The 134776-nt window shown below is 41.2% G+C and overlaps 2 protein-coding genes across 11 annotated transcripts; both read right to left on the minus strand.

Annotated features, from left to right (window-relative positions):
* Positions 1 to 12454: 12454 nt before the first annotated feature.
* Positions 12455 to 36118, minus strand: LOC116152019 (uncharacterized). Its single transcript, XM_064481703.1, has 4 exons — positions 36079 to 36118; positions 35472 to 35853; positions 31780 to 31993; positions 12455 to 14141 (listed from the first exon to the last, which is right to left on the minus strand). Exons 1-4 carry the CDS (start codon positions 36116 to 36118, stop codon positions 13938 to 13940), a joined length of 840 nt encoding a protein of 279 aa, XP_064337773.1. The 3' UTR covers positions 12455 to 13937.
* Positions 36119 to 49445: 13327 nt separating this feature from the next.
* Positions 49446 to 121049, minus strand: LOC135318481 (ankyrin repeat domain-containing protein 26-like). 10 transcript variants are annotated; one of them, XM_064481733.1, is made up of 37 exons: positions 120960 to 121049; positions 119558 to 119705; positions 115918 to 116005; positions 115181 to 115336; positions 105265 to 107389; positions 104472 to 104586; positions 104136 to 104309; positions 100929 to 101035; positions 99486 to 99623; positions 97950 to 98032; positions 95732 to 95884; positions 95069 to 95120; positions 94621 to 94690; positions 91883 to 91943; positions 91608 to 91795; positions 90210 to 90339; positions 89744 to 89805; positions 87158 to 87251; positions 84701 to 84729; positions 84445 to 84517; positions 82389 to 82643; positions 80710 to 80795; positions 78824 to 79564; positions 76583 to 76737; positions 75920 to 76087; positions 73514 to 73547; positions 73093 to 73234; positions 70729 to 70939; positions 69380 to 69563; positions 68395 to 68532; positions 66439 to 66951; positions 64838 to 64990; positions 58140 to 58505; positions 57380 to 57564; positions 55578 to 55791; positions 50850 to 50895; positions 49446 to 49720 (listed from the first exon to the last, which is right to left on the minus strand). In XM_064481733.1, the coding sequence occupies exons 5-37, from the start codon at positions 105477 to 105479 to the stop codon at positions 49626 to 49628; spliced, it is 5430 nt and encodes a 1809-aa protein (XP_064337803.1). In that variant the 5' UTR covers positions 105480 to 107389; positions 115181 to 115336; positions 115918 to 116005; positions 119558 to 119705; positions 120960 to 121049; the 3' UTR covers positions 49446 to 49625. The 10 variants fall into 10 exon arrangements, with proteins under 10 accessions (XP_064337803.1, XP_064337804.1, XP_064337808.1 ...); XM_064481734.1 differs by lacking the exon at positions 115181 to 115336 and having other exon boundaries at positions 119558 to 119700; XM_064481738.1 differs by lacking the exon at positions 115181 to 115336 and having other exon boundaries at positions 80722 to 80792.
* Between the last annotated feature and the right edge of the window lie 13727 nt (positions 121050 to 134776).

Raw genomic sequence — 134776 nt, forward strand, 5'->3', positions numbered from 1 at the left:
CAGTGCCCTGTGGCTGGGCAGAAACGGAGCACCCTGCGTGGTGGCCCTGCAGGTACCTTGCACACTCATCCTCCACCCAAGTTGGCGAAGGATGAGATCCTCAAAAAGCTGGAGCGTGAGCTGAGTTTGCTGTCCCAGAGCTTGGAGCTCTTGGCTGACCTGCTGGTCTCCATCCTCCTCCTCCCTCCTGGCCAGCTCAGACCAGCTCTGCTCATTTTCCACACTCTTCCTCCAAAGCCCCTTTCCCTAAATTCTCCATTTATTTCAGCTATCATAGATTTAATTCCCAGGATCATTTCTTAATCTGTGATTGCGCTTTCGTATGCCAAATGTTCTTCATTTATGGCTATACTGTCTTCTGTTATTTCTCTAAATAATCAGTGACCGTTTTTCTAAGGTTGTGTTTTGTTTTCTGTCTTGTCTCCATTTTCTTCTGGTTTAATCTTCCTCGCTCCCCCTCCTCCTTTCCCCACCTCTCCTCTCTCTTTCTTTTGGCTCTCTCTTTCGTATTGGTTAGTTTCCTTACAAGCGTGGGAAGCCCTTATCTATTTGTGTTAAAGAGACAGTGAAGAGAAAGCTGACTTCCAGGGGCAGGTTGTTTACCCCATGAGGGCTGCCCTGCGGGAGGCATCACATGACGAGCGAATTCCCTGTGTATCTCTCCGGGGGGCCCTTCCTCTCCCTGAAGTCGAATCCACCAATAGTGAGCCGGGCCGAGCCTGACCGCCAGCACTGCAGGAGCAGAGCGGTGGGCGTGGCCGGCAGTACTGCAGCAGCGGGCAGAGCGGGGTGGGGAGTGCGTCAGTGTCTGAGTGCTGAACAGGGAAAGTGACCTGCTGGTTTGCAAACCTTTTCGTCCAACGACTTTCTTTTATACCTTCCCACATCCCTGGGCCACCCAATTCCTGAAACTTTCTGGTATTTTGAGGAGAATTTGCTCAATTTTGTTGGAACTCTCTGCGTTTTTATGGCTTGTGCCTTCATCTGCCTTGGTAGTCAGTTACTACTTCTCCCTATGCTTTATTTCTATTTTAAAATAACTTATTGAGATATAAGTGATATTTAACAATGCACATATTTAAAGGGTACAGTTGGACAGCTTTTGACATAGGAATAGACTCGGAAAACCGTCACCACAATCAAGGTAATGAACACACGAATCGTCCCTAGCAGTCTCCTCATGCTCTCTTCCAGCCCACCCCTCCTGTCCCCACCACCTCATCCCCTGGCAATCACTGAGCTGTTTCTTGTTGCTATGCACTGGTTTACGTTTCCTAAAAGTAAACGGAATTACACACCGTATCTCTTTTTGTTTGGTTTCTTTCTCTTGATGTAATGTTTTCTGAAAGCAATTCTTGTTGTAGCCTATAATGTATTCCTTTTAAATTGCTGAATAATATTCTGTCTCAGAGTTTGTGCACTTACCTGTCGATGGACATTTGGATTGCTTCCAATTTGGGGTTATTACAAATAAAGCCACTATGCTTATTTGTGTAAAAGTTTTTCTATGGACATGTGTTTTCTATTGCCTTAGATAAATGCCAAAGGGTGGAATGACTGGGTGACAGAGTTTATATGTTCATACGGGTTCTAAGTTTAATTTTTAAGAAACTACCTAAGTGAGGTTCAAAACAAATGCTGTCATTGTACATCTGCACCAGCAACGTAAGAGGGTTCCAGCTGCTCCACATCCTTAACAGCACGTGATAGGGTCTTTTAAATTTTATCGTCTCTACTAATGGTGTCTCATTGTAGTTTTAATTTTCATTTTCTAACTGACTGCTGATGTTGAGCTTTTCGTGTGCTCATTTGCCATCCATATGTCTTCTTTAGTGAAGTATCTGTTCACATCTTCTGTCCATTTTTATGGTTGGTTGTTTTCACAGTAGTTTTTGTGAGCTCTTTATGTATTATGTACACTAGTCTGCTTTCTTTCTAAAACGAAGGACTATTTCAAATCTGGGGGAAATTACAGATAATACTATAAAAATCCTATACACTTGTCACACATATTGAATGCATGATAACATGTTCTTATATTTGCTTTGGGTTTTATTTTTTAAAATAAAATCTCACTGATAAGGGACATTGGAAGCCCTTGTCTTATCCCTCTCTAATTCTCTTCTCTTCCTCCTCAAAAGTAAACATTAATCTGAACTTGGTGTGTATCTATGGCTTTGTTCTTTTACTACACACATGCACACGCACACGCACACACTCATGCAGACACTCACATACATACACCTAGAGTTAACAATGCGTTAATCATCCTTAAGCTTTCTTGCTTTTGGACTTTCTACTGGTGCAATCCTACTGTATATATTCTATGTGATTCCTGTTGTTTATATCATGTTGTTGAAATTTATCCACTTTGATTCAGGTAGCTATGGATCACTTGATTGCAGATTTCCATAATGATAACCAACATTTATTTTTCTTAGTGGTAACAATGGACATTTTGGTTATTTTCACATTTCTTGTGTTATCAACAGCACTGCTAGAACCTTCTGTGTATGCTTTCTGGAGCATGTTTGTCAGCGCTGCCCTAGAAACAGGGTGGATGGGTCAGGGAGCGTGCTCACGCTCCACTTTACCGGACTAGGTAACACCTAACTGCTTGAACAGATTTGCAATTTCACCAGCAGCGATGACAGTTTCTATTGATTCACATTCTCTCCAGTACTTGGTGTGGTCAGGCTTTATGTTTTTGCCGATCCGGGAGGTGTTGAGGTGGTATCTCAAGATCTCTTATTGACAATGTGTCCAACCTATGTAAATCCTCTCCACTGTCTTCTGGATCCTGTTGCTTCTATCAGTTCTTTTGTAGATGATCTGTTTCATTCCTTGAGATCCTATACAATCTTCTCTCTCCTTTTGCTGTTCTGCAACGCCACTACGATATATCTATACGTGGAGAGGATTTTCTAAAGTTTATACTGAAAGTTCATTCAGCTTCCTGGATCTGAACATTGGTGTCCCTCAGTAATTCTGGAAAATTCTCAGCAACCAACTCTTGAAAAACATTCCTCCTCATCCTCCATTATTTCCTTTCAAACTCCAGTTAGACATAGAATTGACCTGCTCACTTGAGCATCTGCATCATATATATATATATATATATATATATATACACACATACACACACACATATATATGTGTATATATATATGTATATATATATATTTAATTTATTTAAATATGCTCAATTATAAAGTGCCAATTTCTGGTGTACAGCATAAAGTTTCAGTCATACATATATTCATTTTCCTATTCTTTCACATTATAGGTGATATAAGATATTGAATATGGTTTCCTGTGCTCTACAGAAGAAATTTCCTTTTTTTAGATAGTTAATTGTACACTGTACTTGTTTTTAACTTTCTTTAATTGCGTAATAGTCATTTTATAATGTTGTGTCAGATTCCAGTGTAGAGCACAGTTTTTCAGTTATACATGAACATACATAGATTCATTGTGACATATGTTTTTCACTGCGAGCTACCACAAGGTCTTGTGTATATTTTCCTGTGCTATTCAGTATAATCTCGTTTATCTATTCTACATTTTGAAATCTCAGTCTGTCCCTTCCCACCCCCTGCCCCCTTGGCAACCACAAGTTTGTATTCTTATGTCTATGAGTCTGTTTCTGGTTTGTATTTATGGTTTTTGGTTTTGTATTTTTAGATTCCACACACGAGCAATCTCACGTGGTATTTTTCTTTCTCTTTCTGGCTTACTTCACTTAGAATGACATTCTCCAGAAACATCCATGTTGCTGCAAACGGTGTTATTTTGTCATTTTTTGTGGCTGAATAGTATTCTATTGTATAAATATACCACCTCTTCTTTATCTAGTCATCTGCTGATGGACATTTAGGCTGTTTCTATGTCTTGGCTGTTGTAAATATTGCTGCTATGAACATTGGGGTGCAGGTGTCATTGTGAAGTAGGGTTCCTTCTGGATATATGCCCAGGAGCAGGATTCCTGGGTCATATGGTAAGTCTATTCCTACTCTTTTGAGGAATCTCCATAGTGTTTTCCACAGTGGCCGCACCAAATTGCATTCCCAGAGATAGGTCATTTTTAAATTGGCAGTCTGAAAAATAATGATTATACAGCAAATGCAGCTTCCTTTGAAACACTCTGTAGCATTCTCATGGAAACTTTTTATCTTTACTGTATCATTGTAAAGTAGGAAAGGGATGAGTAATTGGTGGTATCAAATGACCATTTCCTTAGGCTCACTGAACTTGGCTGTTCTCACACATTTCAGCTGTCCTTTTTTAGTTTTATGTTTTTCCGTGGTTCTGGTCACTGTGATGGTCTATGTGAATCCTTTACAAGTTACAATTTTCATCATCTCAAAAGAGTGTCTTTATGTGTCAATGAAGCCATTTAGTAATAAATTTCTCATGAAGAATAATATTGATTTGACAATATAACTTGGGCATAAAATATTATTTGATTTTTTGAGGATTTGGAGTGCTTTTCCTAAATTTACGTTTTCTTTAAATGTTAAAATTAATGGGCCTCATAAGTCAATGTTATTTCTCTGACTTCAAAGAAGCTATTTATTCAGGCAAGAGAACACTTTGGTGGTACTCTGTATAATAGGAAGCACATCACTTCATTTGGTAGAGAGTGGTGACGCTAGATGACACGTCTCAATTAATAGAATGTAGTTTTTTATTATTCAATATGGCAGATTATGGAAAATGAAGAAAATTTTTCATTTGTTTTATATTTCATTCATTATAATTTTAATACCAAAATCTGACTTTAAAGAGAATAAAATAAGAGGGAAAACTATGGTTCAATTCCATTTGTAAATGTAGATGCAAAACCCAAAATACTCTGAAATATTAACAAATCGAAATCAGCAGTGAGTTAAAAAAAAAATCTTGCTTGACAAAGTGGAATTTACTCCAAAAAAATGTAAAAATGATTCAATATGCTTTGCAAACTCATTACATAAGCACATTAAAGAACCATACAATTATATCAACAGGTTTAAAATAACATTAAAGTTTTAGTCATTTGTTTCATAAGCTCTAAGTAAAAAGACTAGGAATAAACTAACGTAACATAATGAAGGGTATTTATCAAAAATCTAGATGTCCAATTGTGAATTATTAAGCAACCAAAATGTGGAACAGGACTTCAGTGCCCTCTATCATCATGATTAAATGACATGATTTTGGAAGGTCTAGCTAATGTAAAAAATAAGAAAGATGAAATAAGTTATACTAATGTTAGAACAGAAGGATTAAATTATCTATATTTTTAGGTGGTAGGGTTGCAGGCTTGGAAAATATCATAGGCCAAATTTTAAAAAAAAATTGAATAAAAAAGAATTTTTCACACAAAATAAATAAAAATCAATAGCTTTAAAAATATCAATCAATAGAAATTAAATGGAAACCCACCCCACTTATAATAAAAATAAAAGCTAGAAAATAAGTAGAAATAAATTTAATAACAAAAATAAAAATAAATGAAAGCTAGAAAATAAATGGAATTGAATTTAATAATGAATTTAATAGAACACAAAGGAAGACCGCTAAACAGTCTTGTGGGAGGATGCAGAATGAGATGAGCTTAGAGATGTACAGCCTTTAGAACTTCCGGGTGAGTCTCTTGGCTATACCCTCTTGCGTCACCTGCCTCCCTACAGGTGGTCAGATGCTGTACGGTGCCCTGGCCTCTTCCCACTCAGGACCACTTCCAGAGGAAGAAGAGAGCCCGTAACTTCTGGATGCTAACCTGATGAGCAAGACAGATCTTACCCCAAAGATGGCATGACTTTCCTCACATCCTTTTGGCCAGAATTGGGCCACATGCCTACTTTTGAACCAACCTTTGGAAAAAGATTAGACAAGTTAGCATGAGTCTGGAGTAGAGTGGAGTCAGCTTTCCATGAAGAACATGGCAGAACTTGTTTCTTGAAAAAGTCTGGAATTATGCTGGTAAGCACGAAGTGAAAAGGGACTAACGGTTGGGTGAATAACAGTTACTCAACTGGAAGAACAAAAAAAGACAGACCCCTACCTTGTTCCATGTAAATAAACCCCAGAAGGTTTAAATAGCTAACTGTAAAACACACCTGTAACAATATTAGTGGAAGACTGCAAAGAATATTCATCTAATCTTAGGACCAGGAAGGCCTTCGCAAGCGATTTAAAAAAACCACCCTCAAAGATCATAAAGGCAAATGGTGACAGATTCACTGTAGATGTTAAACATTTCTATATGGCAAAGAATATTAGAAACCATCAAATAAATGGTTGACAGGGTAAAACATTTCCAATATACATGGACAAAATTTAAGATTGCTCCTACACGAAGAACTTCCTCAGAAAGGGAGAAAACAAAGATCTAGTTGAAAAAAATGTCAAAAGGTATGACTAGGCAAGATAAAACACAAAAAGTGGCAAAAGATTAAAATCATCACTCTCACTAGTGTCAGGAAATTTTTAATTAAAGCAAAAAAAATCAAGTTTCTTAGCAAATTTTAACAATTAAAAAAATTGATAGGGTCCAAGATGTAAAAAAGATTAGAGAAGCTGGCACTCTGTAATTTTACTGACGGGCATGTCTATTGCTACACCTTTTAGGGGAAGCAATCTGGCAGTATCTGTTAAATTCTGTGATGTTAAAATCTCATTTTTAACAATACATTTTATAAAAATTAAAAGCAATACACCAAAATATATGTCTAAAGATATTCTTGTACAGTTTTATAATAGCAAACCATAGGAAACCATTTGAATGTCCATCTATGGTGGAATTGCTGATGACACTATGGTACACACATGCTGTGGACAAGCGTGTTGCTGCTAAAGGTGAAGGAGGTCTCACATGATGGTGAGAATGAAAGATGAATAAAGTAGAAGAAAGAGAAGCAACTGCAAGAAAGTGCTGACTGCAGCTTAATGGAGGGACAAAGCAGGGTGCTTATTATTTAATGGGATCTTCAGGCCGGCTGAACGCAAAACACTGTCTAGAACAGTCCATCAGAGGAAGGAAGATAGAACTTATTTGCTGGCACTCTTATGTCTTGTCTCCCTTTATCAAAGTTCCCCTTGAAGGTCTGGCACACCCGTACTTCTGAGTATGTCACCCTGGAGAAGCCAGACCCCAAGCATCAGCTGAGTGGATAAATGGTGATGGAGCAGGAGCCTCAGAGCCTGGTCAGGCCATGCCTGTGCACCGGAGATGCTGCAGCTCCCACCATCACAGCTGCCGAAACAGAACTTGGAGGGGCTGTGCCTTACCTCATGGAGGAGTGAGGCAAAGACAGCCTGGCCTTTGGATGTGACATGGTGGCAGCTGTAGCTGAAGCAGTGGTGGCAGCAGCTGGGGATGTCCATGACCAAGGGACCAAGGTACTTGGAGTCAGGAATGAACGAATGTGTTCAATAAAATGTCTCTCATCAATTTGAGTAAACCACCATCCTGTAGCTGTTCAGACTGCCTCTGCTCCAGTCTGTCTGTTACCTCTGGACAGGAGACTGCATTCTCTGGTCTTCTACCTTCTCTTTTGCGTTTCCATCTGTTGGTGTCTTTGTGTTTTATTCAGAATCTTTTCTTTTAATCTGTATTCCTAGTCACATGGTTTCTCCTTGATTGTGTCTAAACTTCTGCCAAGTCCATTAATTGAGCTTTAATGTTAATAACTTTATTTCTATTTTAGAATGTTCATTGTTTTTCTTTAAAATTTTCCAATATTCGGCTGGAAATTTCTACTTTTGTTCTTAATCTGCTGGAACATATTAAGAGTAGTTATTTTAAAATCTGTGACTCTAACTGGGTTTTAGACTGAGAAATTATTATTAATTTTATTAAATGTAATAATGGTCTGATAATTGGGTTGTTAGAATTATATACTAAAGTCTTTAGAGATGAAATGATTTTATGTTTAGAATTTGTTTGAAAATGCTCCCCAAAATATGTGTGTGTGTTTAATTGTTAAAGATGAATAATTTATACACAGGGGTTCATTATACTATTCTTTCTTTGATGTATGCTTAAAAATTTTCAAAATAAAAAAAGTTTTTAAAAAGTTTGATTCTGATGACTCCATTTTTGGGGGGAGTTCTTAAGAGATTGTTCTCTTTTCTCTTGCCTTTCTTGGCTTACATTCCTTTACTTTGGTCTCATGGGTATTTGGAATTTGCATTTGCGGATCAAATGCTGTGTATGACAAGTAGTAGGAGTAATCTGAGGTCTAGTCTGCTGTTATCTTCCCCGAGGAAGGATTTGTGCTTTTTCTTGGCTGTCAGCTGGAACATTCACCACAATCCAGTTTTACACATGACTTGAAGCTGGGATTCAGTCCCTCTGAGAGATGAATAACATCTCTGTCACCCTTATTCCTAGGATGTAGCCCTTCGTGGCCCCCACCTGGAGTGTAGGTGGCCTGTGACTCTCTCCTGCCCTTTGGCTGGTACTGGGCTCCAGGTTTTAGCTCCTCCACTGAAAGGCTGCCAGGGGCTCTTGCCCCCTCTTGTTCTCTCTTAACTGCCTTTTTTTTTTTTTGCAATTGGTAAACATCTCTGGGAAGACTGGGTTCACCACCCTTGTCCTTCCTTTAGCTCCCAAATCCTTCCTTGTTAATTCCTCGTTGGCTGGTTTTATCTTCCGTGCCTCCAGGCAAATTCTTTCTTTCTTTTTTAATATTTTCTCACTGTTCTAGCTGCTCTCATAGAAGACTGGGCTAACTTCTCCAGTTCACCGCTGCCATAGGCCATGTGTTTTCTCTCTTCGCTCCTCCTCCTTTGATGGGTCTCATTCTCATTTTTCTAATCTCTCCTGCTTAAGGTTCTTGAAGGCTGCCCGGAGGGGGCTCCTGGTTCCGTTTATGAATGGAACACTGCTCTAGTCATCCTCAGAGCTGTCGATGCCAACAAAGCTCTTTGTGGCCCAACCACATGAATCCAGAGTGTTTGCGCTTCTTTTGCACAAAGACCATGAATCCCCTGCTAGGCATGGGTAGCTGAATTGACTGCACTTGAAGACAGAGGATGTGGCTGCCTGTGCTGGGGTTCCTTGAGTTGAGGGGCTTGACTGAGAACCCTGAACTCAACCCAGAACACTGAGGGAGTGGACTGCTCTTCACGGGTAACTCTCTCCGGCACAAATCACATTTCTTTCAGGAGCAAGCTTTTTGGATGCCTTGAAGGGATGTTGCATGAATTAAGAGTATTTCAAACTTCCTCGCAGATGTAGAACTTCTTCTGGGATTCAAAGAAAAAGAAAGGGCAGGGAAGAGGGAGGCCAGGGGAAGGGGCTATTTGCCCACTTACTGTCCTCGGAAGCATCAGCAGATCCAGGGCTGAGACATCCAGTGGCTCCCTGAAGGGTGACCACAGCTCCTGCTACCTGGGCCTGGAAGGGTTTATCAGGCAGGAACACCTGGGAAGGAGGGTGGGCTGCAGAGTTTTCTGGTTGTGCTTTTGGCCTGAAGCATGGCTGGTCTTGAACTAAACATGCTTTTTTTTTTTTAACCCTTTATTGAGAGAGAAGCTCATTTACAAAAAAATAAATTAAAATTAAAATTAAAATTAAACTTGGAAAAAGTTAGCATAACCCCATCCAGGCACCACACAGGGGTATGTGAAGACCAGTTAAATAACAGAAGCCCCGTAGCATTCTGTCTTCATCCCTAATCCCCACCACTGCACCCACCTCACCCCCAACATTGATGATGTGTGTGCTGTGCTGAGCTTCAATGTGCAGGCACTGCTCACAGTGTTTTACATGAATTAATTAAGTTAATCTCAAAACAATCTCTCTCATCTCTATTTTATAGATGGGGAAACTAAGACAAAAATTAGTAACTTCTCCAGCAAGTGATGGAAGTGGGATTCAAACCCAGGCCATTTGGTTCCAGAGTCTGTGCATTTTTGCTAACCTCTCCTGGGCCTGAGCTCAGAGCCACCCTGCGGCTGTGCCCCATCCTCACTGCTGGCAGTCCTGTGCCTTGAGGCAGAGGAATCAGGGCCGTGCCCCAGACTGATGCCTCCTTTAGAAGCAGTTGTCCACTTGGGGTGCCCCTCACCTGTCTCTGCTTCTGAGTTGAGTCTCATGTAATCTGGCTGCCACAGACAAGTCACCTCAAATCTCAGAGACCTAGAGTTTTTCCAGGTTTGCAACCACAATGGTTATGGGGTAGGATTTCTTAAAAAGCTTCAGCTAAGTAGATTTCTGATTCATACAGATTACTTTATTGCTCTGCTCTGGTTCTGGCTGATAACAGGAAATGCCTCTGTAAGGTCTGTTTCCACGGGCTTTATCCTTACTCTCAGTAGAGGCAGAACTCCAAATGGTGCCAACTCAAACAATTCCAAATTTGTGTTTGCTTTGAGCACTGAAACACAACACACAGATTTTCATCACTCGCAGTCATACATAAGTAGGTAAAGAAATCACGCAAGATGTCTGTGTTAAATACATCACAGTTCTTTCACTGAACAAATGAGAAGGGCATGATCCTTTCATGATCAGGTGAGTGGTGAATTTCCTGCAGGTGGTCTGGGTAGAAATGTCAGGAGGCCTTATCAACCCCTACCTCAGAGACAAGATGAGAATGACCACAGTGACCAGTGGCAGGGCCAAGCTGTGACCAAGGTGTCTGGGCCACAGGTCTCCGGGAGATCACATTGGCCGTGGTGTCCATGAAGTACATGGACACCATGGTGAGCAGCCCTTGAGTCAACCCTCTGGAGCCTGGGGTGAGGATGCCTGAGGAAGGGTCTTGAATGAGGAGCTGACTGAGTCCCTTGACCTCAGACCCTGAGAAGCTACTGCAAGAACACACTGTGGCTTTTCCCCTCTCCCTTCCTGCACATGACCAGAAGCCATTAACCAGGGTGGCTGTGCCCAGGAGAAAGGGAGGCCCAGCTTGTCAGGGAGCAACTGATGTGGTCTCCGAGCTGATGAGTCTACTCCAGGACTGGGACGTAATGGAGGGTGGGAAGGTCAGGGGATAAATGGAATTTCAGCCCATGTCCATTTCCCAGGAGATCCAGTGGCTCTGGAAACCCATCCTGTGTTCACTTTCCTAGCTCCTGAATGTACAGTTAGGGTAAAGTTTTCATCATGATAAGTGAAGTATAACCTTTAAAAACTGTGAATCACTATGGTACACACCTGAAACTTACAGAATGTTATGTCTACTGTGCCTCAATAATTTAGAAAAAGAGAGACATACTCAATGATTGGCTGCATCCTCCACCTTGGTTCCCTCACTGAGGGACAGAGGGCCTCTCTGCCAGAAATAATCAAGTGGAGCGACCTGGAACCACCCTCTGGGTAAAACCAAAGTCAGCACAGCACCTCTGGGAGAACCACAGTGCTGCAAGGTGCAGCGGGGGGGGGGGGGAGGGCTCCACATCCTCTCGTTTATTGACCCATCAGAGGACAGAGACTTCTTGGAGAATAACAGTAAAGTTATTATAAATCAATTCTAACTGGCGTTATTCATCATGATGTGGTCTCTTTACTGGAGAAAAAGCACCATAGCCCTTGGTGCCTGGTACATACCTTCCATTCTGGCTAATGCTTCTCCTTTATTCAAATACATAAAAGCAGCAGAAATAACATGCTTTCATTAGGCAGGAAAGCAACTCTCCCTCACTGTCTCAGGGCCATTTCACTGGAAAACTAAAAACTACCCTTTCAAAACTCCCTTGCAATGAGGATTCTGGGGGTAAGTTAAGTTCTATTGAGATTCATTAGAGCAAGTTTTGGCCTAGTGTGGCCCACGGGCCAAATCTGGTGGGCCCTCTGTTTTTGTGGACAGGACCATAGAATATTAATTCATTTACAAATCATCCATGCTGCTTTGGCACTATAATGTCCTGGTTGGGTAGCTGTGAGAGAGACTCTACTGTCCAGAGAGCCAAAAATATTTCCTAATTCTTTCCAGGAAAGGTTAGCAGACCCTTAGTCTAGAGAAGGATTGGCAAGGCAAGGTTGAGGCTGGGTGCCCTTCCTGTGGGTTCTGTCTCTGTTGCTTTCTCCTCCAAGTGTGTCCCCAGTGTCCATCCTCTGATTTCCTGAGCATGAGGAAAGTCCCACCTTGATGTTTTTGGGCACAGCCCCAATGGCTCTGAACTTTGCCTAGTGTGGCTCCAGCAATGAACTCAGAGACAGTAATTCCCCAACTGGGCTGGTCCTTATTGTTCCAAAAGTCATTCCAAGAACCCCAGCCTAAAACCTGTTCCTTCAATAGTTTTTAAAACACTGAATTCTGAGTATATTAAACCTTCTCTTGATCAAGTACCTAGAACTTTTTTGGTTTCCTAAGCTGAACACTGATGGCTACATACTTGCATCAGTTATGGGCAATTAAACCAACACATGGTTCTTCATTTGTATCAGCCAGTTATGATATATAACGTAAGTGTGTGTGTGTGTATAGATTTAGAGACAAAGACATCACAGGTTTTTGATTTAATAAATTAAAAGGCAAAGACTAACCGTATCTCACATTCCAAACAAGTTAGGCGGAACACCCACCCCCGGCAGTAGATTGGAAATTTCAAGAGGCCCAGCTTTGCTAGTCTCCACAGGGCTGGCCACAGACGGTTTGGTTCTGCCACGGCCTGAGCTCCCCATTTCCCAGGTATGGAAAGGTCCCTGAAGAGACACCTTCCTGCCTTTTTGCTGTGTGCTCCATCTAATCGCCACGGCCTGTTGCACAAGAATGGAGGTGGGTGAATAGGGACAATGCTCTGTTATGCAACTCAGCTTCTTCATTAGCTCCCCTCTGATGAGATGAAGGCTTGGTGCGCTTAATTAGGAGATTTCAGGCCTGAAGGAACGTTGGCTCCACACAGAAAAGAGCTGGTGGTGACAAGCTGGAAGTCAGTCAGGGCCAGATAACATCATGGCTTCCAGCATAGGAAGACCATCAGTTATACCCTTTATGAAGATGATCTCAGTTTGTTTTCACATTACCCTGGTGCATGGCTAGGGTTGGGCTGCACCCCAGAACCAAGGCACAGTCTCCTGGTGCTCTGCAGAATCTCCAGTGCAGCCAAGCTGTGCTCTCCAATTTGAGTCAGAGGACAGATGCCCTGTTCCCCAAGCCCTACCTTGCTCAATCATTTGGTGATGGACAGAGAGACTTCAGAAGCTTGGGGACACATTCATTCAATTATTGTGCAAAAAATATAAAGCTCAAGAGTTTAAGTTTCTTTGTTTTTCTTCCCTTTCTTTCTCTTTCATCCTATATTCCCATTCAATCTCCAACTTTCCTTCACAGCTTTAGGGGAGAAATGAACAAATTCCTCAAAGGTCATCACTAGAGTAAGAAAAAAAAAAAAAGACTAGTTCCTGGAAATAGGAATGGCAGGTTGACCCTAGTTCATCAGCACAGAATCTCTAAACCAAATTCCAGTGCTTCCACTTTGAAAAACATAATAGTAATGTACTCTGTGCTGACTTGGAAATGAAATCTGTATTTAGCATATTCCAGAAAAGAGATTCTGGAAGAGACTCTTGCCCACCTGGGACACATCCGGGCCTCTTACCAGACACGGCTTTCAAGAGAGAGAAAAAAGTGAGAGTAAGACTCCAAACGCCTGTCGTGGTCGGAAGGTAACTGACACACAAGGGCAGCGCGATGGCAGCCACCTTCCCTGTGATTTCCCTGGACGTCACAAGCAGAGCTACAAAGTGAAAGCCTTTCCCCAAGGAACAGGGAGGGGACCCGGGAAGCCCTGAAAGTGGAGGAAGCCGCAGACGGGCAGTATGAGAACCACTGTTCCTAAACAGCCCACCGTCATTTCTCTCGCAGTCTCTGCGAGGGCTTTCTGGCTGTTTGAATTTTTAATTTTCATAAGGTGCTTTCAAACAGAAGGCCAGAGGGCCAGTAGGGCACAATAAACATTAAACATATCGCTTTGTTTGGCGCACTGTGTGTAAAATGTCACATCTTGTACTTGGCTTTTAAGATGTAATTATCCAGCTGGTTTTCCAGAGACGCTGTCTCAATCCAGGTAACGTTATGCAAACTCATGGTTGTGAACAGGAACTGAACTCTTTTGAGGATGAGGTTTTCGTTCAGTTCAGAGACTCTGAAAACACGTTTGTTTGGTTTCCTTGTGCTACTCTGGCATGGATGGTAACTGCCCTGTGTAGAAAATGCAAATTGTTCAGACTGGTTGGTTGGAATGGCTCCAGCCCTGCCTCCTGCTGCTCAGGGAAGGCGAAAAAAACTGGGGTGTAGAGCTTTCTGGATTCACTTATTCACATTTACTGGGTGCCTACTGTGGGCAGGGAAAACTCCAAAGTCTAGTGTTTCCTTGGTTTTTGTTGCAGGAAAAGCGCTGCGGTCACCCTCCACGCTGACCCGCCTCGGCCACGCCACTCCATCGGGCACGATGGGAAGAGCGTGCTGTACACTACGGTTTTCTATGAAACTCCACGCGTGGAGCTTGGATTCCCAAGGGGAGGAAGGATGCCACAGGGGCAGGGGATGAGGGGGTCAGTGTTCCCACCCCCATTTTATGGAGGGAGGGGTCACTGGATGGGAAGCAACTGGCTTAGCTACTCCTGGCCCACCAGTCCATCCAGTAAGGTAACAAGTCACACAAATAATAAGCAACTGAACACCTGAAATATTCCTTCTTTCATTTGTTTTGTTTTGTACACATACACGCCACACACGTGCCCCACTCACACATACCTAACAGACACCAACAGCCATTGCACATGCACACATGCCACATACACAGCAAGAATTACGACTAAATGAACTGCTTTTCTCTATACTCCCTCCAACAGATATGAAGGTAAATGTGATTTTTAAAAAAACACTCTGGAAGTAAATTGGTAAAGGACAGTTCAGTTCTGCACAAAATCCGCTGGTAAGACACTACACGTGATGTCATTTTTTAAGGAAATCCTGAAACTGTTTTCTTTCAAAACATGATCCAAATAAACATGGAATGTTTATCACAGAGTCTGAGAGATTTCAGTTCATTATGATGTTCTAGGAAGATTCAGCTTGACTACTGCTTTAGTTTTGTGCATGCTTTTACAGCATTCCTTTCGTCCCTCCCTCTTCCTCCTCCTCACTCCTCCTCCCCCGTCCCTTTCTTAGTTCACATGTACCTCTCTGGTGGTGGGTTTACCCAAAGCCCTTGTTTGGGGGCTGGGCAGACTGCATCTGGTAAAGATGATCACACCATTGTCTATGCCATCCTACAAGCTCCCCTGACAATGCAGTGCTGACTTCCTCCCCCGGGAGCTGAGGTGGAATACCACCCCTTAAACCCAGGGGGACACTTGTATGTGCCTCGACCAAGAGATGCAGGCAAATTGGCGCTGTAGGACTTTCTTGGCTGGGCCATAAAAGTAGTATGGCTTCTTCTGAGCTTCTCTGGGGTGCTTGTCCTTGGATAGCAGCCACCTTGCCAGGAGGAATCCAAGCCATATGGAGAGGTCACATGTAGGCATTCCAGCCAGGAGCCAGCAGCCAGCACAAACTGCCAGATTTATGAAGGATGGCCTTGAGGTGGTCCTGCCCCACTTCACATCCCCTACAGAGTCCAGACGCCGTGGGGCAGAGACCAACCACCCTGCTGCTCTCTGTCCAATTTGTGACCTACAGGACCAGGAAAGGTAACGAATGACTGTTGCTGTAAACCATGACATTTCTCAGTGTTTCTTAGGCGCCAACAGACAACTAATATAGGGGCCTCTGGACCCCAGCCCAGGGAATGAGCTGCATTGGTGGTAAATCTCTGAGATCATGGAGTGCATGCCCAGCCCTATTCCCAGTTTCCCCTTTTATAAACATCTTTTTATACCCCTTCACTGTCCTATGATGAAATTCACACATAACACATCTTGTGTAGACATGTGCTGTACGTGTATAAGTATGCATCTTCACATGGATATACTTAAGTATCTAGCCACAGTGAAACCCAGCAGAACCCTGTGGGGCCCTCCCGGGTACAAACGTCCTTCCATGTCCCCCATTTCTTGTTTTCAGGAAAAAGTTTAAGCCTCCTAGAGTTTCCTTGGATTCCGAATGGCAGATTCAAACAGTTACTAACTAGAGGAGCGAGGGGATGCAGAAACACAGAAAAGGCAGCCAAGAAACAGTAGTGCAGGGATGGGGCAAGGTCCTACTTCCTCCTCAAGGGGTACGAGATAGCATAACAACCTGATGCAGGTCTCTGAGTTCTTCTGTGGGAACTACGGCCCCACCCAGGTAGAGGACAGGAACCTCATGCTGAGCATAAGCACGTGGACCCTAGACTGGCTGTAACCAGAAGGCTGATGATTGAGATTCCTGGACCACCACCCTATTACCTCCCCACCAACCAATCAGAGGAAGCTCACGCACCCTGCAGACCTCTCCCCAAATTTTGCTTATAAAACTTCCCCTAAAACCATCAGGGAGTTCAAATCTTTAAAGCATGAGCCACCCCATTCTCCTTGCATGGCCCTGCAATAAAACTTCCTCTGCTCCAAGCTCTGATGTGTCAGTTTGTTTGGCCTCACTGTGCATCGGGCACACAAGCTTGGGTTCAACAGTAACAGTATGGAGAAGTAAAAAGAAAATAATTCCTAATAAAATACCACGAGTTTCAATCTAAGGTTGTTTCTTCTACAAAGCAGAATATGTGCTCGTAAAATTCACTATGTGATGGAATTTTGTGTGTAGTAACTGCTTATGGGGAAAGTAAGGGTAGCAATAGAATATTCAACATCTGTGTGACCTTATAATTAACTCATTACACAATAAGTGAGGAACCTTACTGAAATAGTGCTGCAGTGTGAAGCATCTTAAATTCTTCATAAATAAAGGAATACAAAACAGTTTGCCATTTACCTTGACAAGCAAGTGAGGTTTGGTGGGTGGGTGTGGCTTTTGGAGAAAGGGGCTTTGGAAGGGCCATGTCATTCACAGGATGAAATGCCACCGTTCTAGGGTGGGTGGCCATGGCTCATCCTCTTTCTGTGTCTTCTCGCTGGCTCAAAGCCAAAATTCTATTGCACTCAGCATTAGAGTTGTCCCCTTCCATTCACTGCAAGTGATTTCTGGTCACACTTAGCGGAGCTGATTACCATAGTATCATTATTTTGTGTTCCTTATCTCACTTTATCTTATTGTATTTTATTTTTGCTCTCAGTGCCGTTTTCCTCTTGCTGTACAACGTGGATTCCTGTGGGTGTGATTCTCTTGCAATAACACGTATCTCCGTGTCTTACCAAATATTTTATTACTTCAAGCTTCTCCTCAATATTCAAGGCTGTCCTTTATCATTCATACTTGGGTTCGTATAGCCAAAATGCTTTCTCGTGTTTGAGTTTCTGTCATGGATACTTCTATCATGAAATTCTGATGCTCGGGGACCGGCATCACACATACTTGACAGGTGTGGCCCACGGGTGATGGGGCTTGAGGTGTGAGCTCTCAGAAGGCAACGGCTTTGAGCTGGGTAGAGGGCACCCATCACCTACACCTCTTGGTGTATAGCTGCACAGAGCTAACCCACCTCATGGAAAGTGGCTTTTTTTTTTTTTGGTTTTGTTTTTATCAGGTGGTCTTATTCTCCAATTTATCTGTTGGGTACTGTGATGGGTGGCCATAAATTATTGGCCACCCCCTTAGAGCCCATTTCCCTTCCCCTGGAATCTGGGCTGGGCCTGAGATTTCTCTGAGCCATTGAGTGCTTGGTGTTCTGGGTCTGCCAAGGCTGGGCTATTCCAGGCTTAGGACACTGTGTCTTCAAGTCCACCCACAGCTCTGGGAGATGCCCAGGCACCAGGGTATGTGGAGGGTAACAAGGCCCTCCTGCCCACATAAAGCTAAGCTACCCGCTGACCAGTCACTGCTGCTCCATGCACCACCCGAGGTGCCCCAGCTCGGTCAGGCCTCCAGCATCTACACTCAACAGCACTCTGCAGGCTGGAAAAGCCACACTGCTCATTCCAGTCCACTTGCTGAACTGTGATCAACGATAAACAGTTTTTGTTGTTTGAAAAGGTACTATTTTTTAGGATGGTTTGCTGCATAGAAATGGAAAACTGAAGCATGTGAACAAATTCACTCCTTAACAACATGCATCATGGCCAAAGACACGGGGCGACCTCACTCCAAGACAAGGAGGTGACAGAGATCTTTGTACCCACTTACAGTGAACAAGGCTGGATTTGAGAGAAGAAAGCCAATATTCAGCTGAAAATTTTTGTCTCTATAATTGGCACTTTGAAATAACCACCCCTTTCTCACGGAACCACTCTGGATGCCCCGCCCACAGATGCAAACTCACGATGCAGGTGCTGCTCCTGGGACTCAAACACCACACGTGGTTTTGTCATTAGGAATGCGATTTTCTAAAACAATGAACCATGCCTGGCAAAGTTCCAGACAAAATAGAGAAAAATCTCCTCTTAATTTACACCATAGATACATTCTTGGAAATGTCAGTGTTTTCATCCTGTGTAATAATATCCCTTGTATTTACGTGTAAAGATTTAGATGAAAGGTTCAGATAATTATAAATGGATTTTTCCATCTGTGTGAACATCTGAGTGGGCATTCAAACTTCATGTGAGAGCAGGAGAAGTTAGTTACTTTGTGGGGTGATCAGCATCCCTATTCTCTTCCTACCAAATGCCAGAGGCAGCCCTCAGTTATCATGACAACCAAGCCAACCCAGAGTCTTACTCTGTGAGGGCTGAATTACCGCACTGCACTGATTGGGAAGGAGTGGAATCAGGAAAATTGGAACAGGGACGTATGAACAGAGGCAATTAAACTGGGGGCCTCAAGTCCCTAAAGGCCACCATATCTTCTTGGAAAGTTGTGTAGGAAAGAGTTAAACATAGAAAGGTCTGCTTGCAAGGCTGACCCTCAGTTGACTCCAAGGGAACTTGGACTTTGGAAGGGATCCCCTCGTTCCTTAAATGATGAAAGTCTCTCCATGTTCCTAGCCTGTTTGTGCAAACAATGGGATTTATGTAAGACCTGTTTTCCTTCTGGGACTCTGACGTTTTGTTATGTGCTAGACAGAAGGTGGTTTGATGGGAAGCCCCCAGTAAAAAGCCCTGGGCACTGAGCCTCCGATTCCCTGGGAGACAGCATTCCCACATGTCCTCACGGTTCGTCGGTGGAGGAGTTGAGTGCATCCTGTGTGACTTCACGGGGAGGGGGCTCTCAGAGGCCTGTGCGTGGTTTCCTCCAGACTTTCTCCATGTGCCTTTTTCCTTGGTTGGTTTTGATTCCCATCCCTCTGAGGCAGTCACAGCACTGGGCACAGCTGACATGTCTAGTCATGGGAGGTGAACTGGGCGTGGTCGTGGGGAGCCCTGGCACAATGGTAGAAGGAGCCCTTCTCCCCGCTGAAGAGGTTAGTTCCCCTTTGCCTGAAGACTTGCAGTGGGCCTTCCCCTGGACAGGGCCTGAAGGTACTGCTGATTGTCCTCAGGACCCACCCCCATCGCCACTCTCTGCTTCTGGACCTATAACTGAACTCAAGTCCCAGCAGGCCCTAATGGGTGAGGTGCAAAGTTTACCCACAGAGAGGTGTGGTCTGCTTCTGGAAAACTGGTGACCTCCCTACTTTGTATCTACAGAATCCTTGGGAATACGTGTAGGAGTGGATCTTAAGGGGGTGGTATCAAGGTGGAAGGAATATCAGGCTGGCTGAGCCTGAATGTATTGATACAGCCTCTTTAAGATGAGATTCTGGATTCACTGTCTCAGCTTGATGCATTAGAAGGGACCCCTCCAGTTTGTCTGGCTGAAATATGGGTGTTAGAGATTCTTCCAGTAAAGACACAGGAGCATCACAGAAAAAGCCTGAGTCACTGTGAACAGATTATTGGTAGAAACCTGGTCTTAAAGGATATTACTGCTGAGGGCAAGGAAGGAAGTGAGGAAGTTGGAGTCTGGAGGAAGGCACACACTTGTTATAACATAGCAGGAAGTTCAGTGACATTGAGCCCTGCAGTTAATGGAAAACAGAACTCACAAGCAATGAACTTGAAGACACAGTTAAGGAGATTTCCAAGCAAAGGGTTGGAGGTGTTGCTTGGTGTCTTATTACTGCTTAGAGTAAAATGTGATAGAAGAGAGGTGAATTGAAGGAAGAAGACTTGACGGTTTGGAAAACTCAGCCTCTGCTGATAACGGATGATCCTAAAAGACAGAAATGGATGCCCAAACCATGGCATGGAGAAAAGGCTGATTATGTGACTACCACTCTGCTGAAATCCTGAAAGTTCTTAAAAGTACAGAAGTTTTTAGCCACATAAATGACTCTTCTAAGAGATTAAGAAGATCTGGTTTGACTGATAAGGTCAAGAGGGCCTGGGGAAACTTAAGAACATTTTTCCTCAGCCCTCTCAGCAGAGGCCAAAGCTAGAGAAGGAATTATTTGGAAAACATTGGTGGATATATCTTAAGTGAAACTCAGTGAAAATATGCTCAAGGCCTACAAGTGTCTCAAAAACTAAGTTATAGCAGCAGAAACACTGCCACCTTGAACTGAATGGAACATAGATGGTATAAATTGGCAGAAAAGTTGGGACTGGGCAAAACACCAGGGGTTGTTTCACTTGTTTATTGTTGTATAACAAGCAACCTCAAGACTTAATGACTTACAAGACATGGAAGCAATCTAAATGTCCATTGATAGGTGACTGGATAAAGAAGATGTAGTATATTTATACAATGGAATACTACTCAGTCATAAAAAAGAATAAAACAGTACCATTAGCAGCAACATGAATATCGTTATTCTAAATGAAGTAAGCTAGAAAGAGAAAGAGGTATCGCTTATATGTGGAATCTAAAAAAAAAAATAGAAGATACCAACAAACTCATCTACAACATAGAAACAGACTCACAGACATGGTAAATGATCTTATGGTTACTGGGGGAAAGAAGGTGGGAAAGGATAAGTTTGGGAGTTTGAGATTTGCCAATGATAACCATAATAGATAAAAATAGATAAAAACCAAATCTCTTCTGTATAGCACAGGGAACTATTTTAAGTATCTTGTAATAACCTTTAATGAAAAAGAATATGAAAACAAATACACATATGTATGTGCATGACTGGGACACTGTGCTGTACACCAGAAATGGACACACTGTAACTGACTATACTTCAGTTAAAAAAAACTTAATGGCTTAAACTCATGATGGGTCTGAAATTTGGAGTGGTTTTGACTGGGATGGTTCACCTCTACTCCACCTGGCTGGGGCTGGAAGACTCATTTGCAAGATGCTTCTTCCTTCCACATCTAGTGACTTAGTACTGCTCTTTGCCACCTAAGTGTCCCTGCTCCCCCTCCATGTGACAGCTCAACCCTCAGGGCCTCTCGGTGGAGTTTGGACTCCTCAGAGCATGGCGGTCTCAGGATAGCCCTATTTCTTCCATGGTGGGTGGCTTCCAGGGAGCAGGAAGCAGAAGCCGCCAGGCCAGCTAAGGACCTTTCTGCTATATTCTACTGGGCTAAGCAGTCTGAAGGGTGGTCTGACCATTCCTTTGAGGAGAACTTGAGAACTGGAGAATATTTTTGGAGTCACATTTGGAAAATACAGTCTACTGTGGAGTCCCCTGAGAAAAATTCTCTTTTCAGTAGTAGGAGTATACTCAGGTTTTGGGAATTTGGTAATGTGGTTAAAATATGAAATAACTTGAGTAGTAGCTCAGACACATGAGATTTTCCATTCTATAAACACACACAGAATCAGGGTGGTAATAGGGAGTGTGGACATATCCACAAGGGCTTTGTGCAACAAACCCAAAGAGGCATCCTTGACTGCAACAACTAGTGGAATAATCCCCTGCCAGCCACCTGAGTATCCGGTCACCCATCAGGCTGGGGAGTTGCTGGAAATGTTCCAAAAGACCTCTGGTGCTGTGTTTCCACAGGCAGAGGTGGGAAGGAAGCAGATAATGACAACTGATCCCTCACTTTATTTTACCGATGAGCACGTTTATGGATTTATGGTCATGCCATGGCTATTTACATTACCCAGAGCAACTCCCATAAGTGGAGAAGATTCTTTGAAATCCCTGCACCTCTTATCACAGTGACTATCATGTTATATCCCATCCAATGTCTTTCTTTTTTTTGCACATAAGGACTGATGATTTGTAAAGTGTCCTGATAAACCAAAGGGATACTCATTCATTCTGAGAAAGACTATCATGTCTCTTTGTTGTGCCAACATGCACATCAGCTACCAGCAGTTGTGTGATATGGCACCGTACTTGGTTCTACTCAATCCAGATAGTTTACATTTGCTCCCTGCCAGGAAACGTGGGCTAGTATTATTTGCTACCAGAAGCCCCATGAAAGTTTCCATATTAAGTATTACCTTATATATTAATTATTAATAAATCAAATAGAACATATGTTTATACCATAAATCAACTCCAACTTGAACTGATTTTAAAATATACACTAGATCAGCGGTCATCTGATGTCATGATTTGTTACACTTTTTATGACAGGGATTTTTGGGAGCCAAATTTTTGAGCCTCTTGGGTCTATGAAATAGATCATCTTTTATTAGGTTCTGTGATCATAAACAGTCTGATGGCTCATGGAATTAATAAGAGTGGACTGAGTAAAAATAGCCTACATAAACAGGAAGAAGGAAGCTGATAGAAATGTCCTGGACCTCACAGAAAGACCTGTTCCAGTGGCTACAGCTGAATAACAAACACTCCAGACTTAGTGGCTTGAAACACCAACAATACTTTATTTTGATCATGAAGCTGCTTCCTGGGGGAAGCCAAGCCAGGACAGTCATCATTGGAGAATCATGCAGATAACCAATTAAATGTGTCCTGGAGCATTCAGTAAACTCAGCAGTAGGATAAAAGCATCGATAGAGACAGGGCCATGAGGAAGACACTCAGCCAGCAATTACCACATACCTTAGATTTTCGCATTCATATTCAATTTTTCTTGTAAGAGCACCTATGTTTACAAGGCTGTGGCTTCCATTTTGACAGCTCAGAAATTGATCACCGTATTCTATCTGGGTTCTTGAATGGAATGAGTGGAGATCTTGACCTCTGCCCCAAACAGCACAATGATATAGCATCTATGAGGCCAAGGGTCTGCTGCTGGAGATGTTTGGAGAAGTGTGTGTGTGTGCGTGCGTGCGTGCGTGCATGCCTGCCTGCCTGCCTGCCTGCCTGTGTACAATTCTGTCCAGAGAACTCAAGCTTGGAAATGACCCTAATTTGGTGAGGTCAATAAAGTCATGCAATACTAAACCACAGAATAATTGGGTATGTTGGGAGAAAGTCGATTCTGATATCAAGAAGCATGTCATGAAATCGAAAATCCTCAAAGAAACATTAGTGTAAAGAAAAAAAAATTTTTTTAAGAGCACGAAAACAAATGAGGCAGGAAATGTAGGAGGCTGATAATGGGTTAAGAGGGTGCGTGAAATAAGAAAGCGTGTGTCCAGGGTCAAACCCAAATTACAGGTGATGACTCTGCTGCCCTCCCTAGTCTTTACTTCTGTCTTCCCAGTACGGGTTTATAAAAATGAATCCCTGTTAACAAAGTCAAACAAAAATTAAACTGTTGATTATCATCATCTTCTACCCTAAAGCAATTTAAGATAGATGCCCTCTAAATCATGTTGCAACTGAAGAAGAAACGCAGCCGGGCTTTGGACTTGCAGAGCAAGCCTTGGCAGCCAGGGCAATGAGTGGAGGAGATAATTGTTTTCTACACATTCAGACAGAAATCATGTGTTTGTGAATCCACCGTGAAAAACAGGGAAGGGAAGTCATTTGCTCAATGCGAGTGTGTGAATCACTGCCCAGGACAAGGCCAGACCAGACCAGGGCACCCGTGTAGATCTTTACAGAAAACCACACTGAAGGAAAAGTCAGTGGTTTCACCCATTAAGGAGGGGAGCTAACAGCAGCAGGGACTGGTGTGCACGTGTCAGCTAAGCAGACATGAGTTATGAGCTGTCCCAAGGGCATCTTAGTACAAGAAGATCTTTGATTATTTGTCCAGCATGTATTTAGCTCTCTGGGGGGAAGGCAAAGGAAGGGTCCTCTGCTGGCACCCTCAGTTCCTCCTCCTATGATATCCAGAACAAGTCTGCTCGGCTTGAGACTTGCATGCACCTTCAAGCTCCACATTCTCACTGTTGGTTCCTCTACACACTCACCACCCCCACCCCAGGAGCTGCTGAGAACAGTCCCCTTACAAACAAATGCCCTCTGCCCTTCCTAAGAGGACCTGTGGCAATCCTGTTCTCCCCATCTCTTCATCTTGGATGATGCTTTGGCACCTGATTGGTACCCAAGAAAGTTCTCTGAATGCCCAAGCTAATAGACAATGATATAAGACTTAAACTTACTGGGGAGTGTATAGCTCAGTGGTAGAGTGCATGCTTAACATGCATGAGGTCGTGGGTTCAATCCCTAGTACCTTCATTACAAATAAATATAAAATACCTAATTACCTCCCCCCTAAAAAATTTTAAAAATGAAAATAAATAAACTTAGTAAGGACCTCATGGGTCCAGTTGGGATGTATTTTCTGCTGATAGAAGACAGCAATGAATAAAATAGATTCTAGAATCCTCATGAAAATGAGATGTGTGTAAGAAAGATGATAAATGCTGGAGAGGCTGTGGAGAAAAGGGAACCCTCCTACATAGCTGGTGGGAATGCAGTTTGGTGCAGCCACTGTGGGAAACAGGAGGGAGATTCTTCAAAAGACTAGGAACAGACTTACCATATGACCCAGGAATCCCACTCCTGGGCATATGTCCAAAAGGAACCCTACTTCAAAAAGACACCTGCACCCCAATGTTCATAGCAGCAATATTTACAATAGCCCAGACGTAGAAACAGCCTAAATGTCCATTGGCAGATGACTGGATAAAGAAGATGTGGTATATTTATACAATGGAATACTATTCAGCCATAAAAAACGACAACATAATGCCATTTGCAACAACATGGATGTCCCTGGAGAATGTCATTCTAAGCGAAGTAAGCCAGGAAGAGAAGGAAAAATATCATATGAGATTGTTCATATGTGGAATCTAAAAAAACCAAAATGAAGATAAATACAAAACAGAAACAGACTCATAGACATAGAATACAAACTTGTGGTTGCCAGTGGGGAGGGGAGTGGAAAGGGACAGAATGGGATTTCAAAATTTGTACATACTGACAGGCATATGTAGAATAGATAAACAAGATTATGCTGTATAGCACAGGGAAATATAAACAAGATCTTATGGTAGCTCACGGCAAAAATAAAAAAATGTGACAATGAATATATGTATGTCCATGTATAACTGAAAAATTGTGCTCTACACTGGAATTTGACACAACATTGTAAAATGACTATAACTCAATAAAAAAAAGTTTAAAAAAAATGGATTTGGGGGATAAGCGAATCACTGTATAATTCTAAAGCATTTAAGGCCATGAGACTCAGAGCCATGGTGTGGGAGGAGTTTGATGATGATATTTTGTTTATGCACTTTTATTTTAACTCTACAATACTACAGCAGCAATTAAAGATATAACAAGAGAGAATGGATGATATTTGGTGACCAAGAGGCTCAGTTACCCCGAAATATTTACTTTTTCTGGGTTTCATTGGTACCCGTTGGTACCAGAATTTCCTGCTTTGGCTCTTGAAGGTTTCAGGTACATTACACGAGAGGGTCCACTTGAAATTATCATCTGTCATCAGTGTGGAAGCATGAAAATAATTTCCCCTGAGTAGCGGGTGGAGGGTGGCTCAGGGAAGGGTAGAGAAAGCGAGAGGCTGGGAAGAGGGAGGGAGGTGCCCGCAGCCCCGGGGAACTTGCAGAAAGACTGAGCACTGGGCGTGGGGCACAGGCACTCAGCCTGTTGTGTGGAGAGTGAAGGCGAAGTAATGGGAGGAGGAGAGAGTTGTTAAGTGGAAAGAAAGGTGGGGAGGGATGGGGAGGAGTCCAGCCCAGACACACTGTTAATGTTTTAAAACACCTGGAGTGGTGCATTGGAGAGACCCCTGCATGGAAGGACGGGGTAAGAGGGCTGGGAGAAGAGTTGGTCTAGTTCAGCCAAGGGGTCATCACATACTTGTGTCACCTGCCTGCACATTGGGTGTCAGTAGCACCGTGTGCTGAATGTGAAGTATAAGAAATTGTAAGGATGCATTCTTATTCTTGAAAATTTTGTCCACAGTCAATACTATTTAATATAGTTGCTTTTGTTGCCCAGAGTAGCCAAGGTTCTAGGAATAAATGTATATGTATATGTGTGTGTATGTGAAGATGGTGGGTGGTATGTTGGTGACATACCAGGGTGAACTTGACTTTACAATACCAAGGGGCAACCTTGCCAGCCGAACACCCCTGTGATCGCAACTCCATTTGGACATGGGGCCATGCCAACCAGGGATGTGAGAGTGTCTTTAGTGTGTCCTTCTGGGAGGCCCGTGCCTCCACAGGGGTCCTACCTGTGCCGTGTCATCTTAGGGGTGCAGAGGAAATATGGAGAGGTTTTGGACCCAATCCTTGCTCTGTGGCCGAGAGGCCTGGGGCAGTGGTGGGACACCCCAAGCCTCAGATTTCTCTTCTGTCAAGTGGAGGTAACGGTGTCCCCTCTGCAGGGTCCTGGTGTCCCCTCTGCAGGGTCCTGGTGGGCCACAGGTATGACTTACCAATTATGCCCACCATGTTGGGGGTGCTTCGTGACTGTAAGCCAGGGGAGGCTGATAATTCCTTTGCTTTCTCATCCTTCATTTCTAGTTTTCAAGCAATTAAAGGGGCCAAGATTTTATTTATAAATGTTACAAATAATTTGTAATTATTAGGATTCAAGAGTCACAGGAAAGATGAACCTTCCTAAACTGAGCTTCCCTTTTAAAACGCACACGCACACACATTTTGTCAGACAAGTAGCACGTTCCCAGCGTAAAGATCCAAGCAGTAGAAAAGGAAATAGAGTGAAAGCCCAGCTCTTGAAAACGCAGTCTTCAAGGTCTTCCCCTCTGCACTGATAAACATACTCAGACCATCTTTTCCCATCAGTTTTGAATCATCTAATACATACTATTTATGACTCTCTTTTTTAAAGTATACTTTGGAGATGGTTTTCTATGTTAGTCTGCACCCTCTCCCTTAGGGTTTTAGGGAGCTAAATAATATTCTATCGTATTGAAAAACTATGTTTAATTTAACCTTTTTTCCTCTTGAGAACATTTTAGTTATTTTCAATTTTGTAATATCACAGTGTTAGTGTCTCAGTATTTTTGCAGATACACAACACTAGATACCAGGCGTGGGACTGCAGGTCAGTGGAGATGCCCTTTTGTCATGCTGGATTTATTGATTTATTCTCCAGCAAACAATGTGTGAGAGTGCCTCAAATTTTTGCCAAGAATGTCTATTTTCAATGTGAAACACTTTGTCAATTGGTGGCCTTTTATTTGCAATGTTTTGTTGATGAGTGGGACTGAACATTTGCGACAATGCTTCCTTTCTTTTGTATTTCTCTTCTTCTTTTCTGTGACCTTGTTCATTTCATTTGCTGACTTTTCTGGGAGTTATCTTACTGTTACTGATTTGTAAGAGTTTAAAAAAATATCTAAGGACATTATGCTTTTTCTGTCAATTTACCTTATATTCTTTATTTTTATGTTTTATAATTGTGCAGATGGTTTTACATTTTCTCTGGTTAAATTAATTAATTTTTCCACTTATGACTTCTTGCTTTTATACTTTTCTTAGGAAATTCTCTTCCATGTTATATTTATTTTTTCTTTTGTTTTCAAATTTGTATCTATCCATTTTGAGGGCTGTTAAAATGCCCTTTTATTTAAACACATTTATCTTACATACATCAGTCTCCTTCCGGACTTTCAAATTCTATCCTTCTGATTTGCCTTTTCTGTTTCAAAACCCACTCTTTTAATTATTATAACTGTATAATGCGCTTTCATATCTGGTAGGGCAAGTCCCCCTTCTCAGAGATTTCTGCTTGGCTATGGTTATAATTATTCCTCCCATTAATATTTTAGAATTAGCTTGCCCAATTCTATTTAAAAGCTGGTTATGAGGTAGCCCAAGTATTTATTCACTGCTGAATGAATAACCACACTATGGCTCATTCACACGAGATGTCAGGCAGAAGTAAAAAAAAAAGAAAAAAATTGAACTACAGATATACACGACCACTTGGCTGAATCTCAAAATAATTACACTGAGTGAAAGAAGTTAGACACAGAAGAGCACATACTGTAAGATTCCATGTATATAACTTCTAGAAGAGGCAAAACTGACCCACAGTGGAAAAACAGAGACAGTGCTTGCATCTCAGTGGGAGTGGGGATCAAATGGCAGGTGTTTGGGAGAACTTTTGGGGATGATGTTACTATTTCATGCTTAATATCAGTTTCTGTTACACATCTGTTTCCATTCCAAACCTTAGGAAATGCTCTCTTAAGATTTGGGCATTTCATTGTGTGGGAAATTTTCTTTTAAAAACTGTAAAATATGATTGACTCTAGCTGATGATATGTCCATGAAATGTTTAGGGTGAAATGTAATGGCATCTGCAACTTTGATATGCATTAAAAAGGACAGATTGATGGGCTGATGGAGGAATGGGTAGATGGACAGTTGGTGATAAAGCAAATATGGTAAAATGTTAAGAGGAGTTGAGGTGGTGCATATATGGATGTTTGCTATAAATTTTTTAGAAGTAAATCTATGCCAATTAATTTTAGTCTCAATTTCATTAATCTCATGAACGAATATCAAACTTTTGTCTTTGATGGTCCCTGTTCACATTCCCAACTTCATCTCAAATCCCTCTTACTTTTGTCTATTATGTTCAACTTATATTGACCTTTGCTTCATTTATACGATCTCTCTATTCAGTTCCTTGAACATGTGAAAAAAATTTCTCACCTCAGGAATTTGCACAGACTGTTCCCTATACTGGAACATTTTTTCCATTACTCTTTCCTTGACTGGCTTCTTATCAAATTCCAAGACTCAGTTTATATGTCATTTTATCTGAGATTCCTTCCTTGGCCGCTCTGTATAAGTCAGTTACCCAACTGTCCTCTAAAGTTGCACCCAGTTTCTCTAGCACTCATCATAATTTACAATTATATATTTGATTTTCTTATTGTCAGTCTCCATCACTAAACTATTAAGTTCTAAAACTGCAGGAAGGAACTATATGTCTGTTTTACTTATCAATATATACTTGGCTAATGGCAGGCATGCAATAAAAGTCTGTAGAATAAACGAAGAGAACCTTGGCTCAGTAAACACACGTCCAAATATTCCTACTGAAGTTATACCTACTGAGTACTTATTTCTATTTGGTAAAGGGAGGGGAGGAAACTGAGTAAGAACAAAGGTTAAAGCTCTTATGAATGCCCCTCTCCTAGTGGATCACATAGGTAGCAATCAATAATTTTGTCATATTGGTGTCCTTGTTCATAAATTCACAGATTTGATAGCTAGATCATAAAAGGAAAAACTTCAGCGTACCAAGCAGACAGGTGGTTATTAGCTTATAAGATATTTGTCCAGGCAAAGAGGTTAGTATTAAGGAAAAATGAGTACAGAAGTGGTTTCTACTGTTAAATGTAGTTACAGTATCTAAGGGAGATGAGCACCCGCCATTCCTCTAAACTAGACAGGTGTGGGGTGCTGCCGAGTACTATGTACGCAGGGGACTTCAAAGCTGGGTACAACGTAGACGTTAAAGCAACAATGTGTCACATAAAAATAGGTAATAAATTAGATATCAATTAATCAATTATATGCAGTTTCCCCATCCAGAATTAAACATGTCAAACGAAAGTCAGCAAACTAGATGAGTAGTAGGGCTAACATACTGCATCTTATTGACTATGTTAAATTCTGCATTGTTTATTATATATCAAAAATCTATCAAATACTATAGAAATTCTAAGTAAAAAACCTAGTAATTCATAAAACTACTATCCCATTTTCATACTAAAGTAAATGCACAAGCACTTCAAATTTACTTGCTATTAATTTCTGTAAATTTTACTAACTTCTAGACTCAAAAGGCAAAAGCTTTCAGGTTATTGCTGTTATACGCATAGCTTTTCTTAATTAAAAAATGACAAGGCATCAATAAACTGGGCTTCAAGTTAGAGAAATGTAATTTAATAGTTCTCTGGGGATTAACACATGGCTTCAAAACAACTTACAACTCTGCTTTTTCTACCATCCGGATGAGCCGACTCTCTTCAAACTGAACTATGCCTCCAGCCTGCAGCAGTTCTAAAAGGACCCTAATATTTAAAATAAACCAGTAAGAATACTTGCAATCTACTTTTATTTACTAGCTCTTTAAGAATCCATTTAGCCACACAAACCGTATCTTTTTTTGGTCTTATAACTTGCTGATTTTTCAGCGTGTCTTTCACGTACAAAAGGGATTGTTAGACCGCCATTATAAAGTGATCATATTGTATTTAAGTCTGGTAAAAAGATACAACAGTTCTATTTTTCCAACATGGAGGGAATGCCAGTGTTTGCAAACAAAGCCTTATTAGAACATCTAATTGACCCTCCCCACTAAGCTAAAAATGTCCATACATATTCTTTCAAGAAGCAAATTTTTGTCTAATGCTTTTACGGCTTATGATTCTTCAAAATCTGTGGCCTACAGGTAGTGTCCATGTTCACATGTTAATTTTTCTACCTAAACATGGGGTTTCTCCTACTACAGCATATGCACAACCGCCAAAGGGCCAAACAACCGCAATGTCCACCAGTGGTTAAATGGATAAACCAGATATGGTATAGAAACATCATGGGGTATTATTCATACTTAAAAGGGAATGAAATTCTGACATACGCTACACATAGATATATCTTAAAACCATTATGCTAAGTGAAATAAATGAGTCACTAAAGCACAAATGCTGTACAATTCCACTTATATGAGGCACACGAAGTAGTCAAATTCACAGAGACAGAAAGTTACGTGATAGTTACCAGGGGGTTGGGAAGTGGGTAACTGGGGAGTTACAGCTTAATGGGTACAGTTTCAGTTTGGGAAGATAATGTTCTGGAGATGGAGGTGGTGATGGCTGAACAACAATGAGAATATATTTCATGAGAACTGTACACTAAAAATGCTTCAAATGACAAATTTTATGATATATATATTTGACCACAATACAAAAATGAACAAAAATATTGGGATTCTTAAAATTAATCTTTATCACTCCAAGTAGCTGCATTTAAAAGGTGACCAGGATTTTGAGATTGAGACATCAATATTTTTAAATCAACCTCAAAATATAATAGAATCACTACATTGTCCTTAGAGTAGCATGAGAAAGCTCTCTCCTGTATTTAAGTTCAAGATCCAGAGTAACACAACCCTTCTCAGAACCCAGGAAAACATTTAACAAACTATTTTTCAAACATAGATAATTTGATTACTTTCAAGTGAAAAAAAATTTAAAGACATAAAAGAAATAAAACCTCCCAACTTTACACTTAGAACCCTAACTTAATCCACTCTGAGTACTGTAAAGCACCGTCGCGGGGAGCAAGGCTGCGGTGAGCCCGCCTGCTGGAAGCCTATCCCCACGCCGCTGCTGAGGCCGTCTTAACCAGCTGCCTGCAGCCCACTGCTGCCTTTTCAGGGACTTTGTACGCCAGCTGTCAAATGCAGGCATTGATAAAGATGGAAATATATAAACTTACACAAATAAATTAAGTTAAAAACAAAGATAAGTAATACCTGAAGCCAGTCCTCCCTCTTTATTGTCCTGCATTTGACTGTGCGCGCTCTCAAGGTCCGTGACTGCGCCGTATCTGTGCTGGAAGCACCGCGTAAGGGGTGGTGCGCATCTCTTCCCCACTCCACGCGCACTGTGATGGCGCAGCGGTAGATCACGATCAGCTGTGGTGGGAGTCCTGATGCCATGGAAACTGGCAAATGCTGTAAATCAGGGCTTGTGACATTTTTAAAGGGTTGTAAAACAAATAAAGAACATGTGACAGAGACCATATTTGGCCCATAAAGCCTAAAATATTTACTCTCTGGCCCTTTACAGAAAAAGTGTCCCTATTCCTGGTTAAGAAATTAACAGGGATAGTAAGACAATCAAACTCAAAAGTGTGCATGTCGGAGTCATTACTTTTAAATAGCACAAAAAAAATTAAGGAATTTTTTTTCCAATATTCAAAAGCTGTGACACGATTCAGCAAAGTCCCATGACTGATGAATGCGGGAACTTGGGACATGCTTTCACCGGTGCACTTTCATCTCATTCACTTACAAAAATGAACGTTATCACCCAACATCCATATCAGAACGAACCAGTTGTCAAACTTTTATTAGCAAACCACTAGAAAATATTCAAATAAACCGCGTGAACAAATTCTGACACATAACAAACAGTACAAGAGAAAGTGCAGGATTAGAAAGCAAAGAACTGGGTTCTCATCTTAGCTGTGACCTTGAGCAATTTACTGCATCGGTTTTCTTTCTACATTTCTAAAATCGGTGTGGGAAAACCCCCAGATAATCCCAAAGAGGATTCCCAACAACAGATTATTACTGTACTATGATTACTTTTAAAGGTCTGGCATCTACATTTAGGCTTGGTTTTAACTTGTTTTATTCAGTTAGTTACATGAAGCTTTTATCATGTTTTACCATGCATAACATGCTTCACTTTTCCTGCCGATAGAAAAAATTGGGGCACAATGAGGGCTCCATCTTACTATTTGCATTTAATGTAATTAAAGAGACAATCAAAATTTTCGCAGCTGTTCTCTTCCCTAAGACAGTCTGCAGCTGTCAGGGAGCCACAGGTGTGCAGAGAAAGGGCTCACTGTTGCTATTCTGTGTTCTTTACCTGAGTCTCATCCTCCCAGCCAGGCACTATTACCACAAAGAATCAGCACAGCTCTCAAAATGCTTAATTTTTGTAGCTTACTTATCTGACAGTTTCAATTTGAAAGAGACTGGCTCTTTCAGTGCTCAGAGTTAGTGGGTAAGCTTTTAAGAAATCCTACTCCCTGAAAAGACCCTCAAGAAGGGGCATAAGTAGAAAGAAGTGGTAATTTTTCACAAAACTACAATAAATCATCCTAAAATGTATATGGAATCACAAAAGACCCAGAATTATCGAAGAATTACTGGAGAAAAAGAACGAAGCTGGAGGAATAACTCCCAGACTTCAGACAATACTACAGAGCTACGATCAAAACAGCACATATATGACATAGTAAGAAAAAACAAACAAACCAATCCAAAAATGGGCAGAAGACTTAAGCAATTCTCCAATGAAGACATACAAGTGGCCAATAGGCACATGAAAAAAATGCCCAATATCACTAATTATCAGAAAAATGCAAATCAAAACTACAATGAGATATCACCTCACGCCAGTCAGAAAGGCCATCATTCAAAAGTTCACAAATGACCAATGCTGGAGAGGCTGTGGAGAAAAGGGAACCCTCCTACACTGCTGGTGGGAATGCAGGTGGGTGCAGCCACTGTGGAAAACAGTATGGACATTCATCAAAAGACTAGGAATAGACTTACCGTATGACCCAGTAATCCCACTCCTGGGCATATATCCAGAAGGAACCCTACTTCAAAATGACACCTGCATCCCAATGTTCATAGCAGCACTATTTACAATAGCCAAGACATGAAAACAGCCTAAATGTCCATCAACAGATGACTGGATAAAGAAGAGGTTGTATATTTATACAATGGAATACTACTCTGCCATAAAACAGGATACAATAATGCCATTTGCAGCAACATGGTTTGACTTAGAGATTGTTATACTAAGTGACGTGAGCCAGAAACAGGAAGAAAAATTTCATATGATATCACTCATTTGTGCAATCTAAAAAAAAGACACTATGAACTCATCTACAAAATAGAAATATACTTGCAGACTTCGTAAACAATCTTATGGTTACCAGGGAAAGGGGGTGAGAAGGGATAAATTTGGGAGTTTGAGATTTACAAATGCTAGCCACTGTATGTAAAAATAGATTTTACATATAGTGGCTTCTGTATAGCATAGAAATCTATGTTCAGTATCTGGTCATAACCTCTAAAGGAAAAGCGGCTACAGCCACCAACTGACGGAAACAAAATCAGAAAGGAGAGCTGTCACCCTAGAGCCCAGTCCTCCTAAAGTCCCTGTCTGCCGCTGACGCTGCCCCATGACCGCACTGCGCCCTCCTCCCAGGAGCAGACTGCCATGAAGACGTGGGTCCTGCGAGGCAGAGGCGGAGGCTGCTCCCAGGATAGGCCTGGGGGAAGACGGGAGCAAATCCACCTGCTTCCCCTGGGGCAGCACCCCTTCCCGCAGCCGCCCCCCCTGAACACGCTGCGCCTGTCTCCCGGGAGCCCACTGACCTGGAAACAAGTGTCCTGCGAACCTGGGGCAGCGGCGAGAAGAGGGGAGCTGCCCCTAGTGAACTGGTCAATTTCTCCCCGTCATCCCCGCGGCAGGGCCTGGGGGCGGCCTCTGCTGCCCCAGGTTCGTGGGACGCAGGTGACAGGTCAGCCTGCTCCCGGGAGGCGTGCGCCATGGGGTCAGAGGCGGCGGCAGCGGCGGGTTTAGGGATCTGCCTATGAGAGCCTGTGGATTTCCTTCTAACTCCCCCCGCAGCCTGCCCTAGGCTCGTCCTGTGCTACCCCAGGTTCTCGGGACTCAGGTGACAGGTCATCCTGCTCCTGGAAGGCGGGCGCTGTGCCGTCAGGGGGCTGCGGAAGCGATGGCGGGATTGGGGCTGCCCTGAGCGGGCGCGGGGATTTGCTCCCCTTTCCCGCTGTCGCTGCCGCGGCCCCCGCACACTGGCCGCACCGCGCCCGCCTCCCAGGAGCAGACTGACCTGTCACCTGCGTCCCACGAACCTGGGGCAGAAGAGGCCGCACCCAGGACAGGACGCAGGGGAGATGGGAGCAAACTCACAGGATCACAGAGGCAGACCCCTCTCCCCGCCGCCGCCTCTGATGCCACGAGCGCCGCAACCTGACGGCACCGCGTCTGCCTCCCAGGGGCAGGCTGACTGCCAGACGTGCACCCCGCCAATATGTGGAAGCAGAGGCCGCCCTAGTTCAGGCCGCGGGTGAATAGGGAACAAATCCAGGGGCTTGAACGGGGCAGCCCCCATCCCACCGTGGCGCCCCTTGCGGCCCCACCTCCCAAGAGCTGGCCATGGCCTGAAGGCCGGTCGGAGCTGCTCCCTGGCCGTCCAGCGCCCTCCCACCTCCCGGAGCTGCACCCGCTTTCTCAAACCCGGGTATACCCGGCAGGGAAGACACGGGGTTCAGGGACTACCAATGTGGGGGAGGGGCACCGCGAACCAGGGCGGCGCCCGGCACCCGCCTCAGGGCCCTAAGGAGCTGCGCGGCCCGGGCCTCACCCGCCGGCTCCCCGACCTGCGCCCCCTTACCTGCCCGGCGACGGCAGCAGAGGCGACGGCAAGCGGCGGCGCAGACCCCAGGCCACGTTCCTCCTCGGGGACCTGGTCCAGGAGCACCTGGCTCCGGCCCAGCTTCCACACGCTCTGGGCGGGTTCCGGCGTCCGCGCCCCTCCTCCTCCCGCCCGCAGCGCGGACGCTCGGGCTGGGGCTCCTGCTGTGCGGGGCGGCGGGGCGGCGGGGCGAGCCCACCCCACGACCGCCCCGCAAGGTCTCCATCCCGCCACTGACTGGTCCTGGCACCCAACCAGCACCACCGCCGGCCCGGGCCAGGCAACACCCCCAGCCCCGCTCCCCCTGCTCGCCTCCCCTTCCCACCCCGTTGCTGTCCCTGTAGCCCCAGCCAGGCCCGGTCTGTGACAGGACCTCCAAAATGGGGCCCCTCCTCACACCGAGGTGCCCGCCCTCACACCGCTCGCCCCTCTTGCCTCACCGAAGGACCCCCACCGCAACATCCCGAAATGGTCCGCCTCAGCCCTCAGCCGGGTCAGTTCCACTCGGAGCAGCCCCTCACCGCTCAGCCTGTCCCCCCTCACTCCAAGTGCACCACTACCCCCAGCTGACCCCCTCACCCATCACCCCGAGGTTCGGGCGGGGAAGTCTGGGCTCCGGTCTCCATGGCGACTGCCACGAGCAGGGGATCTGGCCTAGTGTCTGGCCACACAGCTAGTGTCCAAGGCTACAGGCTGCGGCGGGTCGGGCTGGAGGCGGTTCCAATTCCTGCACTCTGCTCTGTGCCTCGTCTGAGCAAGCGGGTCAGGGTCGTTCAGGGCTGCCCGCCACTAGCCTGTGGGCCATCCGTTGTTGATATCCCTGATGGTGATCGGGCCTCCTAGTGTGGAGGCGCTGGGCTTGCGGACCCTTGGGGGGGGTGCAGCTGAGCTTGGGGTAAGGACAAGCAGGCGGGTGGGCTGTGTGCATGGCCTGGGCTCAGCCCAGTGGTTACAGGGACCCTGTCCATTAGCGCCAGGGCAGAGGAAGAGGGACTGGAGCTTTGAAAGTGTCCACATTAGGAAGCCAAGGCTGGAGAGCAAAGCAGGCAGCTGCGCTGGCCAGGCCACCTTGGAGCCTGCCATGACACTGGTCCTTTGCATACAGGGAGACTGACCATTGTCCAGCCAACGAGACGTTTCATACCCCCCAACCTTGGTATAGTTTACAGGCAATTGAAGGTACTTTAAGAGGTAATTTTAATCACCAGTAATTATTACTTTCTCTGCGGGACAGCAGGTCCACAGTCATGGTGAACCTGGCAGGGCTCCTGCCTGGGCAGAGGAGGACCTGCCCAGAAACATCCTCTTACCTCTCACCAAAAGGCACTGTAGTAGAGAAGAACAAATCTGACTCCATTAGATCTGTTTCTTTTCCTTTAAACCTGTGCCCTGTTTTCTAGGCTTAGTCTTGCCAGCTCTGCACTTTGTGTAAAACAATGTTGCCTTTAGCCTGAAATGTACCAGAGAGCCTATTCTCAGTGCTCTGACCTTTAAGGATATTGACACTTCTGCACTCCTATAAAAATAACAAGTTGCAGAATAGAAAATAACCTTTGCTTTGTTGGAGGTTTTACAGGGGCACCGGGACCTGAACCACCTGGGCCTCATTTTGAGAAACTCTGCCTGAGTTTTTTTTTTTATTTTGTCCTTAGCTACACACTAGAGTGTTCATGATAAAAACGTTTTGCAAAGGGGGAGACAGCGAGTTACTATCTTATCTACAACTTTAAATAAATTTTGAATGAATGACATTTTCAAGTTAGATATCTTCTCAAAAAAAAATCAATTTTCTGTCCATAATGTTACAAATGATGGGCATTTTTCTGTGATGAGGTTTTAACCATTATACAGAGTTGGCTTTTTGTTTTTAAATCTTTTTTTAACTAATAACATTTTCTGTGTATTTTAATTTACTTCAGTATTTTAAACAGAATTGCATTACAAATATGTTTTTAATTGTATTGTTTTTTGTAGTCTTTATGTGCCATTGCCAATTATTTTTATATTACATAGAAGTTTTCTCAAATTACTCGCCAGGGGACTAAGGCAGTTGACAGTCAGAATGGTTGGAATTGTGTTCTAAGAAAAATTTCTTTCGCATAAGCATGTATGTAGTCAGGGCATTTTGTGTGTATGCAGCCTGAAGTGGGTATCGGGTATTATGCGTGTTTAGTACCTGTATATTTACTTTTTAATTTTTTTATTTTGATTTTTGTCATGTAGACTACTGTCTTGTTATAATGTATAATGTAATCTTGTCTTGGTATAATGTAATCTGTATTTGTGTACCTTTGTTTAACTTTAAAATCTTTGAATGAAATGTTTAATACTCATTAGAAAAAAATTCAAAACCTTTTCACCAAACCCTCAGGGAAAACTGCCACTTCAGGAAGGTGCCCTACGTTACAGCACAGCCCCTGCACACCTGCTCCCGGCCCCCCGCACAGCAGCTGGAGAAGTGTAAATGCGGAGAGCGAACGGTGCCCTTTGGAGTCAGGTCAGCCAGGGCCTGACTCCCAGGGATGCTATTTATTCTGCCTCTAAAGTGGGGGTAATCATGCCCACAGTTTGTGATCGCTGTGGGGAAAGTGTCTGGCATCACACCCAGCACGTAGCAAGAGCTCAGTATCACCATCACCCGTCACTGTCGTATTATTGGTCGGCATTGTTCATTACTCTTCCTCCTTATAAACAATGGAATAAATCACGAGAACGCTAGTTTCTCTATGAAGTTGGGTTTCCTAAAATCCCTTGGAGAGGCTGTGCAATTAAACTCAGTGAATGAAAAGCTTCAGCTTCAGAGATTCTTTTCTGCTCTGACACTTTTCCATGTTGGTGTTGGGAAATTTTTTTCCACTCTTAACTCTGTTTTTTTTTCTATCATCAGCATACTTCTACCCTCCTCTTTTGCCCAAGTTTCCTTCTCTCTCCCCTCCCCCTGCATATTCACGTTTGTCGCAGGGATCTCTAGGAGGCTCACTCAGGGGCTGTGCTTTGGGGTGAACTCAGCGGTGAGAACTGGGGCCCGCGGCAGCCCCAGCGAGGACAGGCCGCACTCAGCAGGAGCAGAGCTCAGGAGCCCCACACCGAGTCCAAGGACGTGACTCTGCCCTTCAGCGGGGGCAGCGGATCCCCATGAGATCAGCTTTGGATTTGGAGCTCACCGCCTCGGTGGGTTCTCGGGAACCAGCACAAAGTTTCAGCTCCTACACTCCCCGAGGAAGGGGTTTCGGAAGCTTCTGTGGGTGCGGTCATCACAGTGAGTCTCTGCTGCTTGACCTGCTCAAACAACCCTGCTTACAGATTTTCTTCCTAATCATTGTTTGGGGGAAGAAAAAGGCACTACTTTAATGTAACTGATTGTCAGACTCCTAGACTTAACTTGATTGCTGGCTATGATCACAAAGGATCAATTTTTTTCTTTTGAAAAGAATGTTTTTCACACATACTGAGTAGAAAATGTAAACACTCATGTGCCTTCATTGACCTGAATTGTTTGTGAGAAATAAAGAATGTAAGAAAAAAGTCAGTGTAGGAATTTTTTTTTATTTTAAAAGTAAAAAGGCGTTTCCAGAAGACATCTCATATTGACTTCATAATTTTAGTGGGGGAGAGTCCTTCAACCCCATACCACTCAGCTTCAATTTTTAGAAACCCCAGTAGGCAGGGCCAGGAACTTATAAACTAGGTCCTACTCGCCTGCAGTGCCCTGGGGGTGGGTCCCTCGGCTCAAATAACGTGTTCCTGCTCTTCTTCTGAGACGTGGAAATAACATAGCTTCAGCTTACACCACAGGTTTGCAGGGGAGGTCAAATCCCACAATGCGGAGACTTCTCGAAGGAGTAGGTGAGGATGTTTGGGGAGGTTATGGGGGGCTTTGCCTCCGGCGTTGGTCTGGTTTTAGTTATGCTATTTATTTGGAAGTTTAAAGCATCATTAAGGGAGCTCATAAATTGTGCCATTTGTCACAGTGGGGCATGGTTTGAGAAACTCTGAGTCGGAGTATGTGCTTTGTATAAATGTTCTTATGCCAAAAGCATTGTAAGCATTCTCTTAAATGAGTAAAACTAATTTTTTTGCAGTAATCAAACAGAAGTTCAAATATAGTTTATTAACTAAAGTAAAGAAACAGTTAAGTAAATGTTTTAAGATTTTGTTTGGACGAAAAAGGCTTTCTGGGTTCCCTGAGTTAAACCAAGAGCTCCTTCAGATTCCTGCTAGTTTAGACTGTCGGTGTAAATGACCCTATTGACCTGTAACCTGGGTGGCTTGGGGTGGTCTGGGGTGAGGGGGTGAGTACACTGTGGGTAAGAGGGCAGAGGGCTCATTACTGGAGCAGGGAGGGCGCACTTGTGACAGGGAGTTAAGGAGTCATGGGCCTGGGGAGGGAAGAACCTGCAACCCTTGTTCTCCAGAACATTTGCTCATGATTAGCTCTCACCTTTGAGGACCCACATCCCCACCCCCTCAGACCCACGTTCCCATCCTCTCAGACCCAGGTTATCACTTTGCTTATTTTGGTTGAATATATAGTGTTATTTGCCCCAGTCCTGTACCTCTTCAGGAGAGACTCAACTAAAGGAGAACCTGAGAAGACATGAAAGGCTCTCTCCTCCATCGTACTGCCTTTCCACGCCAGACCGTCCCCCTGTCCACACCAGACCCTCCCCATCCACACCAGACCCTCCCCCTGGGCTTTGTGTCCAGTTTCTCATCCAAGGACGGTCTGTGGGGCAGCCATTACATTCCAGCACCTGTGTGGGCTTGGGGACCACAGAACTGACCAGAGCAAATGAAGCTTACAATTTGCTGGGAGATACAATCAGTTATAAAGCTAATTTTAAATACAGTGTGACAGATTTATTTGGGCCTCAAGACAAGAGGAAAGACATTGTGTTTCCCTGTTTCACCTGAGCTGTCAGAGCCACGGGGGCTCCCACCTGCTCATTCCCCCCACGCCGCTCCCAGCCCTCACCCCAGCCCTCTCTCCCATGCACTTAGCACAGCTGAGACTAGGGGATAAACAGCTGCTAAGCCCATAAGTATTGTCCAAGATGACTTCAGAAGTCATGTCCATAAGTGACCGTGGGAGACCAGATTCTCTGCCAAATTACCCGTTCCTCAGTCACAGCCTAGACTCTGTCAGACCTGTGTTGTTTATTAATCACTTACTTAATATTTGGCAAGACTCAGTTTTCCTGATGAACTTGGACACAGCCATCGTGAGATCATCTGACATCTTTTCTTCTCCCTCTGCAACAGTTTTGAGATGCTGTCCCCTCCTTAGCTTGTGGGTGATGCCTCGAAGTGTCGCCGAGGTCTCACGCCATCTGCTTCTTTCAGCATCATCAGAGAACGGGGAGGACTGTGTGATCGTGTTCAACTCGGACACACGTTCGGGCGCGACAGGTCCTGCAGCTTCTCTGCAGTGGGAACCTCTGTGTGAATTTCCCAGCCAAGTGACCTTTCCGCTTTTTAGCACTTGTTCTCAATTAAGGAGCCACAATTACTTTTTAAGCGCCCAGTTCCTGGAATTAGCCTATTGATTTGTACATGCAAGAGGCAGCAGCGCTCCAGAGAGACGTGTGCTGTACAAGCTGAGGCCGGACGAGCCCGCCCGGCACGAGACAGAAGAGACCTGGTGATTTTTTGAACACAAAGTATCTTCCAGCTTGAAGGACTGAATTCACCACGTCCCCTGCAGGGCTGCGGTCAGCACCTCACGAGCCACCTCCCGTCACTAGGGTGTTGGCATCTTAGGGCCTAGAGGTTTACTGTGAGCATACTATACTTTCACTTTAATCCATATCTAGAAATTTTTAAGACCCATAAGAATGAGGCTAGAAGGGTGGAATTTCAGATACCAAGCCAGACAATGCACCTGGTGAGTAATCTGACTTCTGCCATCAGTTCTTGGGCACAAGACAGGTGGCCATTCCCCTCTACAAACAGCAGCTAAAGTCATTTATGGAGCCTCATGGCGCTGAGGGAGTCATGATAGGGTCTAGCAAAATCAGCCCTAATTGCCCTCAAATGTGCAGGTACGTTACTCAGCCAAATGGAGTTAAGGTGATGAGCGAGAGCAGCACGTAACAGAAAGGTGCTCCTGGTGACTGCTGCAAAGGAGAGTCACGTGACAGCTGGGGCGCTGCCCTAGAATCCAGCAGGAAGTGAGAAGGTCTGTGGAGGTTGCAGGTTGTAAACAGTGATGGAAGATGGCACCGTTATGGTCATGACTTGGTTCCACAACCTGATTCTTCTGAAATCTTAGAATCAGGGTCACTCTTAACTAATACCAAAGCACAGGAAGCTTCTCTGGGCTGCTTCTGCTTTCTGGAGACCCACACCCTCATTCCTTGGCCTCTCAGCTATCTTTCAATCAATCTATTAAAATGGAAGTTGATAAATAGCATATTATCCCTCCTTAGAGTTCGTGGATTTGAAATATAAATGTCTGAACACAAAGTATCTTACACTTTGAAGGACTGAATTCACAACAATCTATAATGACATAATTTCAGAATGTGTGTCAGTAGCAGATACATTTGGAGGAGGGCTGGGGACGATTTCTGAGACACACTTCAGTCAGTGCCCTCACCGCGTACAGACTTCACCACGGACATAGCAGAAGCCCTTCAAAAGAGGCCAACTTGCTAGGAAACACAAGACTCTGTGACAAAGAAATGCGGACTGTGGGTACCTGATCCTCCCAAAGTCACCCACAGCCGCTGTGAACACCTAAATTCACACCCCAAGGTATCAGTATCTGGACCTTAAGGAGGGAGAAGGCATAACAGGAGGAAAGGTCCGAAGAATGGAAAGTTTACGATCATCAAAAAAATTTTTCTCTCATTGAGGAAGATTTGCCTTTATATTGTTTGAGATTTTATAAAATATAGTATTCATCTGTTATTTGTATGCTTAAAAGTAAATAATTAATGAAAGAAAGATAACACAGCTGAGGGCTGATCTTCTATTTGCACATAAGCATATAAATCATAAATATGCTTATAAATAATATATACGAAATATGTATGGTTTTCAGTTTCAGCATTTCTTAGATTAGCAATGCATACTCCAGTGAATATGAAAATGCTAGTTTACTATACTTGAATTTTTCTTACTAGTTATTTACAAATCATAATCCATTACACATTTTGAAATTTAATTTCTAATTCTCAATTTGCCTTCATGCTTACTTAAATATCAGGAAGGAATTTCCAAAATTGGTAAAAATCCCCTAAAAAAAATTAAAGGCCCTTCAAATTTTTTCTTTTAACCAGTTTGAATTAGGCTTTCAGGGTTGAGAAATATTTGTTCCTTGGATGACATTACCACTTGTGGTCCCAGTGAAATGGCAGTCAGTCTGGGCCCTGCTTTGACTGAAGCTTTGGCCTGAGAGTGGAAGACCTTAGAGGTGAGAGACATACCCATCAACACAGCTACACGGAATTACACAGCCTAACGCTGCACTAACCGCCGTTTAAAAATGAAACTTTAGATTTACTCCTAGGTATTGTATTACTCTGGGTGCTATTTTAAAGGGGATTGATCCTTTACTTTCTTTATCTATTGATTCATCATTAGTGTAAAGAAATGCAGCTGATTTTTGAACGTTAATTTTGTAACCTGCTACCTTGCTGAATTCTTCCATCAGCTCTAGTAGTTATTGTGTGGACATTTTAGGGTTTTCTATATATAGTAACATGTCACCGGTATATAGTGACACTTTTACCTCTTCTTTTCCAATTTGGATCCCTTTTATTTCTCTCTCTTGCCTGATTGCTGTGGCTACGACTTCCAGGACTATGTTGAATAGGAGTGGTGACAGTGGGCAGCCTTGTCTTGTCCCAGGTTTTAGTGGGAAGCTTTTGAGTTTTTCACCTTAACGTTAAGTGCTATGCTGGCTGTAGGTTTGTCATATATAGCGTTTATTACGTTGAGGTATGTTCCCTCTATACCCACTTTGGTGAGAGTTTTTATCATAAATGGGTGTTGAACTTTATCAAATGCCTTTTCTGCATCTATTGAGATGATCATGTGGCTTTTGTCCTTTCTCTTGTTGATGTGATGTATCACATTGATTGATTTGCATATGTTGAACCACCCTTGTGTCCCTGGGATGAACCCCACTTGATCATGATGTATAATCTTTCTTATGTGCTGTTGGATTCTATTTGCTAATATTTTGGTAAGGATTTTTGCATCTGTGTTCATCAGTGATGTTGGTCTGTAATTCTCTTTTTTGGTGGTGTCTTTGCCTGGTTTTGGTATCAGGGTGATGGTGGCTTCATAGAATGAGTTTGGGGGTATTCCCTCCTTTTCAATCTTCTGGAAGAGTTTGAGAAGGACTGGTATGAGTTCTTCTTTGTATGTTTGGTAGAATTCCCCGGTGAAGCCATCCGGTCCTGGACTTTTGTTTGCAGGGAAGTTTTTTATTCCTAATTCAATTTCATTTCTAGCGATTCATTTGTTCAAGTGGTCACTTTCTTCTTGGTTCAGTCTTGGTGGACTGTATGTTTCCAGAAACTTGTCCATCTCCTTTAGGTTGTCCATTTTGTTTCCATATAGTTGTTCATAATATTCTCATATGATATTCTGTATTTCTATGTTATTGGTTGTAATTTCTCCATTTTCATTTCTTATTTTGCTTATTTGTGCTCTCTCTTTTCTCTTCTTTGTGAGCTTGGCCAGAAGTTTGTCGATTTTACTTACTCTTTCAAAAAACCAGCTCTTGGTTTGATTGTTTTTTTCTATATTTTTTAAAATCTGTATTTTACTTATTTCCTCCCTGATCTTTATCATTTCCTTCCTTCTGCTGCCTTTTGGGGATTTTTTGCTCTTTTTTTTCTAATTCTTTTAGCTGGTGGATTAGATTGTTTATTTGAGGTTGGTGGGTTTTTGTTTGTTTGTTTTGAGGAAGGCCCGTATTGCTATAAACTTCCCTCTTAGCACTGCCTTTGCTGCATCCCATAAATTTTGTGTGGTTGTGTTTTCATTGTCATTTGTCTCAAGGTATTTTTTAATTTCAACATTGATTTCATCATTGACCCACTGGATTTTTAGTAGCATGTTGCTTAATCGTTATGCTGTCATTAATTCTCCTTTGTTTTTCTGTAGTTGATTCCTGGTTTCATGGCATTGTGGTCAGAAAAGATGCTTGAGATAGTTTCTATCTTCTTAAATTTGTTGAGGCTTCTTTTGTGCCCAAGTACATGATCAATCCTAGAAAATGTTCCATGTGCACTTGAAAAGAATGTTTATCCTATTTTGGGGGGGTGTAAAGTTCTGAAAATATCCACCAAGTCTGATTTTTCTATTGTTTCATATAATTTCTCTGTTACCTTATTTATTTTCTGTCTGGAAGATCTGTCTAGTGATGTTAATGTGGTGCTAAGTCTCCGGCAATGATTGCATTCCCATCAATTTCCCCCTTTATCTTTGTTAGTAATTGTTTTATGTACTTAGGGGCTCCTATATTGGGTGCATATATATTAATGAGTGTAATATCCTCATCTTTTATTAATCCTTTAATCATTATAAAACGTCCTTCTTTATATTTCTTTATGACCTTTGTTTTAAAGTCTAGTTTGTCTGAAATCAGTAATGCTACTCCTGCTTTCTTGTCATTTCCATTTGCATGGAATATCCTTTTCCATCCTCTCTCTCTCTCTAGCTATGTGTGTCCTTCTCCTTAAAGTGGGTCTCTTGTATGCAGCATATTGAAGGTTCTTGCTTTATTATACAGTCTGCCACTCTATGTCTTTTGATTGGAGCATTTAGTCCATTGACATTTACAGTAATTAGTGATAGGTGTGTGTTTATTGCCATTTTGAACTAATTTTTGCAGTTGATTTGGTATTTCCTCTTTGTTCCTTTCTTCTTCCTTTTGTGGTTTGGTAATTTTCCTTTGTATTATCATGGATTTTATTTAGTTTTTGTGACTCCCTTGTAAGGTTTTGGCTTGTGGTTACCGTTTTTTTGTAAGTCTGTTAACCCATTAGTATAACTGTTTGTATTAAACAGATAGTAGTATAAGCTCAAACCCATCCTACTGAGAACAAAATATTTTAAAAAGAAGAAAAAAACTCTATATTTTCTTGCTTCCCTCTCCCACACCTAATGATTTAGATGTCTTCATTTACAATTTCGTGTTTATTCTATTTGTAATTCATGGTAGTTATCAACTTTCCAGTTACAGTTGTCTCATTTCTGTAGCATCCTGCTTCTTCTCTATTTAGAGTAGACCTTCCAATATTTCGTTCAGCTTGGGTTTAGTGTTGCTAAACTCTTCTAGGTTTTGCTTGTCTGTGAAATTCTTTATCTCTCCTTCTATTCTAAAGGATAACTTTGCTGGATAAAGTATCCTAGGCTGCTTTTTTTTTTTTTTTTTTTTTTTTTTTTTTCATTCAGGACTTTGAGTGTATCTTGCCACTCCCTTCTGGCTTGTAGTGTTTGTGTAGAGAAATCAGCTGAGAGCCTTATGAGGGTTCCCTTGTAACTCACTCTTTTTCTCTTTATGACATAAGATTTTGAATGCTTTTTTCCCTAGAAGGTGTTTCATGTACAGCATATATGTGAGCTGATACTGGTTGTGGTATTTTAATGGGAAAGAATTTCCCTGCTGTTCTAGTTTAGAGGGAGGGAGGACAGTGACCCCTCCTGCTGTGTGGGTCACAGAAATGACTAGACAACAGGAGGTGGCCCACCTGTGTGCCCGATCTGTCTTTTTGAATACTTTCCCTGGAGTACAGCCACGTCTGTTTGTCATTGTCAATGACTGCTTTTGTACTATGCACAGCAGAAATGTGCAGTGGTTGCCTCAGAGGGAGACCATGTAGACAGTGGAACTGGGAATCTTTGTACCTGGCCCTTTTCAGAAAATCCATGCCAGTCTCTGCTGCAGAATATGGGGAGCTTTCAGATAACCCAGAGATGCATGGAGGCAAGGAGGGAGGCTTGGTGGTCTGAGGAGTTGATGTGAGCATCTGCTGGCGGCTACATGCAGGAATACTTTAGCCTTCACCTTCAGCATTTGACAGGACGTATGAATCACGTAGAGAGAAAGAGAAAGAGAGAGAGAGAGAGAGAGAGAGAGAAAGGAGACACTGGATCTATGAAATTACCAAATTATGAGTCGACAGGCAAATCATTTCCTCATGAGCCTAAGTCAGCTTTGAATGTGCAGCTTGAGAAAAACTTGGCTCAGAGGTGACTAAAAGGTCCCTAAAGGGATGCGTCAACCAGGCCAGCAAGTGCTGAGCAAGTCCAGTGAACTCCCCACCCTCACTCCCTGGGCGGGGCACCTCCCCAGGGATCTACACTGGGCTGGACCTACTCCCTGAGCCCCCGGCCTGAGGCATGTGGCCGTGGCGGTCGGTGCGGGGTGTCCAGCTCATCTCAGGCATTGCTCCGGACATCTGGGCCGGCTCGGTGGGAAGGCAGTGGAGGAGATGGGTCAGCAGGGCTCCGCCTGAGTCAGGGCCTCTCTGCCTCCTGGCTTGGTGGGGTCCTGGGGTGGCGTGGTTGGGGGGAGAGGAGAAGGAACCTTGGCTGCAGAGGAGGCATGTTGGGGAGCACACCTTTCCCAGGAAATCCCCCAAACACCTGTGAGGTGTCCCTAGACAGTAGCTCCCAAATCCAAAAGCAGCTTTGTTTTCATATTTTAGAGCCGAGAAAGGGCTTTTCAGGCCTGTGATTAAACAGTGAGCAGACAGGGAGCTTCATGGGATTGAAGTGTCTAAATATCACCTACTCTTGCCCGATGCCTCCCAGCTCGGCCTCTGTCCCTTTGTGTCTCATGGGCCCAGGCCCTGCTTGTCCCCGCTGCCCTGCCTGGTCATGGACTTCACCCTATGGTAAATATTGGGATGGCTGGCTTTCTTTTTAAGACATTCAGATGGTAAAGTACAGCCTCTGAGCGCAGTTACCAAGTGTTAATTAACATCTTCCCCAGGCTGCCAGCTCACTGGTCAGAGCCTGGAGCTGTGAGCCTGAATGGTGGGCCCTGCAGGGCTGGGTCCCCACAGCTTGGGACCCTGTTTCTGGGACTGCCTGAGAAAGACCTTTGAGCAACACAAACTTTATTTGGCAAGATCAGACTCCAGGCTGCGCAGCCACAGGGGTGAGAGCAGGCGGTCGTGGTGACAACCTGAGCCGGGGCACTGAGTGTCCCCCCGCTGTGTCCACACCCCTTTCCTCCCTGTCATCTGTTTCTCCGCTGTTTCCAGACTGCTGAATCCTCAACTGTCCACGTCAGGCTGACCACTCACCAGGTGGGCCTTATCCTTGAATCCCAGGGACTGCTCGATTGCCGCCCCAAAGCCCACAATTTAAGTTCAGAACCTTTATCACGAGGGTCTACAAAGCACTGGCTATTCTGTGCCAACTTGCTAATGCACAGAAGGAAGAAAATTCAGGATGTGGAGAGAGCTCTCCCCAAAAGCTTCCTCTGTGAGATGGACACCTGCCACAGCCAGTCACCCCTCCTCATCCCCCCGGGATCCCTCTGAAGAGGTGCACAAACCAGCCTGTCTCTGGGGAGGAAGAGCCCATGTTGGGCCCTGTGCTGGGCATTTGACAAGTCCTGGGCATCTTGCTTGATCCTCCAATCATACCCATTTTACAGATGAAGAAATAGGCACAGAGAGGTTGGGGAACTTGGCCAATGCCAGACAGCGGCGAACGGATAGCACAGAAGCCACAAGAGGCGGGACAGACCCAGCAGGGCAAGCATGGCGTCCTGTGCAGACAGGCCGCTGGCTCCTGCCCAAGGGCTGTGAGGTAACAGGAAGGTGCCCAGCCTGCCCAGAGGGGCCAAGCTGGGTGACATGGGTGGGCAAGACCAGGATGACGTTGACAAGACCCTGCTCGTGACCCCTCCCCGACTGTAACCGCCCCCTCTCCAGCTTGTGCTTCCACTAAAGCTACCAGCCGCCCCGAGGAGGCCGGGCCAGGCAGCTGGGGGACAGAACCCGCCTGCTGGGCCAGCGCGCCTGCAGCGTGGGCAGAGGTGTGATATGGCCGGCCCCGAGGGCTGTGATGGGCGGGGTGCACCCCAGTCTTCTCGAGCGGAGTCACACGCTGGCCCCAGGAAGCCTGGCCACATGACCTCCAGAATGAGGCGATTTGGACTTGCTGTTGAATGTGAGCCAAGTCACTGCTGCTTCTGGAAGCAGAAGGGAGCTGAGCTTAACTGAGCATCCCCTCCCAAGAAGGGGCACCACCTCTGGGGCACATCCCGGGTCAGCGGGGGTGGTGCCCTGATGTCACACGAAGGGCGGGGCATCGCCTGCAGACGCTGCGCGGGGAAACGGCTTGGCCCTGTCTTGTGGGTGCATTTGTGAGAGAACTTCTCTGAGGATCTTAGGCTGAGGAAGAGACCGTAACAGGCTCAGATAGACCCAGAAACCCCCCACACGCTCAGATACACACACATGCACCTCAAGACACACCACAATCAAACACTCACAGACACTCAACAGCACTACACGAGCCTTCAGCCTGGTGGACGGCCTGAAGCCCAACAGCCCCAGGCAGACCTGCGACCCCAGGACTTGGGGAAGAAATGGCAGGAACCACCCAGTACAAGGCCCTGCAGGGCCCATGCTGACTGCCCACCTCAGCCCCTGCCTCACCTAGTCCTGCCTTATCCTGGGCCTGCCCTTTCCTGGACTTGCCTTCACATGGTCCTGCCCTCTCCTGGGCCTGCCCTCTCCTGAGCCTTCCCTCACCTAGGCCTGCCCTCTCCTGGGCCTGCCCTCTCCTGGTCCAGCCCTCTCCTGGTCCTAACCTCTCCTGGGCCTGCCCGCACCTAGGCCTGCCCTCACGTTGGCCTTCACTATCCCGATATGCCCTCTCCTTAGCCTGCCCTCGGCTGGGCCTGCCAAAAGCTCCAAAGTGCTGGGTTTTATTCCCTCTGCTTAAAACTTAATGAGATGCAGAGAATTGTGGTTTAGAATACTACATCAATTTTAATCATGCACATATAATATAAAAATATTTTCCTTTAATAAACAGTGTCAATATCTTGACGGGAAGTAACTAAAATGTGAGGCAAACAGCCCAGCAGGTAAATGTTTACTTTTCATCTTGTAGATCAGACACTTTTTCTTCATCATCTCCACATGTTCTTCACGTGCTTTCGAAACCAGATCTTGACTTAGACTTGACTTGTCCATTAAGCCTACAAGAGAGTCTGTAGGACTTAGATTCAAGTTCAATAGCAGCTGGAAAGAAAGTGAAAGAATTAGATTCTTAAAATACTTCATAGGTAACTAAATGTCAGTTTATTTTTTAAGAAAAGCTGAGACTTTTCTAAGTTTTAAGAAGAATGAAAAATACCTATATATGATTACAACACAAAACCCAAGATTACTACTCTAGACTTTGCCCAGGGCTGCATGTTGAATTAACTGCTCCTGTGGCTAAGGATCAGAGCGCCTGGTTTTCTCACTCTTCATTCATTTACTCAGCAACCATGTGCTAAGGCACTGTGTCAAGCACTGGAACCACAAGATGAAGATGACAGAGTCCACCCTGAAAGATCTTGTACTGTAAACTGGAGAAACAGATGAACAGGCAGTTTCGGTACAGAGACATAAATGCCATGACAGGTATAAAAGAGGGCAGAGTTGGAACACTCAGAAGGGACGTCCAGCTTTGTGTCAATATTGTCCCCTCTTTGGTGGCCGTGATGTGTAAGCAGATACCTGAAGGAGGAGGAGAAAGTGTGGGAGGGAGAGGCAGGAAGGGCGCCCGCAGAGCTGGGAGCAGTCTGACCAGCCGCTGGAGCACAGGGGCAGAGCAGGGGAGTAAAGAGATACGGCTGAAGACTTTGGCAAGAGCCAAATCGATGTGGGTGTTTTTCTTCCAAGCTAAGGAATTTGGAATTTTTCCTGAGGGCAAAATGTTAACCAGTGACAAAGTGAATGACAGGAAATTAATTGTCATCCACCAGGGGACAGGTACATGAACTGTGATTGCTTGAGTCTGGGTTTTTTGCCTCAGTCACTACCAGAAACTCGAGAAGCTGATGACCTCCATGCTTTCTGAGAAGAGGTCTGTGCACAGGTGACAGGCCCACGGGGACAGCAGGAGAGGAAGGACACAGCCAAAAACATAGAACACAGACTTCTTGAGATTTTTTTAAAGCTATGGATCACGAGGAATAAATGAGGAATCAGTGTATTTATCATTATGAATGAAATTAAGCTTTGACAGTTTTCATTAGCTATGTGTAAGGAAAAAATTTAACATAGTATGTTATTCAAACAATAGGAACAGGTGCCATTTACTGTTTACAGTGTAGATCGGAAATCAATGTCTAAATTTAATTCAGAAATGTTGGCAACATACCTTCTTTTAATTCTCTAGCTATATTATTCTCCAACTTCTTCCGCATCTGAAATAAGTCAAATATGATTTTTAATGTTTAAGTTAAACAAGAAACACTATCACAGGAATGACAGCTAGCTTATGAAATGTGGCCTTTAAATAATACTTTGAGACTTGACCTAACTTGGGGGTTGCTTAAATAGAAAAACAATCACAGGAATAAAATAAATTCCTACTTACTTTCATTTTAGATAATAGAGAACATATATCTGTAAGGTTATTTAGATTCCCCTGATGGAAAGCACAGTAAACACTGCCCTGTTGGATACACATAATCTCAGAGGGCGATGCCTGATCTTATTAGCACAAACGTTTAAACAATTCAAGTCATGTTCTACACTGAATGCATTACTTTGCAGCTCTCAGAAAAACTGCCCTTTATAAAAGTTTAGTTTTTTTAAAGTTAATGGATTTTTCCTTAAAGTGAGCTTTCCATTCCTGCACTTTTAGAAAACTAAAATTTTAAGGTCTGTTCTATGCTAATGTTTTTAGCACAGAATCGTAGATGCATAAAATGAAAAAAGGGTTCTGTTATAATGTCAAGTGAAAGTTCTACTGGCAAACAAGTTAAACAAATGTATTTTGCTCTCTGTACATGACTAAAATATTTATATCAGAAAATCTGCTTGAAGAAAAGAAAAGGAGAGGCTAGTGCCAGTTTTCAAAGTTGGTTTCTGATTCACAACTTCCTAGAGTCAGAAACAAGGAAAACAATACATAATTCTTTAACTGTAAATTTGTTTCCATTCTAGAAATTAGGGCCAACTTTTTGAAACTCGACTTAATTAGTTACGTATTTAGTTATGAAATGTGTGGGGACATTTCAAACTACAAGTGTCCCCATCTAGAGTGTTCTTTTAAAATCTGTCTTATAAAAGTCACCCGCTCACTAAACAGGGTCTAAAATAGTACATGAACATAATAAACACTGTGGTGATAACAGCGACACGAGAGCTGAGGCCTTTGTAAATGTTAGGTGCAAAGACAAGATTTTGGACTACCATTTGCCAGTATTTTCAGGGACTGTTTTCCATAACTGTCTGACAAGAGCATTCTGGAGAGGCCTTATGCCATCAACAACGTGACAACAGTGCCAGGCGGGTCCTGTGAAATGAAAAACGCCTAACAGATGAAGGGAGAAGCCTTTACCAAAATAATTTCATATAAACATTAATGTAGATCACACTTTTACATGAGTTGAATGTAAGATTACTACCTTTTCCTCTGCAAAGCTATTTTCCTAAATAGGTACTTCTGAGACCCTTATGTTTATTTCTAGGCGAGGACCCCCATGTCCAGATGGTGGAAGTGGGCTGAAGTCCAACATTAATAAGGAGAAGGCACCTGCAGTTTTACTTAAACTTTTCCATTTAACAAAAACACAGAAAGGTGAGAAAATCATACACAGGAAGACAATGTATCAGCCAGTTTCAACTCTAATGGTTTTTAATTAGGAGGATTCTCTCATAACTGGCAGTTTGCAGTCTATGTCCCATAGAAATGGAAGGTCCCACTGGGGACACTGCAGGATTGAGGTCAAAACTGAGGTCACAGGCTGGAAGATAATGCTGCCCTCTCTTTCCGAGATCAATTAGATAACAACACACTGGCCGCACACATATACACAGACGTTCATTTCCAAAGTGAATATATCTTCAGATTACTGATAATTTTAAGTTAAAATTTGGTATCATTCTTATTTTAAATGTTATAAAAATAAGTACAATTCCAGAAATGTAATAAAATCAAGTCATTTAACCACTTTGATTCATTATCCTGTTGTAAATAGGTTAATGTATGAAGGAAATGACACTTGTCAGTTTGTAACTATTAAATACATGTATTTTGCTGCAGAGAAAAGAAATGAGAAAGAATTTGTTGATCAAGGAGCTAAAAAATTAAGTACAGAGAAAAAAGTGAATGAAAGAAAAAGAACTGGAAGAAGTTGAGTGATTGTCTTTCAAAAGATAACACGCTTCCTCATTTGTCCATTCAGACAAAATGAAATGAGGGCAGGAGGGATTCCACAGAGCAGAGAACTGATACCAGAAACAAGGTTACTGAACTCTATCTCCACCTTATGAGAAGTGAGCTTAACTAATGTGATAGTTTGATTCGAATTAAAATTCAGAGTGGACGTGCCCTGCCTTGGAAGCCTACTTTTAAAAGAAATGTGACCAGATTCTGCTGAGACGCAGTGCTGTGTCATGTAAAAAGTTAAAGTCTTAGGAATATTAATCGTTTTAGCTCTGGTGCACTGGTATAGTCCCATTTAGAAAAAGGGCTGCTAAACTGAATGGACATTTGAGAAGTTTAAAAATTACTTAAAATAAATCATTAGAAAAGCTTGAAAGTATCAGTAATGCACCAAAAGTCCAAAATCAGTGTAAAATTTAGTCTTCCAATTTAAAATAGATTTGAAGGACATTTATTAACTATTGTGGCCATGCTTCATGTTAGGCACACCAATACTTAAAAACTCTTGAACATAAAAAATCTTTAAAACAGAAATTTTGCCTGTTATAATATTGTCTGGAATCCATTTTTAAGTTTTCAGTTCTCAGAAAAAAATTCTATGTGCAAGAAAATCTAACAGTGATGTATCTGCTCAGGCTAATTTTAACTTTTTGTATTTTATAGTAATATAATTAAATAACACAATTGAGTAAAACTGTAAAATTGCTTCTGACATGTTGGACAAAACATCCCAGAAATAAACTAGAATGTGAAATCTGAGGGTAAAAGTTAGCAAAACAGATACGGGGTCCATCTGTTACCACTACAACGATATCAAGGGACAAGGCTGTACTTCATGCAGCAGTAAGAGAGGCAATAAACCCAAGTGTTATGAGCTGGAAAAAACTTGCTTCGACAACCAGCACGACTGAAATCACAGACTTAGAGCAACACTTCTGTCAAGTTAGAAAAAAATGCGGAGTAAGCTGGAACTTCACAGTAAGTAACAGTCCAAAATGTTAAAACCTTGCAAATAAAGGAGAATGTTAAAGTCAATCCCAATGCCATTTTTAACATTTTGCTTTCTAGAACCATAGCTGAAAAGCTGTGCAAGTCTGTTCTTTTGTTAATCCCCATGCAAAAACCCATCCCTTCCTGTCATTTTAAACAGTATGTTCACACCTCTCATAACATTACTTTATGTTTTCCCAGCAGAAATAATTACATCCCTAGCAATTCCAGAAGGCACCTTCTTTCTCTAAGTCTGACTAAGAAATCTGTAAACAGTAACTGTACAATAGCTCCTGTGAGGCGCCCGGTAGTGCTGAGGAAGCCGTGTCTCTGCACCCAGACAGAGCGGGGCTTGTTAACCTCCCTGCTAAACCTAGCATGATTCGGCCCCACGGCCCCACAGAAGAACTACATGTACCTCGGAACTACAACACTGAGTTTAAAATAAATCATTTTCCAGTGTACCTAGAAGTACTGAAAAATAGACACCTCTTTCCTCCAAAAACATCAAATGAAAAAACTGTCCTCAGGAGTCTTCTCCTGCATTGCTTTTGCACTCACACTCTTCCACCATCATCCTGTAAAGTGACCCACTGTCGACTTTTTGGTGACAACTAATGAAAACATTTCGAGTTTGCATCATGCTTAGCCGCTGACAGAAGTGTTAGCCATGCATTTTTTTTTAACACCACGCAGTCTGGTTTCATGACTCTGAAGCACTTAGACTCAATTTACCCACAACACTGTCTACGGAACCTGAGCTTTTTTCTTCTTTGATTTATTATGACATGAAGCCAAGTGAGAAGAAACAGGTTGAGACCTCACTTAACAAGGGCCCGTGCTACCCTTCTCTGCATCAGGAAGATCATGAAAACACCATCAAACCATAAACCAACGCGCACCGATTTAAATGGCTATTTTAACAACGATACACAATGAAAACTACTTGTAATTTAAAGACTCCCTATCATTGCCACCTCGGTATTCCTAACAGGTGAGGGAAAGACAGAGACATAAGTGAACTTCATTTTAAAAATTTAAATATTTGCTTTACTTGACTACATATTTAGAAATATTCTACAATTGCTCAGTAAGACATTTTATAACAATTAAAATAACTGCTATAAGTAAAATAGCAATTAAGGATGTACTCTTACAGAAGAAAATGATAAAAGTTTTAAACTTAAAAACAGAACTTAATGTTTTTAGTGTTACAAATTTATTGAATTCATAAAAAGAATTCATCTTGGATTCCTTTAAATAAAAAACATCCGTATGTGGTTAAGTATCTCAATGCCAATTATTTACTTATGCTTAGGGGTAGAAAAACTGGGGTGTAACAAAACTTGAAAATGACTATGAACTAATGCCAAACCGAAATCAATCAGAAACTAAGCCAAACATTGGAAAGTGTATCTCTAGTCATTAGGCAATAATACTTAACTTCTAAAATAGAATTTAAAGTGGAGCTTTTTAAGAAATCTAAAATTTGTCAGGTTAGTTGCATTTATTGAATAAAGTTAATGACAGGTGTCTCCTGAAAATTACAAGTCCAGGGACTTTAAAAATAAAATTTCTGTCTCCTTTCTTTATTAGCACAATTAATTATGGCTTTTACTTAGTGTGCAGAAGTCAAATAAACAACTCAGAATTTCATCAAATTAAAAACAAGAATTGTATCAGAAATCTGAAACCCAAGGGAAAAAAGATAATATAACTAACCCTGAACAGATCGCTCATGCTAGTTGAAGGATCTGAAAAATTCCTTAAGTTCCTTCTTCGAGTAAGACTCCTTTCGGGCTCCAGGCTAGTACTAGAACTTTCATCAGAAGGCGGTCCGTCAACAGGCCGTGCGGGAACAGAGCCGAGGAGGGAGCTCTGGTGCTGCTGCTCCAGCTGAAGCTCAGTGCTCACTGCTGCCAGCCTCTCATTAGCCCTGCGAGGATCGCAAAGCACAGATTTCATTCGTTTCATTTTCTTCCTAAGTGATATGTATTTCTAAAGTTGCTATAATAGTAAACAGATTCTCCCATTAAACTGTTTTGACACCAAAAATACATCAGCGCAGACCTACTGTAAACAATTACAGTTTAAAACTGTCCTAAAGAAGGACGTATATGCCTGGGGGGCCCTTAACTAACAAGTACTTCAAAGTGGGGAGAGTCAGAGATGGAGACGCCCCCCCAGAGGATCCCCGCTGCCTTCTGCACTGGCTGCATCTAGACATGTTCACCCTCAGGAAACCAGTTTAGAAATAAAAACTACACCATCCCTCAAAGCCATTTTCAAGCATTTGCTTTCACTCCCTCTTATATACACATTTCACTCACTACCTGGGAGACATTAAGCACGCGGCACTGAGGAACAGTTTAGAGCCACCACCTCTGGGGGGCACCAGGCGGCAGAGTTGATGGTGGGAAAGTACTACGACAGCGCCAGGGGCAATTTCAAGTGTCCCCCAATGTCCCAAAGCTCACTTTGTTACTTTGCTTTTACCAGAGATCTACATCAGCACCTGTTTTCCATAACCAAAAAAAACCTCAAGTGGATTTTCACTTTTATAAAAAAAAAAGCAAAAAGCCAGAATAGCACTGGGTGCTTGTTTTAGCCCGAGCCATCAGAGGGGCAATGAGCACCCCGAGCAGCGAGAGGCCCCACCGAGCTCCTTCCCCAGAACCACACTCAGTATTCTGGCATCACGCCGCCACGGCTTTGGACTGTGTCTGTGAGCGCCTGTGCTTTATGCATATTTATTTCATGCATCCACCAGCAAGATGTGTCCTAAGGTAACTGCCCCTTTGCTTTACACCGACAACTTTCATAGGAACACTCTACTTTTGGATAGCGGGGACACCTGTAGCTTGTAACACTGTTACTCAGTCACCGGAGGTGGGACCTGCCCTTTCTGTCAACCACACACCCCCTCGGGCAGGCCACCATATTCTTTTTAGCCACTTTGTGAACCACTATACTGCCCTTCACCCCGATGTTAATTTCCCTGTTTCCCAAGCACGCCTTGACGTAGCGGAGACAAACTTAGAAGGATACAGCACTTCATCTCAGTGCCCACGAGCGGTGACACCAAATATCACAATCAAGAAAGTAAATTCACCAAACACCAGAATGGGGCCCCTTGGGTTTAAGTTGTACTCTTCCAAAATACAGTTAATTCTAAACTCATTAACATTTCTATTTATGGGAATTTCAGCTAGAAATTTTGTGATAATATGGCTGTCTAAATTACAAAGTTTGCAAAACCCCTAGCTTAAAGACTAGATCAGGATAAATATATGCAAATATAAAACATAAAGTCATGTAAAAGCAACCAAAGGCAGCGAGATGCAAACTGCCCTGGACTGACATTTTAAAGGGGAGTTCATTTACTAACATTTTCCAAAATCACACTATCTATCTAGTCAGCTCTCACTTGCTGCTCACCTCATGAACCTGGCTCAACAAGAATGATGCCTTAGAGGCAAATTAGTGACCTAAGTTATTTCCTATAATTCTACGTTTTGACTTACAAGTTTAGTTGACTTTCCAATGACATTCTATTTTCTAGCTCTGCCAGGTACAGCTGCCTGTATTTTTCCAATTCTTTTTCATTAGCACTTTTCAGTTCAGGCTCCAGACCTTTAACTTTGTGTTCCACTTGACTTACTGAAGCACGTTTATACTCTCTTAAGATTTCTTGAGAAACTGCTTGTGCCTACAGAGAATTAAAAGGACACAATTTTAAAAATAATTATAACCTGAGTAATTACACTATATTTCTTCCCTTTAGTTTTGAGTCAATGATTCAGAGAGCAATTTTAAGTGTGAAAAAAGCGCTGAACATTAAAATACCTATCATCAATGTCAAGTGAATTAAATCTGAATTATGAAATTAAAGTTGAATCACTCATATTACTACTCATGTAATGTGATAGTTCAAAGAATAATAGGATCAATCTAAACTTTTAAAAATTGAACAATACAACCTAAGAGTAATCCAAGAGTGTGGTACAGTATTTGAATCACAATATATTCTTTTCCTCCTAGTCATCTTGATTTACACCAATTGGTCTTAAAAGTGATTCTCTAGTGAGAGATGTTCTGAAAGATAAATTTAGTGATAGTAATGATGGAAACTGAATTTAAAGGGAGTAACAAATGCGGCCTTCCTTCCAGAAATCTACAAAACAAACTGATATCTGGGAAGTAGAGGAAACACATAAAATGTACACATCAGAACTGTAATTCTCAGCGAAGTGACTTAGAGCACGTTACAGATCAATGATTCACCTGTAAGAACTGGCTGATTTCTTCCAATTTTTCTGCAATATCCTGTCTTGCTTGCTTTTCAGTCTCCTGTTTGTACCGCAAGACTTGACTGAGTTCTTTCAGTTTTTCTACTACATCCCGTCTTGCTCGCTCCTCAGTCTCCCGTTTGTACTGCTCCACTGGACTGCGTTCCACTGTGTTCACTTTTAGGTGATGTCTGAGGTGCACTACTTCTTCTTCCAACTTCTTTTTCTCCTCCTCTAGTGTGTCAGATTTCTTTTGCAATTCTTTTGTAGATAGTAACTCCTTTAGAAAAAGTTGAGTTTCTGCACTCAGATGGAGAAGTACTGAAGATGTAGATTTCACTTCTGCTGGAAGATCAGCATTCTGCATGAAGATAAAATTGTTTGGTAATGAGGTTAGCAGACTGAGAACAGCCTAACTCCAACCCAGCATCAAAGGTTGAAATAAATTCAGTTACAATAAAATGGTATCTGCCTTGTGGAATGGAGAAACTCAAATTACTCAGAAAATCAAGAAAAAAGTTCAAACCACCAAGAGTCACAAAACAATACTGTTTACTGTCATCGTCTTTGTTATACATTTGTACTTGATTTCACACTCTGCACTGTAATCGGTTCACGTCTTTCCTACATAAAATGACACAAGGCACCTCTTAGTAGAAAGTCTTACCCCTTCCTCCCCCAAGTCTTAACTCTCCATGATTTTTAAAGTTTTAGGGAGATCATATTGAGTTACTTAGGGCTGAATTAATAAATGCCTCCCAAAACAAGCCTTTGAAAAAACGACTGCAATTAATACATCTTACAAATATGGGTTCTCATGCCATAAGCCTTTCTCTGAACCACAGATATTTTATGCTTGTTTGAATTGCATTCCAAGCAGCAATGAATGATTTGCAGAGTTAAGAAGTCCATCTCCTAGTATAGTGGTTTAGTAAGGTGATCCATACATTTTTCTAAACAAACAAAACAGCCTTAATTCTTGTAATCCTTTGTGGCTCTCCACAAAACAAGAGAACATACACAAAAATAAACAAAAAAAAATTTGCTGGAATTTCAGTGACACTGACTTGGGAAGAACTACTTTCCTTCAGATAGAAGGATTATTTGGTAAGACAAGGCAGGCGGAGTTGGTGGTTGTAAAACATCTCTGAAACTTCCCCTGTGAAATTCCCTCCCCTGAACTATGTACTGGCCTCAGTCAACTGGTTCCTAGGGGACAGAATGTGGGGGCACTGCTGTGTGATTTCTAAGACTAAATAGCTTCTGACTTTCACTCTGTAGGGACGCTCACCCTTAGAACCCAGTCACCACGTTGTGAAGCCCAGGCCACCTACTGAGTCCCTGTACACGCAGCTGTCCCAGCTGATGACCCCAGGGAATGTCCTTAACCAAAGCCAGCTCCAACTTCCAGATATGAGCATGAACAAGCCTTTAGATTATTCTAGTGCCCGCTTGATGCCAAGTGGAGAAGAAATGAGCTGGCTCCACTGAGCCTTCTCTAAACACAGATTTGTGAACCAAGCAGATGCTGTTTTGAGTCACCAGGTTTTGAGGCAGTTTATTATATAAATTATTAGCAATAAATAACTGGCACAGACACTGATACTAAAAATGGGGCACAGCCATTAAAAAAGAACCCAAAATGTGGGGATGCCTTTGCACCTGGAGGTAGGTGAAACCTGAACAGATGTACAGAAGAGTAAGAGTGAAAACCCAAAGTGTCCCCGAGACTGTGAGTGGAAGCCTGAGGGCCCTTGAAGGGCTGAGAGCGACGGCTTCTAGGCCAGGGAAGAAAATGACGCTGAAACCGGAGGAAACGGGACTCTTGCTACCGAACAGCTGAAAGTAAAATTGATGAGAGAGAGAAGCTAAAACAAACAAACAAAAAGATTATTAAATAGAAAGGAACCAGGACTCACAGGGTTCAAATATCTGTATCCCATTTAAAGCATCTCCACATGCCCAACTGTCACATAATGGGTAAGCAGAGAAATGGCTTCCGGGCTAAGATCAAATCTAGGCTGCTGCCAGGAAAACAATCTAAAGATGAAGCCAAGACTTTGTTAAGACCTTGGAAAGATTTAAGGTGCCGCCTCAAATTCCTTTAAAGATCTTAAAAGCATAAGAATTTCAAAGGCATGGTCCCACAACAGCTTCACAGGAAGCCCAAGGTGAAGTTTATCTCAAAAAGACATGAGAGTAGCTTTTCCAATGGCATGAACCCCAATAAAATTCACAGGAAACTCAAAAGTTTTAAAGAGAACTGTGGTAGCAAAAACACTGCTTGCTAGCTTGGACTGAAAGAGACAAAGACAGTGCAAAACAGGAAGAGGCCTTTGGGTTTTTCTTAGAAGGTCTACAAGGAGGAAGCTGGCTTGAGAGAACTACTCAGCTGCAAACACAGGTCACTGCTCATGAAAGGGACAGAACAAAGAGCTCAGAGAGGGCAGCGAAGGAGAACCCCTCCCAGGGTTAGGACTAAGTCCTAATCAAAGAGCCAGCATCAGGCTGCATTTCAGAACTGCTACGGACCAGTGTGCCTCCCATCTTGCATCTGTGAGTGAGGGAGTCCTTAGCAGTTTAGCAGAATGTTGGGTGTGTGGTGGCGAATAACCCGTGTCTCCTTATCCTCAAGCCTCAGCACTGAGAGGAGTGTACCCAAGGGGCTGTACTCCAGAAACCATGCCCAGGAACCTCACCCCACCTGAATCCGGTGAAGATGGGAAAGTAAGACCTTGGACTGGAGCCTGAGCCTACCACCACAGCGACCGAGACCTGCTCAGGGACTGAGTGGGGTAAACGGATTTCTCGTATGGAAGCAATAAGAAAACATTGTGGCTAGTGAGCAGATTATGCTGGTTTTTGAATGTCTCCATAAATTTTCAGTTAATTCCATAAAAAAGGTAGAATGGGGGCCAACCTTAAGTGCCCTCCTCGTAAAGAACAGCAAACGGTGAAAGGGGCACCGAGTGAACTGCAGGGCAGGTCTGAAAAGGCAGTTCAGCTTCTGCCTCGCTCTTAACCCCGGAACCCAGTCTCATGAGGGCAAGCTCAGGCCACAGAGACAGCTTAGGTGTTCCAGGGGAGGTGGTCTACCTGCCCGCCCCACCAAAGCCACAGTCCACCGCCAACATCAACCATCAGACATCAATGGATGAAACTGCACGCGATTCCAGCCCCCCGCCTTCGAGCTGCCCCACCTGAAGCTGAGAGGATTAGAGGCCAGCTGTCTTGGCCACACTTTTCCTAAGTGTAGGTTGTGAACAAAATAAATGCTTACTTAAGCCACTGAACTTTGGGGAGTTTGTTAGGCAAAAACAGATGAACAGAAAAGTGGATGAAAAACGATAGTAAGAAATGTAACTTGAACATAGTAGAAATTGGTCTCCCATAAACTGGAATATAACAAACGTTGAGATTAACTTACTAATGACAAAGTGCTGATAAGAAACAGCAGATAGCTGAAAGAAAGACCTCAGAACTAGTGAGAAGGAAGGTACTTCAGAGTTCCCCCCAATCACAGTTTCTTACAAATTGACATGTATTTCACAATTTTCCCTCAACTTTGAGAGTAAGGAAGACTGGTAAGCAAGGAGACATAGGATTTGAAGTCTAATAACTGAAAAATAACTAGAAACAGTCAGTTTACCAAAATCAGACTTTTTACCTCATTTCAATTAACTGAACTTCTAAGAGACAGGCAGCTTTGAGAATTTATTAATCTAGCACTCACTCTTCATTTTCCTTTCCTCAGAGAGAAAATAAAATATTATGGAACCGTAAGTATAGTGTCCTTTGGCAGTATTTAAATTAAATACAATTTTTCCTTTACCTGACTTCAAAGCTGGTTGGTAAGGGAAGGTAGGACTGTCTCAGCTTCATGTTGTAGCACAATGCTTCTCCGTATCACACAGAGTGGCTTTGAACTTTTGAAATTCAAACTACTAGTCTGTTATCTGTTTCTGATAAACTAATTGAATATTATCTAATTTTTAACAGCTGTACTCTTGAAAAATTTTCCTTCGATGGGATGAAATACTTATTTCATTAATTATGCATTCAGCTATAGATTACAGCTAGGCATCTCTCTTTTTAAGTAAAAGGAGGTAGACACAGGGAGCTGAGAGTGCAGGATCTACACCAAGAACAAGATCGGCACCAGTGTTACACACAAGAACCAAGCCAAAAGAGGACTTGATCGTGAACCGCAAGATGATGGATTAGAGAGGCTTCCAAAGAGGAAAGTTGAATTAATCTTTTCCAGGCTTAATCTTTTGCCTCTAGATAGTGAAACCTATGGATGAGTCTATGAATTATAATGAGTGCAACATAATGAAGTATATTGCAGACTGAGTCAGCAGATCCTGTGACCATGATTTGATGGAAACTGGAGTGAAGTGGGAGGCAAGGGTGAGAAACAAAAGGTCTGAATGGGGGCGAGGGATGGACTTTATCTTTGCAAGCCTACTTTCTGTCACAGAGTCATGTCAGAGTCAGCAAGGCATAAGCTGGCCACAGGCCCCTTCAGGAAGCAGCAGATCTCCACAGAAGTAGTTACAGATACCCCATGACACTGACTTTTTGTTATTATGTAAAACAACTGGTACTATGCAAGATGACTCGGAAAGAGTTCTCGTAACATCTGACTTGGTACCGGCATAGGACAGACATAGATCAAGGCATCACCACTGAGAATCTAAAAGAAACCCTCACATTTACGATCAACTGATTTTCAATACGAGTGTCAAAATAACTGAATGAGACAATAATAGTCTTTTTAACAAATGGTACTGGGACAACTGGATACCCACAAGCCAAAGAACAAAATTCGACCTCTACCTCATACAATACATACAAAATTAACTCAAAATGAAAGAGCTAAAACTACAAAATTCTTAGAAGAAAACACAGGTGTGTGTCTTCATGACTGGATCTGGCACTTGTTTCTTAGGTAGGACAGTAAAAGACAGAAATAGGTTAACTGAACTTCATCAGTATTAAAAACTTCTAGTCTTCAAAAGACACCATCAAGAAGGTAAAAAGGCAATCTCCTGAATAGGAGGAAATACTCGAAAATCCTACATCTGATCAAAGATTTGCACCCAGGATACAAAAAGAACTCTTACAATTCAATCATAAAAAGACAATCCAATTTTAAAATGAGCAAAAACCTGGACAGGCCTTCAAAGAAGATACACAAATGGATAAGCGCATGGAAAGATCCCCAACATTCTCAGTCATCAGAAAAATGCAAATCAAAACACAATGAGATGCCAGTTCACACCCACCAGGAGAGCTAATCACCAGTGTTGACAGGGATGCATAGAAACTGGGAGAATTACACACTGTGGATAAAAATGTTAAATGGTGCAGCCACCCTGGGAAACAGTATGGCAGTTCCTCAAAAGGTTAAACACAGTTACCGTATGACCCATATGACAGCATTTCCATTCTTAAGTCTATTCCCCAAAGAAATGAAAACATGTTTACATCAAAACTTGGACAGAAATGTTCGCAGCAGCATTATTAACAATAGGCAAAAAGCAGAGGCAACCCAAAGGTCCATCAACTGATAAATAGATAAACGGTTTAGCCCCACAACCGAGTAATGTTTGACAATAAACAGAAATGGAAATACTGACAAGCGCTGTAACATGGATGAACCTTGAAGACGTTTTGTCAAATGAAAAAAGCTAATCATGAAGGACCACACAGCATGTGATTCCATCCATGGGAAACACCCAGAACAGGCACATCTATAGAGACAGAAGTCAGCCTGGTGGCTGCCGGGGGCTGAGGGGGATGGCGGGCTGGGGGTGATGGCCAAGGGATGCAGGCTTTCTTTTTAGGGTGATGGGAATGTTCTAAAATTGACTGTGGTGACAGCTGCACATCTCTGGATATACTAGGAGATACTAACTATGCATCCTAAATGGGTGACTTATATGATACGTGATTTTTTTTTTTTTTTTGGTGCAGGAAAGTAATCAGGTTTTACTTCTTTATTTTTAGAGGAGGTACAGGGGATCGAACTCAGGACCTTGTGTATGCTAAGCATTCACTCTACCACTTGAGTTATGCAATCCCCCCTATAATATGTGAATTATATCTCAATAAAGTTAAAAAAAATCCAAAGGCAGGATCTAGACAATTTTCTTAATTGTCTATTTTGGGTGTACATTCATGATCTGAACTCCTCCATGCTTTGACAACATGTCTAAAACGAAGAGAAAATGAAGGCAATGTCTAACTTCAACTGGTTAGTATAATGACCTTTCTGCACAAGGTATTCTGAAATCCATGAAGTAAATACACACAGATTCTATATCCATTCACAAAAGTGAAGATGCGTTATGACAATTTTCTGGAACATGCCATGAAACATTATCCTCTGATTTTATCTACCTTGCCTCGTGGTGAGAGATCACTAAAAAATACTGTTTAGTAGGGAAAAAAAGTTAACTTCTGTGGGGAAAGGTGTGTAATTTTCAACTTCTCTAAGGGTAAATATCATAAGAAAAAATATATAAAGAAATGGCAGAATGAAAGTCAAAGTTTAAGAAACAAGTGCATTATAAAGATAATAAAAGTGTAATTATAATGAAGATACAAAAGAAAGCTGTCCCTGAGAAGCTAGTGTCCTGCAATGCTCTGCGCTGCACTCACGGCTGACGTGCTAGATTTCACACGTACTGGGTTCGCAGCTTGATGTGACCTCCTCTCTGAGTCCTGTGTCTCATTTTCTGAGTTAGTGTGATGATGTGCTGTCACCTCCAGGGAAGCTTCCAACATGGACACTTTCTTTCGGGTGTCAGTCAGCTCTTGCTGAAGCTGTCTCATACAGGCCTAAAGAGAGAACTCTGTTACTGATTTTTAAGTCACCTTATCATTAAGTTACATTAATAATATATAACTCCAACATATGGACTTTGAGAACTATCCCCACAGACATCAATTCACCTTCTTTTCCTCACAGGCACACATTCCTGTTTACTAAATTTCATTAAAGACACACAAGGCATGACCCTCCTGCCTTACTGACAGTAAGTTAACTTAGACAATGGATGCAGCCCCACCAGCCATTCCCTGCCCCTCCCAGGAAGTGGCCAAGCTTTACCCCCACTGAAGTCTCAAACAGAAATGGGCGTGTGGGTGGGATGAGTGGTGGTAAGTTCCACACTGTGGAACACTCTCCCTCTTTCTCATTAGAGGCTAAGTTCAGAGTCCTTCACATGTTCAATCTGGTGTTTAAATCCTTCCAACAGACTCCTATCTCACAATAAAAATGAGGTTATTCCAATGGCCTCTGGGGACCCGCGACAACCTGGCCTCCCCTGCCTCCTGGACTGCAGCTCCTACAGCTCCCCCCACCCCTCCCACTCACTCCCTTCCTGCCACTCAGGACTCTTAGCTGCTCCTCAGTCTGAAAATGGGACCCCGATGCCAAACTCGTACATCACAGAGCGCTCCAGTTCCTCTGTACTGGACAAACTTACATCCAAATGACAGTAACTGAGACTTGAAGTGAGAATTGTGAGCAGACTATTTAAAAAAAGTGTTCAAAGTAAATTATAAATAGAACAGGGGAGACTGTCAAACAGTTTTGCTAAAATTTACATTTGTCTCAAATTATGACTGAATGAAAAGTAGATGCCTTTAAGGAGTGGCGAGGTCGTAACAATACATAATTTGAGATGGAAATATTTCAATTTAATTCCAGTTGACATGAATACAAATAAAATTATATCAACTAAAAATATATGAAAAGCTACTGAACGAAAAGTACTGCAAGATACAGTGTTTACACATCAGTTCATCTGGGAAATCTGGATTTGACTGTCAAGGTAATCCACACAATTGAATCTTTTCTCTTTTTTTTTCTTTTACTTTTTTTGTTCACCCAACTGAATCTTAATTTCAAAATACTCATTTTAGGTCTGAGCATTTCATTTATCTGCTTCATCACGACACTAAAATGTGGTGACAGGAAGATTAAAATGATTTGGGCAGTATAAGAGGAAATTACTAAGACCTGCCTGTATCTGTCAACAACTTACAGCTTAATCTCTTAGAATTTCAGGTGACACGGCATCTTTACTCAAAGTAAAGCACCTCTCAGGCCTAACTTTTGCTTGCTGGATACAAGGCATGCTTTTAGGCTGCTTTACAATGTACATATTTACAGCCCACACATTTTTTATATTCAACTAGTTTCAACACTCAGCTTTCATTGGATACTGCTTTGAACTTTCTTTGAGGAAGTCTGAAAGTCAGTTCCCTTTCTGGGTACTTACTTCCATTTCTGCTCTGTCCGTTACATACTGATACAGTCTGTCCTTTAAACATCTGGATTCATCGATTAACTCCTTGTTTCCTTCCTCCAGCATCAGAACTCGTCTGCTCATGGCTTCAAGTTTTCCCAGGTGATCCAGAAACGGCGCTGGGATATTAAGTATTGTCTTTTTACTTGTGGCCTCACTTTGAGCAGCTTCCAGTTGCTGTCGAAGCAACACGTTTTCGCTTTTTAGTTCACATACTCTCTCCTCCAAGAATGCCTGCTTTCCAATGTATCTGTTGACTTCCCCTTGTTTGCTCTGAGACAAGGATTCAGTTTCCTTGTTTGAACGCTGGGCTTGGCCTCGGTCTCTATGCACACATTCAAATACCAACGTCGTTGGTCTAAGAGCATCTCTCCTGGGATGGAGCTCAATTTCTTGGCCACGGAATTGACGTTCAGCTTCAGGAAGTTGCTGAGGAAGCACCTCGCTGTTATCTTCTGGGTCAGACAGCTCAAAATCCTTTGTGTCCTGTAAGTGAAACCCCTTATCTCTTACTCTTTGAACTGTACTCAATAAACTGACATATCATAATTTCCTTTGAAGTGAAAGACTAATCTCTAAGTTTATACAACAAAAAGTTTGCAATATCTGGGTATCCAACTGGAAGAACTTAAGGTGGATACAAATCTCAAACTTTAAACAAGCAGAAATCCCCAAAAGTTCAAAAATTTAATTAAAGACAGTGAATCCATGAAAGTAAAAAAGAAACCACAAAAGGATGTTTAAGAAGCTCAGAACTGGGAAGGCCTTTCTTTCTCTGAAATACAACAAACCCAAAAGGCTTAAAATAAACAATGAATAAATCTGACTACACTTAAAAATTATGTCTGACATCTAACCTTTACAGCTACCCCCAAAGTAAGAGCCTTAGCTCTGTATATATTTGGACAGGTTAAATTTCCTAAAAAAAATTTTCCTGAGAATACTCCATAAATATTCTCCCTTTCTAACATTTTTAGAGCGAGTTATAAGAATTACATCTACGGATAAGTGATAAATCTAAGCACTGTACTAAGCACGTCTACAAACATCAGTTAACTCAGTTAGCTGTGACAATTCTGGAATAAAGGGTTAAAAACACAAGCAAGCTGCAGGGTTTCCCCCAGGTCTTCTGACTCTCTGACTCTTACACCAAACCAACACTACTTCTCTAGGACAAATATAGAAACACAAGAGAAGCCTTCTACTTCCCTAATGGTGAATACACTAAAGGTCAAGAAGCTCAAATTTACAGAGCTCTTCTTAGAAAACCAGGAGACTATTTGCTTCTGCAATAATTTTTATTTCTTCTTCATGGTGTTTATAACAGTAATGGATGTGAAGTAGCAGGGAAATACAGTGAACTGTTTTATTAAAAATAAAATACTGATCAATAAATTATCACTAAGTATAGATTATGGTATGTCACTATATTCAAAAGCTCCTTGTACTGAAATCGCATACCACATGGAGCAGAGCATTACTTTTTATCACACGTAGGAGAACGACACCCAGACTATGGTTTCTGAACCGGCTATACTTTTTCCTCCTTACCATCAGTGGAAATGATAAAGTAACCTCTCCATTCATCTATCAAAGGAGTGAGATCACTGCCAGAAACTAGAATGCCTGCTGTTAGTAGCAACAGTTTTGAGATCATGGAAAGTTCATCAATTCCTATAGGAAATATGAACAGCCTCTCCTCGGATGAGGCCATCGTGAATGTCACTATGTCACTTTTGCAGGCAAATGGATTTGAATTCAAAATATTGCTTTATCCAATGAACCAGAAATGAAACCCCCAGAAAATATATTTACATATATAGGCTTTTAAAACCCTCTATACTTTCTATACCTATAGTATTGGTTTTTAAACTATGTAAGTATACAAATTCATACACACACATGTTTGAAGATGACTAAAGAAAATACCTCAGCATTCATTTTCTTGTTAGTCTTTTCTGCCTCCTTTTGTTGGGAAAGATGACGGGCCAGGATTTCATCTTGTATTACTCTGGCATTCTGCTCTCGAGAAAGTTGTCTCTGAGCATCATTTTGCTCTTCTAAAACCTGGAGACATATTTCATTAGGTTTGGGGTTTTATACCATGAAAAAAAGTCAAAAAAAGCTCAGGAGGGGAATCTTAAACAAAAAATTTTTTAAACTGTTAAAAAGAAGTAGCCTTTTTAAGCACAGGGATATTTACTGCACATAAATAACTCAAATTCTAATATATATGACAGCTAAATTTATCACAGAGCAAAAACACAAGGGATGCAGTATCATGAAAGAAAAAATTTTTTAACACTTTTTAAATTGAGTTATAGTCATTTTACAATGTGTCAAATTCCAGTGGAGAGCACAATTTTTCAGTTGTACATGAACATATATATATTCATTGTGACTTTTTTTTTGTTGTGAGCTACCACAAGATCTTGTATATATTTCCCTGTGCTATACAGTAAAATCTTGTTTATCTATTCTGCATATTCCTGTCGGTATCTACAAATTTTGAAATCCCAGTGAAAGAAAATTTCTTTATAAGGCATTTAACCAATTCCATCACAGTCTCAAGGCAATTCAGCCTGGATTTTAACTTCAAAAAGCCAGAATTAACACATGGATTTGAATTAGACTTGTTACTCTGTTGAATGGACCAAAACCGTCAATCCTTATGTTAATGATTAAGCTCAATTTAACTTCCATTCCTTCATTCAGAAAAGACACAGAGCATCTATTAGATGCCAAGAACATCAAGAAATTAGTAAGTTAAGCTCTAAATGTCATAGTTCATGTTTAGGATGAGATAACTTTTATTTGTTTTAAATGAAAATACAGATAAATTCAAAAGAATATTATAAATAATATTGATGAAACAGTGTTAGAGATACGCAATTTTCACCTAAGACTAATTTACCTGGTTTGGTTTATTCCTTATGCTCTTCCGTTTGCATTCTAGTGCCCGGGCAGTGCTTTCAAGTTCTTGGTTCGCGGAAACTTGCTCATTGCATTCTTCCTCTTTTCTTTTTAAGTCATCCTTAGTGTTTTCATATAATATATAAGCATTTTTCTTCTTCTTTGTTTCTTGTTCTAATGTTAATCTGCAGTGAAATATGCTTACCTTAAAATTTATTTTGTTAGAAAATAAAAAGTTCATTTTATGATCTGGTTCTTCACATGCTGATTTATTACCCCAATGGAATTTCTATGTTCTCAATTTTTTTTTTCATTTTTAAGTCTCACATTTTAAATTCCTCACTTCAATCTCTTCATAGACTATATATATGTGTATATATATATATATATATATTTGAAAAGTAGCAATGAAAAGACATAATGCTACTGAGTTTCAGTCAAGAGTAACTCTGGTCAATAGTGTAGGAAAGAAAATTTGCAATTATTCAGTAAGGTTTGAATTGAAAATTACCCTTTCCCCCCACATAGTCATAAATTACTCCTTCATTAGGACAGAGAATTTAGTTATTAATTAAAAGAGAAGTTGCTATTTAGAAACAGGTTTATAATTTCATAAGAAATAAAATTTCAACTTCATGAGATATTACAGGGACTCCTACATGATCTCCAGGGGAAGGTAACATCCGCAGATGTCTTTTCCAGAACACTGACCCACTAATTAGCATAATCCAAGGCGAGGCTGGGGAGTCTACTCCCTGATGCCCTACACTTTATGTTTCTTCTTTTGCAGCACTTTGAACTTACCTTGTTGAATATTATTTATTTTAGTAAATCATTTTTAAATCCCTTTTGGTACAAGGCAGGATCCCTATTAAGTAATTAAGAAATAAAGAGTAACCCATGCTTTCAGCACAGACCTTTGAACTAATCTTATCTCTGTATGAGAGAGATGCTGAATAAACTAAACAGTAATCACTTTCCACTTCACTTTTTAGTCCATCCATTCATATGTTAAGAGTCAAACTGCATAAATTTTTTTAAAGTTTCTGCCTTGAGAAAAATGGTCATTTCATAATTCTGCAAGTGGGAATGTAAAGTAATATAAACTTTCTGGAGGACAATTGAGAGATAAGGACCAAAGATTTTTTTAAAGAAATATAGAATGAGTGTGTGTGTATATATATATAGCTGTTATTTCCAAGAGTCTCATATTCCACAATATTAATGAAATTTTCTCCCCTGTAAAATCCCAAAAGGTAAGTTAGCAATCTTAAGACTTTTCCTACATACCTACAGTATTAAAGTAAATATAGAGTTCAAATATTTCTTTAAAACCAAGAAATTCAGTACCTCATGCTGCAGAGCTGTCGTTCCCACTCCACATTTTGAAGTTTTAACTGTGATTTTGCTTCTCTTGTTTTCAACAGCTCTGCTTGTAGCCAGTTCACCTTATTTTCCATTTCTTTAATTTTTCCTGTAAGTAGTGCACAGTCAGATTCTTTCAGTTCTATTGATCTGAATGAATGAACTGGATCCTCAATTTTCAATAACCTATCAGAATCTGCATTAGGAAGAAAACAAACATAGAAACAAAATATATGAGCAATTTTTGTGTATAAAGGACTGTGCATTTTCACATTCATTCATCCATATATTGAACAAATGGATATTGAGCATCTATAACATGGAAGACATTCTTCTAAGCTCTGCAGATATTAAAAGAATGACAAAATAATATTATGAACATTATGCAAATAAATTTGACAATTCAGATGAAGTGGGTAAAATTCCTTGAAAGAGAGAAATTACAAAAGCTCAATTAAGAAAGAACAAATAAGCTAAAAAGCCCTATATCTTAAAAACCAAAACAAAAGTCCTATTTAAAGACCTTACGACAAAGAAAATTCCAGTCCCAATGGTTACACTGGTGAATTCTACCATATATTTTACGAAAATTTAATACCAATTCCACACAAAGTCTCCTCGAAAAACGAAGAGGAAGAACTATGTCCTCGTTCTATAAAACTAACATTACCCTGAATCCAAAACCAGACAAAGGTATTACAAGAAAGAAAACTAATGTCATGAAAATGGAGGTAAAAATTCTAAACAAAACGTTAGCAAATTAAATCCAACAATACAGGAAAATTCATCACGACCAAGTGGGGTGTATCCCAAGAACGCAGGGCTGTTTTAACACGTAAAAATCAATGTTATTCATCATATTAACAAACTAAAAAAGAAACCATATGATCATGTCAGTGGATAAAAAGAGGCACTTGCCAAACCTCAGCATCTATTCCTGATAAAAACTTCCAGCAAACTAGGAACCAAGGGAACGTCTTCACTATGACAAAGATCCGTGCTAACCCTACAGCTGACACCATACGCAATGGTGAAAAACGGAACGCTTTTCCCAGAAGGTGAGGAACCGGACAGGAATGGCTTCTCTTACTCCTTCTATTCAGCACTGTACTGGAGCCAGTGCAATCAGGCAAAATAAAGAACCAAAAGGCATCTAGATGGGAAATGAAGAGGTAAAAGTGTCTGCTAATCAGCGGGGAATACGATTACATGATGCGAGTCAGCTAACTCCAACCTGTGGGCTGGGTTGCTTGCTTTGGTAAATAAAGTTTTACTGAAATACAGCCATGTCCATTAACTTGTGTATTGTCTATGGCTACACTTGTTGCAACACTGACAGAGCTGATTAGCTGTGACAGAGAATGTATTTATTGGCTGCAAGTCTTAAATGTGAACTCTCTTTAGTAAGACAATAGTTTAAGAAAAATCTTGACCACCTTTGGTTATGTAGAAAATCTGAGAGAATCCATAAAAAGGCTACTAGAACTAATAAATGTGTTCAGCCAGGTTGGAGGGCACAGAGTCAGTATACAGAAATCAGCTATATTTCTATCATCAGAAACTAAAATTTAAAATATAGTATTTTGAAACAAACAAATAAGTAAAAATACACTATTTACAGCTGCACTGAAAAATAAGAAATACAGGTAAACATAAAAGATGGAAAGACCCAGACACTAAAAACTCTTAAAATATTACTGAGAAAATCAAGGAAGACCTATGTAAATGGAGAAATGAACTTTGTTCAGGGTTAAAAATTCCATTTTGTTAAGAAGTCAATTCTCCCCAAATTAATCTACAGATTCAACATGATCTACATCTCATTTCCAGGACACTAGCAGACTTTTTTTTTTTCACATTGACAAGATGATTCTAAAATTCATGTGGAAAGAAGGGTAATAAAAGGAAACAAGATGAAGCCAGAGGACTGTGGCCTTTAACCATGGAGCTACGAGAAGCAGGAGCTGGATTTTAGGCAAGGAGGTTAACAAAGACCTGAATTTTAAAAACTATCTAGTAATCATGCTGGCGGCGTAGACCAAGGTTCCAGGAGGTGGAACGGCGGAGAAGAAAATCCTGAGGTGATTTCAGCGTTCTAGGAGGGAAGCAGTGATACCCTGACCTTGGGTGAAGGCGTAGGAGCAGCAGAGTCAACAGAAAGCACAGGGAGTGGGAACGGTCACAGCCCCCGGCTGGCAGCGCACAACACGTCTGCTTCTGCTTGGACACAAAGCAGGTTTCTGAGACGCAGCGGACTGTAACGGAGCTGTGCTCCCTGGGGCAGTACTAGGTGTGCAAAGGTTACCACGAGATACTTAAAAAGGCTGTGTAGTCATATGGGGGTCCTACCTTTACTCTCCGGGCCAAGTTGTTCGATTAGCCTCAGGGTACTCTTACAATTAGGGGAAAGCGACTTGTGATCCTCAGAAGCTGTTTCCGGTGCCAGAGTTAAGTCATCGAGGTCATCCACAGAATTCACCTGCTCTGTGACCTACAAATAAATAATGCTATTTCACAGTGTCTCCAACATAGTTGTAAAATACGCTCAGTGTACAGAGGTGATAAATATCCATCTTTTTATGAGAGCAAAAACACAGACAATTCTCCAAACAACTGATTTTCGTCAGAAGGCTAACTTTATCAATAATGTTTCTAAATTATTTTTAAGTAAATGTCTCTACAACAAAGGAGGATTTTCTGTTTTTCCACTCTATCTTTTATAAATTTTTTTTACTACAGGAAAATATTTTTGATTAATATCTTACTATACCTTGTCCTTTTTAGTAGACATTTTCTTTGAAGACCTGAAAAAAGAAAAAAGCAATTCCTTTAAGCCAAATACTAAATATTGAAAATACAAGAAGTATGTAAATCTATTTTTTTATATAAAACCTTTGCATTGATAATTTTCAATAAAAGGGATTAAACAAAAAATGGAAACAGTAACATTAAAGGACAAAGAAAGCATATCAATTATATTATTAACAAAGTATTAAATTTAAATCAAGCAGACAAGGAAAGGAAAAGGAAGAACATAAAATTACTTGTATTATTTGATAGGAAAAAATATACCAGGATTTTCTTGTTGTTGTCCTTTTCAATAAAAACTGGCTTTCATGGCAATAAAACCTATTTGGAAAGTATTACTTAAGTCCTTATATGAAAGAAACCGTTTTCTAATAACCATGACATCAGCTTTTTTGAGGACTTAGTGTGCAACTGCTGTGCATTATTATCAGCACTTTACGTGTCTTAAAGACATTTTAATCCTCACAACAATCCTGGGAGGTAGGTAATACATCAGGTACTTTACCCAGGAAGAAAATGAGGCACAGAAAGGCTAAGTCATTTGTCGAAGCCCCTATGTCTGCCCAGAATTCCAATCCAGGCAATCGGGCTTCAATACTTGCATTTCACAGTATGCTAAGAAAGTAATATTTACTTTTAAGCATTTTTAACTAATGTAGTAAATGAATCTCTATTATTATTCTATGTCTAGGTATAATTATAAGTAATAATTTCTGGGGCATATGTCCAGAAGGAACCCTACTTCAAAATGACACCTGCACCCCAATGTTCATAGCAGCACTATTTACAATAGCCAAGACATGGAAACAGCCTAAATGTCCATCAACAGATGACTCGATAAAGAAGAGGTGGTAGGTGTATTTATACAATGGAATACTATTCAGCCATAAAAACCAACAACATAACGCCATTTGCAGCAACATGGATGCTCCTGGAGAATGTCATTCTAAGTGAAGTAAGCCAGAAAGAGAAAGAAAAAAACCATATGAGATCACTCATATGTGGAATCTAAAAACAAAAGCAAAACAAAACAAATACAAAACAGAAACAGACTTATAGACATAGAATACAAACTTGTGGTTGCCAAGGGGGAGGAGGGTGGGAAGGGACAGACTGGGATTTCAAAATGTAGAACAGATAAACAAGATTATACTCTACAGAACAGGGAAATATACACAAGACCTTGTGGTAGCTCGCAGTGAAAAACATATGTGACAATGAATCTATGTATGTTCATATATAACTGAAAAATTGTGCTCTACACTGGAATTTGACACAACATTGCAAAACGACTATGATTCAATAAAAAAATGTTAAAATAATAATAATAATTTCTGAATCTTAACACCTATTTTTTAAAAATAAAAAGACTTTAGACCTAGGCAATACTGGAAATCTACTTTTAATAAAGATTTGCTTTTGCTAAAGACATTAATCAGCGGGCATTCATTATCCATTCAGCTGTTTGTTCATGCATTTGACAGGTCCTTATGGAGCATGATGGCTTTTTTAATTTAGAACTTAGTAATCCAAAAGTAATCATCTGTGATAGATTGTTAACAGTTTATTATTCTATCGTATATAAACAAAATCTTCCCCTTCTTCCTAGAATCTAAACAAATATTAAGTTAATATAATCTGGTATTTTGTAATAGCATACAAAATCATAGCCACTCATGATGATACTGTCAAGGACACTATAAAATCTAGAATCATCAAGGAATGATTAAACCCTATTCAGTATGGCCTAAGTGTTTGTATAGTCATTATGAGTATACAATTTTTAAAAAATCTATGGACAATGGTGTAACTTTGAAGTCATTATCTGCATATTCAATTGTGTAAGAATATTACGCTTCAGAACTAATGAATAAGCCTTACAACAATACCATACATGAATACTTTACTACAGTATTTTAAAGATAACAGTACAATCAATACACTTTCTAGTATCAGAAATTCAAACAAAGTTAAATTGAAAAACACGTCTTCTATGGAATCACACCCAACAGCACAGAGACATCCCCTACAAACTATCATCTCATCATTAAAAAAAGAAAGGGAACCCCCACGAGCCCCACGTTCCCCTTCACTTATCACCCAGTCCTCTCCTGCCTTCCCAGGGAATGTCCTCTGAGGGGCTGTTCACACTGATTCCCTGCAGCCCGGCTTCCCTGGGGACGTATTACTGAAACTACTTCCGGTCAAAGGCACTTGTCCTCATCTTAGCCTTTCGGCAGAGTTCCTCCGACACAGGTGAGAATCCTCTTGCTTTGGCCTGTGCACTATATGCTGCTGTTCTATTTCCAGAGAAGGTAATCACTGCTAATACGTCTTCAGCTAGAAATAAAGAATTTGTAGGTTTTACCTGCCATAACCTTGATCTCCTTCACTTAAACTGCTGTTGTCATTCCTGTGTAGGAGACCACCAGCCAGCGAGGCAGTCTTCGCAAATACACGTGAAGTCACAGATGCTTTTAATGTCCGTTTTCCACTTTCATTCTTTACTCCCTTCATGTGCAAGCCAGGACAGCTACTTTAAAACAATCCATAAAAAAGCCTATTTTTAAAATATAATTCTACTGACAAATTAAAAAAAAACCAATTTTTGTAAAATTCCAACTCTTACCCATCTTCAATCATTTATTAATTCACAAAATGGTTAACAAGTGCCAACCATATGCAAGGAAACACAAATTCTTGCTTCAAAGACAGATTTACAATTATGATACAATGTGATACGCAAGAGCTGACATATGAAAGTAAAGTGAGCATGAGGAAGGCTTTACAGAAGAGGGGAAATAAACAGGAATCATGAGCAAAAGAGACAGGAGGAAATTATTCTACTTAAGAGATTAAGAGATTAGAATGTGAGCACAAAGATTAGGCACATGGCATTTAGGTGTGTCCTAGGAACCTGGAAGGAAGAGTACAAAATATATGGAAGCAAGTAGAGAGATGAGTCTGGGAAGAAATTCTGAACAACATCTAGGAAAAGAATACCTACTGCTGAATACTGATACAGGCTTACCTATCAGAATCTCCTTTCTGCAGAGCAGGAAACCGCTGGTCATCAGTTTTTCCCCTCTTCCTCTGCTGAGTTAATCCTTCATGATAGCTGCCATCACATATGGTTTCTGATCCTTTCAGTTCACCACTTTTGCTCCTGTTCTCTTCTACTTCAACCTTCAGTGAAAGTTTGATACAAAGGGTAATTATTACTTTATTCATTATAAAGACTTTGTTATCATTCACTTTATCATTTGACTCAGAGTTTGCCCTGATTTCAATTGATTAAGATATTTTTGTGCTTATTTTAATTTTTATCATTTCAAGTCATTGGAATGTTTGTAAATTCTGCTTCTTTCTGTTTGAGGAAAAGAAACAGAATTTCCAAAATTTCAAAAAGGACTTTCTGAATGTTGTGCTCTTACATCCACTCTTCCCCATGTGAATGGCAGAGACAGAGAAATAGAAAGACAAAGGCATAAAATTTGTCCTCTTCTGTCTACCACCAAGATTTTGTATTAAACAGCCAGATTTAGAAGATGTCGAACCTTGGTGCTTCAGTAACAGAAAGGAAACATTCTTCTTTCTGTGCTAAAGCTATCCTTTCCCCACTACTTTTTATAATTCTTGTTTCATTTGGATCCTGGGGTATCAAAATGTGGTGTTTAATAAAACATATAAACCCATGTTTACCGAAAGGAGCAGAGTGAAACTGATGAATTGCCAGTTAGTGTGGAATTCTGCAGAAGGAATAATGCTTCCCAATTTCACATTCAATAACCATGGCCATTTTATAGCTAGACGGCATAGGAGTAATGAGAGATCTACCTTAGCCCCACTGTTTACTGAAAACAGGAACACAACCAAGAAAGGTTAAGTGATTTGTCCAAGTTCCCTAAAGCAGTATTCCCCAGCATTTTACGGTGTCAAAAGAGATGATACAATTCTGTAACACTAAATCTAATAAGCTACCAAATAAATACATCAAATTGATCAGATAAGTGTGACTTCGGCAAAGTTGGGGGCAGGGCTCATCTCCTTTTTCTATTAAAGGGGAACACCTTCAGATTTCCATCTTTAACACTCTTTGCACCTCACACAAAAGAACACACACATTTTAAAAATCTATTACTAGAACTAAAAAAAATTCAGTGCATCTCAAAACTCAAGTTTCTCAAAACTCAAGTTTTCTCCTTTGGAGATAAATACTGAATTTTTTTTGCTGAGGGTTCATACTACCTATATGATAGAATCATACATGTCAAAACTTCCTACATTTTATTAAATAATATAATGTAAGTGTCTGCCTCAACAGAAACACCCGGAAGTGGTGACTCAAGAGTATGTGGGAGCACATGTATTCTTAAGAATATCTCAAAGTGGCCATGATGGAATTCTAAGTGTCCAGTGATCAGTAAAACAGAGAAGCCTGCACTCACTAACGCACAACACACGGATCAGTTTAGTGAGAGCACGTGCTTATATATCCCTTCTCTCAGTCACTGCTTCCTTCCCATTCTATGGATGTGCAACTTACATTTAAGCCAATAGATTAAAACAAAAAAACAAAACCCTTGAGCTTATTATATTTCTTAAGCTATTTCACTCGCATTTATTCCGGCTCAGAAGGTCACGTGGCACACAGCTGAATTACTTTCCCACTTCATACGAAAGACTGGCACAGAGACTTAGGTTGATTAAGGAACAAAACCCAGGAAAATGCTTCCCTGAGTTCCTGTTATTTAGATGGCAGAAATAGTCTGTTTCTACACAATTACATATTTAGATGACCCCGTTTTATACATAGGCTATTTTCCTAAGTGGAAAATCAGATCAAGTATGGATCAGAATGGAAGAGATTATTGATATAGAGAAAAAAAACAAGAGCAGTAGCAAAGGAACCTCTACCTCTTTTTGAAGCTGAATTTTCTTTTTCCAAAGCCAGGAATTCTACTTGTAACATGCCTACCTCATTGTTAAGCCTTTCCATATCTTGGTGTAACTCTTTTAGATATACTTTGGATGTTCTGTTACCATTTGATGGAGAAGAACTCACATTTCCTAATTCAGGGTCCAAGATTTTAGAATTACTAGCACCGCAGTTATCTGCAAGCAATGGCTTCTGGAGCTGGTCTTGTATTGGTTTCGTTTTCTTACAAGTATTTGAAACAGCAGACATATTGTGACTTTCTATTTGAATCATGTGTTTCATCTCACTGGAGAGGTCAAGCCACAAACCAAAAAGGCTTTTTGGGTCACTTACCTGAGGTGCACGTCCAATGTCTGATTTCCAGTGAGTATTTTGGCTCCTTTTTGGTTTTCTTTTTGTAGCAAATTCTTGGTCTTCATTCACTGTAAATGGAACTCGGTTCCTTACTTCATTTTCTCTGTCATTACGAAAACTCTCCTTGGTTTTGTTAAAAACGTGTTCAGTGTCTGGCTTATCGTTTTCATCCAACTTATTTTCATTTAAATAAAGTTTTGAAGATGACTGGCAACCATACTTTCTTGACTCAGACTTGGAATAAGATGCAAAAACATTTTCAAGACTGGGCTCTTTGTGTTCAGAGACTGCCTGGAATCCTATAGCGACAGAGGCTCCAGGTGCATCCTTTTCCTCAAAATCAAATGTATTATCTGTCACGTTGGAAGGTAGTTCCTTTAAGTCACCATGTAGTTCAGAGTTGTCAGGTAGCGGCACTCCCTTACGATGAAAAGTAATTTTGCCTTTTTCATGGATTTTACTCATTTTCTGGTTTGACTTCTTTGTGATAAATTCTGAATTATGTTTCCAGTCGAATTTGCCTTGTTTGACCCACATGTCCTCATGCTTCTCCACACAAGAATGTTTTGAAGATACAGGTACGTCCTTTCTGTCATTTTCCTTATTCACTTCTGGTTCTCTAGGCGTTTTTTGCAGATGCACAAGTGAAAGATTAATCTGGTTGATTTGATCTTCAGATTTCTTTTCTTTCACAGTACGTGCTTGTGAAACACATTTATCCTTAAGTAGTCAAGTACAGATAAAGAAAAATTAGAAAATAATTAAAATTTAACAAACTTCGTAATCTACGTTGGGCTACTCACAAACTAAGAAGTGAAACATAACTTGCCTTACCCTTGAAATAGGAGAAAAACAGGAACTCAGAAACCTAACTTTGTCACTGTTTGTTTGAACTAAACAATTCACACGTGTTAAATCTACCAAGAATTATTAGAGATTAGATTTTTAACATTACAAAGATTTCCTCACTAAAAAATATTTCACCTCTCGTACTTTAAATAGTGAGCCCCTCCAGTGCATGTAAAGATTTTTTTAAAGGACTAATAACTGGAGAATAAGCAAACTGTAAATTATTAGGTGCCAAAATCAATTAACATCAATCAGAAAGAGGAACAAATTCCTGAATTTTAATGCAAACGATATACTATGATAGTGATCTATCTCAATATGTATTCTCTGCATCCACTGAGTTATATTATACTCTAACATTCACTAGTGAGAGTGAATGAAAGCATTTTTAATAATATTTACTGGTTTCCTACCCTGAAATGAAATAAATTAGAAAGTTTTTGTTTCTTCCCTAACAATAAAGGTCCAACCCTGGAAGGTTTGATTCTCTTACTAGGCAGTTGGGTTGACTCTATGACCCCTATTCTCTCCGTGATTGTAGATTCTGAAATCGATTACATAGAGATCACAAGACAGAAGAAATCTTTCATCTTGGCATCAATGACTTGCAATTTGAAACTGCAAATTTTGGACCACTGGGAATGACTGTTCCTTACATGAAACTAACTCGGTGGCCATCACTGCTATATTAGTTACAATTTCAACTGCTTATATCACATGATTTAATATTTGATATCACCTTCTTTATCATGTGTGGAAGTTATAAAAATGGAAGAAGTAAACAATACTCAGGAAGGTTTTTTGCCTCAATTCCAAGGATAAAGTTTAACTATAAATTGCTATAGATCCTAACAATACTTTAAGTTTTGTAATTAGATAAAATGCTATTCAAAACTAAACATTAAATAATTATTTATTGACTCTAAAAGTCTAGTCTGAAAGGCAATTTCTTTTGAATTTGAATAACTGTGTTATTAAAGCACGGAAAACAATACAAACCAGAAGCTTAAATTTACATTTTCACATACCTGTGAGAGGTTGTTTTCACTCCCATCAAGTCTTTCTTGCTCTTCCTCAGCTGCCCTTTGGAAGTCTGGGTCTGCTGAAAAATGAATATGCTTAGTTAAACTTCACTACTTAGAACGGCTAGATAAAAGGCATCATCTTTATAAAAACATAAACGTTTCATCAATTGACAGTTTAAATTAAGCTTAATCTTTAGCTGGATATTTACTTCTTTAAGAACTACTTCTAACTATCTAAAACTTCAACAAACTATTTGGGAAATACTAGATGTTACCAGATAAAGGCATACAAACATCTCAAAGTTTCACTCACAAATTGATTCACCAGACATGAACAAAACAAAGAGAAATAAAACAAAATTTAAAAATACAGTAGAAATATACAAAGTCACGATAGACTCTATTCTCCCCTCCTAACAGTACCTTTTCAACAACATACCAAGCTTCAAGAGCAATGTTATTCGTGGTTTCCAAAATTACGGTTACTTTTTATGCTTTTATCTTTCCTTAACCTGAAATGTTTCCCTCTATTGTTCTGACAAGTTCCTTTTCCTCTTTGAAGACTCAGCTGCTCTGTGAAGTCCTCCTTGATTGCAGCTGTCTTTCCACAGAGACACAGGGATCTCTTTCCTTGGAGCTACCTTGGTACCTCACAGATTTTTCTAGTGTGTCTTCACCAGCTGAACTGTAAACTATTTCTTTACATGTCTATCCTCTTTGCTCCCATGCTGTAGAGGACAAACTCTTAAAAGTATCTGTGTATAAACAGTATTTATTAGAAAAACTTTGAGTTTAGAGCTTGTAGTCACTACTATAGGAGATAACTGAGAATCTTTTGTAAATACAACATTAATTCTGCAGGTAAGGAAAGAAAAGATAAAACTATAGGAGCAGAAAAAATATTGTATGACATTACTACAGCTCTGATTACATCACTGATTAAGGCACTAAATTCACTGGTATATAAAGTAGAACACATATTAGATATGGTTAATCAACAGACTGGGTATCCTAGAAGAATTAGAATTGATATCCCATATATTATTTTTAAGTGATAAAGCACTCCTTAAAAACCAATATCCTTTTCGACCCATCAATCCATTAAAAATAATAAAACAAGCTGATATACTGTGTGGACACAGTTAAGAAGGAGGTCCTGTGTAGCAAAATCCAATGACTGCCACTACTGCTGGGAAAGCCACTTCTAAAATACAGAAAGGCAGAGAATATACTAGAAATACTTTGATATTTAGTTGCAGAGGTGCTTTTTCAGTTACACTGACTATAGCTATAACAAATATTTATAAATTCAGAGCTAGATAAAAATAAAGCTAAGAAACCATACTTTGAGAAGGGAATCTTTGGATGTCCACCTAGGTTTCCCAACTACTCACAAAGCTCTAGACATCATCCTCCTACCCACTCTCAGGAGTGTGCTAAATACTACTCTGAACGAACTTACTTTCACCTAATTCTCTTTGCTATTTAATATGTTGCTTTGGTCAGAGGATGAATGTAAATGTCATGCCAAAAGGTATTGTCTGGTTGTAGGTTGCATAAAAGGAGTAAACACAAAGGAGATCCTGCCACAAAATGATTTCTGCAAAGTCGGAGTGTGGTGAAGCCACGCACAGGTAGACTATGGCTAGTTCTCTATGCTGCTTTATTACCTTCTTTGCTGCTTCTCTTCTCTGGCAGCTGTGACTCACACAGGCCACGGAGCGCTGCATTTTCTGACAGAGACACGGCTCCAATATTCACCCGGTCTTTATCTACCAGGGCCGTCTGCCTCAGTTCTGTGGGTGCTGACTGGTTTGTGGTCACTGATTGTGATACCAACGGACATTTGTCAACTTTCAAATGCTTGGCTCTTTGACCAGCCTTATTATTGAGGCTCAGACTAGTAGAATCCCAGTCTGAAGAACCTGAAAACAAAGTTTCCACTTATTAGAATGTGAATAACAATACAAACTTTTACAAATTCTCTTCCCAGAGCAGCAGCCCCACGTCCGCAGCCCCACGCCCTCCTCTCCCCCAAACACACTGCTCCTTCCCAGCTGGTTGTACTTTACATGTCATTGCTGTTCATATAGGGAACCACTGTCTCTTGTTTCTAAGTTTAATTTTCTAGTATTACTAATTTGGATTCACTCATCACTCTCTATAAAACAGTCAATATTCCATAAGAGCTTTAGGAATAATTATGATTCTTCAACATATGAATTTTTTCATTAACAAAATGTATGTCTAACCAGCCATTTACTGGACGTTTAAATATGCATGACAGTATTGAGTCCTAGAGACGTGGGCTTTAAGGAAACTTTTACTGAATGGTACTACTTAAATTACAATGAGACAGTCTTTCCTCAATGTACCAATATCTTCAGAATTCTTACCTTAAGCCGTGGATAAACATCATAAATTTATATAAGAAAGGATAGCCTTGAGTGACTAATTTTTTCCATATAAAAATAGGGTAAATCTAGGTACAAACTAGGTCCAAAGAGTACAGAGTGCCACGAGACAGGAAATATATAACAAAAAATGTTTTCCTTTTTTAAAAAGAATTAAGTTGTCAGATTCAAACTTTTTAAGACAAGTTAAAGAAAAAAAGGCAAGAAATGTATAAGTGAACTTTAAAGCCCACTTCATCACAAGGGCTCCTTTATTATTTCACACCCATGAACCCTGTTTAAAACAGCAGTTCTCAAGTGTCATCTGAGAAGCCCTGAAGCCCCATGTTCCCTCCATCTAGGGAGTCCAGGAGGTCAAAACTATTTTCACAATAATACTGAATGCTATTTTCATTCTCATTTTTTGTTAAGTGTGCAGTGGAGGTTTCCAGACACATGACATGTGGTAACATCATAGCTCTAATGGCTAATGGAATGTTTGTGTGTGCTTGTTTTTTAATTTTTCAGTTCTATTTTCTAATATACTAAACATCAATAGATACAACCCACTTAAAAGTTCTTCAGAATCCTCAATAATTTTTAATAGTATAAAAAATATCCTAAATCCAAAAACTTTTAGGATTATTGTTTTAAAAGATCGTATCTACCAAACATTAAGGTAGGACTAATTACTTCCATCATTTTTAATAATCAAAGACACCACTTAGAGAGAGAGAGAGAGAGAGAGAGGGAGGGAGAGAGAGGGAGAGGGAGAGGGAGAGAGAGAGAGAGAGCATGCTAATCAAAACATCCAGTTGGCTTAAGACCTTTGGGCTAGGGAAATAACTCTGTGGTAGAGCACATGCTTAGCATGCACAAGGTTCTGGGTTCAATCCCTAGGACCTTCATTAATAAATAAATACAGAAATAAATAAATATCATCAATGTGATAGCACTAGATGAAATAAAGTGAAATATGACTGACATGTTAGCAAGTGAAGCTTTACCCTACATAAAGTTCAGAATTCAATTAAGCATTTTAAAACTCTGGAAAAATCTTAGAACCTAATAATCAATCTCTCAGAATCCCTGAGAAGTATAGGGACTCCAAGCTGAGCACTTTAGTCTCCCAGCATCAATAGAAACATCCAAGTCAAAGCTGACATTTTAAAAGTCTATTTCTTAAGCTTATATATATTTTTCAAACATGGATACCAATAATAACATCTGCCGCATTTATGTCATCTTTCAATTAAATTTGAAGAAATAAAAGGAATTAGGAATAAGAAGACTGTACTTCTCTTCAGACTTAAATTTGTATTGCAAAATTTACCTGATTTGAATGTTTGTAAATTCTTCATTTCTCCTGTTTTATTAGGAACAGAATCTTTCACTCCAACTGCAGGCTGAATGGTTTTTGAAACAAACCGATTAATAATGTACATTTGATACAATCTGTAGTAATAATTCGGGGGGGGGGTCTAGCTCAGTGGTAGAGTGCCTGCTTAGCAGTGCATGAGGTCCTAAGCTAAATTCCCAGTACCCTCATTAAAAAAAAAAAATCAAGATAAAAGTATAAAAGTTTTTACCTTCAAGTGAGGATATTTTTCAGTAGAATCTAAAAGCCAAAAGGGACACATAATCAATTATATGTAAATATGAAAGCCAACTATCCATTCACACAGTTAGTACTGAGTGCAATCCTCATGCTTGCTTTGGAAATGGACACGTTAGGTTTCGGTGTCTTGTTTTTCAGGGGCAGTTAGGACAGCAACAAGACAGAAACATGAGTCCATTATAGACACTCAATGAAGAGCAGGAATACAGGCTTAACAGAACATGCAGTTAAGATCTCAAAAGCACGATTATGTTTCAAGTGACTTCTTTATAAAACAGAAACGTGCACATGTACCAGTGTGAACTTGCTGCCTGAGGAGGAGAAACGCGATCTCCAATCAGAGGAACAAGTCACGGCTCCAAGAAGACAAATGTGAAAGCTGACAGTAAAACGCAGCAGCACATCTTTCGTGCGCCTGACACCATGAATCTACAAGTACTTATCATACTCTTCAATTCGTTCTGCGATTTAGGAAGTCCACAGCTGTGACGGCAGTCCATTTGTATGTGCAATTCACTTCTCGTCAGAGAAAGTGATACGAATTGATCGGCTTGGATACACACTTGTAGAATAATAGTTCATAAAAATATTTTTCCCATACCCACATGGGCTGTTGGTATGCCTACATTTCTTGGATCCTCTAGCCATCCAAGTTTCTTGATCCACTCATGCAAGAAAGAATGTATACTGAGTTTTCAATATTGAAATCTGGTGATCAAAAAAAATTTTAATTGCCACAGAATTATTAGATACTAAAAGTCTTTTATATTTCAAAACCTGTGCCGTATTCACTGAAAATAACAATGTTAGCATTTATGGAATGAACCCTATTAATTTCTTTTGTTTCCAAAATTAGTTTGGTTTGGTAAATCAGGCTAATGTTTACAAGGATTTTTGTGAAACAACTATCTTATCAAAAAATTAGGTATCCTGAAATAAACAAAAAAAAAGCAGTCAATGCTTCATATTCAAGTTAATCTCATTTGAATAACAAATACCAATACAACATATATCTTCAAAGCCTGATAGGAGGAGTGGCTGTGGTTTACCCCAATTCTAGGCCCCCTCCTGATTCCAGTATTCTCTGGAGTGGCAATGATCTAATCTGGCTTCAGTGCAAATACACTGACGCCATCGAAAAGGAGTTCTCTCAAGTTTCCTCCTCAATTCCAAAATCACCTACCTGCTGCCTTTTTTTCCTCCTTCCTTCCTTTCACTTTCCTCTTCAAAGGTACCTCTACATCTGTGGTCTTAATTCTTCCCCTTTTCTATTCTTTTGATGGACGATCCCCACCACTTCTTTTTCCTCTCTGCTTAGCAGCACTATCTTACATCTCTAATTTCTACTTCAACTCTTTGCCTCCCTCTGGCTATGAACGTGCTCAGAAAGAAAAACAAAATCATGCTTTTCCTTGTTGCTGTTGTCTTTAACTCCCCAGTGGCTCTTCTTCCAGACTCCCGTAAACACAAGTCTACCCTCTGAGTGTGATCTGAAGACCAGAAACAAGGGCATCACCTAAGAGCTTGTTAGAAACGCAGACCCACTGCTCAGAATGTGCACTTTTCACTGGGTCCCCAGGTGACTAAAATTTCAGAAACTCCAGTCTATACCGAGTCTGCTTCTACAGCACTCGGACTTAACTCATCCCTCTGAAATCCAGCCGCATGCGTCTCACTGTAACACTTCCCCAAAAGCTGCATCAGGAGTTGCAGACTTTTCAGGGGACTCTTTACCAGGCTCCAGCTCCCCTGACCTCCCCGGAAGGCACCCTGCTCTCTTCCTCTTTCCCACTCTTCTGTTGGCCTATGAGACACCATCCTATAAGGCAGCAACACGCTGCATGACACAAAGGTCCAGACATTGACAGCTGACCACACACGCCTGTGCTCACCCACGGCAGGCACACCCAGCTCTGCGTGATCAGGTACCGCCGTCCTCGCCGCCTTCCTAATGGTCGGGGGGACGAGGGAGTGAGACATCCTGCTGTGCTTCCCGGACAAGCTTTGGTGCTGGAAGCAGCTCACTTCATACCCGTCTCATTTCAAACACTCTTCTCTTCCTTCTTCTAAAGAACTATTCTACATTACCAACTCCTGCCAGGGACACCCCCCCCTTTTTCCTTCATTTAGTCCCCTCCTCTCTACCTCCCTCATTCTTCACTCCCTCCTTCCCTCCTCCTGGTTTCCTGACTGTCCTCAGGTCACAGAGCATCTTGAAAAAAAGCTAACAACTGAGCTCCTTAAACAGCATTCTAGTTTAATCTGTTGCTGACACCTGGTAAGATATACAATTTACTTCCTTTTCTCCTCTTTTTTCTCACTATATGTTCAACAGGTGATTTTCTTTGGCTGAGAGAATAGATCCAAATCCATGTTTTAAATCAACGTTCTGTAAAATGAATTTTTTTAAATAAAATACAGTACTTACTTTCTATTTGTCCATTTAATGTATTTTTTTCTCCTCGACCTGCAGCTCCAGATAAATTATCAACACAGTTCAGAAGTTGAATCTCAGAGATACTCTGTTAAAATTAATATTAATAATGAATTACATGAAGATTTCCTGATCCCTTTCTAAGAAAATACCTGCGTTTCCTACCTTATTATTCTTTTTTTAATTTCCTACTTTAAAAGCAATTAGACTCGAAAACAAAATAAGCATATCCTGGAAACCCAAACATTTAAATAGAAAATTTCATATACACTCTTCAGATCAAGTCTATCTTTTATCTTCAGTTGGCTTTTGACTCTGTAAACTGAGCATGGAAATCTAGAGCAAATATTTTCACAGACAAAATACTGACTTACATGCAGATTTCAACAAAGAATTAACTTCAAAACACCTAATTCCATTTTGCATTCCTCGACAAAAGAAGAGGACGTTAGAAAAAAATATGTATTTTTATATGTGTAACTGAATTGCTTTGCAGTACACTTGAAGCTAACATTATAAACTGACTACACTTCAATAAAAAATACAATTAAAAATATAGATATTTAAATATTCTTTAATAAATGTGCTATAAATTTAAAATGTTTCTTAGTACACATATTGTGTTTAGTATTAAAATAACACACATGGCATGAAAAGAAGCCTTCGAGTCTGTCATGTTGAGTATTAACAGAACACTGTGGAAACTGCTACATTTCAGTAAACAAAGGCTTAGCAGAATCTATTATTTGATAAAACTTTTATTGACAGGGAAAATAGTTGAATAAAGTACCAAAGTAGAAAGAAAAACATTTGTTTAAATTAACAGCAGAAAAATTTTAAATGTAGCTATGCAGCTCTTCAAAAAAGTACCATAAGCTTTACTTTAACAAGGGAAGAATAAGAACACTGTTTAGCGACCACCCGCATGTGCCAGGCCCTTATGATGCACATTCTCTCTTCTCTACACACAGCAATAACAGTGATTCTAAGGACGGTTACCCACTCGCTGCTTCCTGGCCACTCCAAGATGCTGGAGCACCGTGATGAGCAGACGGGACCCGCTGTTCTGTCTGGAACATCCCTCCCCTGGACCTTTGTGTGACTGGCTCCTTCCTGTCCATCATCTGGCAGCTTTGGTCACACTCAGCTCTTTTCTGACTACCTAAATTCCACCCTTACTCCACCCCCGTCCTAACTACAAACTCCCCTACTGTTGCCTAACCTAACGCTCTCCACGTTCCTTATGTGAAGGACTTACTGTCCCTGATAAAGGGTTCCTGTTTATTTGTTCTTCTGTTCCTGCCACTACAGCCTAACCCCTCAACTGCTACATTCAGTGTCTAACTGCCTGGTGCATAGCTGGTGTTCAGGAACAGGAATTTATTTAAGGTCAAAACGTCTAAATTCCCCAGAGGGCTTCAAGTACCAAAGCACTATATACCTATCGGAGATGTCCGATAATAGTCTACCGACACTCAACATAGCCCAAATGAGAAATCCCCGCGCCCACTCTAACTTTCCCATTTTATTGTCCTTCAGATTTTAAAAAAGTGTCCTCAGCATTTCACTAGGTCCCTAGTGGCCACTGTGCTCATTCTCTTACATTTCTATAGCACCCTTTACAGTTGACAACGTGTTTTCACATTTGTTACCAGTTTTGTTCATGACACATAACCTGAGAGGTAGGTATCAGTACCATGTTTTTGAACGAGGTCACTGACATTCAAATAAGTCAGACAAGTTTTTCCAAGATGCCACAGTGGGTCAGAACCAGGATGCTACGTCTGCTGACTTCAAATACAGTGCTGTGCCACTAGGCAGGAGCTGCCGAGATCCAAGAGTTCAGGCTCTTCTTACCTCTTTCCATGGCTGTCACCTTGGAATAGGTCATCACTACCCTGCACTTAGCTTCCTTCAAGTCCGGTCGCCATAGAGGTACTCAGTGCACGCTATTTTCCCTACCCAAAATGCGCTGTCCTCAGTAAAACATCACTAAACCAAACTGCTGGTATTTTAACCCCACATATTTATTACTATTCCCCATGCTTTTGCTTCTCCTGAAATGTTCATTGCAGATCTACTTGACAATCCAAATATAATAGTACTTTCAAGTCACAGGCACTGGGCACTGTCTTTTCAAGGACAAAGTGGTTAAACAAACAAACAAAAACACCGTGTTTTTTTTTTTAGTACAACCTGTTTCTCTCTCAATCTCACTAGGAGTTTTACACATTCATTTATAACAAAGAAACAAACATCTGGTCACAGGCTGACCAAGAATTATTTTTAGTTTTTAGAAAAGGTAACTTCAAAACCCAAACCGATTCCCTGTGACTTCTAAGCCTTGGCTTTTGCACTACATACACCAGTTTCATTATGTGAGTCTGGAAAATTAACAGAAGTGCACTCTGCAGTGGTATGACATGTAGCACGGAATGACTTTACTAAGTGTGGGTTAAAATGAGGAAAAAATTTTGCTGGGAAAATGCAGAAGTGAGAAAGTGAAGTCAGAACATCCCTCCATTTATGTTTTAATATCACGCAATGCTTATATCTGAAAATAATAATAGAAGGCAGCACCTCAGAATCCAAGGGTGATTTGACATCTTCCTTTTCTTCTAATCCTAAAGCTGAAGTTGCGCCTACAAAATGCAGTCACGAATACATTAATGAGAACACATACCACTGGGAAGTTTAAATATATATATAAGTCTATCTTGATTCATGAATATGTCAATAAATTAAAGTGGCAGAAAAGAATTTCAGAAGGTTGAAGCATTTTCTGGAAGAAAACTTGGTCGTAGTTGGGGTATTTATGAAAGAAGACGGCAAAAGAAAAACACTTAAGAAATGGATATCATATTTGGATCTACACACTTTAGATTTTTAACACTAGCTTTTTTGTTTTTTTAATGGTGGCACTGGGAATTGAACCCAGGACCTCGTGCATGCTAGGCATGCGCTCTCCCATTGAGCTATACCCTCCCCCCTCCAACCACATTAGTTTTAAACAGAGAAGAAAATCCATAGATGCTCACTGACTTACCACCTCTGTCACTTTTGTGTACTCCATCAACAGAAATCAATTTGCTATGATCTGCTTGCTCCTTTACAACACTGTTGATAGTCCGAGTGCCGTTCTCTTTTCCCCCAGTTTTCGGCTTTGTTGTTTCTTCCTATAAAAACAAAACAAAATGTAACAAAAACCCAACTTCAGAAAACATCATATTCCTACACTTGGTCATTCAGTCAGGAAGACAACATATATTTACTGTATGCATCAGATCATAGGCATTACCCTGGGAGAAGCTGGCAATCTACATAAAAGACAGATTCTGCTCTATATTCTAGGGGAGGTAGAGACACATGAAAATGAATCAACACAGACAAGTATCATTCAACAGCTCTACACCTGCAGTGAACAGACACAGTAAGGGCACAAAGGAGAGAAGAGACTTGCTGCGTGTCAATAGCTCCGGGAACGCTGGGAAGACAAGACTGTGTCTTAAATGACAGACCCAGTGCAAAGAGCAGACGTGAAGGGGGTTCTAAAAAGGGCAGCCTGAGCCGAAGGTCGAGCATGAGAAGTCACATGGAAAACTAGAACTCAGTTACTGGGAACGGAATGGAGAGACAAAATTTGCTGGATTAAATATAAGACATCACTTCATCAATTTAAATGTGAGGATTTCTAAAAAAATAACTTCAAGTTAAAACTAACTTCCATTGGGAACTATATTCAATATCTCACAAACAACTACAATGGAAAAGAACGAAAAAGAATTAGATATATACATAGGTATGTATAACCAGATCACTTTACTGCACACCTGTAACTCATATAATACTGTACAACAACTACATTAGAATTAAAAAACAAACTTCTATAACCAAAAAGAAAAAAGGTGAGGATCAAATTTTCTTTCTGCTGTTCATAAAATCAGCTATATGTCCTTCAGAAGAGTCTGAGCACTTTTTTCCATGAGCTGACTTTTCCTTCTCTTAATTTGAATTTGAGATAATTTCTATCATAATTTGTACTATAGAGTTCCTGCTCTCACTTAACCCCACTATTTCTGCTGTTTTTTTTGTATAATCATCTCTCTCATTTTGACACTCATTTATCTTGTCCTTATTAGATGAATCTTTCCCCTTTGTACCCCTGCCCATCTTCATATTCATCCAGCCGTTCTTTCCTCCAGCCGTTCTTTCCAGTTGCTTTCTTATTCTTTCTTTTCTTAATGGAATATTTGAGAACTGTTTATTGCCACCAACCTTTACAAATCTCAGTCCTGCACGTGTACCTCTCTTGTTATCACACTGTTTTCTATTGTGATCTTGAGGACTTCCATTCCTGTGTAGGATCCTTTTCATCCCCATGAGAATCAGGGGGACGGTAAGTGAAAAAGCACAGGAAGGAAAAGTTAAAAACAAAACGACTTACCTCTGTAACACCAAGGACTGCTGAAGATCTGAGAGGTTCCGGTGCTGGGAAGGCAGGATGAGAAAAGCCTGAAACTTCACTTGATGGTTGGGAAAAGGTTCTAACCGCATCTTCATTTTCATTATTAGAATTATTGTCCTCAAAGAAGGTGCTAGTTCCTGGTTTCAAAACACCATCTTTTGCCTCTGCTGTAGTGAAAACAAGGTATGGTAGATGGAATTGTCAGTAATTTCTCATCAGTGAAAACACAAAAAGACAGTCTTCAAATAACTTACTGTTTATCATGGGTTCTTCCCAGGCCTGAATTAGCTTTGCGAATCTTGGATGCCGGACTTTCTAGAGAAGAAAATAGCAGCTTTAAGAACAACAAATACGAAATTGAAAAAAGTAACTAACATTCCCCATTCCTAGATGATCTAACACAAAGAGCGCTGGCTTTGGAGTCATTCAGATATGGATTCAAGTCCTGGGTCTGTCAGTTACCAACCTACATCTTCTCATGGGGTGAGGATGATGAGAGATGACCTCAGGGGTAACAAAATGTTACTTTCTTTACCCCTCATTGATTATTATACAAACACTATGGTATCCATTAGATGACTTTCTTGACCAAAATGATCTAGAACAAAAACTTATCCCTCATAGTTTACAGTCCTATTGAAAAAACTAACATTAAGAAATTTAAATTGTTATATTTTGAAATATGCTTGCATGATTTATATATGTGTGAATGATCTCTCATGGGGGAAATATGAGAGTTTACTTTTTAGCAGTATCTTATTTGGATGAGTTAGAACAACAAACAGTATAAGCTACTTTTATTCCATTCGCCAAAAAGCTAAAGACAAATGATTGTTCAAATTCAGTTACTTCTAAGAAAGAGGAATAAAAACAAAAGTAATTCTGAGGGGCAATGACTCATGAGTGAAAGCCACACACACAGTAAACAGAAAACTGTCACTAAATATGTTCACAGAGGCAGAGTGAGATGGACTGAAAGAACAGACACTGAAGAAGTGTTTTCTGCAAAGAAATATTAGGTTTGGGACAAACCATTAAAAAAAAAAAGTGGGGAGGAGGAAGAAAAGAAAAAATGAGACCTGACTAGTCAAGTACAAACTTAAGGCAAGAAAAAAAGGAAAATGTAAGTATAACAAGGCATGTGGAGAAATATATATATTTTAGCATCTATATATAATAGATCAGGGATGTATCAGTATTGTTAGGGATATACCATGAGTGAAAGCCTCTGTTTTACCTTTTTATTATATATATAAAAATATATGAATTATATATGCAAGTATATATATTCTTCAACAAATTTTATAAAAATATCAAAATACATGATATATGAAACATATATATAAAACAAAGGCCTTTGTTCATAGTATATCCCCAATAATGCTGACCTGTATTACTCTACAACTGTTTGTTTGTAAATACTACTGTAAGTGAGAGTTAAATTTTGTCACTCTCACTCAATTGAACATGGTCGTCTCTCACTACCTGAACGCTGCAAATTACTACTAGAGAGAGAGAAAAATAGATTTTAGAAAGTTCCTAACATATCAAATTTCCACCTAGACAAAGAACTGGTAATCAGGATTCTAAGGATAATATATAGCTTGAAAAGATATATTTAATGGAACATGAGAGGGGGCTAAAAGAAGGTTAAAAAGTTTTCATCTCAAATTCTAAGCTCACAGTTGGTGGATACTGAAAAACAGACTGTAACCTCTTCCTACTTATCACACACTTCTTATCTACTTCCTTGGCATTTATGACATACTTCCTCTCATAACAACTGAACTTTTACAGCCTAAATAAAGGGAATAGAAATTTAAGTCATATTTTTAGAATTTGAATAGATTTCACTATGACATAGTACGCATATTATATTACCTGTACCATCAAACAGATTTCATTATGATGGAGTGTGCATGTTACAGTACGTGCAGCATGATGCAGAATTCCATGTCTCTTCATGCATTCACATTCAAAAAATAATAAAATGCTTCTTACATTTAAGACCTCATTCTCGGTGCTCCAGGAAATGCACAATTATGTTCCCTAATCTCTAGCGGTGTATACTGATGCAGGGGCTATAAGATGAATATGTAAATAACTATACTACAAAATGTCTGAAACTTGAAATTTTAGAATGGGACACGAGAACTGGACATACTTTTTAAAACTGTAATACAAAAGAATTCTGAAATAGGTTTCATCATATGGTTGTTATTAAGAATCTACTTTTAAAGCTGGCTGTTATCTTAGGAAAAACATGTATTCTTCAGTTAGATGCAGAGTTTTGAATATACTTGTAATGGGATAATTTAGAAAACACAGAGGAATCTCTTTATAATACGGATTTTGAGAAACAGAATTTTAATTTCTAAATTTCTAGAATTTCAACTATTATTTTAGTCTTAATGCAGAACCAGAGATAGAAATAAAGTAAAAAAAAAAAACAAAAACAAAAAACAAAAAAAAACCCTCTTTCCTCACAACTCTCTGATACCAAAATAAAAAGTGTCCAAGGGGGAAAAAAAAAAAAAGATACATGCTATGTAAGTTTTGGAACTGAAAGGCCCCAGGAAGAGGCCATGATTATCACAGTACGTAGCTGTGTGCACTGAAGATGTCCCTGAGGCACGAGTATTATACAAGTGCTGTCAGTGTGGTTTGAAAGTCAAAGAATCCTTATCCTTGGCCAAGCTTCACACCTCCTCTGTTGTGGGAAACCTTTCCACAATACAATTTTCCTGTCACGATCTATTTTCTAGTCCATTTTGCTTCAGCCTCATCTTCAGTATTTATCAAAGTAAAAAAAAAAAAAAAAAAGAAAAGAAAAAATAAACCTGCCATATTTTCATAAAATGGTTTACTCTGACCAACTTTCTCATACAAATATAAAACAATGATAAGCAGAACACTGCTAAATTTTAAGAGTAAATACTACACAGAACTAAATTCAGAGCAGAAAAATTAATTTCACAAGAAAACACTTTACCTTGGGAGCAAGATCTAAGTTACCATCTGATGGAGGCCGTGAATCATCAATATCATGTTTGGGTGAAATACTTTGGAGAAAAATACACATCAAAAATGAGTGAGTTCATTTCTTTAAACAAACAAGTCACACAAGTCTATGCTGAGGGATGAGAAAGCAGATTTGGGAGCCAGGCTGCCTGATGGTTAAGTCACAGGTCAACTACTTGTTAACCATGGAATCATGGGTCAACTAGTCAACCTCCTTAAACTACAGTTGCCTAATTAACTAGAAGTAAGCTATAACAGCACAGCTACTCTGCAAAGCTGTTGTGGGGACTGTATGAGGTAACAAATGCTAAGTACATAATACGGTGTCTAACCCACAGTAGGACACTCAAGAAGCCTTGTTTCTTTTCTCTGTGTTCCCTTAGTCAACATGTAATTTTTAAAAATCCATAAAATCCTACCTGCTTACAGAGATGTCTTCAAACCTCGGTGCAACCTTAGTCACTGAAACCTCTATTAAAGAAGAAAGTAAAATAGTTTATACGGGCAATAGAAAAACACAGAATATTAAAAGTATAAGACCAACGTTTTTGTTAAAAAGCATTCCATTGGGACCACACCTGGAGACTACACACTTGAGTGAATACTGGTATACTCCTGGGTAGGTAATTAATGCATAAAAACCACTTCCCCTCCTTTATATTTATCAAAAAAAAGAGGGTGTTTATCCAAATTTGATATTTTAAAGTGAACTGCTGTTTTCAAGGACCAAAATCCCAACCAAACTTGATGAGACTCACAAAAGAATGATAATCATTAGTAGAATCAGTATCATAAACTGACAGTGTCAAGCTTACATAGCGTGGTGTTTCTGGACGACACCCACGGGACAAACCCACCCCACCATTTGGCTTTGTCAGCCTCGTGTTATCTGGGCACGGTCATCCCTATTCGCTCACATACGGTCTAGGGCTGCTTTCACACTGCAATGGCAGACATGAGTGGATGTGACAGACACCACATGGCCTAAAATATTGACTCTCTGGCCCTTTACAGAAAAAGCTTGTGCATCCCTGCTTTATGTCATAACAGGAAACCCTAAGACTCAAATCGAATCTTCTTACTCTTCTGCTCAACATTCTTCACTGAATCCATGCAGCTGCCATTGTTGGTTCCCAACTCGACAACCACTTCTTCTTTGTTGTCCTTGCTGGACAATTGCAACTTTTCTTGGATATTTTCTGCCCCAGGATGAGAAGAAGGTAAACTCTCCTTAGCTGCAGAAAGAGAAATGATTGTTTTACGGTCATCACAGTAACTGCATTTCCTTTCCCAGTGGCTGCTTTAGGAATGAGCATGTGATGTAGCCCAGCCAATAAGATGCTAGGGGAAGTCTACGGAAGCGTCTGTTTCCTTCCTAGTTACAGAAAACATGCAGAGAGAAGCAGCCCTCCTCGCCTGCGGATATTGTCATGTGAGAAGATGATGCTTGGAGCTGCTGCTAATCAGCAGACCAGGAAAGGCGACATCAAACACCAGCAGCCTCACAGCTGAAGGAGGGACAGCATCTGGGATCCTGATGACATCACCGAACCTTCTAAACAATCCTGACTCCTGTTGCTGTAGCCACTGTTACTTAGGGCTCCTATTATTATTTGCAGCTAAAAGCATTCTGACAAATTTCCCAAGGTCTACAGCAGACCTCCTCCTTTCTATACTACTAGAAAGGCTTTCAGAAGCCTGCCTGAGCTAGGTAGTCACCTCGTTCCCAACCATTCCTACAGCATCCTTTCTGCACCAACAAAATGAAACTCATAGATCCTGCAAAGTTCACTGGCACATCTTAGCCTTTGCACCGCTGTCCTTTCTGCCAAATGTAATCTTCAAAGATGTTCCACCCACCAAACACTGCCCTTCTGCCTCCTTCCCTGGCAAACTTCTACTCGCTCTGCATGGCTTACCTGACATCCTACACACTTTTAAAAAACTTCTTTCCTCACCATGGACTTGAAGTATTTGGCACATGTTAAATACCAATAAAAAATACATAAAGACAGTTACAAAGTCCTCGTGGGCTCTGGGACACAGTAAGCACAGAATAAAGTAAAGCCAATCATAAAAATGGTGATGACAGTAACAAGCTCCCGGAGGCCAGGAACTGTGCTTTTGACCTGTTTGCATTCTGTAATGTCAGAGTGGTGCTTACTACCTAAAACACACTTGATAGTCATCTGTTAAGTGGATGAATTAACAGATAAGAATGTTTTCTTTGAAAGTCCTGTTAAAAAAAACAGACATTAACCAGGGGCAACTCTGTTGTGTTATGAGCACCTTGAAGACCAAATCTCTGTCTTTTCCATCTTTGTATTTCCTACAACAGAAGTTCTTTGCTTGATCAAGGTCTACCAAGTTAAAGGTGCCCTCATACAGTTCAGACTGAACAGCACGCGAGGGGTCACACCTAGGCAACACAGTCGTCTTTTTTTTTTTTTATGTGAAGCACTTCTGTGCTTTTATTACAATTTGTTGAGTCCTGAGTTGTGCTATTTGAATACTTATTATGACAATCCTTCAACTAATGGCAATAGAAAATCTTGTTCTAACAAAATATAGTTTCATGACAAGTATCCCCAAAAAAGAAGAAAACATCTGACTCTCATGAAGGCAGCATATCTCATTGTTTGCACTTCTGAGGAATGAAACTGGTGAGAGAGCCCTTGTTCGTGTAATGATGTGAAAAGTAACCAGTGCTTCTCAACAAGGCACTGCTTTCCTGACTTCTGCCCTATCACTAGGTACCTTTAAAAAACAATCTCTTATTAGTATGCTGCACACTGGCCCAGCTGTGCAGTTCTAATTGTTGGCCATTTGTTTACAGCACCAGGAAGGTATTGCCGAGCTCCCAGTTTTAAAGACAATCACTTTTTAGTGAGACTAATCACTATGCAATAACTAGCATTCATTTACCCAATGTAATCCATTTGCTGTAAAAATTAAAGATCCAGTTCTGTAACAAGGCCAACTTGTTATAATGTTACAGGAAATGTACAACAAAGTAAAAAACCTATTTTTCTTACTTACACAAAGATATAATACGGGATTTCAGGGGCCATGATTAAACAAATGAATTTCTTTTAAGACAATATTGTCTCAGATTTTAAATTACCTACAATTAACTTCTTAAATACTTCTGAATACTAGACCATTAAGAAAAAACTAATTAAAAAAATGAAAACATACATGAAATTTACACACTGGCTTTCATCACTGCCCTTTCATTATCAAAATTTCCTCAATCTTACTTCCGTATCTACGGTGGGCCCAACAACAGTAACTTATTACCAGAACTCTGTCCTAGGTCGCTATTTTGAGGGGAAGTATTCGGTATCTTTCCGGCTCTGTAGTCGACAATCAGTTGGTAAAGGCTATGTATAAAGTGATAAATAAATATTAGTACTTGAATGCTAATATGAAAAACAATTACCAAATATATTAAGTTCTTAGATTATTTCAGACAATATCAGAGGTAATATCAAAACTTCAATTGTCCCATATATTTCAAATTTGTACAATCTACACTTTTAAATTTAGGATGTATACTTAAAAAGGAAAAAAAGTAAGGTGAAGTAGTCATGAACTGAGGGCAGTACAGCTCAGTAAAAGTTAACTAGAGCGACCCTGACATACGGAAAGTATCTCGAACTCAGAAGTCCCAGCTCTATAACCAACAGCTATTTGTTCCTGGACAAGGTGCTTCTCTTCAGCTCAAAGTCTCCCTTTATAAAACTGGGATCTTACTGTCAGGCAGTTAGTTATTAATACTCGTAAGAGTATTAGATTTAATATAAGATTTAATGAGATAATGTATCCCCCAGATGCTCAGAGAAACAGTGGAAGAATGGAATAATTTGTTCTTGAACTTTAATGCTGGAACTATTTGAGAATCCCAAATAAAACCCAATGTGTGTTTTTTTCATAGGTGTAACATCTAAATGTGGCAGTTTTCAGAAAATGTTACAAATTACGGTGACTAGCTGTTCTTCGTGGTTTATAATTCACGGCACCTCAGCTACTATATAACTTGTAGTTAAACTTATTTATAAATATATGACCTCATACAAGCATATGTATGAGAACTAAACAAGCTGTCACTCTTAAGTTTACGTGTCCATCGCCACGAAGACCGCGGAAACTGGATCAGCACAGGCATCCCGGGAGCAGAGGTCAATCATGACCCGACTGCAGGACCAGTTTCTTTTTCCTTTTCTTCTTTTAAAAATTTTATTAAAGGTCTTTAGAGAGCAACATCCAGACCCCAGACCCAGCTGCCGAAGAGATCCTGTTAAAACCAGTTTTAGTACCAATGCTGCAGCAACAGAATCAAGGGAAACAAGAGAACGATTAGAATGCCCTCGCCCTGCCCCAATGCCTTGTGGGAGAGGACTGTCACTGTGATCTTAGGCAATCCCTTAGGTTCTTGGAAAATTCAACAGCAAGATTACAGAAGAAAGTTCCCACAGGAAAATACAGGATTTTCTGCTCTACTAAACATTTTAAGACCCAAACAACTAGTTAGAAAAATCAGATATGTGACATTATTTGTACCCCATGCATTGGGGTTACACTGGAATGAAATGGAGAACAGCAGGACCCTAAGGATAAACACCTTACAAACCCTGAGATAAAGAACCCTGTGCCCACTGCTCCATCTCACTAGTCTGGCCTTTTGCTGGTTTCCAGCTGATGATGTGGAGGGTCTCACTGCCATCCCCAAAGTGCCTGCTCCCAACTAGGAACTCTCACCTGTCACGTAACAAGTAACAGTTAGGTCATTTTCAACAGTTTCGAGAGAACTGGCACTTTAATGTAAACACTTACTGTTCAAAACCATTACAATAAGCATATTCTTCAGCAGTCCGTCCGTGTGAATCTAGCGAATCGGCATTAACACGTTTCTCAAGAAGCAGCTTGACTATGTCCGGTGAGTCATGATACACAGCAAGTGTGAGTGCTGATCTAAAATAAAAGAGACAACTTCACCCTTAGGAACTTAGTTAGCTTAACTTAAACAGTTAATTTGATCTATTTTACCAAGTTAATATCCTGCCCACCCCTGGAGAACTGACCATTTACATGCTTGAGTGCTCATCTTTGCAAACTACCTCCAAGGCTAAAACAGAGGGACAAAAAAGAAGCCTCCTGTCCTACTTGGGTAGCACATAGTAGAAGTTGCTAATTTAAAGTCCTCTGATGGAGAAGGATGCTGAGGTCACTTATCTGAAGTAGGTAAAGATTTAAATAAAGGATTCCCCATTTCTTCCCTCGTCTGAAATACAATACTTTAAAATCAGCTAGAGGTCAGGTAAGGAGAAGCTGTTTGCAGGCTGAAAACAGTAATATGAATAAAAAAGGCAATAAAAATAGTCACGGCTGCAGTTAATCACGCTGAGAAGCATGTGCCCGGCACTAACCTGAACAGTCTACGCATGGACTTTCTTAGGCACAACCCTCCTTGAAGGATGTACTACGACCCTCCTTTACGTGACAGGAAACATACTGGTTGGTGATAAGTCATGTCCCCCAGGTAACACACCTGGCCAGCCGGAGAGCTGGGAATTCAACCTCGTCTGACTCTAAAGCCCAGCTCTTTCCTCTTTATCATCCACCTAAGACTTGTCTTCTTTAAAGGGAATGTTTATTCAATAATTAAAGCTATTTTTCTTCCTTCTACCATTATCAATTAAAAATAAAAACATCAAACTGTACTAGAAATGAAAAAGGATAAAAACTGACGAGCCCACAGTATCTGGTCATAGTTACTCTCTTAGTGATACTCACTCAGTGATAACCTAATAACATCAGTATCCTTCAAAGAAAGTAATTTAAAGCAGAGTCATCCAAAAAGCAAAACAAACTCCTCTTTGTTTAATATGCATCTTTTCAGAAAAAAATATATACCAAGAAGAGGTTAAAACAAATTATAAAAGAATGAAGAACTTCAACAGTCTCATAAAGTAAATAAAAACTAGAGTCCATACTAATAAAACTGAAATGAAACCCCTGAACTATTTTAAGACCGTATGACCAAAAAAATCAGGTTGCAAATTACATCAGTCACTATCATAAAGGAAGATGAATCCTGCTGCATACGGTTCTTTGTGACACCAGGCAGAATAATTGCTTTTCTACCTAACTGATGATGTGTTGATTCTAACTTAATCCTCTTCTTATTAGGTTAATCTTTCTGATTGGCTGTTACTATTCTAGAACAACATTAAGATTAAACAAAAAGAGAGAGAGAGAGAGAACAAACTATTGTACCTTTGCAGCTTGTCAACTGCATGTACATTTGCCCCGTTCTCCATCAAAAATTTGACCATTTCTTCTTTGTTCTTCCTGACGGCGAGTAAAAATGGTGTCATGTTATACTGTAAAATAGTAAAAACAGTTGACAATGTACAAAATTACATATAAATTTCAAAACTGAATTTAAAAACTTCACTCTTTCAACTTAAACATACAGTATAAAGTAAATAAAAAGTAGCCCCTTCCTCCTCGCCGCTCTGTGCTCCTTCTCTTTAAAAGGTTCCTCCTTGACCTCATCCAAAGTTTCCCTGTGAAGTCACTCTCTGAAACCCACTTCAGACATTTGCTGGTTCCAAGAACCTTCGCTTCTATTGCAGCGTGTGTCAGGCATTCTCTAGTTACCTTACTGCTCAACTACTACTCCCGACACTCTAAACACTGCTCCAGAGAGAGAACCATTTAGCTGCCGAATCAACTACATTTCTAAGGAGCCACGCTGAGGAGAAAGATACCATACTGTCTGCAACATGCATAACCTATCCAATTACAACTACGACTGATCTCATAAAGCTTGCAGACATTCCAATGGGAATATGACTACTTGCATGTAAAGAAAAAGTTTTTCTTAAACCAACTTATAAATTCTAATTTGAAAAATTCCATCCCACTCTTAGGGATTATTATAAAATATGAAGTAGACTATAAATTAATATAGACTATCTTTAAAATCTTGAAATATTTATCAAAATATACAACAGGAATTGTAAATTCAAATGCTTACAGAGGCAACATAGGTGGCCCGAGTAAGTGAAGGTCACAAGTGAGGACAGCAAACTGGAGAACACACGCCCCACCGAGAAGGGGCCACCTCTGCAGAGCAGACCACACAGGCCTGGGCTCAAGGGGGACCAGATTTGATTCTTTAGGAGAAGTTCTGAAGTGTAGATTTCTGCACAAGTCTCCTAAATTTTAAATGTTGACTCAATGTGTGGAGACAAACTGAACATATCCAGGGCCATGTTTAGTCTATAGCCCACTTGTGTTTTTATGTTTGCTGTGTTTCCAAATAGTTGGGTATAAATCAACTATTTGTATGTAAAACCTTGCCTTTCTTTATAATCATACGTCTTACACACAAAAACACTGGGCCCCAACGTAATAAAAATTGTGATTAAGACTCATAATACCCACTTCAAGAATGTTTCCAATGCCTACTAAAGCTACAATCTACCTGTATCTAATTCTCCCCGATTGTTAATCAAATGGATAATTAGTTCATGAGATGGCTGAAACTAAATTATTAGAACAATTCCAATTTGTTACTAATGTCATGGGTCTTGATGTTTAAAACTGCCATCTTGCATGGTATACTTATATATAATGCAATATAACTCAGCCATAAAAAAGAATGAAATAATGCCATTTGCAGCAACATGGAAGGACCTAGAGATTATCATACTGAGTGAGGTAAGTCAGAAAGTGAAAGAGAAATCCCATAGGATATCACTTAACGTGTGGATTCTAAAAATGCGATACAAATGAACTTATTTACAAAACAGAAATAGACTCACAGACATAGAAAACAAACTGATGGTTACCAAAGGGGAAAGGGGGTGGAAGAGGAATAAATTAGCAGTTTTGGACTAGCAGATACAAATTACTACATATAAAATAGATGAACAACAAAGTCCTACTGTATATACTACAGGGAACTATACTCAATATCCTGTAATAAACCATAATGGAAAAGAATATGTGTGTGTGTGTGTGTATATCTGACTAAGAATGTATATATAACTGAATAATATATATAACTGAGTAACTATATATATAACTGAATGAGAATATACATAACTGAGTAAGAATATATATATAACTGAACAACAATATATATATAACTAAGAATGTATATATAACTGAATAAGGATATATATAACTGAATAAGAATATATATATAACTGAATCACTTTGCTGTACACCAGAAACTATCACAACACTGTAAATCAATTAGACTTTAATTTAAAAAAAAAACTGTCATCTTGATTATGCTAGAGCTCAGTGAATCTAACAGATATATTGCAAGAGTCCGTTACACAGCTTTAACCAAAAGAAGGCTCATGATTTCTTATTGCAATCAGAAAAACCCTGTTGACCTAATGACCTGGATGGGAACAAAAGGTGCAAAATCTTTATAAAGGGTCCGACTCTACTTATTGAATCACTCACCACAAGCAAGTTTCTAAGACTGAGTGCCACTGAATGATCAGTGGTTAGAAAGGAAAAGGAGCTATTCTTCCAGGCAATAGATACTGCCAGTAATATTGCCAATAAACTCCTCAGTCACAGAGGAAGAGACGGGTAAAAGTCAGGCTAACATGGCTGGAAAGCAGAGCACTGAAAGCAGTAGCATCTATCAAACCCCCGCTCTTCCAGAGATGTCTTATTTTTGAGATCTGTGAATTTACATGCATTACACGAATCCATTCAATAGTCCTTAACCAAGGGTTGTATCAGAATCTCAGGGAAGTATTTCTAAATACCTGCGTCTAGACCTGAGTACATTTATTCAATCAAAATCTTCAGGGGAGAGCCAGGAGAAAAAGCAGGAGGACCAGCTGCGCCATCACTTGATCCCCACCTACAGCCACAGCCCCGCAGGGGAGCTGCACCAGGCTGAGCGTGGAAGACCCCAAGGTGAAGGTGTACGTACAGGGCCATGTGGCCACCAGCACAAGTGAATGCCCCTGCTGGCTGTCAAACAGGACCTGACCTCACTTGCCCAGATTCGAGAACCTGGGATCCTGGGGTGCTCAGGGCCTGTGGCTTGCTGCCTCCCCTGCCCAGGTGCAGTCACCCAGCTCCCCCTGCTGGGTACTGGGTTCCTTCCTCCTCCCACCCATCCCCAGGCAGGCACCCAGCCCCTGCCATCACTTCACTCCCCGCAAGCCTTCATCTTCTGTAGGCTCTGAGCCTACCACCCACTCCCAGGCACTTCCTAATGGGAAGTTGTTCCTTCTGGGGTACAAGTGTGGCTGGGAGACAGAGCTCTGCCCTTTCTGTGGGCACTACCTCTAGCCTCTGGCCTTGGCTTTGGAGTTGTTTCCATGATAACAGGGCCTGATGTATTGTATTCAATAAACATATTACTATAAATAAAACACCTATAGCTAGAAAAGACCCTGTATTTCAAATATCTTGTAAATAAAGTCAGTTGAGCTATACCTCGTTTATTGCCTCGATATTTGCATCATAGCGGAGCAGCTCTGCTGCAACTGATGTATTTCCAGCCAAGACGGCGTAATGCAGAGCAGTGTTTTGAAAGTCGTCCGCAAGATTTGGGTCAGCACCCTGTTCCAGCAGGATACTGACACACGCTTCTTTCCGGCATTGTACAGCCTGTTGGTATCGCAGCAAGAAACAGACTGTAAGTGCCAGGCATTCCAAGTTAACATTCCTCAAGTCCCAGCAGTTCATCATATTTAAAACAGGTAAATTCATTTTTATTCTAAGTAATTAAATCAAATCCATCTCACGTGGACACGGTTGGCTGCTACACACCTTGATGAGAGCTGTCTTGCCTTCCTTGTCACGAGCATTCAGATCACAACGCCACCCTATAAGGAGAGTCACCACTGGTGACTGGCCGCTCGTGCAGGCTAAGTGTAGGGCAGTCCTGCGAACGTAAGAGGACTGTTTAGGAAATTAGAGCATACTAGTTCAAAGATACAGTTACTCACGTAATTGTAAACATTCAACAGCATGCTATTCCTACCCCTTTAAAACTAACATTTAGTCTTCTTATCTTAGTTCTTTCTATGGGGAAAGAACAGTATTTATTAGCTCTTATTACTCACCACATTAATGGAAGAACTACCTGTTTGAATAGAAAGGGCATGCCGTTGAGATTCAGCTCAGCTTGGGTCTGACTTCTACTTTAACACTGTCACTTATTAGCTCTCAATTAGCCTGTCTGTGCCTCAATTTCCTCATCAACAAAATGGGCATGAAGTAGTAGTTATCTTACAGGACCCCACTGCGATGCTTAAATGAAAAGCTATGCAAAATGTCTGGCAGTTCCTTGCACAAAATAACAGCTCAATAATTGTTAGGTAATATTATAATTGTTACCATTACTATTTTACAAAGACAACATTTCAATTCAGTAAAATGACAGTATATCTACTTTGCTGCTGCAAGGATGCGAGAGTACACTGTACTTCAACGATTCTAACATGCTCATTGTCTCACACTTCAACATCTCTGACATGGGAAGGCAATTTAAAATTCATGTCTTACAACCTTATTTGGCAGCTCCTCCCAGGCCCGCCCCGCCCTGCCCCGCCGCTGTTACCTGTTGTTCCTGTCTCTGCTGTGCACGAAATTCTTCTTACGTAACAGCAACACCTCCACTGTGTCCAGATCGCCAAGATATGCGGCTTTGTGGAACTTCTTTAGTTCGTGCTTACGGATGGGATACCTAGGCACGGGGTGCTCATGATCCCTGCGCTCTCTCTGACGGGCGCTGAAGCCCACCCAGCTCACAAACTTAGCGAGTCTCTTCTTCATTTGGCTTATCGCCTTCCGACACCGCTCACTTCCCTCCTGGCCTCTTGCCGCCTCCCGATCTCAGCGCTGGCGCTACAGAAGAGCCACAGAGGTCTCGCTTCCACACCTTGGCTGCGAAGCTCAACGGCTTGGAATGTTTCGTCCGGAACAGTCGTAGCCTAGCAACAGCACTGACCCTCAACTGTCCCTCAACTGTCCCTCCAGAGCCAGTGTCCCTGTGAGTGCGCACAGAGGCCCAGAGGCCCGGTGCGCACGTGGGAGCCTAATGCATTTCAAATCTCTCCAATTGCTTGTGGGCCATTTTGGATTCCTTTCAAATGTTGGTGCTAGGTGGCTGAGTGTTTTGGGACATTTCCAGAAGTGAGGCTTGCCCCTGAGAAAGTCATGTTTGTATGCAACTGTGGTTAGAGTGGGGTGGAACCACAGGATGCTGAAGGCCTAGTCCCCCAGAGAGCTCCCCACCAAAAAATCTCTATATCTCCTTATCCCTCAGTTTATTCCTTTCCCCATCCCTCTGGGCCCCAGCCAGTCTCCAGGGAACTTAGCAGATGCAAACAGCGGAAAGCTGTTTTCATGGTTTCAGAGATTGTGGCAATATGTATCATTAAGTACAAACTTGAGAAACCAACACACGCTCTCGATGAAATGAGAACGTGTTTCCGCACGCCTGCTGACCCTGCTCTGTGGCTCAGCCTTATGTTTACATGCTTTCTTCACTTTATTTTATTTTTTGCTTTTATTTCCACCAATTAAATCTTGAATCAATCCAAGGCTTATTTGGGAGCATGGTATAACATTTGAGAACTTTTTAACCACATAACTATGAAAACACCATGTCAGTTACTCAGCGAGGCCATGCTGCTGGCTGACCACTGGCAGGAGGAGTGGAAGGCAGGGCAGGCCTCTTCTTCCTGCCTAACTCCATCCTTCCTCCCTCAGCTGGCTAATTATGATTTCTGGCCCTGCCAGGATCAAAACTGCAGGGGGCAGTAGAGTTCCTAAGTGGCTGACACTCCTGGGAGCTGGTCTTGAGTGGACTCAACCTGGCAAGTGTTTTGAAGCTGACTCTCTCAGGGGCATTTCTGGACCCACACCTGCCGTCACCTGCAACTCCCCTGACCTAAGTGAATGTGGTGTTACTAATTTACCCTTTTAATCTATCTTTTCTATTAACATACACTGTTATTTCCTTCGTCTTAAAAAAAAAAATGCGTTCACCCTCCAGCTGTGGCCCCATCTCTCTGCTCTCCGGCACACACGCCTCCTGCCCCTGCAAAGGAGCTGTTCCCATTTGCTTCCTCTGATTCCTCTCATTTTCCATCCAAGCAAGCATGTCCACTGACTGCAACTGCTCATGACAGGGTCACCCACCACCCACCAGGTGCTGACTCCACGGGGAACTCTGTCCTCTCCTTGCACGGCCCGGCAGCCACACTTCCCACCGCTGCTCTCCCCGACTTCCTCAAGCCCTTTCCTCACGGGGCTTCCCAGGCCTCAGGCTGCTCTGGTTTCCTCCCACGGCCCTGGCCAGTCTTCTCAGTCCCAGCCCCTGAATGCTGGCACACAGCACCCCTGAGGCTGTCTTCTGGCCTCTACTACTTTCTGCTGCTGCCCCCATCAGCCTTAGGGCTTTATGTATTCTCTAGAAGTTGACAACTTCCAAACTGCTATTTCCAATCTAGACCTCCCTCCTGTATTCCAGACTCAAATACCCATTGCCTCTCAACGTCATCTCTTGGAAGTTTAATAGGACTTCTCCTAGGCCGGCCCTCTCATGTTCCTGCCCTCATCAGGGCCTGCCCTCACCTGGTCCTCCCCACTATCTCCTGGGCTTCCCCTCACCTGGGCCTGCCCTTTCCTGGGCCTGCCCTCTCCTGGGCCTGCCCTTTCCTCGTCTTGCCCTCTTCCTCCTGGGGAAGTAAGCCAGAAAGAGAAAGAAAAATACAGTATGAGATCGCTCATTTGTGGAATCTTAAAAAAATAAGACAAAATAAATACGAAACAGTAACAGACTCATAGACATAGAGTACAAACTTGTGGTTGCCAAGGGGGTGGGGGGTGGGAAAGGACAGACTGGGAGTTTGAAATTTGCAGATACTGACAGGCATATGCAAAATAGATAAACAAGATTATAAAGCATAGCACAGGGAAATATATACAAGATCTTATGGTAGCTCAGGACGAAAAAGAATGTGACAATATATGTATGTTCATGTGTAAGTGAAAAATTGTGCTCTGCACTGGAAATTGACACAATACTGTAAACTGACTAACTCAATGAAAAAAAGGTTAAAAAAAAAAGTGCTCCATTCAGAGCTATGGTTACGTGCTGATCTTTCAGGGACAAAGACTAGGTTGGAACTAAATGTACAGACTGGGAGATAAAGGGATTTCAACTACTCTAACCACTTCCTGTTGAATGAAACAGAGAAGCCAAGCCCTCACATTTCAAAGGGTGACAGGGAGTCAGGGGCCCGGTACGCCCTCTCCCACCTAGGCCTGGGTGGGAACAGTGGGCAGCCCCGGCCAGGGCCACAGGCAACAGTAGCCTCAGCTGTGCCCATCTGGACAGACAGACTGGCATGGCCCCACGGGCTCTGGGACTGCAAGCCCCATGGTGGCCATGGGGGTCATTACCATTCTGGGCCTCTGTGGCCTCTCTGAACTCACCCCTCCCCAATCCCATCTTTCAGGGAAGGATCTACAAACCCAGCCAGAGGGGATGCAGGACAGTGGGGCAGAGGAGAAAAGTCATTCCAGGCATCTCCCAGCCTCCCTGCAGCCCCACTCTCTGAACCTGAGCCCATGTCAGTGCAGAGACCCCTCCCACCTCTGCCTCCTCACATCAAGAGTGACCTATTCTTTGGAGGATGAGGGTGGGGTCAGACCTCAGTCTCTGGCTGTGACTTTGACATCCAACTGCCTCCTCTCTGCCCCACCCACCCTGCTGCCTGTCACATGGCCCCTCAGGTGCCCCTTCAGTCTCCCACCTGCACTCCTGCCAGGAAGCTCCCTTCCTCCCTTAACCCCTCCAGACTCTCCTGGAGCTAAAGCCTGGACCCACCTCTGCCTCCTGCCTTGGCCAGGCCGGCACTGTTACCCTCCCCCCATTTCAAGGTGAAGAAACTGAGGCTCAGACAGGGTCACAGTGAGGAGGCGGGAGTACCCACCCCTGAACTCACAGACTGACCCCAATCTCATGACCCTGGGGTGACCTGCCCTGCTCAAGGAGAGGGTGCTGGCCGTGTGCCAACCGCTCACACAGGAAGGGGGGGCGCTCCTGGCCTGGGTGAGCGGGGATGCAGCAGAGCTGTCCTGGCCTCAGGAAGCCAGCACAGCCCACCCTGGACTCGCCCCCACGTGAACCCTGGGAAGTTCCTTCTGCCTCTAACTTCACTTTTTCCATCCTTCCTAAAGCCTCTGGCTGGCCATCGCCCCACGCAGAGCTAGGCCAGTGGGTGGAGAAGGGAGACTGAAGTCTGCACACCAGTGCCCACCCGGACTCCTGGTGCCAGCACCTCTGCTCTGCTGTCCGTGCACATGCCGGCCTCCTGCCCACAGGGACTCGTTGCTTCTTGTTGCCTGGGCCCAGCAGTGACCCAAGGTCGGTCACTGTTCTGCAGTCCCCTCCTGGTGTCCTTCCTGACAGGCCTTCTAGGCACAGCAGGAGCTGGGCATGGGTGGCCTCCTGGTTAAGAAGGCACCATGAACATCTCCTTTCTTTTCTAATAGAAAGGCAGTGACTTCAAGAAATTGATACTTCCGGGTAATCTAGGAAATAAAAGATAAACCTTCACAAATCCTGTTCCTGGAGTCTCAAGATCCTGGTTAAGATGGGGAAAAAAAGCTTGATAATAAACAATGAATTCAAACCCTAGTTGTACGCTACTTTACAGTATCATGTGCAAACATCTGACTTTCCAGTCTTGGAGTGGCCCATTTGGGACACTAACTGAACCAGGGTCACCATTTTTTTCCACTTTATAAGTTGTTATGCACCTGAATTATGTGTATCCACGACACAAAAGGTAACATGAACATGTAAACAATAATAGTATACTCCAGAAACTGACAAGCGTAACTATACACAAAATATTTAGAACAAAATGACAATGACACCACTACACATTAGCTTGTGGAACCTCAAACTGAGAATATCTAGTGAGTAAACAAGAAATATCAACTAAGCTACGATAAAACAAAGAAAAGTAGTACAGAAATGAATGTCGTAGAAAGAAACAGACAGAAGTTTTAAAAAATCCTCAATTCGTCTCTGAAAAATTAATAAAGTAGAATAATACTTTCCTACTAAGAAAAAAGAGAAGCACACATAACATATTAACAGGTTAACACTTTAAATCAGCCAGTTTATAAATCTCCGCCATCTGTGACGCCTTCCTGTCTGCCCCTCACCCGCACGTTCAGACAAACTGTTCATGCTGTTACTTCTACCACCGTGTTCTCATACGCCCACTCCTTTCACCCCGGGGGCCCTTCCACACCTCGACGGCACTCCAGCAGCCGCCCCTTCGTTACACTGTCCAAATCTTGCCTTCCTCATTCCCTTTTATACCAATACTAGAGCTCTCTTCAACACAAAGCCAAACACATCAGTCTCACTCACAAAAGCCATCAAAGACGCCTATTTTTTTAAAAGCAGAAAGTCAGCCAACCTCTGACCCTAAGTAAACACAGGAAACAGTCCGCTACACCTTCTCACCTCCCACTCCTGTATCACTGGGTCATCTCCTGCTCCCCGAGGGGACCAGCCAGGTGCTTTCACGATCATGTTCCCCCCAGCCTACAGGACACTTCCCTTGCTTCTGCCTCTCAAATTCCTATTCATAATTCCAGTCTTAGTTTCAATGCCACATCTTCCATGAAAGTACCTCTGATCCATCAGTTACAATAATTCCCTAATTCCCAACAATCCTTTGTCACTCTCACTGTACCTCTTTTGTAAAACACAATTCTACCTGCATTGGAACTTTTAATTTACATTATCTGTCTCCTTCAAGAGACTACAGTTCTTTGGGTGATGACTGTGTTTTAGCCATCTGTGCGTAACCTTTAGGAACTAGGACAGTGTCCTGTAATAAGCAAATACTCCAGAACTCTTAAGTGTACAGTCAGAATTGGATCTGACAGTAAATGGTAATTATGAGACTACTACTGAGAAATTTATCTTCTCTAGAATTCAACGAACTGACTTCTCCAGACACATCACCCACAAATCACTACAGTGACCTTGGGGAAGCATTCTTCCTACGTTTTCCTCAATCTTTCATGTAATGTCTGCAGAAATTACTTTCGTAACAATAAATTGAAAAATAAAAATGCAATAAATGCAACAAACCTAACAGTCAAATTGGCTGAACACATTCTGACACTACAAAAATAGTAGTAAAGGTTTAGCTGAACTAAATATGAAAAAGCCAATCAAGCATTTACAGAAGTTCCAAAAACAGATAATCTACACAGAATTAGGGTAAAGGTATTTAAAGGAATGTGTGGGCTAAGGAGTCCAAGAAATGCGTCAGTGTGTTAAAAGGGTAAAACAATCTAAAAATCACCTACCAAGTGATTCTCTGAACCTCAGAAGGGCTACTGGAAAACATCAAGTCATAGGAAAACAATCCAATTCAAAAGTGGGCAAAGGATTTTAATGGACCCTTCTCCAAAGACATACAAATGGCCAGTAAGGCCAAGAAAAGATGCTCAGCATCACTAATCATTAGGGAAATGCCTATCAAAACTACACTGAGATGCTACCGCACGCCCACTAGGCTGGGCACTATCAAGAAAACAGACTATGACAAGTGTCGGTGAAGACGTAGAGCCTTGCAACCCTTTGTGCACTGCTGGCGAGAATGTCAAATGATACACCACTATGGAAAATGATACGGCAGTTCCTTAAAAAATTAAAAATACAATTACCACTTAATCCAGCAATCCCACTTCTCGGTGTATACCCAGAATTGAAAGCAGGGACTCAAAACATATTTGCACACTCATGTTTCTAACAGTATTATTCATAATAGTCAAAAGGTGGAAGCAACCCACAGATGGATGAATGAATGGATAAACAAAATGTATATACATAAAACGGATTATTATTTAACCTTAAAAATGAATGAAATTCATTTACAAAAATGAACTTATTTACGAAACAGAAAAAGACACACAGACAGAAAACACATTTATGGTTGCCAAGGGGGAAAAGGGGTGGGAAGGGATAAGCTGGGAGTCTGAGACTTGCAGATACTAACTACTCGATAAATAGAATAAATACCAAGATTCTTCTGTAGAGCACAGGGAGCTATATTCGGTATCTTGTAGTCATGTATAATGAAAAAGTATGAAAAATAACCTACCTATGTATATGTATGACTGAAACATTACGCTATATACCAGAAATTGACACAATATTGTAAACTGGCTATCTTTCCACTTAAAACAACAAAAAGGATGAAATTCTGACATGTGCCACAACATGGACCAATCTTGAAGACGTAATACTAAATGTAGTAAGCTAGACAAAAAGGGACAAATGTGGCTTGATTCCACTTATACAAGATACACAGAATAATCAAATTCAGAAAGGAGAATGCTTAACGGGGCTGCGTCGGGAGGAGGGATGGGGAGTAACTGACTAACGGGCACAGAGTTTCAGTTTGGGAAGCTGACATGGTTCTGGAGATGGATGGTGGTGGATCGCACAACAATGTGAATGTACTTATCGCCACTGAACTGAATACTTAAAAATGGCTACAACAGTGAATTTTATGTTATGTATATTGTACCACAATTTTGTAAGTTCAGTAATTTTTTACTATCAAGGAATGTCATGGAAACTATGTATCTGTGACAAAGACTTAAAATTCTAAACTGTCAAACTTTGCTGCATTGTGCTAAAATTATATAAATTCAACACAGAAAAACTGGCTACTACTTACTGACTAGAAGCCCACTTTGCTGTTGTTCAGCACATTATAGTAATTTTTAGGGTGTTAGTAGGTAACTCATTTATAATAACCAAAACACAAGTACAAAAACATAGCCAAAAAATTCATCAGGATCAGTGAAGAGCACCTAAGTTCCTGTACAATGACCTCTCCTGACAATTAGCAGCACAAAATCACAACGGTTTCTCTCACTTCCTACTAGAAGCCCTTGAAAACTAAGACAAAATTGGGATCACTATTAAAGTGGACAAACTAATTATGCAGGTCAATGTAATTACTATTTAACAGATACAGTTATCATTCAACATTTTTTAAAACGTGGGGTCCACGGAAAAACAAATCGTCAATTATACTCAAGAACTGACGTTCATCTTGATGTGCTCTCTCTGGAAGCTTGCTTTGCAGTCTCTAGGAGGTGAAAGGAACACTTTATATCTCCCATCCATCAATATCTGAATTAACATATTTTAAAGATAAAACCCAAGAAACAACAAAGTTATTAAGAGTGATCTCTGTCATTTAGATGAGACTTGCTCTGTATACAGAAAGCATCACTAGTTGCACTGGAACAGATTCAAAATACCAAATATCACCAATTGTGCCCCACTTTCGCTTCCGTTGTGCCACCACAGTCAATCATGATGTTCTTTAGGCAAAGCAATCAAGTTTACGATTAATCCAAACTTACAGTAAGGGAGTAAAATTCATACTGGGTTATGAGAAAGAGGGATGGGTGGGAATAAAAAGGACATGACAGGTCTATCACGACAGCGTAGTGCACAGCCTCGGGTGTGGCCTCTCCTCAACACACAGCTGCAGGATCCCCTACTCTGCTGAATTCTGGATTCTTACACCCCCTTAACTGATGTTCCAAAGGCTTCTTAATACAAGCTGAAGCTGATCTTCATCTACCCCTTCTATCCAAATCTGCTCCTTTCCCTGAGGTTCCTCACAGGCTCATGTTAAGCTGAAGTTCAGAGTCATCATTAATCCCCTCTCCTTCACCCCGTACCACATTCAAATGATCAGTAAGTTCTCAAATCCACCTCCTCTCACTCCACGACCACTGCCACGCCCAGCTCACGTCCTCACTGAGTCACACCTGTACTACTGCAGTACCCCACAAGTGCTCTCTGCTTCCGGTGTTCCCTCCTCCTTCTCCACCCTCCTCTCATAGATCCTCCTTGGGTCCACAGAGCAGTCTTTATGAAACATAGTATCACATCAGCTCCTTGTTTAGAAACCTTCAGTTGATCCTGTGTGAAATCATAACCAGTCCCAATTCTTCATAGCACGTCTTACAAAATCTTTCCAAATCTGGACCTAACGTCTGTCTCTAGCCTCACCTGCCTATACATGGACAGTTGTGCCCCCGTAGGGCTGCCGGTTCCTCTCCTACAGGCTCGCATTCCTTCACATCCCTGTGCCTTTGCAAATGGCCATCTCACTCCCTGAGAAGACCTCCCGCTTCCCCACTCCCTATCCATGCCACGAGTACTTTTACTTACCCTTTAAAATTAGGTTCACGATATCATCAACAAAGAAATTGCAAGGGAAAAAAGAGATGTCGGGGTAATGCAGAGACTAAAAGAGGGTAAGAGCCTACACAAATGCTCTGTGGAATAGTGTTCCTGGCCTGTTTCACAATCATACGGCTAGAAAAAAACAAGAAGCCAATAGGAACCATTTTTTTAAATTAAAAATAGGACACCCCTAATCTATTCCTAGCTAGGTGACAGTGTTTAAAAGCTGATACGTAACATTTCACAACCACGACGATGGCTACCGTCAAGAAAACAGGAAACAACATATGTTGGTGAGGATGTGGAGAAGCTGAAACCCTGGTGCACTGCCGGTGAGAATGTAAAGTGATGCAGCCATTATGGAAAATGGTACGGTGGTCCCTGAGACAATTAAAAATACAATTACCATTTAACCCAGCAATATCATTTCTCAGTATATATCCCGAAAAATTGAAAGTAAAGACTCAAAAAGTATTTGCACTCATGTTCGTAACAGCGTTATTCACACGAGTCAAAAGGTGGGAGCAACCCAAGTGTCCATGGATGGATGAACGTAAAAACTAAATGTGGTGTATACATAAAATGGAGTGTTACTTAGCTTTAAAAAAATTAATGAAATTCTGTTATGTGCCACAACACGGATAAATCTTGAAGATCTTATGGTTTAAGTGCAGTAAGCTAGAAACAAAGAGGACAAATACTGGGGAGGGTATAGCCCAGTGGTAGAGCGCACGCCTAGCGTACACAAGGTCCTGGGTTCAATCCCCAGGAACTTCTCTAAAAATAAATAAACATACCTAATTACCTATCACCACCAAAAAAAAACAAAAAAACAAAAAAAAAAACCAAACACTGTTCGATTCCTCTTATATGAAGTATCCAGACTAATCAAATGCATAGAGTCTAAAGTAGAATGGTGGTTGCCAGGGGCAGGGAAGAATGGGAGTAATTACCTAATGAGTTTGGGAAGTTCAAAAAGATCTGGAGATGGAAGGTGGTGATGGCTGCAGAACAATGTGAATGTACTTAATGGTAATAAATTTTATTTTACAACAATTGAATAGAAAAAAATTTTTGAAAAACTGATAGGACAAACTGTTGGCGAGAATGAGGAACAACCACAACTCTCATACATCACTGGTGGAACGTGAAATGCCACAATCACTTTGGGAAAATGCCTGCTAATTGCTTACAAAACTGAACCGATGCCTACCCTGCGATATCCCAGCCCCACTCCTTGGCAGTGACTGCAGGGGAAGGAGAGCATTTCCGTACAAGCGTGGTCACAGCAACTGTGCTCGGAATAATCAGAAGCTGGAACTAACCCGGGTGTCAGTCACCAGGAGAACGGCGAAGCGGTGCTGTCTTCCTACAGTTAAACAGCGGGCAGCAGTAACAGGCACAAAGACTGACACGTGCAGTGACAGAGATAAGCCTCAAAACAATTACGCTGAGTGAAAGGAGAATTCTACTAGAGTAGCTACTGAATGATTCCACTGATATGAATGAATAAAACAGGCAAAACTCATCCACAATGGAAAAAAAATCGGAAGTGTGGTTATCTCTGGGGGATGGAAGTGGGGACTGACTGTGAAAGAAAGGACTTCCTGGGTTGAAGGTGATGTTCTCTATTTTGTTGGGGACTAGGGTTACACAGATGTATGCATTTGTTAAAACTCAATAAATGCCACAATTAACACTTGTGCATTGCATATGGTTATTTTACCTCCAAAAAATGCCACAAAGAAAGCAACTCTAGTTAATGACACATGTGATAGAAATACTTACAGATAAAATGTACCCTGTCTGCAACTTACTTTGAGACATAAGAAATTAAGATGGAATGATGAAAACTTACAGTTTTATACATCAAATAAAAAAAGATGGGACTGATGAAATGGATAGGGGGCTAGACAGAAACATGACAAAGCACACAGAGTAAAATCTTACCTCTAGCATTAAAAAAGGCACCATGAATATCTCCTTTCTTTTCAAATAGTTAGGCAGTGACTTCTTGAAGCTGATACTTCTGAGTAATCTAGGAAAAAGGAAATGACAAACCTTCACAGATCTTTTTCATGGAGTCAAGATTCTATTAAGAATGAAAAAAAAAACCCTGGATAATAAAAAATGAATTCAAACCCTAGAAGTATGTTACTTTACAGTATAACATGCAAATATTTGACTTTCTAGTCTTGGAGTGGCCCATTTGGGACTCTAACTGAACAAAGGTCATTCATTTTTTTCTACTTTTTATTTTAAAAGTTGTTTGTGAACCTGAATTATGCATATCCATGACACAAAAGGTAACATGAATATATAAATAGTAATATACACCAGAAATTGACCAGTGTAACTACACACAAAATACTTAGAACAAAATGACAATGAAACCACTACACATTCGCTTGTGGGATCTCAATAAAAATTCATAAACTAAGTTTCTAGGGAGTAAATGAAAAACAGCAATTAAGCTACGATAAAACAAAGAAAAGTAGTACAGAAGAGAATGTCACAGAATCAACAGAGAAACAACAGAGGTTTTTAAAAATCCCCAGTTAGTCTTTGGAAAGACTAATATAGTAGAATAATACTTTCTTACTAAGGAAAAAGAGAAGCACAAATAACACATTAACAGGTTAACAGATCAAAGAAGGAAAATATGTGATCATCTCAATAAATAGAGAAAAAAATCATTTGATAAAATGCAGCACAGCACCCGTTCCTGACAAAAATAAAAACAATATAAAACACTCTAATCCAAACTGGGAATGGAACTTTTGTAATTTAATAAAAAAAAAAAAAGCTGTTAAAATCCTACAATAAAAGCCATATTTAATATAAAATGGTAGACACATTCACTTTTAAATCAGGAACGACAGTGCACACTGTCATTGCCTCTTTTCAGTAAAACCCCAGAGCTCCTAGACCTCTGACAGGAGACTGAGAAAAGCATAAGATTGGAAAGGAAAAAAACTACCATGGTTCTCACAAAATATTACGGTCGTAATAAAAATCTAGACACTATTTGAATGAAAAAATACTTCAGCCTCGTTGCTAGATATAAAACAACATGCTAAACTTAGTAACATGCACCAAAAGTAATCAGTAAAAAATGTCATTTCAAAAAATTTTCTTTAGAATGTTAACAAGAAGTTTAAGTATCTGGGAACAAATTTAAGAAAATATGCAAGAGACAAGTAAGATGTTATATTAAGTGACAAAACCTCACCAAAGAGCACAAAGGGCATTTTTAAAAGGCAACCATGGTGCTGGATGTGAAAACAATACCATAAAATGTCAATTCTCCTGGAATGAATCTATAAATTCAATGCATTTCTTCATCAAAATCCTAGAAAAAGTATTATTTATAAAGGTATGTGACAATGTGATTCCTAAACTGATATGAAATAGTAAGAGGCCAAGAACAGCCAAAGGGTTTCAAAGAAAAAGAATGACGAGGGAAGAATTTTCTTTCAACTAGTAAATCTTATTCTAAAGCTGTTTTCATTAAAATCTGTGGTATTAGTATAAGGAAAGAAAAATGACCAAAAAAGAGAGAACAGAATCCGCAGAAACACCTACGTATATTTGGGAGTTTGGTGTATGGCATTAAAAATAAGGGAAGAAAGGACAAAATGACACGTGGATCATCAGTCATCCACATGGAAATAATATATAAATCCCTCTCTTGGTCTGTTTACAAAAATAAATTCCAGGTAAAATGTAAAAAACCAAACTATAAAACTCATGTAAGAGGATATCCTTTATGCCATTAAAGTAGGAATGGAAATAAAAGTCACACACACAAAAACTTAACTTTAAAGGAAAATACTGATAATTAAAATGGAAATCACTGAAAACGAATTTAAAAAATATGCCATAACAGCATGGAAGGAGGCACCTCCAACATAAAAGAGCACTTAGCATCAGAAACCCAGAAATAACAAGAACTTTGAGAAATCAGTACAAAGGGCAAATCCTCACTAGGAAAACGGGCCAGTGATGTGAACAGATAGTTCAGGGACAAGAAAACCCAAAGTGTCATTGAACACATGGAAAGCGACGAAGAGTCACGAGTGATCAATGAGAACCATCAGAACTGGCAGAAATTAAGAGTCTAAAACAACAAGGCTACGTGTCATGCTCTATCAAATAAAAAAAGACGTAAGACGTCTAAATATTAGGAACATGCAAGGATGTGGAAAAACAGCAAACTAAAAACACGGATGAGGAGAATGGAAACTAAGAAATCAACTTGGCAAAAACCAATGGAATTAAGCTACTCTATTGTCTAAAGAATCCCACTTCCGGGGATATTAAGGCACATTACTTAGAGAAACCTCACCTGAGTACCTAGGAGATACGCACAAAGATGTCCCATGGAGCAGTCTGTAACGGCCAAGGACTGCAGACAATCGGAACGTCCACGAATAGGGAAATACATGAACTGTGGCGGGTCAGTCAGTAGACTGCTTTTATTTATTTACTTTTTTTATTGAAGTATAGTCAGTGTACAATGTTGTGGTCAGTCAATAGACTACTGTATAAAGGTTAAAATGAATGAACTAGATCTATACATATAAAGATAGATAAAAATTAATAAAAAAAAATTTGCATTTGGATACATACAGTATATCATTAATACAAGTTTTTAAAATATATAAAACTGTATCTTGTGTTCCTTAGGTAAATGCACATATAGGAAAAATAAACATGGATGGGAAGGAGAAACTGCCCATCTTCACGTGGGTGATAAGCTCAGGGGGACATAACAGGTAATGGGTGCTTTATTTCTAAAACAAACAACAAAACAACAAACATAGAAGCCAGTACAGCAGAGTGTTCACATTTATAAAATTGGGTTGGTGGGTATACATGTACCTGATGTTCTGTACATTTCTATACATTTGAAATATTTCATAATTAAAAATTTTTAAGTGTGTGGGCAGTTCAGGAGGTGGATGTGGAAAACGCAGGTTACCGTTTCATGAGTACTGACAGCAGAGGAAAGGAGACCTGATGGAGGCTTAAAAACAAATTTTAAACAGGGAATGTGCTACCTCTTCTCCTAGACTAGAGTTCATGTGTATATGCGTATACACACAGGTACGCGCGTATGTGTGCGCACATTCATTTTCATTTGGAAACAGGAGAATACGAGGAAAAGAGGATCCAGGCAATGCCTGCGCTAAGGCTCCTGGCTGCCATTCAGCCTGTAGGTCCCAGCACAGCAGGACCATGTGACATCAGTGCCTGCAAGTTAGAGTGTGTTTTGTTCTTAGTATTTTTATGGTATTCCTTTTTCTACATTTATCAAGTTGGCTATAATGGCTGTGAACCTTGACTAATAACAATGATGGACACGTGCTGTTTCTGATTTTACTGGAATAAACAAAGAAGAACTTTATCACAGCAATGGAGCCCATGCACCATGGAGTCAGACTGTCTGGGTTTAATCTCAGGTGCTAGCACTTACCAGGTATAAACTTAAGCAGATAATTTAATATGAGTCTCCCTTTGCTCATTTATACAATGGTGAATGATTAAGGGAAGTTGACTCTTGCCTCCTCTACACCATTGGTCTCACCTGAATGCTTTCTTCCAGGTGGCAGCACTCCAGGCCTGGCAGCATCTCTATAACCCGGTTGGGGCTGAACGGACACAACAGCTCAGTGAACTGCTCTGCGACACACGGAGACGTTTGCAGCAATTCTTGATTTACAACGACATCTTCTCTAAAACAAAAAGCATTATGTAATCACATCTATAATTAAAGCTACAGGTAAAAAGTACGTTACCAAGACTGCTTTTTGGCCAGGTAAAACTGCAAATTACATCAGAGACCTTCTAAAGCATGGTATTTCTCATTTAAGTGGAAAAACAATCTTCAGTAACAATATTCAGCGGTGGCGCCTCTAAGTCATACTCACACTACAGGGTTAACTTTCTATAAATTGAATCTAATGGTATAGTTCCCTTGCGTAAAACACTTAGTAATTCTCCAGCACACAGAGGATTCAGTATATTATTTCTTAGCTTTACATATTAAACTGTTCACTGTAAGCCCCCAAACCCTATTTTCCAGTCTCTATACTTCTAACTCTTCCCCCCGACATATTTATAGCTTCATCTTCTGCTGTCGCCCCCACGTCATCCTCTGAAAATGCATGACGCTTTGTGCCTTTAAGTCTCTGCACACCCAGGACCCTTTATCTAGAACTCCTGCCCAATTCTCTGCCTAGACAACTGATACCAATTATTTAAGCCCAGTTCGTGCGTATCTAGGAACTCCTGTCTGACTCTCTCACACAGTCGATCCCTCTCTCCTCTTGTTCCTGCAGCACTTTTTTACTATGTCTGGTGTAGAGCTTTTAACACTGTACTGTGCTTATACAAGTGCTTCTCAGCTCCTATGAAAAAATTAAAGAAAACAATGTACACTTATCTGTGCCCCCCAGAGACTACCATACTGTGGGAGGTGGGGGGTGGGGGGCACAGTAGTGGGAAAATGAAGCGTGTCAGTGAATGAACTCCGCATCTCTGTCTCTTATGCCAGCTGCCTCCCACTCACTGCTGTGGTTTCCATCCTGTGTACGTGTCTCCTACTACTATTACTGCCACGTGGGGACCCTGGGTTGTGCTACATGTCCCTGTCACCGTCCTGTTCCCTATCTCTACCACTCAGTGGCCATAAAGGTAGTGAGCAAAGCACTCTCCCAGCAGTGCCGTGGTGGTGACGAGTGGAATACTAGCTGCATGATACATACAGTACTTCCAACTGAGCATCTCAGTATTCAACATTAATACAGCTATATTCCAATTAAGATTTTCCAAGAAAAATTCTAGTCATCATTAACACAATGTGAGGATGACAGAAGTCTGAATAAATTACATGAAACCCAAAGAGAATACCGTTGCAGCTACTACAGCAGAAGATATGGGGTGGGGGCTTCTGTGGTTATGATGTCTAGGGTGAGTGCAAAATTTACCTGAAGTTTTTTAAGGACTGTTTCAATCTGTTTAGAAAAGTGAGTAGCAACCAGCTCTGCAGCTTTACCAGGCTTCAGGGACACAAGTTCCTGGAATGAAAGGCAAAGATAAAATGCTCTTTAACATTAAATTTAAATAGAATTTCCACAGATGTGAAGCATGATCACCTCCTTCAAAATTTTCATGGGCTTCTACACTGCCTTTCAGGAGACCTCAACACAGGGCCTCAATTTTAATTAAAGGCATATTTAGCAAAATTTTAAAAGTACCATGTGAAAAACCTGATTTTGACATAAAAGGTATAATTCAGAATTCTTAGAAAATGAAAGCACTAAACATTCAGGACTTAGGTGACGACACCTACAGGATGAAAAGGAAAAAACACCTCCCCAAACTCCCCTCAGGGAATTTCATCCTTGATCTTAGAGCCCTAACTTTAAAGAAATGAAAAAAAGGAATATAGCTGCAATTTCTCTGGCTAAGAATTCTGAAATTTTACTTCTGATGCCTGGTGGATTTTGAAATCAGAAGTGTCTTAAGAAAGGAACTTAAGGTCATAACTCTAAGAGGTTGACCGCTCTTGGTAAGGCCAATTTCTGTTGAATCTAAGACCTCCAATCTGCCCTCTCTTTGAACCTTCCTCAGTACCACTGGCTCTTCTTTTCTTCTTGAAACTCTTTTCGTGCTTGGTTTCTGTGACCCTGTTACACCTTTTCAATTGCATTTTCTATTGCTAAAATGCAAAGATTGGCTACAGATCAACATATTATATTGCCAAATAAAAATAAGTTATTATGACTGCAAAATTTATGATATATCTAGTAATTTTATGATAGTATTTGTAGATGAATAATAATTAGCTGATAGAAATAACTAGTTTATACCACTTTATACATCTCAAAACAGAGAAGGTAGTATCACAAATAAAAAAGAAAATGTTACTACTGATCTTCAGACATTAAGAAGAAACTATTATGAATTAATGTTGAGAATCTGAATGGGTAAATTCCTGGAAAAGTATAATTTACTAAGCTGATGTAAGAAATGGAAAAGCTGCGCTGATTTTTAACCACTAAAGAAGTTGAATAAATAGTCAAAAATCTTCCCATATGGAACACTCTAGGCCCAAATAGCTTCACTCTAAGTCCTAGCAATCATTTAAGGGAGAACTATTCCCAACATTAAATCTCATAAAGAACAGAAAAGAGGGAAACTTCCTCAGCTCACTGTATAAGGCTAACAAAATTCTGATACCTAAACCCAACAGAAGATAAGAAAGAAAAGGAAAATCACAGATCAATCTTATCGTGAACACTGATACAAACAAACATCCTAAATAAAAACAAAACACAAAATGTATAAAAAGGATAATATACTAGGATCAAGTTACGGTTATCCAGAGTTCAAGGGTGCTTTAACATCAATAAAATTTATAACGACAACATAACGCCATTTGCAGCAACATGGATGCTCCTGGAGAATGTCATTCTAAGTGAAGTAAGCCAGAAAGAGAAAGAAAAATACCATATGAGATTGCTCATATGTGGAATCTAAAAAACAAAAACAAAAACGAACAAACAAACAAAAGCAAAGCGTAAATACAGGACAGAAATAGACTCATAGACAGAGAATACAGACTTGTGGTTGCCAGGGGGGTGGAGGGTGGGAAGGGATAGACTGGGATTTCAAAATTGTACAATAGATAAACAAGATTACACTGTATAGCACAGGGAAATATACACAAAATGTTATGATAATTCAGAGAAAAAAAGGAGACAATGAGTGTGTATATGTCCATGAATGACTGAAAAATTGTGAACACTGGAATTTGACACATTGTAAAATGATTATGAATCAATAAAAAATGTTTAAAAAAATTTATAACGAAAATATAAGGGAGAAAAGGTAATAAAATTTATTGAGAAAAACTGTTAGCATACTAGAAATAAAAGCCTTCCATAAAAATTTTATTGTAAATATTGCACACGTTAGAAATAAATAATTTTTAATTATTAACAATAGCACTACTGTGCTAAAAAATATACAGTTGTGACAGTAAATCTAACAATCTAGAGATGAAAAATCTCTACAGAGAAAATTTAAAAACTTTATAGAAAGACAACTGAATAAAGGGTTATGCCAAATGGTCACTAAAAAGAAGACTCATGATGTAAAGATGTCAATTTAAACTGACACTGAATGACAGATTCAGTGCAACCCCTATTAGAATCAGAAGGTTAAAAACGTTTTGGGGTGGAATTTGACAAGTTGATTCTAAAGTGTATTTGGAAGTATCAAAGGTCAAGAATAGTCAATACTCTCTTAAAGATATCAATAAAGTAACAATATTTAGGACAGTGTGGTACTGATGTAGAGACGAAGATCAATCAAACAGAAGAGGGCCCAAAAAAACAGACCAAGCATATAGACCCTTGCTACACTCATGGTAAGGCCACACTGCTGAGCATGGGGAAAGGCAACCTTTCAAAATAACTGCTGCTGGGAGAGCTAGGCATCCATATTTTTTAAAATTAGATGACTCTCCACCTCAAACCATATACAAAAACTGCTTTCAGATGGATGTAAGATTTAAAGATGGAAAAAAAAAAACTTCTAGATAATAATATAGGAGTACTTTTCCTTTGATATGGAAAGAAAAAATTATTTTGACTACTTGAGAAAAAAAAAGTTTTTATTAAAAAAGAACCATAGAAAAAAGCCAGAGAGAATATTTACAACAGGTATCACTGACAAAAAGACTTAACATCCAGCTACATAAAGAACTCCTACAGATCAGTTAAGACAAGAGACATTCCACCAGAAAAATGAGCAGAAGACTTGAACAAGCACAGAAAGGAAATTTAAATGGCCAACAAACATAACAAGGCTACCAATCTCATGAATAATTAAGAATACATAAACTTAAAAGATAATGAAATATTACACATACACTAGATTGACAAAATTTTAAAATCCAGCAAGAATACACAGCTAATGGCAAGGGGAGGAGGGTTGCCCTGGGGAAGCCTTTGGATTTGCCCCAGGCTTCCCTGTCTCCCCAACACCTGGCTTGTGGGCACCCTTTGCTGTCCCCGGTGGCAGGACACATATTTCCCAGTTTACTTAGTGGGGGTTGGTAAGATGAGGTCAGCTGGTACTGGTCAGGTGACCCCCGCCCCCCCGCCCACCTGTGGCAGCAGAGGCCACCCCCAAGCCAGGCCGCAAGGGAGACTGGAGCAAATAGGCCAGCTTCTCCAAACCAGGCCCCCTCCCCCAGCTGCCCCCTGCTCCCTGACTACACCACACCCACCTCCTGGGAGCTGGCTGACCTGGGGACCTGCCTAGAGTGAACCTGGGGTAGCAGAGGCCGCTCCCAGGCCAGGCCAGGCCAGGCCACAGGGAGATGGGAGCAAATGACTGGCTTGGAAGGGGCAGCCCCCCTCCTCCTGTCGCTGCTGCCTCCGCTGCTACCATCCTCCCAGCCCCCTGACTGCACTGAGCCCATGGTATTACCAAAGTGGGTCCAGAGGGAACATATCTCAACATAGTAAAAGCTATTTGTAACAAACCTATAGCCAGCATAATACTCTACGGTGAAAAGCTGAAAGCCTTTCCACTAAAACCTGGAACAAGACAAGGATGCTCACTCTCACCAGCTCTATTCAATACAGTATCAAAAATCCTAGCATAGCAATTAGACAACAAAAAGAAAGAAAAGGGATCCAAGTTGGAAGACAAGAGGTAAAATTGTCATTCTATGCGGATGACATGGTACTATACACAGAAAACCCTAAAGGCTCCGCACGAAAACTGTAAGAGCTACTGAAAGAATTCAGCAAGGTAGCAGGACACAGCATCAACATACAGAAATGAGTGGCATTTCTCTACACGAAAGTAATAATCCCTTTTAAAACCACCCAAAAACATAAAATACGTAGGAATAAATCTGACCAAGGAAGTGAAAGACATCTGCAAAGGCCTACAAAACACTGACTAAGGAAATTAGAAAGGACTTAAAGAAATGGAAATATATCCCATGTTCTTGCATTGGAAGAATTAATATTGCTAAAATGGCCATACTACCCAAAGCAATCTACAGATTTAATCAGATTCCTATCAAATTACCCAGGACATTTTTCACAGAATTAGAACAAATCATCCTAAAATTTATATGGAATAATAAAAGATTCAGAATTACCAAAGCATTATGGAAGAAAAAGAATGAAGCTGGAGGAGTAACCCTACCAGACTGCACACAATACTACAGAGCTACAATCAAAACAGCACGGTATTCATACAAAAACAGACATACGGATCAATGGAACCGAATGGAGAGCCCAAAAGTAAACCCACAAACTTCTGGTCAATTAATCTTTGACAAAGGAGGCAAGAATATACAATGGAGTAAAGACAGTCTCTTCAACAAACGGTGTAGGGAAAACTGGACAGCTGCATGCAAATCAATGAAGTTAGACTACTCCCTCACACCATACACAAATATAAATTCAAAAATGGCTAAAAGACTTAAACATATAGACAAGATACTATAAACCTCTTAGAAAAACACATAGGCAAAACATTACCTGATATATAATATCTCAGCAACATTCTCCTATGGCAGTCTACCCAAGCAACAGAAAAAAAAAAAAAAAAAAGCAAAAATAAGCAAATGAGACCTAACTAAACTTATAAGCTTTTGCATACCAAAGGAAACTATAAGCAAAACAAAACGACAGTCTATAGAACGGGAGAAAATAATTATAAATAATTCAACTGGCAAAGCCTAAATTTCCAGAATATATAAACAGCTCATAAAACTTAGTAACAAAACACAAACAGCCCAATCCAAAAATGGGCAGAAGACCTAAACAAGCAATTCTCCAAGGAAGAACTACAAATGATCAATAGACACATGAAAAAATGCTTAATATCACTAATTATCATAGAAATGCAAATCAAAACTACAAAACCCCAGTCCGAACAGCCATCATGCAAAAGTTCATGAATGATAAATGCTGGAGAGGGTGTGGAGAAAAGGGAACCCTCTTATACTGCTGCTGGGAATGCAGTTTGGTGTAACCATTACGGAAAACAGTATGGAAATTCCTCAAAACACTAAAAATAGACTTACCCTGTGATCCAACAATCCCACTTCTGGGTATATATCTGGACAGAACTCCAATGCGAAAAGATACCTGCACCCCAGTATTCATAACCCCACTATAATATAACAGCCAAGACATGGAAGCAACCTGAATGAAGCAACAGATGACTGTATAAAGAAATCGTGGTATATTTATACAATAGACTACTACTCTGCCATAAAAAAGGATAAAATGATGCCATTTGCAGCAACATGAATGGACCCAGAGATCATTATTCTAAATGAAGTGAGCCAGAAAGAGAAAGAAAACTATCACATGATATCACTTATATGTGCAACTTAAAAAAAAAAAAACAAACCACTATGAGCTCATCTACAAAACATGAACAGACTTGCAGACTTAGTAAACAATCTAATGGTTACCAGGGAAATGGGGTGGGAAGGGAGATTTAAAAATGTTTGCCACTATATGTAAAAGATTTTTTTTTTAATTTCTTCTGTATAGCACAGAAACCTATGTTCAATACCTGGTAATAACCTAAAATGGAAAAGTCGCTACAGCCACCAACTGAGGAAGAAAGAGAAGAAAGGAGATGTAGTTATCCTGGGCTAGAGCCCAGTCCTGGGAAAAACTCATGCACCCCAATGTTCACAGCAGCACTATTTACGATAGCCAAGATACGGAAACAACCCAACTGTCCGTCAACAGATGACTGGATAAGGAACATGTACATATACACAACGGAACACTACTCAAACACACAAGAAGAATAAAACAATACCACTTGCAGAAATACGGATGGATCCGAAGACTGTCATTCTAAGTGAAGTGGGCCAGAAAGACGAAAAAAAAAAAAAAAAGCCATATGACATCACTCATATGAGGAATCTAAAAAATAGTAACAGTAATAATAAGGCCACAAATGGACTTAATTATCATTTTGACTTCTTGAATATGTGTAAGCACATCGGACTGTCCATGATTAGATCACCACATTCTGTTGATTCTTACTTTGTAGTTGGCTTTATTCCTTTAATAACTGTAAGTTTAAAAATCTAACCTCTTCCTAACAATGATAAATAGTACATGTACGTAAACTAAAAAATAGTGCAGTATAGCGTATGGACGTATCTACATGCAATATAATGTGTACGTGTGGTTGAACTGTAGTAATTCTACCTAATAAAACTGGAAAAGGGGGTGGGGGGGAAACAGACATACGGAACAATGGAACAGAATAGAGCGCCCAGAATTAAACCCACAAACTTCTGGTCAATCAATCTTCGACGAAGAACACGCAGTGAGTAAAGACAGTCTCTTCAGCAAAAGATGTAGCAAAAATTGGACAGTTGCATGCAAATCAACGAAGTCAGGCTACTCCCTCAGCCCATATACAAAAATAAATTCAAAGTGGCTTAAAGACTTAAACATGCAGACAAGACACTATAAATCTCTTAGAAGAAAATCAACGGCAAAACATTACCTGGCATAAGCTCTCAGCCATGTTCTCCTAGGGCAGTCTACCCAAGCAACAGAAATAAAAGCAAAAATAAAGAAGCAAACAGGACCTAACTGAACTTACAAGCTTTTGCACAGCAAAGGAAACCATAAGCAAAGCAAAATGACAACCTACAGGATGGAAGAAAATATCTGTAAATGATTCGACTGACAAAAGGCTTAATTTCCAGAATATATTAAAAGCTCATAAAACTTAGTAACAAAAAACAAACAACTCAATCCAAAAATGGGCAGAAAACCTGAACAAGCATTTCTCCAATGAAGACCACAAATGGCCAACGGGCACACAAAAAAATGCTCGAGTATCGCTAATTATCAGAGAAATGCAGATCAAAACTACAAAACCCCAGTCAGAATGGCCCTCACTCAAAAGTTCATGAATGATAAATGCTGGGGGAGGGTGTGGAGAAAACGGAACCCTCTTACACTGCTGGTGGGAATGTAGTCTGGTGTAGCCATTATGGAAAACAGGATAGAAATCCCTCAAAAAACTAAAAATAGACTTACCCTATGATCCAGCAATCCCACTTCTGGGTATGTATTCAGAGGGAACTCCAATGCAGAAAGATAACCTACGCCTCACAGCCCCACTATACAGATTAGCTAAGACGTGGAAGCAACTGAAATGAAGCAATAGGTGACTATAAGTTCTGGTATTATTTATACAACGGAATACTACTCTGCCGTAAAAAGGATAAAACAATGCCATTTGCAACAGTATGGATGAACCTAGAGACTGTCATTCTAAGAGAAGTGAGCCAGAAAGAGAAAAATGCCATATGGTATCACTAATACGCGCCATCTTAAACAAAAAAGAAGACACTGTGAACTCCTCTGCAAAACAGAGTAAGATTCAGACTTGGTAAACAATCTTACGGTTACAAGGGAAAGTGGGTGGGAAGGGATAAATTTGGGAGATGGAGATTTACAGATGTTAGCCACTGTATAAAAACGGATTTTTTTTTAAAGTTTCTTCTGTATAGCACACAAGCCTACGTTCAATACCTGGTGATAACCTAAAATGGAGAAGTCGCTACGGCCACCAACTGAGGAAGCAAGAGAAAAAAGGTGAGTCAGTTATACTGGACTAGAGCCCAGTCCTGGGAAAGTCCTGGCCAGCCACTGAGGCTGTCCACTGACCGCACTGCGCCCTCCTCCCAGGAGCAGGCTGACACGAAGACAGGCTTCCTATGTGAATTTCGGGCAGCAAAGGCCGCCCCAGGACAGGCCCCTGGGGAAATGGGAGCAAGTCCCTCCCCCTCCCATCGGAGCGCAGCAACCCCTCCCCGCCGCCTCCCCCTAACCGCACCACGCCTGCCTTCCTGGAACCCACTGACTTGGAAACAAGTGTCCAGCGAACCTGGGGTAGCAGCGAGAGGGGCGCTGCCCCCGGCGAGCTGATCAATTTGCCCTTATCTCCCCCCGCGGCACGGCCTGAGGACTGCCTCTGCTGCCCAAGGCACTTCCCGAGGTCAGCCTGCCCCTGGGAGGCGGGCGCGGTGTGGTCGGCAGCACCGGCAGCGGCAGGTTTAGGGGTCCGCCTCTGCGAGCCTGTGGATTGCTTCAAACTGCCCACCGGCGTGTCCTGGCCTTGACCTCTGCTGCCCCAGGTTCGCAGGGCTCAAGTTTCAGGTCACCCTGCTCCTGGAAGGCGAGACCTGTGCTTGTGCTGTCAGGGGGCAGCGGCGGTGGCGGGAATGGGGCTGCCACATGCTAGCGCGGGGATTTGCTCCCATTTCCCGCTGTCGCTGCCGCCGACCCCGCACCCTGACAGCACCTCCTGGTCTCCCAGGGGCAGAAATGACCTGCAACATAGGCCCTGCAAATCTGGACAGCAAAAGCTGCCCCCAGGACAGGACGCAGCAGAGGGGAGCAAATTCACAGGCTCCCAAGGGTAGACCCCTCTCGCCGCCGCCGCCGCCGCCACCCCCGCCCCCGGACAGCACCGCACCCGCCTCCTGGGAACAGGCCATGGCCTGAGGGCCACTCGGACGTGCTCCCTGGCCGTCCGGTGCCCTCCCACCTCCTGGGCCGGCGGCATCCGCTATCCCCCGGGTATAAGCGGCAACGAAGAGGCGCCCGTACTACTAATGAGCGGGAAGGACAAGTGGGCACCACGAACCACGCGGCGGCCCCCGACCCACCTCAGGGTCCTAACGGGTCGCGAGGCCCGGGCCTCACCTACGCACCGCTACCCGCGAGCGCAGCCCAGGCTTCACCCGCCGGCTCCCGACCTGCGCGCCCCCACCAAGCGCCCCCTTACCGGCTCGGCGGCGGCAGCGGAGGCGGCAGCAAGCGGCGGCCCAGACCCCAGGCCGCGTTCCTCCTCCAGGAGCTGGTCCGCCCGGCTTTCACACGCTCCGGGCGGGTCCGGTCGGCGCAGCTCTGCGTCCACGCGCATGTGCGCCCCTCCTCCCGCCCGCAGCACGGATGCTCGTGCTGGAACTCCTGTTGTTCGGGAGGTGGGGACTGGTGCCAGGCTGGGGGCAAGGGCCTGGCAGTGGGGCGGGGGGCCCATCCCTTTACCCGCCCCACCGGGTCTCCATCCTTAACACCTCCATCCCGTCACCTACTGGTCCTGGCACCCAACCAAAACCACGACCAGCTCAGGGCCAGGCCACATCCCCTAGCCCCCACTCCCCCTGCTCGCCTTCCCTCCCAAACCCTGTGACTGCCGCCCCCACCTACAGCCAAGCCCCCAAGTCTCCCACCGGACCCCCGAAATGGGACTTCCTCTCACACCGAGGTCCCCGCCCCGACACTCCACCACGCTAGTAACCTATGGCCCCCACGCCACAAGCTCACCCCTCATGCCTCACTGCAGGACCCCCAACATCCCAAGATGATCCCCCTCACCCCTCAGCGGGGTCAGTTCCTCTCTGAGCGGCCCCTCACCCCTCAGCGTGTCCCCCCTCACCGTGGGATCCCCCCTCACTCCTAGTGCATCCCTCCCCCAGGTGACCCCTTTACCCATCACCTTGCGTGTGGGGCGTGGAGGTCTGGGCTCTGGTCCCCATGGGGACTGCCACCAGCGGGGATCCAGCCTAGTGTGCTGCTGCACAGCTAGTGTTGGAGGCTACAGGGTGTGGCGGGTGAGGCTGGAGGCGGTTCCAATACCTGCCCCTGCACCCTGACCCCTGCTCTGTGCTCTGTGCCTCCTCTGAGCCAGCGGGTCAGGGTGGTCCTAGGCTGCCCACCACTGGCAGGTGGGCCATGGTTCGTTGATGGCCCTGATGATCATCAGGACCCCTAGGGCGGAGACATTGGGCACGTGGATCTGCAGGGGTGAGGGTGGTGCGGAGGGTGCAGCTGAACCTGGGGACAGGTAGCAGGCAGGTGGGCTATGTGCATGGCCTGGGCTCAATCCTGGTGGGTTCAGGGACCCTGTTTATTCACGCCAGGGCAGAGGGAAGAGGGATGGGAGCTTCGAAAGTGTCCAAGCCAAGGCTAGAGAGCAAAGCAGGCAACTGCACTGGCCAGGCCACCTTGGAACCCTCCACAACCCTGGTCTTTGCCTACGGAGAGACTGACCTTCACCCGCCAATGAGACGTTGCCTCCCCCTCCCCCCATATAGTTTACAGGCAATTGAAGGGACTTTGATAGGTAATTATAATAGGAGATCAGGTCCACAGTTATGGTGAACCTGGCAGGGCTCCTGCGTGAACCCCAACCTGAGGCAGAGGAAGCCCCACTCAGAAATATCCTCTTACCTCTTACCAAGGCACTACGTAGTAGAAAAAATCTGACTCCGTATTAGATCTGTTCCTTTTATTTTAACACTCTGTCCTGTTTTCTAGGCTCAGTCTTGCCAGCTCTGCACCTTGTGTAAAACAATGTTGCCTTTAGCCTGAAATACACAGGAGAGCCTATTCTCAAGGCTCTGACCTTTAAGGATATTAACACTTTTGCACTCCTATAAAGATAACAAGTTGCAAAATAGAAAATAACCTTTGTTTTGTTGGAGGTTTTACAGGGGCACCGTGACCTGACCCATGTGGACAGCTGCAAAGGATTCCAAGAACATGAAAAGTCCTACACCAAGAAGTTTGCAACAACCAACCACATCCCCTCCCCCTTTTACTAGAAAAGGAGCCTGCAGTCTGACTTGGGGAAGATGGTTCTCCAGGACGTAAGTCTGCCATTAACTTGGTCTGCAGCTGTCCACGTTGGTCAGGTCATGCTGGCCCTGTAAAACCTCTAACAAAATAAATGTTATTTTCTATTCTGCAAATGGTTGTCTTTATGTTAGTGCAAAAGGGTTAATATCCTTCAAGGTCAGAGCCTTGAGAATAGGCTCTCCTGTCTATTTCAGGCTAAAGGCAACATTGTTTTACAAAAGGTGCAGAGCTAGCAAGACTAAGCCTAGAAAACAAGGCAGTGTTTAAGCCAAAAGAGCATATCTAATATGGAGTCAATTTCTTATTTTCTTTTACAGTATATTCTATTTTTATGGTTTAAGTTTACAATTATGAAGTTCAGCCTTTTTCCATTTTAAATTGTGCAATTCAAGAGCATTAAATGCATTTACAATGCTGTGAGACCAACACCACTGTCTGGTTTCAGACTACTTCCTTCCTCAACGTAAAAGCTTGTATCCAAAGCACAACCCATGTCCTCCCTCCCCCAGCCCAAGACAAGGCCTAATCCCCATTCTCTTTCTCTCTCTCTCCACCCATCCTGGAGATTCCCTATCAAAGAATTCATACAAAAGGTGGCTTTTTGTGTCTGCCTACATATCTGAAGCAGGGACTGGTGAATTATTTTTTACATGAATTCGCATTTTTGTATTGAGAGGAAAATCCAGATGGATTAAAGATGAGATGCACAAAATGAAGCCCTTTTAGTAACTATACTAACTCTGTGCATAATCTTGGGGTAGGCACTGCTGTTCTAAGTGTGAAGCCACAGCCAGAAGGGAGACGCTTAGCTCTTCCTATGTCAAAACAAAACCAAAAGCAATGTTACAGAGGCCACAGGGAGGTAGGCACCGTGCAGTCAGAGGGCGGCTACAGGGAGGGGTGCTGCCCTCCCTCAGCAGGTGGACTAGCTCCCATCTGTCCTAGGGCCTGTCCTGGGGGCGGCCTCTGCTACCCCAGGTTCACAGGATGCATGTCTTCATGTCAGCCTGCTCCTGGGAGGAGGGCGCAGTGCATTGAGGGGGCAGCATCAGCAGCAGTCAAGGACTTTCCCAGGACTGGGCTCTAGCCCGGGATAACTACCTCTCCTTTCTTTTCTTGCTTCCTCAGTTGGTGGTTGTAGCAGCTTTTCCATTACAGGTTACTACCAGATACTGAACATATGTTTCTGTGCTATACATAAGAAGCATTTTTTTAATCTATTTTTATATATAGTGGTTAACATGTGTAAATGTTAGCCACCATATATAAAAACTCCCAAATTTATCCCTTCCCACCTCCTTTCCCTGGTGACCATACAACCATACAATTATTTACTAAGTCTGCAAGTCTCTTTCTGTTTTGTAGATGAATTCCTAGTGTCTTTTTTTTTTAACATTGCACATATCAGTAGTATCATACAGTATTTTTCTTTCTCTTTATGGCTCACTTCACTTAGAATGACGATCTCTATGTCCATCCATGTTGCTGCAAATGGCATTATTTTATCCCTTTTTATGGCAGAGTAGTATTCCATTGTAGAAATACGCCACATCTTCTTTATCCAGTCATCTGTTGCTTCTATAGGTTGCTTCCATGTCTTGACTGTTGTATATAGTGGTGCTATGAATACTGGGATGCAGGTATCTTTTCGCACTGGAGTTTCCTACGGATACATATCCAGAAGTGGGATTGCTGGATCATAGGGTAAGTCTATTTTTAGTTTTCTGATGAATTTCCATACTATTTTCCATAATGGCTACACCAAACTACATACCCCCAACAGTGTAGGAGAGTTCCCTTTTCTCCACACCCTCTCCAGCATTTATCATTCATGAACTTTTGAGTGATGGCCATTCTGACTGGTGTGAGCTGATACCTCATTGTACTTTTGATTTGCATTTCTCTGATAATTAGTGATATTGAACATTTTTTCATGTGTCTATTGGCCATTTATAGTCTTCATTGGAGAAATGCTTGTTTAGGTTTTCTGCCCATTTTTGGATTGGGTTTTTTTTTTGTTATTAAATTTTATGAGCTGTTTGTATTTTCTGTAAATTAAGCCTTTGTCAGTCAAATCATTTACAGGTATTTTCTCCCATTCCATAGGGTGTCGTTTTACTTTGCTTATTGTTTCCTTTGCTGTGCAAAAGCTCGTAAGTTCAGTTAGGTCCCATTTGTGCATTTATTTGTGCTTTTATTTCTAATGTGTGGGTAGACTGCCCTAGGAAAACATGGCTGAGGTGTATGTCAGGTAATGTTTTGCCTATGTTTTCTTCTAAAAGGTTTATAGTGTCTTGTCTACATGTTTAAGTCTTTAAGCTGGCCATCAGCGTGGCCATTTTACACAAAAGCACAAGAGCAGCAGAAGCACTTTGCACCCTCAGAGCATGGGATGCACCAAGCTCTACTTACGCAACCCTCAGTGTCTCCAGCCTCCACAGGGCACGTGCGTGAACAGATACAGCACCAACTTCGTAGTGAACACTTCTGTTAAAACAAAACAAAACAAAATGTTAACTTTTCATTCTTGGACTCTATTTATTCAAGCCAATTAAAGAGAGGAACAAATGGGAAGTCTTTGGATAAACAGTAAAAGCTATACTTTTTGGTAGGAGAGAATATAACTGGAAATAAAAATAGCAAAATAATAACAGTGATCTGAATACACATTTGATTTAAACACATCCTCTCCTCTTTTATTCCCTCTAATCCCGTTCATTCCCTCTCCCTCCCCCTGGCCTTCTCTCCCTCCCCTCTCCTCTCCCTCCCTGCCTCCCCCCTCCCTCACTCTCTTTCTCTCCCTCTCCCCTCCCTCCAGTGAACACATTCACCTTACCCATCTAATTTCAGTCCACAGAAGCACTCAGCTATGAGTTCAGGTGTAGTTTAATATATTATATTTCAACACATGCATATGGTTATTTGAAGTTCTAAATTCTATTCCAGATATTTAAAACATTTAGAAGAAATGTAAGAACCCATTAATTTTAATGTTTTAATATAACAATCTGCTAAATGGTGAGACAGAAAAATATAAATATCAACAGAACAGTCTCACACACACAAAGAGAAAC

Source organism: Camelus dromedarius, chromosome 33 (genome assembly GCF_036321535.1).
Source record: "Camelus dromedarius isolate mCamDro1 chromosome 33, mCamDro1.pat, whole genome shotgun sequence".
NCBI classification, from domain to species: Eukaryota; Metazoa; Chordata; class Mammalia; order Artiodactyla; family Camelidae; genus Camelus; species Camelus dromedarius.

Excerpts from the sequence above, each read along its gene's own strand:
- LOC116152019 (XM_064481703.1), bottom strand. The coding sequence starts at position 36,118 with ATGGAGACCGGAGCCCAGACTTCCCCGCCCGAACCTCGGG. Across the intron at positions 35,854-36,078 it reads TTCCCCGCCCGAACCTCGGG|ACCGGGCCTGGCTGGGGCTA; the intron begins GTGATGGGTGAG and ends GTCCTGTCACAG. Across the intron at positions 31,994-35,471 it reads CTGCTGCCGTCGCCGGGCAG|CCCTGATTTACAGCATTTGC; the intron begins GTAAGGGGGCGC and ends AAATGTCACAAG.
- LOC135318481 (XM_064481734.1), bottom strand. The coding sequence starts at position 105,479 with ATGAAGAAGAGACTCGCTAAGTTTGTGAGCTGGGTGGGCTTCAGCGCC. Across the intron at positions 82,644-84,444 it reads TTTACAAACATTCAAATCAG|GTTCTTCAGACTGGGATTCT; the intron begins GTAAATTTTGCA and ends CTTTGTTTTCAG. Across the intron at positions 50,896-55,577 it reads GCATGAGCGATCTGTTCAGG|ATGCGGAAGAAGTTGGAGAA; the intron begins GTTAGTTATATT and ends GACTTATTTCAG.